The sequence below is a fragment of the Phyllostomus hastatus genome, unplaced genomic scaffold, assembly GCF_019186645.2.
Source record: "Phyllostomus hastatus isolate PE091 unplaced genomic scaffold, TTU_PhHast_1.1 phas_scaffold_12, whole genome shotgun sequence".
Lineage (NCBI taxonomy): Eukaryota > Metazoa > Chordata > Mammalia > Chiroptera > Phyllostomidae > Phyllostomus > Phyllostomus hastatus.
The window spans coordinates 14,189,662-14,306,477 of NW_025334007.1; the positions used below are offsets into that span (position 1 = coordinate 14,189,662).

The window sequence follows — 116,816 nt, forward strand, 5'->3', positions numbered from 1 at the left end:
AGGTTGAGGTTCTCTTTGCACGTGGCACCTCGACCACGTCCCCCCACCCCATCCCTTCTGCTCCTGGCCCTTTTGGCCTTGCAGCCCGCTTTCTCCTCACCCCAACGCACTCCTCAGGGGCTATCAAGTTCCCGGGCAGAGCAGGGCTTAGCAAGCCAGCCCGGGTTAGCTTAGAGCAGCTCTCCCCCACGTCGTCAGCTTGGGGTGGGTTCCCTTTGAACCCCTCTTAGTTGATAAGAATGACTCAGCAGGGGGCCGGGTTGGGACAGAGACAAGAATGCCAGTGCAGGGACAAAATCTCCTGAATATGAGAGACCACAAATCATCATCTGAAGGGACCAAATGCGTGAACACACGAAAATGTAATTCAAGTCAGCTCCGGGCAAGTTGACGGCCTGTGCCAGCACAGGCCGCAGGTTTCGCCTAACAGATCAGTAGTCTTCTGCAGTCAGAAAACGCCCAGGGCCTCTGCAAAAAGGACCTCTTTGCCTTCGACAAACCCCACCTCAGCTCGACTGAGTCCCAGGAAAGGGAGAGAAACCTTCCCGGGTGCACAAAATTGCATGCCCGTGGTAACCGTGTAGACTTTGAGGGCACAATAATCTTTCCAGACCAGAAACCATTTTCTTCTCCCGGGTATTTCGCTTGGCTAAGCGACGGAGTCTCACTGTCCCCTTCCCATCCCCCAAACCCCGGCCTAAGCAAGCAACCACGCCCCGTGGCCCCAGGGCTCGCCTCCGGGGGGATCGAAGACCGGGCGCAGCCAGCGAGCCGCGCCACCATTCGCCCCACCCCCGCTCACCCCCGCGCACCCCCATCCGCCCTCGCGCCCAGCCCTGGGAGCGTCGGGCGAGTCCTCGCGCCTGCGCCTCGCCAACTTCCTGCCGTAGAACGCCCCGCCCACTCCCAGAAGCCCGCCTACGAACGCCCCTTGAAACCTGCCTGCCGCACGTCATTGGTCGAGAGAACGTTGCTGTCGGCTCCCAGACCCGCCCCTCCACCGCCTCTCACTTTTCCCAGAGCGGGTGCGCCTGCGCTCAGCTGCCTGGGCGGGCTGGGAGGCGCGGGTTGAAAAGTCTCGTTCCAAGTTTGGAGAGAGAGAGAAGAGCGTCTCAGTCCTCGGTACCCGCGATCGGGGAGGAGGCGGGCGAGAAGGACGCGGCGTCTGGGGAGCACCCAGGCCATTAGACGGAGCTCAGGCTTCGAGAACTAGAAGCGTGTGGCGCGCCTGGGAAAGGCAGGAGCGCCTGCGGCTGGACTGCTCTTGACTAGCGAGGGGAGTCAGGAGGCGGCGAGGGGCGAACAACCCGACGCAAGATGGCGAGTAAAGAGAGTAAGAGGCCCTGCGGAGCGGCGCGCGCCGGGGCCGCGGGGGGCGGCGGGCGCGCGAGGCCGCGGCACGCGCCGGAGAAAGGCGCGAATTGGCGTGCGGGGCAGGGGGCGGGGCCGGGCGCGAGGCTGGGCGCGCGCCTTGAGGGGCCTACGCGGGACGCGGCTGAGGCGCTCAGGGCTGCAAGCACTTCCGGGACCGGGCGCGGGGCCCCGGGTTGAGCCCCCCTTTCCCCTCCCGCCCCCCCTCCCTCCGGCGGCGGCGCTCCCTTAGGCGCCCTCGGCCCCCGAGCGGAGGCGGCCTTCGCCGCCGGAAAGCGGGCACGGCGGCTCCATTCACGCGCGCGCACGCGCGCGCCGACCGCCTCGGGGTCGCGGCCCTTGTCCGGGGGATTCTAGAACCCGCCAGCTTATAGCTGCCTGCGCTGGCTTCGTGGCAGTGGAGGCCTCTCCCTGGGGGATGGGGGGAGCACTTCGATGGCTTTCTGCTACACGTGCATTTGTCTCCCTTGGTGGGTCGTGCAGCCCCTCCACAGACAGTTCGTCATCTTAGAACAGGTGCGAACAGCTGTACCCGCAAAACACTATCGGGGTCCGTGTAATTAATTACCCAGTTCTGTATGTGCCCGTGGTGTCGGCCTCAAAGCGCACACAATCAGCTTCCTCTGCATGCTCTGGAAGAGCAGCTAGTTGTTTGTGTCCAAATTAGAGGTAAAGGTGAGGAGTAGATTAGGTGTGGCCGTCTCGAGGTGACCTCTGGTACATGTCCAGATTTTGACTTCGATCATTCTCAGCCACTTAATTTCTCCCAATTTCAGTGTTTGAAGATACTGTGGAGGAGCGTGTCATCAATGAAGAATATAAAATCTGGAAGAAGAACACACCGTTTCTCTATGACCTGGTTATGACCCATGCTCTTCAGTGGCCGAGTCTTACCGTTCAGTGGCTTCCTGAAGTGACTAAGTAAGGGTTCCTGGCAACTTATTTTGCACAAGTTTAACTGTCGTCCTGAATTTCCTACTTGGGCATTTTATACGTAGAACATAAGCATGTGACAATTTAGCCCTTAGATGAGGAGGAGGCAGGTGACTTGTTTTCAAAACTAAAGTAAGTGATTTATGGAATGATTTCTGAGGCATAAGTATGGCCTTGAAATGGGAGAAATAACCTGTTGTGAAATTAGTGATATTTGTAGGATGCACTATAGTTCACATTTCTTGGGCTTAAATATAGAACAGCATCTCTTTGAGCCCAGACGAATGGATTTCCTTTCAACTTCATTGAAAAATAGCATATGTACAAAAAAAGTGCACAAATCATAAGTATAAGGCTTGATGAATTTTTACAAAGTCCACACACCCTTGTAACCAGCCCCCCACATGAATACATTTTAATTGGCAAAAGGGAGAAGAATTTAACAACGTTCACTGAAGAAAAAGTGTTATTGACCTAGAATATGGAATACACTTTGAGGTCGCTGTTTGTCTTCATAACAGTGTTCTTTTTAGCTATTTCTAAAATTTCTCTGGTAATAATTGCTGACATTTATTGAGCTCTTACAACAGGGCCTGGCACATCTATGAAGTTTTATGTCCTATTATTTGGTTTAATATTCAAAACAAGTACTTTGATTACATTTTTATCACCCTTGTTTTATCGATGTGGAACTGGGGGCTAAGATGTTAAGTAATGTGCCCAAGATCACACAGGTGACAAGTGGTGGAGGGGGCTTTCAAACCCAAAGCAGGAAGCCCCAGAGTTGAGGCAATCCCTGCATTAGAGTACCCTCCTCATATACTTGGGCTTTTTCTAATAGGAACTTGGACATGTACTTAGAAGTGAATTAAACTTCGATATTGTGAGCCTATAATTTAATGGAGATTAATCGAACTCTAATCTAGAACGAGACTTTGTAACAAATTATAAAAATAAGGGTAAATTTTATATAAAATTACTCATATAATGGCAAGATATTCCACATGAGCACATTGACTTCCATACACATAGGGGCTTCCATTGGGGTTCCCAAAAATCCCAATGTAAATATATTGATGTAGGAAGAGTAGCCACAAACTAAACAATGGAGATTACTAAGCATTAACTTTAAAATAACTTTGATCATCAACTACTTAAAGGTATTCATGTGCATATGCCTTTTTGTACCTTCCTGTTAAGCGGATTTAAAATTTTAACAACTTAATTTACATTCTCTTAGATCTCTTTGACCCACAGGGAAAGTAGAAAAAGAGGTGGGGCTTTAAGGATTCAAACCTGAGTTTGGATCCTGTCCCCTGCTTCTTAGCAGCTTTGTGAATTAGGGTAAGTTGGTCGGTCTCTATCCCCTAGTTGTCTGGTCTGTAAATGAAGGTGCTGACAGTGCTGGCTGCCTACGTTTGAGGGAATTAAATAAGATCATGCATATTAAGGTGCTGCTGCAGAGTAAGTATACAGTAAATGGTGACTGATACTGATTCTCCCACCCCTTTCTATTCCAAAATAGTTTGTTAGATAGGATGGAATAACTCTGTTTCTCCATTTGGAGTTCAGTGAAAGCTGCTTACTGCAGTCTTTTGTAAATGTTACCTATAATGTGTCCTGTATAAAGATTTTTTAGAAAAACAATCTCTATGTTCTCAGCCCAGATACTGCTTTTATGTGAATACTTAAGAAATTAGCAGAAAATACTTGAAATTAATGTACTCTGGGGTGTTCTTTGCATACAAAGAAGTGGGATCTGGTTGTGGGACGTTCATTGCCTCTGGGAAGGCAAGGAAATACCAGTCAGCCTGCATTCTTGGATGATGAAGATGGCTGTGTGTGCTCTTCAGGGTTCTGTTAGGGTATGAATGAAGGGAGTGTGATTGTGTGTTGTCACTATACAGAGCAGTAGAAATGTTGGCTGCTCTTATGTCTTTGAGGAACTACTTCCTACTCAGCCTCATGAGACATTCTGCCTACATTCAGCATGCTCCTGAATGATTATTTGGACTTTCTGAGCTGTTGTCATTAAATTGAGTGAGGTCATCGATTTGGCTTTGTAAAATTTTTCATTCAGTGTCAAATTATTTTTTAAAACTGGTTGGTCATTATTTTATATCTCTTATTAACTAACTTTTAAAAAGATTGATTTTCAGAGAGAGGGGAAGGGGATAGGGAGAGAAACAGTTGCCTCTTACATGTCCCCAGTCAGGGACTGGCAACCTTCTGGTTCCCAGGCTGGTGCTCAATCCATTGAGCCACACCACCCAGGCCATTATTAAATAACTTTTTAAACATATGCGACTGTTTTACTCTCTGCATGAAAAGCTTTCTAGTCGTTCAAATTCAGTGGTACAAAAGTGTGTAGAGTGAAAATGCCCTCCTTCCCCATTCCCTATTTTCTAGTTCTCTTACCCATTGTTTACAATTTCTTTGCATCCTGCCAGGGTGGAGTGCACACACATATCTTCCCTCCATAACTTTCTTAGCCATGGAGTCAAAGTGGTCAAAGGATTTTGGCAATGAAAATGGACAAGGTCTTTTATCATTAGTTTTCTGTAGCCTTAGATGTATCCAGTATTGGAGGAAAATAGTGTAATATTGATCGGTTCAGGAAAATAGGCTTCTATTTTAATGATGGAGATGAAAGGATTCATAGTAAAAACAAAAATCCTACTATGATAAAGGAAACCATAATCATTCAGCTTTAGAGTCAAGAGGAATTTTTCAGATCCTCCATTCCATGTTGGGCGTGTGCTCCTTAGAAAGGTCGTGCAATGTGACTTTTTTCTGTTGGTCTTAGTTTTTTCTGCTTAAACCTATAAAATAACAAGTCACTTCCTTCCTTTTATGTCGGCCCTAACATTGCTTTGTGGTGCCTCCTTTCTCTCAAGCATTCCTATTTCTTTTCAAATGGTTCTCATGAGATATGTTTAAGTTCCCTTTCACGTTGAGCCACTTTTCCCTGTGATGGTTTCATTTCATCTAAGTCCTCCTGAAGTACATTGCCTAGGGCCTAATTTTCTAAGTGTAGTTTTCCAGTTAAAAATAAGTGGGTGAGTGCTCATGTGCCTTGCCTCCCCATCCCCACATAGGTTCACCTAAGATGGAATTAATTACCCTTTTTGATAACCACATTATTTACTTGGCCATGGTGGCCTTATTCTGTTCTTGGATTGTTTTTGTGTATTTTTTTTTTAACCTTAAGCCAAATCTTGGTAAAATTTCATCTTGTATTTTTTAGTTATTACTAAATTACATGCCTAGAATTAACCCTCAAACCCTTTTTAAAAAAATAAACTACTGAATCCTTTGTACAACTGAAATTGAGAACCAGATAAATAGCCTAATTTATGTAGTGTTGGGGCTCAGAGCCCTACTTCTTTGCCCTCCTTACTGAGGTACAACTGTGGGGCACAGATGAAAATTGCTATTCTAGATAATGCAGAGGGGAAAGCATTTGTAAACAGATAGATAAAAAATTACTGCTTGGACCAGTGTGTCCAGGGGAATCAGGTTCTTGAGCCTCAAAGTGAGTTTCCATAGAACTAGGTGACAAAGACACACACCTCCGCCCTGTAAATTTGAGAACGCCCATTTCATAAACTGCAAGCACCATAAACATAATGGTGGGTTTGTCACATCGTGCCATTTGTATTTATAACCTGCTTTTGAAGTGAAGGCCCACAGGGAAGTTGTGATTTAAGAAACTATATATAGATAATTTTAGTTTGAGCCAGGATTTAAACAGTTTTTCTGATTCAATGCCTTACTCTTTCCATTCTACCTTGTTGCTTATTGGGAAATTAGAAACATGTAGTGGAAACTGGAAGATATTTTTTAGGCAATGTCATGATTTATAAGTACAGGGATCAGCGATGGACTGAATTTCTTAGCAGCTGATTTCTTGTAGGATTAGTGTGACTTATTTTCTTTTCCAAACAGACCGGAAGGAAAGGATTATGCCCTTCATTGGCTGGTGCTGGGGACTCACACATCTGATGAGCAGAATCATCTCGTGGTTGCTCGAGTCCATATTCCGAATGATGACGCACAGTTTGATGCTTCCCACTGTGACAGTGAGAAAGGTGGTAGGTATACCATATATTCCAGAATTGGTGTCTCAAGGGAGTATGCCTCTTTCTAATTCATGTTATTAAAACTTCATACTGATACCTCTTTTGGCCCAGTTATTTAACTGCTAGGACATTATCCTACAGAACTGCTTGCCACAAGAATTTCATAATAGCATTATTTGCAGGGGATAAAGAAAAATTAGGATCAACCCCATATAGTAGTTCATAGGAAATTGCTTAAACACATTATGGTTTATATGAAATATTGTGCAGCAATTACTAAGAACGTGATAAAATATGTATACAATGGGATGGAAAAGTGTCCAAGATATATTGGGTAACTGATGTGTGCATAGAATAAATTCAGGAGGCATATATACCAGTTTTATCAATTAATAGTGGGGGTTTTTTAAGGTTATATTTATTTCTAGAGAAAGGGGAACGGAAGGAGAAAGAAAGGGAGAGAAACATCAGTGTGTGGTTGCCTTTCACGTGCCCCCAACTGGGGACCTGGTCCACAGCCCAGGCATGTGCCCTGACCGGGAATCGAGTCGGCAACCCTCTGGTTCACAGGGCAGTAATGGTTTTTTGTAATGGAAGCTGTTGACTTCCTTGTGTTTTTCCCCTCCAGTCAAACATACATTTCCCTACTTTGATACTCCCACAACCACCCAAGTTCCGGTGATTTTATTAGGAGGACTCACAAGATTTGATAACAAATTATACTAATGGATAAAGTTTGTTACAATAAAGAGTACATACAGAACAGAAGCAGCAGGAAGAAGATTCGCATCAGGGAGTCCAGGGAAGTTTGGTGAAAGTCTTGTTCAGGGCTGCACAGGATGTGCTTTCTCTCTGGCAGCAAATGACGGATGCGTGCCCAGGGAAAACCCATTCGAGTGTCAAGGTCTGAGGCTTTCAGGGAGGGCTGGTTTCATAGGCACATCCTGTCCTGCTGGCAACCAGCCATGACACAAATTCAGGACCCCAATAATGAAATCAGGAGCATGTCGTCAATGTTGATATTTGTGCGCAGTAACCCTGACAAACTGGTACAGCACGGTCCATTGCTCCAGGTGTACACCAGAAAATCATCAGTCCAACGGTAATATAAAGAACATTCTGAGGTCAATCGCAGTCCCAGTGTCCCTCAGAACTGTGAGGGCTAAGCAACCAGACATGGTGGGTTAGTGTTTTCCACACAGCCTCAAATGGTTTAATAGATCTTAACATTTTCCACTATTTACTTTAGGGGGTTTTTTTTTCTTATTGAAAATATTACATTATAGTTCAAGTTCCTCCAACCACTACCTCCATTTCTCCCACTCCAGAATTCATCACCATCCTACAGTTAGTGTGCCATTTCAACTCTTTCTATTTTTATTACTCATGCAATGGTGAATGTACTTAATGTTGTTTTACAGCTTGTTTTTTTTTTCATTCAATATTATATCGTGTACGGGGGGGACCCAAAAAAGTGGAATTCATTTGTAAGAAATTGTGTATTTATTCTTCCATGTTTAAACTTCAGTCACCTTCAAGGACTCTCCATTTGATGCAATATACCTATCAAGAAAGTTTTTCCACTGCTCAAACCAGTTTTCAAACTTGTTAATTCTGATGCCTTTTATGGCTTCTGCCATTTTTTGTGCCACCTTTTCCACATCAGCAAAACGTTTCCTTTTGAGGACTTTTTCTTTCAGGGAAACAAACAAAAAAAAGTCCCTTGCATGAATAGGGAGGGTGGGACACAGGGTCATGCCATTTTGGTCAAAAACTGCTGAACACTCAGCGTGGTGTGGGCAGGTGAGCTTGTAAATCGCCCATTGTGAAATGGGCAAACTTACTGGAAAAAAGTCTTCAAAAATAAATGCACTGAAGTCAAACGCAGCCTCTCACAACAATGCCAGCTGCTGCACTGATAACAGATGGGTTCCTAGAACACAACACTTGCCTAGCTGGGGGAGTCTGTGTTAACAAGGGGCTGTCATCCCCCTACAACCTTGTGCCTTAGTTTTGTGATTTTTCTTATAATCAGAAAGCTTTTTAATAGCTTTAAAATCAACGACTGAAATAATTTTAACAGCTATTTTCTGTTACGATATTTTTAGTGGATACTATTTATCATTAAGATAGTGGTTTTTCAAACTTTTAAAAATTTTTTTAAAGATTTTATTTGAGGGAAAGGGAGGGAGAAAGAAAGAGAAGCATCGGTGAGAGGTGTTGATTGGTTGCCTCTTGCATGCCCCCAACTGGGACCTGGACCACAACCCAGGCATGTGTCCTGACCAGGAATTGAACTAAAAAACCTGTCAGTTTGCAGGATAGCACTCAGTCCACTGAGCCACACCAGCCAGGGGTCAAACTTTTTTTTTTAAGTTTGAGAAAACAAAGCCCTGTGTTCAAAATCTTAGCTGAAAACCAAATTTTTTTAAAATGACAGTTGTTCAGTTTGTTTTAGCTAAAGGAGTTGGGGAGCTTGAATATCTTGATAGAAGAAGGGTGAGAAAAAAACCCTTGGAGTCCATGGGGGCAGAGGCAGGTTTGGAGTAGACTCTGGAGGTAGGAGGTGAGAAGACAATCCAGAGGGGTGGTCTGGGGGGGGCGGGGGCACAGTTCTTTGATTGACAGGGACATAGATGATTTCATGTGGTCATGTGAGTGTAGTTGTATGGAATGGGAGATCATTTTCAGCCATAAGGAAAATAGTAAGTTAACCTTTGCCATAGAGAAGAATGGCTAATTGTGACATTAAGTCATGGGAGTCCATGTTCATTAAGCATTCCCACATAGAAAGAGCTGGCTGAAACTGAGAAATGGTGTACTGCTTTTGGTATGTTTTCACCAGGTCCCAGCCAGTCTGTGTGACTTGTTACCTGCCTGGCTCCGTTAGGCATTTGAGTTAATGTCCCCTGACCAGAGAGACACAGGGTGAGCTAAAACGGAATATGCACAGAAGTAAGATAGGTCAGGAAAAAAATAATAATTACATGAAGCCTACAAGATTTGTGTGTCAGCAGGTAATTCAAATTTTTATGAGCACAAAAAAGAAAATGTTCTTGTTTGCTGTTACCTGCTTAGATGTTCTCTACTTGTATTATTCTATCATCTTGCTGCTTTCCAGACATTATGATACTTTTTATGTGGCTTTGTTACTTTTCCAGGGCCTTTTTAATAACTGTTTAACACTGTAGGCTTATTCCCACACCTGATTCAGAGGTTAAGCCCTCCCTCTGGTTTTAGCGTTGGCATTCCACTCGCAGTTGAACCTAGTATGCTGGTAGAACCAGCATGTATGTGTGCCTTGGGTTTGGGCAGGGATTAGTTGGCATGGATATGCTATTTGAAGATATTTCTGACTTGAGATGCAAGGAGGGTGTTTATACCTTCCCTGTCTTGATGAAACCTAAAATAAGATGTTCATTCACTGCAGTGTTTCCAAATGAATTGTATTTGCACTGAAAGGCTAAAGTGTGTTTATTATATGGTAATTTGAATTTTAGTGAACAACTACATCATCTTCAAAACTGTAAGAGGCTGATTTTTAATTGTTTTAAATCCAAGGTGGAATTGAATTAACTTGCATAAAATAGCTCTCAATATTTTCCAATGCAAGTGGGCTTTGAGAATAAATTAATTTGAAGTGGCAACTGAACCCATATTTTTGTGTTCTCTCTCGGTTTGTGTTGTATTCTGTCATGTTAAAATCTGTTGGGTTGATCAAATTGACCTGTGGATTTTAATCATAAGTGTGTTCATTTCTTTCCTCTTACTTTAGAATTTGGTGGCTTTGGTTCTGTCACAGGAAAAATTGAATGTGAAATTAAAATTAATCACGAAGGAGAAGTAAACCGTGCTCGTTACATGCCACAGAATCCTCACATCATTGCTACAAAAACACCATCTTCTGACGTGCTGGTTTTTGACTATACAAAGCACCCTGCTAAACCAGGTAAAAAGGGGCGGGGGGGCATTGCTTAACCATTTTTCTTGATACAAAGTAATTGTTTTGAGGTCATTCAAACTACCATACACTATAATTTTTCAAGGTTTAAAAATTGTGTGGATCCAGTAACCACTCTCAAGTTGAGCGATTTAACAGAAGGAACTCACAACGGATTATACTCCTAGCAGCAAATTATATGGAGCAAAAGCAGGAGGAAAAAAGTACAGATCGGGCAGAGTCCATAGAGGTCAGGCACAGGCCTCTGAGTCCTTCCCTGCTGTGGCCACACAGAACTTGCTTTCTCTCTAGCAGCAAGTCACAGGGGCATGTGCTAATTTCTCTGACCAGAGAAGCCCATTTGAGTCTCAGGGTCTGGGGGTTTTATGGAGGTCTGCTCATATAGGCACATCTCGCTGTACAACCAACCAGTCATGGTAAGGGAAACTCTGGACCCCGACAGTGAAGATAACATCATGAATCTTGCTCAACGATCCTACAAGTCTTGAGAAACTACCATAGCGTGCGGCAGTGCTCTGGGTGTACATAACTTCGTCATTTAGTGACATGAAGACTTTGAGGGTCACATTCCTAGGAGCTGGCTAAGGGTCAGTCATGGTTCCAAGGTTACCTCAGAGGCATGCAAAGACTGAGCAAACAGACCTGCTATGTTACCTCTTTCCTCACAAAAATATTTTTAAAAATTGACCCAGAGGTGAGGCAGGTTGTTATTGCGCAGATTTGTAGGATAGCTAGTTGTCTGTTTTTTGTGTTAGAGCTAGTACTAGGTTTTGCAAAGGAACCAGTTTTATAGTGATGGGACCTGGTTTGCATTGAGTGTTTGAAATAAAGCACAGAGAACATCTTTTCAAGGCAGCTTTGGGTCAGACCAAGTCCCTGTGTGTGTGTAGTGCTTTTCCAAGCACAAATGTTATGGTTTACTCAGGTGAGGCTTTTCTCTTACCGATTAATAGATAATCAATAGTTAACGTGTTTCTTTTTTTCTTTAGACCCAAGTGGAGAATGTAATCCTGACCTTAGGTTAAGAGGACACCAAAAGGAAGGCTATGGTCTTTCCTGGAATTCTAATTTGAGTGGACATCTGCTAAGTGCATCTGACGACCATGTAAGAAACCTATTCTTCCTAATGTGCTCACATACTGAGAGTTAAAGACAGTGTCATGGGCAGCTCTGCATTGCAGGAGCACTGGATAGATGAAAGGTTTTGTTAAGTGTACAGTTCTGTGGTATGTAGTGTGATCTTGAAGCTGTGGAATCACCACACTGTGTAGTTCTAAAACATTTTCCTCAAATATCACAAAAAGAAACCTCATACCCATTAAATAGTCATTCCTCAATCCCTTCTTCCCACAGCTCCTGGCGACCACTAATTTATTTCCTGTCTCTATAGATTTGTGTATTCTCAGTGTTTCATAGAACTTCCATCATATAGCACATGGCCATTTTTATCTGGCTGACTTCACATAGCATAATGTTTTCAAGGTTCATCCATGTTGAAGTATATGTCAGTATTTCATTTCTTTTTATAGCTGAGTAATATTTCATCATATGGATGTACTATAGTTTATTCATTTATCAGTTGAACATTTGGTTTGCTTCCACTGTGGAGCTATTTTGAATGATGTTGCTGTGAACGTTTTTGTACAAGTTTTATGTGGACATATGTTTTCATTTCTCTTGAGTAATTAATGACCTAGGAGTAGAATTACTGGGTCATATGGCAACTCTATGTTTAACTTCCTGAAGAACTGCCAGATTGTTTTCCAAAGCAGCTGCGCCACTTCACATTCCCACCAGCAATGGACCAGGGTTGTAGTTTTTTCCATGTCCTCACCAACACTTGTTATTGTCTGTCTTTTTGGGTATAGCCATCCTAGTGGGTGTAAAGTACTATCTCACTGTGGTTTTAATGATTTGCATTTCCATAATGGCTATTGAAGTTGACCGCCTTTCCATGTGGTTATTGGCCATTTGTGTATCTTTGGGAAAACACGTATTGAAATCCTTTGTCCATTTGTAAATTTTGTTTTGTTGAGTTCTAAGAGTTCTTTACATATTCTACAAACAAGTTCTTTATCAGATATATGATGTGAAAATTTTTCTCCCATTCGGCTCAGTTGGTTAGAGCATCGTCCCATACACCAAAAGGTTGTGGCTTTGATTCCGGGTTGGGGCCTGTAGGACAGGCAACTGATTGCCTGTCCTCTGTTCCTTACCCTTCCTCTCTCTAAAAATCAATAGATACATCCTCAGCTGAGGAATAAACAATTATTTTCTCCCATTCTGCGGTTAGTTTTTTCACTTTTTGGGTGATGTCCTCTGCAACACAAAAGTGTTTAATTTTCAGCGCAGTTTATGTCTTTTATCACTTGCCCTTTTGGCATCGTATCTAAGAAATTACACATAAACCCAGAATCAAAAAAGATTTACACCTATATTTTCTTCTAAGAATTTTAGTTTTAGCTCTTAAATTTAGGTCTTTGATTCAGTTTGAGTTAATTTTTGTATGTAGTGTGAAGTAGAGATCCAGCTTCATTTTCTGTATGTGGCTATCCAGTTTTCTTTGCACCATTTGTTGAAAAGACAAATCTTTCCCTATTGAGTTGCCCCAGCATCCTTAATTTAAATTATTTTAACAGTTAAAAGTATCGCACAAACTCAAAGGGGTCCCATTAATTTATGGTAGGTTAATATTTGTAGCATTCTTGCCACTAACAGCCTCAGATCTTCCTCATGGATCACACACTGAAAGCAGAAGGTGACTCCGACCAAAAGCCAATAATAGACTCCTGTAACTTGGCCACAGTTAGCATTACATGTTAGCTTTTTGAGAGTGGGTTCCTTGCTCTCCTTAGTACATAGCCCTATGCCCAGAACGGGGCCTGTCACATCGAAGACTTTATATTTCTGTTGACAGTATTTTTTGTTTGCTTTTTGGACTATTGAGTGTAGTTAATTGCTCCATTCAAGATTCTTTAGTTAAAGCAACCAAAACTGACTCTGGCTGGTTTAAACAAAAGGAATTTATCAGAAGGGCATTCATTGGGTGAGGTACATAGAATTGCTGTGATGAGTAGAAAATGGCCTGGAAAAGAGGGAGGGGCCAGCAAATTGGGCCAATGAGGATGTCACTCTGGCCATCCTGGAAAGGGGGTGTTGTGTTGCCCCACCATCAGAACCCATTCTCCCCAGTCTCCCAAAGTCCTGGTTGGACTGTTGGAGCCCTGTGTCACATTCCTGCTTCCCTCATGTTGGACAGGAGAGAGTCTCCCAGACACCGGTCAAAATAATAGTTGACGTTTCCCAAGGGCTCCGCATTTGCCAGGCAAATGCTAACCTTCCCAGAATCCATCCTTCTGAGGTGAAGAGGAGGGGTGGTAGCAAGAGCTCTACTCGTTCCTTTCTCTTCAGTGCATGTGAATTGTGAGTCAGTGTGTAAGTATCAACAGAGACTAATGCATACGTGTGATTTCTTTTTGTTGCTGAGAAAATAGCTGTTACTGGGAATTACCTTAGTTACAGAAATTCTTTCAGATAAGAAACTGATTTAAAAAGAGATGAAGCCGCCCTGGGCAGTGTGACTCAGTTGGTTGGGTGTTGTCCTGCATACCAAAAGGTTGCAGGTTCGGTTCCTGGTCAGGGTACGTGCAAGAAGTGACTGACTGATGTTTCTCTCCCTCTCCTCCTCCCTTTCCCACTCTCTGAAATCAATGAAAGAAAAAAATTTGAGAAAAAGAAAAATATGAGGCTATTACCAGTGTCCATGGGATTAGTGTAACTATACTTTAATGGAATTAACTCTTATTTTACCCCATTGTCTGAGAATCATTGCCCTATAGCTTGTATTGTTTTCATAAAAACTTGCCTCTTAACTCTTTTTGTGATTGGATGTCAAGAGAAGACTCAGATCCCAGAGCCTGCGGGCCCTGCGACCTCTCTCCACGTTTGCTCTGCTGATGTTTGGAGGAGCACACCAGGGGGTCTGTCTGCAGGCCCCAAATGGCCTCTCAAAGTAGCCCAGTAGGGCTTTCTGGGATATTGACCTGTCTGACTCCCTGATGCCTGTGGTGTTTCCTGCTGTGAGAGGCTGCTTCAAAGACTTTTGCCTTTCAAGAGGCACATTGTTGTTTTATCAGTTTCCCAGCCCAGCATGAATTTTTAGGATGGGCATAATCTTTACAGAGGATATACCAAATGCTGGGCTCTCAGTGTTGTAGAATCTGGTCTATACGAATTTTAGATACTTAACTGAATGTATGTAGGTAGAAACTCTGAGTGCCCTTTACCTGCCAGCAAGCTGTGTCTCCCCCTGCCCACTCCCATTACAGTATATTTTCTTTACCCTTCGCATCTCAGGTCATGGAAGCTACACCCATACATTCTACTGTTTGTAAAGCTTTACTTTTGTTAATATTACTCTTCCTCATGTTTATTTTCTAACGTTTATATAGTTAGTTTTGTTTCTACTGAAGATCTTTTAAATAAGATGTTACCATTTAAATTCAATCTTCTATGGTTTTTTGTGTGTTTTTGTTCTTTTCTTCTTCAGACTGTCTGTCTGTGGGATATAAATGCAGGACCAAAGGAAGGCAAAATTGTGGATGCTAAAGCGATCTTTACTGGCCACTCGGCTGTTGTTGAGGATGTGGCCTGGCATCTGCTGCACGAGTCACTGTTTGGATCTGTCGCTGATGATCAGAAACTTATGATGTAAGGTGGACAGTGCAGTGGGGTCTTGTTATAGGGATGTCCTGAATGACCATCAGTTTATGGTTGCCTGTGGTTTAATTTCTTCTTTTTAAGTTATATCCTGGCATTTGAAAATGAAAACAGCTATAGTGAGGTATAATTTACATATAATAAATTGCATGTACATAATGGTCTTTTTATACAAAAGTTACTTTGCAATATGAGTGGACCCAATTTTTTATTTTAAAAAGAAAACAAGTATGTAAATGTTAAGAAATGGTGTGGAGGTAAGCTTCAAAACTGGGATAGGGTGACTTTTTTGAAGATGAGGGAGGAGAACGATTCTATCAGGGCATGGCCACGGGGCTGCATTCAGCCACCTGGAATGCTGTTTATCTCAAAGGAATACCTGAGATAACTAAGTCAAAAGACTGAAATCACACAAGGCTGGGTTGCAGATAGCAAATTGTTGCCTTATTGTCTACAACAGCAGCATTTTCTGTATACTTGAAATAGTTGATATATTAAGACAGGAATCTAGTAAACAAGAAACGAGCCCTAGTTCATGTTCTGTGGGTTTAGAACATATCACTTAGTGGCTGGAAGTCCAAATTGCCAACTCTAGGCAAGAGTTGTCTCCGAAGGGGTGGGCGTCAAGGTGGTGTGGAGTGGTGCTGATGAGGAAATGAGTTTGCGGCTGAGAGGTTGACGGGGGCCGAGTGACCTCCTCTTGTGCTGTGTGCCTTGTACTTTTGTGTTTTAGATGGGACACCAGGTCCAATACCACCTCCAAGCCAAGCCACCTGGTGGATGCCCACACCGCTGAAGTCAATTGCCTGTCATTCAATCCCTACAGCGAGTTCATTCTCGCAACTGGCTCTGCAGATAAGGTTTTTAGTTTTTGCATATTTGCTGTTTACCAACCTAGTTGTCTCATACACTAACCAGATATTTTAAAACTCTTAAGGAAAGTGCAAAATTTAATTCCTTTTCATGTTATTTTTCTTCAGACTGTAGCTTTATGGGATCTGCGTAATTTAAAACTAAAGCTCCATACATTTGAGTCTCATAAAGATGAAATTTTCCAGGTATGTGAGTTTTCTGGTATATCTATGTCATGTTTTAGTAACTTTTGGTAGGGGGAAATTAAATTTTTTTCTTTTATATCACGGCCGGGGACTTTTTTTAAAAGTTCCTCCTCTATTGTATAATTTAACTAGTGGAAAATAACTTGAATGTTTTTGAGAAACAATTAGTTCAGAAGTAGAAGAAAAAGCCTTGCAAAACAGTATGTTTAAAAGTGAAATCCAGTGATTCTCCTGTTAAGGTATGCCAGCATGGTGTCTCCTCTAGTGAAGAAATATACCTTGTATGTGGTCTAAAATAGAGATTTGCTTAGGTTAAGATATAGTTCACTGAAATTTTTAAAAGCTTCTGGGATGGCCCTGGTTGGTGTTGCTCAGTTGGTTGGAGCATTGTCCCATAAACCGAAAGGTCATGGGTTCAATTCCCAGTATGGGCACATGCCTAGGTTGTGGGTTCAGTCCCTGGTCAGGGTGCATACAACGGGCAACTGGCTGATGTTTCTCTCCCTTCCCCTCTCTCTAAAATCAATAAGCTTGTCCTTGGGTGAGGATTAAAAAATAGTAAGAGTAAAAACTTTTGGGATGGTTTTTGGGTCCCCTAGCTAAGTTCCTCTATACTGGGGAGTGCATCCTTTCTGGGGGCAAGCTGAGGAGATAGGCCATTTAAGAGCACTTGAAAGAATTGGACAAGAAGGGTAAGAGGGCTGTAGGTCAAGGAGAGGATACAGAACACACCATGGGAAGATACTGAGGATTAGGACAATATTCACAAACCTAAGAGTGGATGATTCTTTGCATTTTCAAATATGTATTGCTAGGTCCACTGGTCTCCACATAATGAAACTATTCTGGCTTCAAGTGGTACTGATCGCCGCCTCAATGTGTGGGATTTAAGGTAACTCAGAGTCTGGTGATGAGAAACTGCATAAATATGCTAATCTGGAAGATTATGTAATTCATAAATTTAGAAAAGCAATTTGCTAACCCCAGTTTTATAAGTTGAATATTAATTTTGAAGTACCTTCCTGAAGAGTCTTTGTTCCATAAAACAGAAGTAAATCAGCAAATGTGCTATAATATACATTTATGCAGTGTTTTATTTCTCTGTTGATAGTCAGGCGTGAGGTTGGGGGAGGGGTGCGTTTGTGTTGTAACATCCAAATGATTACATGGAAAACACTTCTGCTATAGAACGGGGTAGTAGAGATGTTAGCTGTTTATGTCTCGTGGGAGCTGAACGTACACCTGCAGGAGTAGGCTTTCTCAGAGATTATCTACCATTTGCTATTTGCTCTTCTGGACTTTGATCGATGCACTCAGCAGATGAGCTCATGCTGTGGGTTCTGTAAGTGCTGGGGACACACTTAGGAACAGGATAAGCACAGCCCCTGTCGTCAGAGTTTATGTTCTTCTGAAGGCTCATCGTATGAAGGGTTTCTCCCAATTCTGAAAGCTGTTGGCTTTAGAGTGGCCATTCCACGAATTTCCAGACCCGTTTCCTTTTTGGGGTCTGAGCCTTTGGAGCCATTAAGGCTGCTCAGTTATAATACATACTTCTCCTTCAGATACTGTTATCTTATGTTTAAATCTTTAAATTACCAATGAATAACTTTTTTCTTGCCTGTATTAAATATATTATGTTGAAGCGGACTGAGTTTTTAGTGCATTAAAACCAAAGCTGCCTTAATTACAGTAGAACCCATCCTTCAGTGTAGGGGACAGAGACAGTGAAGAATAAAATAGTGGTATTGTAAAACTTCTAAACATCTAATGTTCTGTGTTCTTATGAAAGAAACTGTAGCCATGATAGATGCTTAAAAATGCAGAGGGCCTTTAAAGCAGATATTTGAGTATATTTGAAAACAGTTTTAGTAGTAAAATTAGAAACCTTAAACCAAAAATAGATGGTGGTTGTATGAGGTAGTAGAGCAAAGTCTGATGCCCTGGTGATTGGATTGTCCCTAAAAGTGCCAATAAATGTGTAATCTCTTAAAATTCATTTATGACTTGCTTACCATTAAAATTACATTAGAGAAAATTACAGATTCAAATGGTCAGTGTGTTAGCAGTTACACTCTTCAGAGGGGGAGGACAAACACAATGTCTAGCAGTCCCACATGTTTAGTTTGTTCCACTGGTTTTATGGGCAGGAACAAAGTCTGTCACTTCACTGAGGAGGTTGTGTGTTTTGGCTGTTTTTCCAGCAGTTATTACTAGCAAAGTCCACCTTTGGGCTAGATAATCAGATAGGGCTGATAAGTGGTGTGTCATTTAAGAGTGATTTCACTGTTGGGACTGCGAGCAGATTCTACAAATCGAAGTATTTAAGAAAAGAAAAAAGAAACTTATTAACTCTTCACTGGCCTGCACATCCCGTGAAGTTGGTTTGTTGTCCTGTCTGCGGGTCTGTGGTCCTGATGTGTCACTGCTTCTCACACCTGGGAAGAAAAAGGTGTTAGAGAGTGAAGTGTAGGGGGCTGGCATTAGTTCTTCTGCAGATATTCTATATCCTTTTCACCTTTTAATTCTAAAGCAGTGTAAACGCCACAGTAAAAATACTGAATTTTAATATTTATTAATAATTTGTATTCTGCAGCTTCAGTTATAAACAGCTCTTGCCCATTTCCAGAAAGTAAGCCCCCCACCCTCCCACCAAGTAATACAAAAACTCTAATTGATAGCAGCATAGAAATGTTGTTTTTCCAGTGTGTGTGTGCTGCAAGAATTTCAGTAACAAAAGCATTATGCTCTTTGTCAATAGCAAAATTGGAGAAGAGCAATCAGCGGAAGATGCAGAAGATGGGCCTCCTGAACTCCTGGTATATGTTGGCTTTCTTATGCAAGATGCAATGTCACATGCAGATTGGATTCTGTCATTGATCCATGTATATGGAAAATGAGTCACCTTCAAATTCTAGCTCTTGATGATTTCCAGTTGGAGGTCTTGGAGGTTGTTGTGATTGGGGTTTGACATTTACTTAAGAACTAGAACCCAGAAGGTTTTTGCCAGTGTTTCATTAATAATAATTTGAGCTCCTAGAAAATAGTATATAGTAACTCCTCATTGATTTCTGAGAGGTTTTTTGTGGGGGTAGGGGGGGGAGCAGATGCTCACTTAGCAACACTTAATACTTTCTAACGGTATGGAAAATTTTTCATGACTGGGTTTTTAAAGTTCACTGCCCAGAAACTACACTTCCTTGATCTTGTTGATGCCAGCAGTGCCTGCCCCCTCCTGTTGCTGATCAGATCATCTCGTTGGCCCCTTGAAGGTTTATGTGGTGGTGCACTAAGCTGGTACCATCCTCCCTCCAAACTGCACGACAGTCACACCCAGTCCCATTGTTGCAAGACCGATGCTCTAAAAACTTTTCACGTAAGATGTGACACCTTGGCCTTTTTTGTTGTTCTTATTAACAGTTTATTCATGGAGGACACACTGCGAAGATATCAGACTTCAGCTGGAACCCCAATGAGCCATGGGTCATTTGCTCAGTGTCTGAGGATAACATCATGCAGATCTGGCAAATGGTGAGCTAAACTGTTTTTCCCTAAATGATTATGTAAAGGAGAGATTTACTAATGATAAAACATACTTCACACACCTAGGTGTATATTGTATCAAATACTTATAGAAAGGAAACAATCTTCAAAACCCTTTTTCCCTTTTAATGGCAGTCTTTAGTTCAATGTGCTCCTGTGAAGTCAGGAGAAATGTCTGTGTGTCTATAAACACACAGGTATAGACACAGCATGCGCTCTGATGTTCAGGATTATTGCTTTTCATCACCTGGACTCTTGGTGTCAGTGCTCTATGTTGTCATAGGCATGGAGGATACAGGAGGAAAGTGTCAACACGTTCACATGATACTGAGTTCTCTGAAGATTAGCACTAAGTCACGACATCTCTAAGGTGATGAGGTGTTAACTCTTATAAACCTCAGGGCTCTCACTCCCTCTAAATAACGATTAAAGTGCTTTTGGGAACACCTTTTATGAACAATCATTGAAATAGTGCATGGGCTGCTAGGGATATTATACACTGACCTGCCTTTCCTCATTAAATTTATTAGAGCCTTTGGGGGAAAAAGGCACAAAGAAAGCTAAATAAACCGCTTGAAAAACGTGTCCATTTTCAACACTGAAACATTGACCTGTGCATCCAAAAATCTGGATAGACAGAATTTATTAAATGCTGTTTTTATAATCTTGTCAATATAATGGAAGGTTTTACCTTATGAACTTATTTGGTTGTTATCTCCAGGCTGAAAACATTTACAATGATGAAGAGTCAGATGTCACAGCATCAGAACTGGAGGGACAAGGATCTTAAACCCAAAGTATGAGAAAGGTTTCTGTTGAATGTAATGCTAACCATGAATGCTTGGTTTATCAAGCGCCAAAATAAGCATTGTATAGTAGGAAATGTTAAGTGGGATGGCATATGGCATTCTTTACCTTCTGATTCTAGCACTTTCAAGTGAGCTATTGCGTTCTGTATCATATTGTAGCTTTTAGGGAAGAAAGAAATGTTGCTAAGAAAGAACATCACAGGCATTTTAAAATACAAGTAGCAGGGTACTGCTTTTGATTCAACTATTTTAAGTTCTTGTTTTCTGAAACCTAAGTGCTTGCTGTTCCCGAATATGCAAGAATAACTTTTACACTTTTCCCCTCCAACACTTGTTGATTGGCTTTGCAGAAAATAAAGTTTTAAAATAAAATTTGTTTTATTCTTTTAGAACCTGGATGGGGGGTGTGTGTGTGTGTGTGTGTGTGTGTGTGTGTCTGCCTTTCTTACGAGGAAGCTGTTATATACGTACATTGAGCTCTCACTGAATATCCTTCCATGGTACATGACAGTATCCTCAATCCAAAGGTGGGAGAGGTTGGGTGTCTACTTTGTGTTTGGTACATTTGTAAACCTAGAACTACCTTAACTTCTATGTCATTTGACCTATATCCTAGTTGTGCCTTAACTTTGGCAGTTTTAAACACTAGATCCACCTCTCACCAACACACACACAAAAAAGGCAGGCTTTTTTGCTTACATCACAGAGGTCCACAGAGGAGACAAAACCAGCTTCCAGGTTGGCCCCTCAACCTATAATGTAAGGCCTGTTGGCTGTGTTTTTGTTTTGTTTTTGAATCCTCACTCGAGGATGTTGATGGATTTTAGAGAGGGGGGAAGGGAGAGGGAAACACTGACTGGGGATCAAACCCACAACCTTTTGGTGTATGGAACGGGGTTCCAACCAACTGAGCCACCAGGCCAGAACACTAGGAATGGTTTTCTTTTTTCACTTCATGGTTCAATTACAGTTATCTGCATTTCTCCTCCACCAATCCCCCCACCCCAGCCAAAGCCACCTCCCCTCCTTGCTTCCACCCCCTCTGTGGGGGGGCTCTGCCCACAGGGCCCCCTTCCCCCATGAGAATAAGTCGAGCAAGACATGATTTGCTTGGGGAGGGAAGGCGGCTGATCTCTCAAAGGAGAAGGGCCAAGAGCCTTTTCCTCAATGGGCTTTTATTGGGTTCCTTTACACAAGAATTCAGGTAAAGCTCATTAATCATTGCCAGGCAGTAAGGATCAAACAATGGATAACAAAGAACTCTGAGGGCCTATTTTGAGTCAGGGTCAGATACCTAAAGAGCTGTAAAACTTTGATGAACAAACTTACTTCTTGTTTGGACCCTTATCATTTAATTGAGGGCATTCTAAACAAAGCAGGTTTCACAGAATTTTACGTATTCTTTCTTAGGCCTGAACCTGCCCTTTCCAGCACAGGGCTACACCACCCTCTGTCATTGTTTCAGGCTTAGGTGGAGCAAGGGAAGTAAGGCAGCCAAGAGATCAGGAGATATCTCGCCAACAACAATGAGGACTCAGGCTATATCACAGCCGAGGGGCGAGGGTCCATCACCCCCTTTTGCTGTAGCCCCCAAAGTCCTTCCTTGGGGGCGTCCCACGTGACCGTGCCTGTCTTAAGTCGTTCCCCCCTTGGGGAATCTTACCGATCACTGGCTAACCGAGCAATCATTGGGGGTCAGTTATGGATGAAAAGGAGCAGAAGCAAGGCTCCTAAGCCAGGGAGATAAGCTTTTGTCTCCTTAGTGGCTTAAGGTCCAAGGTTGCTCCCTCAGCTTTAGCCTTGGCGGGGGTCACAGCCTCTGATACCAGGCAGGGCGGTTCCCAACACCCCTCCCCTTGGTTTTCCCCATGTGTCCTTTATAGTAGTTCCTGAAAAGCCTTTCCACATTCATTTTTAAAAGGCGGTTTAGATCAAAATAGAAATAAAAAAATGTGACAAAGACCTTGTGTGGTGGCCCACTGAGTCAAAAATACTATACACCTGCCCTGGCTGGTGTGGCTCAGTGGATTGAGCACTGGCCTGCGAACCAAAGGCACACAGGTTCAAGTCTCAGTGTAGGGCACATGCCTGGGTTGCAGGCCAGGTCCACAGTCGGGGGCACCTGAGAGGCAAGCGCACACTGATGTTCTCCCTCTTTCTCTCCTTTCCCCTCTCTATAAAATGCAAATAAAATCTTTTAACATTTGGTGTTACTTTTGCTTATCATAAGATCTTTCCTACGTGCCTGTGTGCATCACATACATAACCTATGTATACTTACTCTCCTTTTAAAGTTGGAGAAACCAACTACCTGTAACTGTCTTTGGATTTCACTGTTACATAATTAAGGCCATGTGGGTAACAAAAGAATACACAGAAGCTGTTAAATTTATCATACATATTTACTTAATCTACAGAATTGAGTAGATAAAATCAGATTCACATTAGTGAAAAATCTCTACAAAATGTCTTTGAAAAGCAAAACAAGACTGCCTCTTAACAATTCGTATCCTCATGAAAGACGTGGGCTGTAAAAATAAAGCAGTGTGTTTAGCACAAACTAGAAGATTATCTGCATCATTTTTTCACAGTTATTTCCATCTACAGTCTGAAAGAGGTAGATTTTTCTGCAACACCTGAGAATTGAATTGTGATAACCAGGTGTAGTAAAGGCAGTTGCATACATAACAAAAAATACTGGTCTCAAGACCAAGAAATGTACTCCTACAAGTCTGAGGATGAAATGGTCCATTATCCAAGAACCAGGTGTTCTCTACTGCCACTATAAATAATACATATCAAGATTCCATGACGGTGCAACAAATGCAATGGAAGTGAATTTGACATTTAAACCTTTTCTGGACCAGCCTAGTAGCACTACAGTGTTCTAGAATATGGTAGGTACAACAGCGTGCTACAAAGCCACAACACAGGGCCGGTGAGGTGACTGCTCTAGGAGGGTGTCCTTCTCAGGGTGCCATTTATTTTTATTCACAGGATAATGGGCGGATAGATTCTAAAAGGACACCAAACGCATCCCAGACAGAATCCATATCCTTTGAACACCATGGTAGCATCTAGCTAGAAATATGTAGAAAGCCAAAAGCAGCAGGCCAAGTACTGTAATCACATTGCTTTATAAAGCCCTTGAAATTAGGCAACAGGTCCAAGATTTACAATCTTCCACACAGACAAGGACCACAGTGAGACGTGGTGGGCTACACAAATGGCTTCAAATGTTAAGAGCTGTACGTCCAGCAGAACTCTTGTGAAATGTGACCATTAGTACTAATTTTAAAGTAGGTGTTTTTGAGACATAAACCTTCATTTCCTCTCTGGGAAATGAGTCCAGTATTTCGTTTAGAAGCCAAAGGGGGGTAATTTATAAGGCTTTTGTTGGGGAGGGTATGTTTGTTTCTGCTTCCAGGTCACTTTGACAGAGTGATTAGATGATCTTTGTGGATTTTTCTCCACTGTCTGGTCCGTTGATTAACATGACTGATGGTGGAAGCTTAGATATAATCCTCCACTCCAGGAGCTGTTTCCTATCTACTGGACAATTTTCTATTCGTTCAACCCAGTTTAAGCCATGAATGGGATAGGATTTTACAAATAAAACTTGAATAAAGAGAAAACCCTTTTAACTGGACAGAACAGACTTTATTCAGTCCAGTAAGCGATTTACGAAGTGTCAATTTGATAGTTTTGCTCAGTGGATTGTGCTAATAACATCAATTGTAGTGGGGCCTTTCTGTTTCATAAATATTTCAATGCAAATTATATTAGGGGCAAAAATCAAAACTCGTCATTGCAGCTTGATTAACCATTTGCATAACTTAGCTACATACGACACTGTAAAGAACAAAGGAAAATAAACCCAAAGGTGATGTGCTTAATTTCGAAAGTCCCCCCCATTCCAAGTGTAGAGACATTGATAATACTGGTATTTTTCTTCTTTAAAAATAAAAAACAGAAAAGGTTGAGAAACAAATGGAAAGCATGCGTAATACATCTTGACTACTTAACTGTGCTAAGTTTTCCCAAAGTTCAAAATGTCAGTTCTAATCTTTCTGTTTTGGAAATGAAATCGCTTTCAGTTGGAATGGAGAACTTCCCTGATGGGGCTGTCCTAAAAGCTGACCACCAATTTCAAGTAGCCAGAAGAGACTCCTGCTTGGTGAAAGCCACGTGTGAATTTACCCTTGCTGTCTTAAAGGGCTATCAGTGGCTGCTCTCTGTGGGAAGTGGAGGATGTGCGCCCGAATCCCAAACGGAAAGCAAACAGAGACCACCTACCCCACAGCGAGCATCCGGGTGGTCCAAAGGTACCACTGGCTCTAACTAACCTGAAACCGAAGCAGTATGACTGTCGTTAGTTACACAAACATTAAGCCTGTTTGTCCAATGCTTTGCCTGTATATACTACTTTGTTTACAAGATATCTTTATGTACATGTTGTCAAAACTTTGAGAAATTTCAGGTTTATGACCATCTCAATTTGTCAAGTGATATAAATATTATCAAAAAACTATTTTGAATCAAATATGCTACGTTTGTTTCTGCCCCAACCCTAGAGGTTTTTATTTATTTTTTAACTTGGCATTTAAATGGGCTATTAGACAAAACTAGTCATCTTGATGTTTTCTTTTGATTAATATTGATGGGGGCAAGATGTTTAAATGAATATTGCTTTCACATCAAGGAACCATTATCAGAACAAAGTTCTGCTGTAATGGTTGGCCCTGTCTTAAGTGAAATTCTAATCGGGATGACTCTATGCATGAAGCGGGGAAGAAAGGACAAGGCAGTGACCACATGCATTCCAACGAAGGGAAACGAGGCAGATGTGCCATACAGCTGAGGAAAACTATTCAAAACTGCTAAGCAGCCTCCTGTACCACATAAGTCCAGTAGTTCTAAGAAAATACAGATATGGTAGAAAAAGTAAGAAAATTGTCACCACAAAACCAATAGTTACTACTAACAGAGAAAGTTATACACAAAATAGAGCTCTCAATACAGTGATCGTACTTCCTATCAGTCCACTGACTCGATGGATGGCCCCGCGCCCGGAGACGCGGCCTTGTGCACCACCAGCCTCTCCTTGGCTGCCTTGGGCGCCGCCTCCGCAGGGACCCCAGCAGCGCTGTGCCGGGCAGTGTTCGGCTCCTTGGAAGAAGCCAGGGCTGCACAGGGCTGTGTCACATGGGGTGCTGGGTCTGGATCTGCCACCTTCCCTGAGACCTGCTCCTTCAGGACTTCCACCTTCTCGTTGAGCTCGTTCCTCTCCGTCTGAAGAGCCCTGCACAGCTTCTCTAGTCGTTCCAGTTTTATTTGAAAGGCCTTGTATTCTTTATCACGGACAGTTTTCTGTAGGAGGGAAAAAAAGAAGATGTATATAACCTCACTGAAGATAAACTGGGTTACTGGATACTAAAAAATTAAGTATCTGAGCCACATTGGAAACTACTTGTTCAATCAACTCTTGAACATGTTCGGTTTCTTCAAACACCACCTAACATTCTAGCTACCTTCACTACAGACGTATCTAGAAATACCACATGCTATTTTGTAACGCAAAATAATTCCAGGGTGACAAAATCTAATTCCCCTTGTCACGTTTCTTAAAAACAATTAAAATACACCTTTTAAAAATTTTGTTTAGGAAATAAAAGGATATTCAAGATACTCATCACATACTCTAGGAGACAAACATTAAAGGGCCTAATTGAAAACAGAAATGGACTGATTTTTTTTTTTTGCCCTGACTGGTGTGGCTCAGTGGACTAAGTGCCAGCCTGTGAACCAAAGGGTCACCAGTTCGATCCCCAGTCAGGGCACACGCCTGGGTTGCGGGCCGGGGCCCCAGTTCCAGGCACATGAGAGGGAACCACACATTGATGTTTCTCTCCCTCTCTTTCTCTCTTTCTTCCCCTCTCTAAAAATACATAAAGTCTTAAAAAAAAAAAAATAAAACACTGCCTTTTTGAAAAGCCTAAGTTAAAGCAGGAAGTAAAGGCTCCTGAGTTGTTTGTCTGTGCTCTCACTGGGAAAGCTGACCAGTGCTTCTCAAGGTGGGGCCCTGGACCCACAGCATCAGCACCAACAGTGAAGGCAGGTTCTCCGACCCCACCCCGGGACCTAGTGAATCAAACTTGGAGTCAACCTAGCAGTACAGGTCTGTCTGAATGAAGTGGAGTTTGATAATAGCTCAAGTTTGAGAAACCACCACTAGACAAAAGCAAAATCTAGATGCTTTATAGCTATCTGCATCACAAGCCCGAGCTAATTCACTGGGGCCGTACCCTCCACCTACAACAGCTTCCTGCTAGGAAAGCCAGCACAGGTTCTGCTCAGCAATGCCCCCCGGGCCCCTGGCTCTGGCTGGAGTCAACTACAGCACTACTGTCTCAACCCGTGCCCCCTGACCTGCTAGGTGCTTGAACTTCATGAGTCCCCATGACTAAGAACACACCCTAGTCACAGGAAACCACCTTACCTCTTCAGCCATTTGTAGAAGTGCTTTGTTATTGTTTTCCCATTTGGTACGCCATATTATTGTTTCTTTTTCCAGTTTTTTAATTTTCTTTGTCATCTATGAATCAACACAATTTCAAATTTAAACTCAAAGTTCCATTTCTTATGTCTACACCCTGTCCCAACACAAGAATATGTGAATGTCCCTCCCCACCCCCATCGTTGCACCTGCCTGACCCAGCTGACAGCTGTGCCTGCCTGCTGATAGCAGAGCTTATCTCAGAAGCTCCTAGGAACCAAAGCAAGGGCTTCGTGTTATGGAGAAAAACTGACCTCGATTTCTGAGGTAGCGGCAATGGAAGAAGCTGTCAGACCCCACACTGAACTCAGTTCAGATGGAGTGCATCTTTCATTCTAGCTGGGGACAACAAGAGAAGAGGGCCTCCTCTCCAAGTTGCACAAAAAAATGGCCATGTTTGTGAGTTTTATGTCTGAATTAAAGTAATTCATCTGATCTTGGAAGGGACAGCTCCCCACTCAAAAAAAAGATTAAGAATTGATGCTCTACCACAATCCGAGGCCACGTCAGTTTCAGAACTACAGGCAGTCTAATTTAGAAAGACGTCAATAACCAAGAAAAAGATAAAAGTAGTTAATCCTTAGCTTTGGTCATCCTCACGACTTCAGATTTTGCTAATGATAAAAATAAGTCCAAAAATAAAAGCAATGTTCTTAAACCTGTTATAAGACCCAGTTTTCAGAAATTCACCATGAGATGTATCTGTGCCTGCCAACGAGCCCTGTTTTTAAGAGTCCCTTGTGCAATGTTGACTGTGCCCCAGCTCTGATGCCCTGAAACTACCACAAGGCCGAGTGGGGCAGCGGGTGTGGAAGACCTGGGCTGAATGTTATCTGACAGAGATGTGTAGCCACTAGCAGACAGGAATGTCTTCGAATCCAAAGCGTTTTCCAGAAGGATCCCATCTTAAACTCTTCTGCCTGAGCAGCACACACGCAGTGGAGCCCAGCTAGGGCACTGCCACGACTCCCCCTGACTGGAGCCCAGCTGAAATGACTGGCAGGTGGAACTAATCTGATGCTCACTGAATTCTCCAGATTACTGGGTCTAAAAATATCTGAAGGTGGTAATTTGAGCACGAAACATGGCTAAGCGCTGCCTAAACTACTTTTCTGTATGAAGGGGAGTTATTTTGCTTATTTTTAATGAGGAAGGGACAGAAAGGTTAAATAACTCGTCCACGGTCATACGTTCTATGATGCAACAGGGACATGAAGCCAGCGTACGCACTCCCAAACACCAAGTAAGACCTAGTAAGTCATGACTAACACCTACTAAATGCTTACAAGGTGCCAGGCCCTGTTATACTGCTCCCCCACCACCACCATTGTTTTAAAAAGCCCCCATTTTACAGGGAATATGCCAGGTAAACTAAGGATGAACAGACACAGGGCTGGATGGACAGATGGATGATGGATATATTTTGGTTCTCAGCTTGATATCAAAGAAATCTTTCCTTGACATAGGCAGGAAAATGAAACAGAAGCCAAAGAATTGGTTTGGTTGAGGAAAAAAGAATTCCATGGGAGTATAGTTAGCAGAAAAAGAAATGGTAGAAATACCAGTTTTTACATATTAACAAACCAAAATATGAAATTACTGCTCTGGGCTTGGAAGTCTTTAAAAATTTAGTCTCTGATGACATGGAGCCATGTGATGAAGGGGAGGTGGGGTGGAAATCACCTTAAGTGAACAAAATGACACACAAAAAAGAAACCCCTTTATTTCTAACAAAAAAACTATTTTAAGCAAAGGACTTCACTTCAATGAAGACAATTTTCAGAGCATGGAGATCAGCAGCCTTGGGCACACTGCGGGCAAAGTGACAGAACACGATGCCACTGGAGGACCAGAAAGGATGAAATTAAGACAACACCGTCACAACGTAAGCTCATCCAAGTAGTGACCATGTTTAAAATAGCTTCTTGTATGGATTCATTCCCTTTTAAATAATACTTTAAAAATATGCAATTACCTTTTCCATTTCCTGCCGGAAGGTTGTAAACAGTTCATTGCTTTTTGCCATCGTAGTCTGGAATTCCTCAAACTTATCCATATAAAGAGAGAGCTACAGAAAAAAGTATGAAATATTGTGAGTTCCAGGTGAACAATGTATAATCCCAAAGACTTTCGAAAAGAACACATTATGGTTAAATGTTACTTGTTATATAAGTGACAGCAATAAGGACAAATGCCAAAATTGGATGTGAATAAACCATTTTAAACAGGAAAGAGAACAGATGCACACCCCATCCCTGGACACCAGGCATAGATGGCTTAAGTTCTAATAACTCATTGAAATGCACTGAAACTTTGGAAATCTGCTGACTTAACCATATTTTTAGGTGTAATGTTTAAAGTGTAAAAATACTAGCTTCATCCCACCAATTATAATAAAAACTGAAAGATGTATATCTATAAATTTCATGAAACTAATTCTTTATGAAGTACTCCCCTCCCATCCACATATTTGAAAAACCGTCCTTGGAAAAAGATCATTCTTTTACGATACCACCTGCACAGCCCTTAGCTTGATATCAAAGGTACCTTCTTCCTTGACGTAGGCAGGGAAAATAACACAGAAGCCAAAGAACAGGTTTGGTTGAGGGAGAAAGAATTCAGTGGAAGTACAGTTCAAAGAAAAAAGCTAAAAGGCAGAAACACTGGTTTTTCTTTTAACTCCTACCCTCAAGGAATTTTTTATTCCATTTGGTAAAATAGTGCTAACCAACAAGCCAAGCAGAATATCAAACATGCAGTCACCCTTTTCTCCCCACTAGCAATTCAGAGAAGGGGTACACAGTAGGGGTCAGAACAGAATAGTTAGGGCAAGTTTCATGTGGGCGAGGCCTGACCTAGGCCTCAAGGGTAAGCTGAATTACCTTAGACCAGAAGGGAACTCTTGAGAGCCCATCTAATGCAATTACATTATTTTCAGGATAAGGAAAAAGCCCCAGAGGAATACTGTTTTGCTCAAGACCACACAATACACATAAGAAAAGCAAGAGAATAAAAGATCACCACAGGCCAAGAAATGGCGTGATGCCTTTCCACTTTCAACAGGGCTGCACGAGGAATATTAAACAACCACGAGAGCGGGATGGAGAGGAGGTAGGATGTGATATGACAGAACCAGCCCACCAGTTATCAGGCGGGCTGGGCCATATGCGGGGCGCTGAGAAGCAAGCTCTGCCGTATGTGGGAGGGGAAGCTGAGTGAAAGCAATGTTACCAGTGAGAAGCCAGACAAAGACAGGAGAAGACAGCCAAAGCAGGCCCACAGAAAAGTGAGGGTGAGGAGGAATGGAAATTCAGGGGCAAGCTAAGAGGAATGCAGAGGATTTGTGAGCAGCCTGTCGAGGGGCACACACTGACTGTACCCCGAGGCAGCTGGTCTGAAGGGGGGAACAACAGCGGTGCTCAGGCACGGCGAGGGAGCTCTGGCCCTTGAGGGCCGGAGGCAGGTTGCAAGTCAAGGCAGTTTTGGCACGGCCCGTTTTTATTGAAGACGCACATCTAGGTAGACAGCCCCATCTGTGAGGTCAGTGCTGGCCCACACTGGGTAGTCAGTTAGTGGCGACTGTCATGACTCCTGGGCTTATGTGGCTGGGTCACAAACACTGGCTTCAGACACACCAAGACAACGAGACTGTCAACAAAGGCTGGAAACTGACGTGGTAAGAGCGCAGAATGTGACCAACTCCTGGGAATGACAGCCACATTTAGGAAGCGGACAAAGGAAGAGGTGACAGCAAAGGAAACCAACTAATGATCAAACAACATGACCCAGGGTGACGCAGATCAGACAACAAAAGTTACACTGATTAACAGCATGACAATCAGAGCTTCCTGGGAGTGTGGGAGATGGACCCTCTGGTGCCCTGCCCTGGAGAGTGAGCAGTGCCACCTACAGGAAAGTCCACCTTCCATCTTCTGAAGCCACGTGTGAACTTTTTATACCTTTTCCACAGTGACTCTCTTCTCCGTTTGCATGGATGAGTAATTTATAGGGTTAATAAGGTTCAAATTTCTAAGAAGCATTCCAACACGACTGTAACTTATGGTAGAAAGTTCAAAAGACTTCTTAAATTTTCACTGAGTTACACTAGCTTTTTAGGAAATGAGTATCACCGCATTACAAAAAGTACTCGAAGACACATACCACGCCAAAGAGGTGCTCATTAAAATCCAGGCCAATCTCAATGGAGCAGTACATTTTAGAACTAAATTAGAGTCTTTACATTAAAGAAACTAATTATATAATAAATTTTTTAAGTGAGTAATTTTTTCAACAGAATGTAATCTTATTAACTGAAAACAGGGTGACTTAACAGGTACGTGCGTCGAATTTCACCGGTTCATAAAGGCACGGAAACTCTCCTGCCCCTTTTCTCTGAGGGGGAGGCAGCATCTGGTAACCTTACTCCACAAAGGCAAGCAGAGACCCTGTGTTAGGACAGCCTATGGGACCTGGATGGAGAAGTAGGGATGCAACAAACAAAAGCCCGGGCCCAGATAGCTGCCCAGGTGAATTCTCCCAAATACTGAAATGACAATGCTGTTTCCTCTCAGAGTCTTCCAAACAATTAAATAAGAGGGAAGACTCTCAAACTCCTTTTACAAGGCCAACATCACCCTGACACTAAAGCCAGATAAGTACACTACAACAAAATTATAGACCAACATCCCTAATGAACACAGATGCAAAAATTCTCAACAAAACACTAGCAAACAGAATTCAATTAACACATAGAAAGGATCACACACCTTTAAAAGGATCATAGATCTCATGATCAAATGGGATTTATCCCTGGGATGCAAAAATGGTTCAACACATACAAATCAATAAATGTGATTACCACAAGAGAACAAAAGACAAAAATTATATGATCACCTCAATAGATACAGAAACAGCATTTGACAAAATTCAACCTCCATTCATGATAAAAACTCTCAACAAACTGAGTATACAAGGAACATTCTTCAACAGATTAAAGGCCATATATGAGAGACCTACAGCTAACATCACACTTAACAGTAAAAGGCTGAATGCTTTCCCTTTAAGATCAAGAGCAAGATGAGGGTACCCGCTCTCATGACTTGTATTCCACACATGACTAGAATTCCTATTTAGAGCAATGAGATAAGAAATGAAAGGCATCCAAATCATCTGTGATCAAAAGATCTCAGGTACAGAAATGTGAAGACTCCACCCAAAACACTGTTAAAACAAATTCAGTAAAGCTTCAAGATATAAAAATACAAAATCAATATAAGAAATCAGCTGTGTTTCTATATACTAACAACAAAATATCTGAAAAATAAATAAAGAACACAATCCTATTTATAATAGCTTCCAAAATGATAAAATACTTGGGAATAAATCTGACCAAAGAAACAAAGGTTCTCTACACCAAAAACTGATGAGAGAAATCGAGGAAGAAAAAAATAAGTGGTAAGATTATGTTCATGTATCAGAAGAGTTAATGTTGTTAAAATGTCCATGCTACCTAATGCTATCTATATAGTCAGTGCAATGCCTATCAGAATTCCAATTGTATTTTTCACAGAAATTGAGAAAACCTAAAATCTGTATGGAACCACAAAAGAGCCCGAACAGACAAAGAAATTTGGAGAAAGAACAAAGCTGGGGGCTCTATGCTCCCTGATTTCAAACCATACCACAAAGCTGAACTACACAGAACAGTATGGTACTGGCATAAGAACACAGACATTGATCAGTGGAACAGAACTGAGAGCTAAGAAATAAACCTACACAAATAAGGTCAACTGGTATGTGACAAGGGAACCAAGAATACTCAATGGGGAAAGGGTCATTTCTTCAATAAATGGTGCTGGGGAAAATGAATATCCACATGTGAAAAAATGAAATCAGACCCCTGTCATACACCACTCACAAAAATGAACTTGAAATGATTTAAGGACATAAATATAAGACCTGCAGCTATGAAACTCCTAGAAGTAAACAGGTAAAAAGCTCCCCGAAAGTGGTCTTGCTAATGATTTTTTGGGTATGACACCAAAAGCAAAAACCCACGAGTGGAACTATAAGGAAAAGCTGCGCAATCTGGTTTAATCTCCTCTGTGCCTACCAAAAAAAGGTAAGTGCTTCCCCCAAGTGGAGACTGCCGATAGATAGCCCCATGCTTGAAAACTGCGAAAATAAAGATCAAGAATATACTCCAAGATTCTAAAGCAGTAAGAAATGCACATAAGAGAATTTCTAAAATGAAAAGGGAACCAACTGTATGGGGAAATGTGTTTGCCAATGACACCTCGGACAAGGGTTTGATCTCCAAAACATATAAAGAACTCACACTGCTCCACCCCAGGAAAACAAACAACCCAATTAAAAAATGGGCAAAGGATCTGAACAGACACTTCTCCAAGGAGGACATACAGAGGGTCCAGAGACATATGAAAGGATGCTCAGTATCACTAGCCATCAGAGAGATGCAAACAAATCAACCAACAAGTGCTGGCAAAGATGTGGAGAAAAGGGGACCCTAGTGCACTGTTGGTGGGAATGCAGACTGGTGCCGCCACTGTGGGAAACAGTATGGAATTTCCTCAGAAAATTAAAGATGGAACTGTCTTTTGACCCAGCAATTCCACTGGTGGGATTATACCCTAAGAATCCTGAAACACCAATCCAAAAGAACCCATGCACTCCAGTGTTCATAGCAGCACAATTTACAATAGCCAAGTGCTGGAAGTAACCTAGGTGCCCATCAGTAGATGAATGGATCAAAAAACTATGGTACATTTACACAGTGGAATTCTATGCAGCAGAGAGAAAGAGGGAGATCCTACCCTTTGTGACAGCATGGATGGAGCTGGAGAGCATTATGCTAAGCGAAATAAGCCAGGCAGTGAAAGACAAATACCATATGATCTTGCCTGTAAGTGAAACCTAATCAACAAACAAGCAAGCGAGCAAAATACAACCAGAGACACCGAAATAAAGAACTGACAGTAACCAGAGGGAAGAGGAGAGGGGAAAATGGGGGGAAAGAGGGGAGGGTTGTCAAGCAACATGTATAAAGGACCCATGGACAAAACCAAAGGGCAGTAGGATCAAGGGTGGGAGGTGGGGATGGTGGGGCGGGGGGGAGTAGTAGCGGGAAAATGGAGCCAACTGTACTTGAACAACAATAACAGAAAAAAAGAAATGTGGTGTATATACAATGGAATATTAGCAATAACAGGAAATCTTCCATTTGTGACAGCATGGATGGACCTTTTGGGCACATGCTAAATGAAATAAGTCAGAGCAAGACAATGCTGTATAATCTCACTTACATGTATATGAAATGTAAAAGGTCAAGCTCATAAAGACAGGGTAAAATACTGGTGGCTGGAGGTGAGGGGCAGGAAAATTGGGGGGATGTCAAAGGGCACAAACTTTGTTATGAGCAAGTTCCAGGGATGTAATGTATAGCACGGCGACAATGGTCAAAAATACCTTATCGTGGACTACAAAAACAGGAGAGAAAAGCAGGGAGGGCCCCCATTAAAAACACTACCCCTCGGCTCTACCTGGGAGTGGGGCTGTATGGTTCCAACAGGAAGTTTTTAAAATAGATTATGTTCTCAGAGTACAAATTTCCAAAGATTTTAGGTTAACCTATGAAATTGCCATTTTGTGCACGAAGAAGTCATTTATCAGCAACTTCATATGGTTCTACTTAATACAAAAGAAATAAAATCTGAAGATTTATCCGTTTTTCTGCAGTAAGAAATTAGTTGACGGACACACATGGGAACACACTGAGAAGGGAGGAAATACCTGGAACATTGGAAAGGGGACACTGCAGATGGTGTCACCAATTGTCCCAGTCTGCCGGAGACCTAAGTGTTTTCTGGGACACAGCACTTTGAGTGCTAAAAGCAGGAAAGTCCTGGGGAAATGGAGATGAATTGGTCACCCTACATGAAGGGAAAACTCCAAGAGGGACACGTGATTTACTCTCATTTCTGGGCAGGAACAGACAAAAGCATCTTAGGAAATTCAAGGTGCATATCAAATGAACCACAGATTTTTCTTACAAATCCTACTATCCCCTGCTGTCAAGTTACCTGCTGTTTTAGTTGTACTTCTTGCTGTTTCATTTGTTCGTATTTGTGCCTCGATTCTGTTGCTTCTTTTAACAACTAGAAAACAGAAACATTCTGGCAAAATACTAATAGTAATTATAAACATGACTATAATGTCAAATGACCCAATAGTTAGGCCTAATTCTTCTACTCATTATTTTACCAAGAACCCCAAGTCTATAGGTGAAATGTTACATCAAACGCCAGTTACCTGTATCCTTGATCTGTCCCATTTGTGAACACTTAGGAATGCAGGAATAATCTCAGTGCTTAGAAAAAGTACCGTGGAGGCCTAATAATAGGTTTATAAAACTCAGGGCTAAATTGTTGTGTTTTAGGCGAAAATAATTAGAAGTATATTATTAGGAGAAAACATAGCTAGGAATCTTGACATTATCTGGGTGCTTTAGAAAACCTCTCTACTCCCCAGAAGCAAGATGAAGCAGGGTGAAACGGTATGAAGCAAAGCAATGAAATCAGAGACCTGGCTTCTTTTTTTTTTTTTTTCCTCTCTATGTGGGATGGTTGATCTTGAGCCTGCAGGGAGCAAGCTGGCCCCAGACTTCTCCAAGTCCACATTTCTTTGCCTCCAATTCTTACGTGTCCGAAGACGGAGAACCACAGACACGCCTTCGTAGGAGGATAGAGACCTGGTTTCTGATCACTTTTTAAAAAGCAGGGGAGAGGGAGACAGGAGCTTTAATTTATGTACTTGGGCTTTCAAGAAAATTATATAGTGAAGTTGCATAATAGGCAGCTGTGAAATTCAGTCCCTGAAGTAAAATGTCACACAGTCCAAATAAGCCTTGAAAAGTCCTTAAACTAACCAGAAAGTGTAAACGTGTAATGTGTGCATGTGTATGCATACATGAAATTTACACTCTGACTCCAGAAATGACACCTATGTCTTCGGTTATGCACAGGAAAGCACCATCAGTTCACATAGCAGGACCGTGTGCACAGGCGTCTGTCTGAACCCTAGATGCAAGCTCAGCGTGACACGTGCATATCACGTGGGCTGCTCAAGAACGAGTGTTCACACCAGGCCTGCCTTGGGGCCTACGCTACTTGAGGGAAAGCTGGACGGAACAGTCCTCATTATCAAAACCACTTCTCATTTTCATTATTTATTTTGGTTAAGCACATGTAGTTGAATGTCCATGCGTTAAATATACATACCCACCCAATGAGATTCCACTGTATTCACAATTACAGACAGGCAATACAATCTGAGCATACAGTCTGAGAATAATGCTAAGTGGCATTAGAGCATTTTGTTAAAATTTTTATGAGAAAATTATACAAATAAGTAAACAAATAGCTCCCGTAGTTTCAATGTACTCATTTGAAAAGAGAATGTAATGTTATTATAGAAGACCCATGCTTGGTAAGCTTCATATTAAATTGCTGAATTTAATATACTAAATACTGGTATCATTCTTTAACTTGGTGTCTTGGTGAATATTCTAAGGAAAGTCAAACATGTGCAGGTCTTTCCAGTAACGTGGTCTAACCTCTCTAGTGTATCTTCTATACAAAAAGTTAATAGAAATAAAAAGCCAAATGGTTTCTTAACACACATGCCCTTCTCAATCTGGAGCTAAAAACAAAGTAGCATGACCCAGGTGCTACAAATACATGTAGAATAAACTTATGTGTTTTAAGTGGCTTTCAGTACAATTAAGCACTAATTCCTTTTGTAAGAAATAGAACTTACAAACTCTCTCTCTCTCTGATGTTTTTCATCAGCTTCCTTTATCAGCTGTGTCGTCTGCTGAAGCTTTGCGTCCACAAGCTGTTGCTGGAGCTCCTTATGTTTGAACACTTTATCAATATGCTGCAGGGAAAGTCAAATCCTACCATTACTTAATGAAAATGGAGCACAATGACAAGGAAACATAAGTTACAATGCCTTGCTTCTTACCCTGCTTTCTCCACTAATGCCACCAGAGCTAATAACAGAGTGCCCTCCTGTCCTGAACCTCAGGAATGGGGCCCTCTCCTATCACCTCATACCCCTCCCTTTCAGAGGTGGGCCATCGGGCACTTTGGCAGCCACTTGCCCGTACTTCCTATTTCTGCCCTACGATGATGGTGAGGCTTAGACTGTATTGAGACAAAGATGGATAAGGAGCACAGACTGTTAAGGCATACATCACACACAGAATTCCTGGAGACTTTTTCTCCCATTAAATTTTCCGAAATTTTTCAGTTGAAGGAAGCATGCTGTGATGGCAGGAATGGCCCCAGGCAGATCCCAACCCCCTAATCCCAGTCCCCTACCTATGGGGGGCTGGTCACACACACACTGCAGAGCTGTAAAAGTCAATCCAATGATTACACTATGTAAAGTGTGTGGGGTCGGGTACAGAGTAATCATTTGGTAAAAGGCTGCCACTATTTCTAAAGGGAATAGTAACCACCTAACAATTAAAATTAAGGAGTTACTCTTTAATGACAATAAAGTCATTAGAATATCCATTCTCAGATGTAGAAAGGATTAATTCTTCTTGACCAAAAAAAGAACATTTGATAATGCTCAAAATAAATAAGACAAAAGTAGTGTGATATAAACATATAATTTAAAAATTTTCTACACCTACAGTGTCCCAGGTTCGATTCCCAGCCAGGGTACATTCCTGGGTTGCAGGCCATAACCTCCAGCAACCGCACATTGATGTTTCTCTCTCTCTCTCTCTCTCTCTCTCTCTCTCTCCCTCCCTTCCCTCTCTAAAAAATAAATAATAAAATAAAATCTTAAAAAAAGAAAGAAAGAATGTAAAAAAAAATTTTCTACACCTATGATGTGGCAGATTGTTATATTTAAACAACAAAACTAAAAGAATAATTGTAAGAAATTGAGGGCTTTATAATCCAATGGAAAATTTATTCTCTGGTACAAAGAAAAGTTTCTTCAATAAACACACTCTAAGAATAAAGAAAGAAAAGTAAATCTTTATGTTAGAGACCTGAGATATAACAACCATGAAAATGATGAACTTAATTTGGGTCTTGATCCAAACAGATTTTTTTTAAGGGGAAGAGAACATTAAATAATTGTTAATTTTTAGGTGTGAAAATAGTATTGTAGGTATGCTTAAAAAGGAATCTTTATCTTTTTGAGGTTCACCCTCAAATATCTATGAATGGAATCATATGACACCTTGGATTTGCTTCAAAATAACCCAGGGGAAGGTGATGAAAATATAGCTGAAATCATGGTTTCATCAGCTAAAGCCAGCCGATGTATTTTCTCTCTACTTTTCTTAAGCCTGCAATTCTCCATAATAAAAAAAAAAGCAAAAGGTGAATAAGTGATAAAAATAAGAGCATTTTTAAAACTAAGTTTTCGAAGAGCTGTATGTAAAGTTCTAAATTAATATAATTTAAGGTTTGTCTTGGAAACTGGATAAAGTAACCCACAGAAGATGCCACAGTCTTTTTTTTTTTTTTTTGGTACTTTTAATCACTCATTTAAATCTATTTAATTTGTGTGAGGAATACAACACAGATAAAAGCAAAACATTTTACTGACTTAAAAGACAGGAGATGCATCATTTAAAACCCCTAACACCTCTAACACTGTCCATTTAACCTCTAATAGGTTATCACCTATTTACTTTTAATCTAGATACTACCTCTGAACTTCCCAACTACCTTTGAAAATAAAAGTCTTAGTTAGAAGCCAATAACCAAGATCGGCAGTGATGGACCGTTCCAGTAAACTTTCAAATTCTATGGATGTATGTATGAAGGTTCAGAAATCAGTTCTTTTTGCCTCCCAAATAGTACAAAACCCCCATTTAAACAAATATCTGAAACACAGGTGCAATGCAATAGTGGTGTGGACTGTACAGATTATCAAATGTCTGAGAGATGGGGCATCTGAGGCCAAGTATTTATTCATTATTAGCCTAGATAAGGGGGGAATCTGTACGCTAAAATCACAATCTTCTAGTCCTGACCCAGTAGGTTGGGTGTTGTCCCGTAAAGCGAAAGGTCACTGGTTCAATTCCTGGTCAGGGCACATGCTTAGGTTACAGGTTTGGCCCCCACCCCCCCACCCCCCATTAGGGTGTGTACATGAGGCAACCTATTGATGTTCCTCTCCCTCTTCCTCCCCTCCCTTCCCCTCCCTCTAAAAATAAATAAAATCTTAAAATCACGATCTTCCAGTACCATATAGAAGACAATATAGTACTAAATTATGTCTCTAAGGAACTGCCTCACATACCCAAATCTACTGACCCCTGCGCTGTGGAGTGACGATCCCAAAGCATCCTTCCTTCATGTAGTGGCTGAGCCTTTCCTAATAAAGGCCTGCCTTCTGCTACACATATATAAGAGTTCTACGACCCCCGTGGCAACAGTTTTACTTCTTTAGTAATGAATGGTGAAAAGGCTGTGCTAATAACAAGCTGTTGAAATGAAGAAAACACCTTTACCTCCTCCCTCAGTGCATACTGTTCGATGAGCTTCTTCAGTTTCTCTCCCAGTTCAATGTTCTCCTGGCGGAGTTTGGCGTTGTGTACGTCATGCTGTTCAAGCTGTGCCTGGATTTCATTTAAAGTAATTTGGAAGTGTGCAGTTGCTTCTTTACGTCTTTCTTCCTCCTCTCGGGCCTGCTGCATATTTTCTTCCTTGTTATGGAAAATAATTTGTTAATGGTATAGACTTATGGAAAAGGGTACTCCCAAAAGCTGCTCCTAGGTGGATTCATTTACTGCTTGCCCTGAAGTGATGCTTCTGAACTCTAATTCCTTCCCTTTATTTATGACCAAAAGGCTCTCATTTAAAAGCAAGCAGCCTTTCCTAAGTAAATAGAACAATCAGAGAGACACATAATGCCCTGCTGTAAGTGCTATGTAACCATCTTACTTGTCTTTCAGGATAGTAACCAACCACTATCCTGAAAGACAAGTAAGGAGCCTGTCCATGCAGCCAGCTTCCTCCACCTATGTTCCCAAATGCAGCATCCTCTGTGGTTCCAAAAGGCAGCATCTTAAATTAACCTCAAGAGACAGATCCCTTCTTGCAGCTGACTTTCTGAGTCACATCTTCTACTTCCTAGGGGTAAAAAGGACAAATGGAATGTCTGTCTCAAAAAGTCTATTTCCAACTCTTGCTAGGATACACGTATTAAAAAGACTTTCACATGTCTAAACAAGTCCAATCAAAATATTGGTTTGCTATGGGGAAAAAAAAAATACCACCTATTTTAAATAACATCCAAATCCAAAGGTTCAAATGCTAAGAAAAAAACCACGGGCTTCCACATGAGGTGCAGATCTATTTCCTGAGCGCTCCTGTATTCTAGGCCTTAGGAGTATGCTGTGGCGGGGGAGTATGAGGAGGTCCTGCTCAGTGAAAATCAAACCAAAACTCTACAAGAGGAAAGGCCTGCCCCATATCTCTGCTTTTTCCTTTTTCGCTGTTGGTACCATCAATCTTTGAATGCCTGCTCCCCCTTCCTGTATGATTGACCAAAGTATAAGAGCTTTTCTAAAAGTACTCCAGAACTGGATAGCTGGGGTGGGCAAGGGCAGCTTGGCAAGGCAGCTAACACCCCGGGAGGAGCTCAGCATGTGTTTTCCCTTCCAAGGTTCATTCTGCCTTTAGTCTGTTCCCACTCACTGCTCAGTACATGTCAGCTTCTCATACATGGTGATGAATGACGTCAGTGCTCAGCAGAAAACTGGTAGCTTTGAGCTTCCTAAGCCATGGCTCCCAGCAGGAAAGCTTGTTCTAAACACCAATCTCATCTAGATCCCCATGAGCAAATATGAGGGACCCTAAGCATCAGTACAAGCAAAATAGAAAGCAAGGTGGTAGCTCTGTCTCCAAGTAGAGACAAGGACTTCTTTTAAATAGGTACACAGGGTTATAGAAAAAAAAAAAAACAAACAGAGGCAGTTAGTTCCCCCTGAAACACAGAACAATGCACCAACTGACCTTTAATGTCTTGTTGTGACGCTGAAGTTCCCTGCAAAGAGACTCTAGTTTGCTTCTTGCCAAGATAGCCTTGCTGTGCTCACTCTGCAAGTGAACTTTCTCTTTCACAATCTGAGCTTGCTTCTTCTGCAGAATCTTCATTTGCTTCTGAACATTCCTGCTCTCCTCCAGCTAAAATAACAAGCACTTTACATTTAGGAAGTACATTGAAAACCTCTGGGCTATGGACGGAAGAATTACATTAAAGGCTATGAACACATTTTCAATAACCAAATATTATAGTGTAATATTTTAGTTTCAATTGTTTCATACCCCTCTACTCTGCCAACCTTCTCTTTTCCAGTTGTGATAGGAAAGTAAACAAACAATTTAGAGTAGGGGAAAAAAACTATCTTCAACTCTTTATTTTCCTACTAAAAACAAAAACATGATGTTTCCAGAAACCTTTTTAGGAATCAACCACATCGAGTTTTACTTGTCTGAAAGCACACACAGGCTAGTTTAATGTGATGGCCCTCCTGTAAGTTAATAAGCACCGCTCAGGGTTCTTAGCTAGCGAGTGGGGAATCACTACAATTTCAGGTTTGGAGCAAAGGAGTCTATTCAAGGTTAAATCAACACTAATAGATAAGATGGCAGCCTTACTGACCTTCCACTGAAGGAAAGGATGCTGAGTCATGATTTCACGAACAAGAGTGACCCCTGGTGGCCTATCAAAATATACCAAGCATCCCCAGAGGCGATGTGCTTACAGCTATTAAAAATGCCTTTATAAAAACTCTTGCCGGAAAAGTAACACTTTCGTAAAGCAATCTCTCTGTGGGCCACGGGCTGCGGCACAGTTCCAAGGGGCTGCCGGTTCTACACAAACTATCTGTAACTCCAGCGAGGACTGGAAGTCCCCCAGCCTTCCTCACCTCAAAGTAACCACAGTCCCGAATCCTGGGTTTACTACTCTTTGCTCTCCTCTTTATACCATCTGTGTGTGGTCCTAAAATAAGTCATTTTGGTTTTAGTTGTTTTGACTTTATTGTGGCTACTGCAACTGGGGAACAGAATTTTTTTCTTTCATTTAAATTAATATACATTTAAATAGCCACATGTGGTGGCTGTTTTGGACAGCATGGCTGTGGATTATATGGCTACAGTCACCCTGATGGCTCGATTGTAGCTATGGGATCAGGGGACAGCAAACTTTGTTCAAGTCCAGAAAGTAAATATTTTAGGCTTTTGCAGGCTACGGATGGTTATCTGCTGTGTTGTCCTTGTTTCTTAAGCAAAGCTTTAAAAATGTAAAGTCTATTCTTAGTTTGTAGGCAGCACAAAAACAAGCCTTGCTGGATTTCACCAACAGGTTGTATAATATTGCACTTTTAAAACAATATACGACACACAGTACACTTTATTGATTCATTCACTTATTAGTGAGTATTTGGGATGTTTGCGGGGTTCATTTCTCACAAAGGTATGGACATTCTCATGTGTTTCGTGGTATACACATGCAAGAATTTCTCTTGGGTGCAAACCTAGAAGTGGGGTTGCTAGGCAGTGATTTCTGATGTTCTATTTCACATTACTATGCCAGACTGTTTGCCAGAGTGACTGGCAAATTTCTTCTCCCATCAATGATTTATAAGAGATCATGCAGATGCACACCCTCTCCAAAACTTAGTATGATCAGAATTCTTAATCTAGGCCACTACAATGGCCGTAAAATGGCATCTTGTTGTGGTCCTAATTGGCATTTCTCTGATCACTAATCAGATATCTCTTTGTATGTTTATGTACCTTTAAGATATCTGTGTAGCTGTGTTTTTTCTACTTCTGTGAAATACCTCTCACATGTCTCTTGCCCAGTTTTCCATTGGTTTATTCTTTTTGCATTCATTTGTAGGTGCTGCTTACATATCCTTGACACTAAAGTTTGTGTTGAATATATTTTTTGGAAATATGTTCTCCTGAGTATGTAATGTCTTCTCACTTTCTTTTAAAGTGTCTTTTGACAAACAGAAAGTCTTAATTTCAATAGTCAATTCTTGCAATCTTTCATGATGGTGCTTTTTGTGTTAAGAAATCTTCCCCTTAACCCAAGTTTGGAAAAATATTCATCTGTTAACATATCTAAATAAATCTAAATGGTATCTAACATTTTTAAAGCTTAATTTCTGACATTTAAATCCTTAATCCAACTAGAATTGATCACTATATGTGATAAATAAAAATCTAATTTCATTTTTTTTTGCATAAGAATTGCCACTTTTCAAGTTCCTTTAATTTCACGAGGGCAGTGATTCTCCCCCAAATGCATCTATAGATTCCATAAAATGCTCTTCAAAATCCCCAAGTGGTGTTTTTTCCCATGAAACTAGTAAGTTGAATCTAAAATGACATAGAAAGCCCTGGTTGCTGTGGCTCAACGGATTGAGCACTAGCCTGCAAACCAAAGGTTTGCCGGTTTGATTCCCAGTGAGGGCACATGTCTGGGCTACAGGCAAGGTTTCCAGTAGGGAAGGCACGCAAGAGGCAACCATGCATTGATGTTTCTTTCCCTCTCTTTCTATCTCCGTTCCCCTCTCTAAAAATAAATAAATAAAATCTTTTTAAAAAAATCAAGCTTTAGAATATTTTCTGAAAACAGTAAATGTTTCATCCTTCTTATGTTCAGCACAAATCTAAATCTAAGAGAGGTTACTCACTTGCCAATTCTTCAATGTGTCACATCCTAAAATGGATTTAGTGACCATAACTGGTGCTTAAAAATAACCATAGCTCCCCCTCCCCACACATACAAACAAAGACACTCTAGATCCCTGCTACTTAAACTGTGATCCAAGGGCTGCTAGTACCCTTATCACCTCCTAAGAGCTTGTGGCTTGCTAGAATAGACTCTCAGGGCCCAACCCAGACTCAGTGAATCAGAACGTACATTTTAACAAATGTCCCAATGACCTACGTGAGTTTAAGAACTGCCTTATGCAACTATTTGCCCTTTCCTCTCCTAACCCATTTATGGCTAACTACTGTTGTCAGGTAGCCAACCCTACACTGCTTTCTTTTGGTCTTTTACTCTTTTCTCCGTTTTCTCTTTTCCCTTTTTTGTTCTTATCTTCTTTTCCCACCACTTCTTGCACGATTCTCCTCCTGTGGATGGAACCAAAGGGACTTTCTTCCATAGCTAATGGAACTTAAAGGACTCCTGATCACACTGGTTTCTGCCATCTCTGCATTTGTTCTAGGCCATTTTTCATGGATGCACAGGATTTCCTTCTGCTCTGAATTGTACAAGGTTCCACACTGCTGAATGCCAGCTATGTGGAGGTATACTCAGACCCCTCAGCAAACTGAGGGAAAGTAACTTTAATTCAGTAACAAATAAATAGAATTCACTTTTAGAACTGGTCATTGACAAACAGCAGTTTATGATATGGAATAAAACTGCCTTAACAACACATGAAAATGCATGTAAATTGCCAATGATGATTCACAGTATTTCACAAAGCGCATTAATTTTAGCATTTACATTAGAATTCTAAGTCTTCCAAAACCTTTCATTCAAAGGCTTGTATGATTTTCCTACGCTTCAGCTTAAAAAGAATGGCAGTGTTTCCATGCTGAGACCGCTTTCTTAATTTTAAAAAGAAAATTAATGCTTCTTGAAATAACATAGGCCCAGAACAATTAAGATCAATTTCTTTGGAAGATGGAAAAAGGAATGCCTGGCACACAGCATATGCTAAATCAAAATTTCCTGAGCCACAGTATGTGTTAGCAGACTATTTCATCCAGCTCACAATTTCAATCACAATGGCTAGAGCCTTTAACTTTAGATTCCACTAGGAAAAATTAAATACAGGAACTACTACATCCCAACTGACTAAAAGCATCATAACACAGGGGTAAAAAGGCTGACTTAGAAATACTCCAAGAATGAGTTTTACAAAATGTATACCATATCTTATTAGCATTCTAATGTTCTCTCATAGGTATCAAGTTTTAAAATGATGTCATAGAAGCAACAAAAAAAAGCCCCAAGAAATCAGATTCTCCTCTTCAATTTGGAATAAAACATAATTTTACATTTAAAGCTACATCAAAGTCACATTTTAAAAAGCTGATCAAGCACATAACCCATTTTGCTATATTTTATGTGGACCTCACTCCCATGATGTAATACTCACAAGATCAGCATATTTCTTACAGAGAGCTGCCAGCTTCTCTTCTGGAGTTGAAAGGGTATTTAGGGCTCGCATCAGTAATAAAACTTCTTTTCCTGATGATTAACAAGATAACAAATAAGTCCTGGAAGAAGAATGAGATCAAATCTAACCTGCAAATTCTATATAACATTTCCTGTGTTCTGACAATCTGAATAAAATTATTTATGCCCATAACTAGAAATAAGATATTTTCCAGCTAAATTAAGAAAGCTATTTTTAAATTCGGGGATTAGCAGCTCCCCCCACCCCCAAATTTCTTCACTTTCTAACAAGGCTAGCTATTTGTAAGAAATCTTGCTGAAGGCTTGAAAATCCTTCTGCTTAACTACTGATGTCCAAGTTAAAACAAAGGGCAAGTTACAAAGGGCAGAATATTTTTAAAAGCTTCCTCCTAAGCAAGTACAAATATAGATGTTCAAAGGGAATTTCAGTTGGTACTCTCTGCCTGCCTAAGATACACATACTCACTTGTGACACGTGCCTTTTTCTATGTGAAATCTAAGTAACTTCTGACAATTTAGGAAGCATATTCCATGTGTTAACCAAGTTCATCATAAATAAAAAGATGTCAACACAGCTCTTCCCTTGGGGAAAAGAGCTTAACAACATTTAAAGACTTTGGCAGGGAGAAGCAAGTGGTTAAAGTAGAAGGGGATGAGTGGTGTTTCAAAATAAGTGATAATGTTTTATTTGTTAATAACGCTAGGTGGTAGGTTCGATTTATATGATGATTTTTAAACTCACATTACATCTGGGTATTTTGGACATACAATTCATATACCATAAAGTTTACAATTTCAAGAATACAACTGAAGCCCTGGCTGGCGTAGCTCAGTGGATTGAGCACAGGCTGCGAACCAAAGTGTCGCAGGTTCGAGTCCCAGTCAGGGTACATGCCTGGGTTGCAGGCCATGACCCCCAGCAACCGCACATTGATGTTTCTCTCTCTTTATCTCCCTCCCTTCCCTCTCTAAAAATAAATAAAATCTTAAAAAAAAAAAAAAGAAAAAGAAAAAGAAAATGTCCAACCACTACGCAGAGATATTACCTAAGGTCTTTTCTTTGCTCCTGTTGCACTCTGAATCTTGCTGACCATCAGGGGGATCTGTTCGAGCTTCTTGCCCAGGAATGGCCTCTCTTGACTCTTGTGTGCAGTATGCCGAGCTCACCAAACTTCTGTTTTTTGTTAAAAAGTTACTGCCTTCATCCTCTTCCAGTGAATGTTTGTTACTTGTGCCACCACAATTTGAATCTTGATGCTGAAGTATATCGTTTGATTGAGAGTTACGCAACATATCTGCTTTCACCCCTAGCCCGCATATTCCAGCTTCTTCCATTGTGCCAATCACAAACTAGAAGGGAGGAGAAAAAAATGGAAATGGGGGTTAAATCAAATGTAATCAATGTTTAAAACCAATAGCACACTCTAGGTTGACAGCTTTTTTCTTTCTTAGTGGTTTGTAAAATTGATGAAAATATGGTAGGTAGTTTGTGTTTCACTGAGAGGTGACCTAACTGAAAAGGATAAGAAAAATAAAAGTTAAAACATAGTGTCGCAGGTTCGACTCCCAGTCAGGGTACATGCCTGGGTTGCAGGCCATGACCCCCAGCAACCACACACTGATGTTTCTCTCTCTCTCTTTCTCCCTCCCTCCCTCCCCTCTCTAAAAACAAATAAATAAAATCTTAAAAAAAAGAAAAAAAGAAAAAGAAGTTAAAACAAACCACACATCTAAGTGGTACCAAAGGAAGAAATGCCATTTAGTTGTAAATCTTCACTTATTTCCCTATAAAAACTCCACTACTTAATCAGCAAAAAATTTCATGTTAGTTAACAAACGTGAATTGTCCTGAGTTAATGATCATGAATTATTCTGGTCTTGATGGTAACCAGAGTTTTGGTGGCGATCCCTCTGATGGTTAACAGTACACAGAGGTCGAATTAAATGTTGCACACCTGAAACTTAGATTGTATTCCAGTTTTACCTCAAAAAAATTATTCTGGTCTTATCCTGAAGGAGATGATGGTACAGAAGAGATGGTTCACTAGGTGTCCAGCAAAAACCCCATGCTCCTCCAATATCCTGGGGAGCTGGCACTGCTGGACCAGTACTCAGCTAAGGACAATATAACTCCCAGCCCTTACATTTAGGTGGAATTCCCATGTGAAGTTCCCATGAATGGAATGTGAGCCCAAGCGATGACTGTCCCTTCTGCAACAAGACTTTTATTCTTAGAAGCAAACGTTCTTTCTCTACTATCTCTTTCCCATTCTGGCTTAATGCAGAGGTCTCCAAGATCCTACAAGATGCCAGAGGCACCGGATGAAAGTAGCCTGGGCCCCTAAATCCCATGTACACGTAAAGAAAGTCACCCTTTTTACAAAGAACACCCATGTTACTATTATTAAACTATAAGGTTTCACAGTTGAACTGTGAAATCATTACACTGTGTAAAAGAAGCCAGACACAAAAAGCCACATATTGTCCACACGAAAACTACTGTTAGAAGAAGAAGAAAATTAATTTGTTGCACATTAAGCACCAAAATCTTGAGAATAATGTTTTAAACAGCTATCCTAACCCTAACATATACAGATAGTAGGCACAGGACAGGTGACTTTATTCTAGTATTTTATTCTCAAATCAGTATTTCACCTTACTCTCTCGTATCACATTGTTAACCCCCTTGTTAATACTGCTTGGTCACATGATGTACCACAAATTTAAATTCTGTACATGTTCTGTGTAAAAGAGAGCGTCTCCCTTTTTGAATAATACAATGGGGGGTGTCTAATACCTTTTTCTTATTACAACTGGACAAAAGCTATTTCCCAAAATTAGTAGAACAGAGGTTATTTCCAGTTATAATAATAAAAATACAGCCTTGGCTGGTAGGGCTCAGTGGATTGAGCACCCGCCTGCAAACTAAAGGGTTACTGGTTCGATTCCCAGTCAGGGCACATGCCTGGGTTGCAGGCCAGGCCCCCAGTTGGGGGCATGCGAGAGGCAACCACACATTGATGTTTCTCTCCCTTGCTTTCTCCCTTCTTCCCCTGTCAAAAAGTAAAGAAATAAAATATTTTAAAAATAAAAATAGAAAAATAAAAATCCAACCAAAGAACTAAAACTAATAAAGCGCCAAAGCAGGGGATAGAGAGGTTAAGGAAACTAAATGCTTATCTTTTACAGTCTAACACTGATATATCAAATACCGTAACTTTTAAAAGAACAAGTTGGTACAGTCACTCTGAAAAACTCTTTAGCAATATGGATGCCTTCCAATATAGTTAATTGTAGTCCTGGGATTTGACCCAAGTGTGCATATATGTGCAACCAAAGGCCAAGAATGTCTACAGCAACACTATTTGTAATTACACAAAAATGGAATCAATCCAAATTTCTATCAACAGAAGAAAGGATCATTCTAACATGTTCATACCATCCAGCAGTGAGAATGAAATACTACTACATACAGCAACAGAGATGAGTCTCATAGGCAAACTGTTGCAAGGAAGATGCCAGAATACACAGTCTAGGAAACAATTTATATATAAAGTTCAAAACCAGGCAAAGCTAATTGATGGTGCTAGAAATCAGGATAGTGGTTACTGGTAAGGGCAAGGCCTTCTGCGGTGTCGGGTAATATTCTGTCTTGATCTAGATGGGGCAACATAGATGCTCCCTTTGTGAAAACTCAATAAGCCTAAACATTTGCGCTTTGTATGCTGTTCTGAATATATGTTTTACTTCAGTAAGGTTTATTTTAAAAGTTGTAATTTATACATTATTCAAAATTAATGAAGAACCAAAACAGAAATATTTTCCCCTGGGGAGAGAGATTAGAGTTGTGTTGCTTTTCATACTTTAAAAACAATGTACCAGCGCTGGCTGGCGTAGCTCAGTGGATTGAGCACGGGCTGCAAACCAAAAAAACAATGTACCTGCAATACTTTCACTTCTTAAAAAAAGTAATGCATTAAGGGAAAATGGGCTATTTTAAGTTTGATGCCACTTCAGATTATAAGCCTAATTCAGATTTTTTAAATTTACAAAGTAATATTGAAGACCTTAATTCTTTCAAAAAAATTTAAAGTTTCACTTCCACATATAATGCATTCCATAGAGCATTATTTCTCATGTAATCCATAGATGTTAAGTTTATTTAAAAATTAATGATGAGCCCCAGCTGGGTGGCTCAGTTGGTTGGAGAATCATCCCACACACCAAAAGGTCAGGGGTTCAATCCCCAGTCAGGGGGCATATGGGAGGCAACTGATCAATGTTTCTCACATTGATGTTTCTCTCCCCCTCCCCTTCCTGTCTCTCTAAAATCAATAAACATATTCTTGGGTGAGGATTAAAAAAATTAATGATGAAATTTTAGGAATTGTCCTTTGTTAAATTTCATTACTGCAGAAATTTCTTAAAATCACTAATATGCCCCAATAACATACTACAGAAGAATTACTATCAAACCAAATGCAAAGTGGTCATTTTAATGCTACATTGTATATTTAACTACTAATTCTACCTCTAATTTATGTCAGTTATTAAACTGCCATGTACTAGTTGGGCCCATAATGTTAACAGAGAACTTTTATGCAAAAATGAATACTATTAATACCATCTTCCCCAATTTATAAAAAATAATTTTCAAACCTATTCCCTGAAGACCATCAGTATTAAGAATAGGACTACGTAACCACAATGTTGGCTTTAAATATTGATGAGAATCTATTAAAAGATAATTAAAATGAAGATTCTTTATCACTAACACATAATTTCTCAGAAGCTTAATGATCATAACCCCCACACAATACCAGAAAGTATGGTGTCAAGTCAAATCCAAACGTAACGAGTAAGCAATTTAGAAGACAGGGAGCATAAGTAATTTTCACCAAGGAAAACCTGAGGCCTATCCTAGGATCAATTTTAATAAGAAAGCTACATGAGGAATGAAATTTGTTAATTTGCAGTTTTTGAGTCCTATTTGTGTTCTTTCTTAACAGCTTTACTGAGATCTAATTTATATGGCATACAAGTTGCCAAACAAGAGTATACAATTCACTGGTTTTTAGTGTGTTCACAGTTGCACCACCATCACCACAATCAATTTTAGAACTTTTGATACCTCAAAATGAAACTTAGTACTCTTCAGCTATAAATCCCTAATCCTTCCATTATTTCTAGCCACAGGTAACTAATGCACTTTCTGTCTCTACAGATGTGGTTATTCTGGACATTTCATATAAATGGCATCATATAGTATGTGGCCTTTTGTGTCTGGTTTGTTTTAGACAGCATAATGATTTCAAGATTCAACCATGAAACCTTGTAGTTATAATGCTGTATGTATCAGTACTTCATTTCTTTTCATTACCAAATAATATTCCACTGTGTGAAATATCCACTGTGTGGATATACCATATTTTATTTATCCATTCATCAGTTGATGGGCATTTGTATCAACTTTTGGAGCGCAACTACTGCGTCATACGGTCAATCTGTTTTAACCTTCTGAAGAACTGCCACACTATTTTTCCAGGGAGTGCACCATTTTACATTCCCACCAGCAGTGGATGAGGGTTCTAATTTATCCATACCGACACTGTCCTTTTGATTACAACCATCCAAGTATGGAGGTATCTCATCTAATGATGTTGAAATTCTTTTCATGTGCTTATTGGCCATTTGTATACCTCCTTTGAAGAGATGTCTATTCAGGTCCTTTGCCTATTTTTTATTTGGGTTATTTGTTATTTTATTATTGAGTTGTACGAGTTCTTTATATACACTATACACAAGTTCCTGATGAGACATATGATTTGCAAGTATTTTCTGTTATTACTGTTCTTCATTCTCTCAATTTTGGAGAAAAGGCACAATATATTCACCTATTTCAAAATGACAAAGGAGATTTAATAACTAATAACAGAACACTGGAAGTATCACAGAACACATGCAAATTTTATTAAAATTATAAGCAGTCAGAAAAAGTACTCTTTTACTTAACATAAATGGATTCTCAAATGGAATAAAGAATGCTAAGACCCCCAACCCAACAAAAACGGGCAAACAATATGAAGAATTCACAGAAAGGAAATACTAATGGCTTGTAAGCATATGCTTAACTTTACTAATAAGAGAAATGCAACTTAAAACTATCACATATTTTTCACATCAAAAACTCTGATCGCATTATGTAAGAGAGGAAGTAAGGTATTCTCAAGCATTTCTGGTTGGGGGATAAAATAGTTTAACCACTGCAGAGTCCAGTTTAAGGCGGGGATTGTCTCGGAAGGGGCAGAAGGGAACATTCTGGAGTGCTGGAATGCTCCATATCTTGATAAGAGTTTGGTTACAGACAGAGCAGCACGCATCTGTTACAACTCAACATTTACACACTTAACAACAGCTTCATGGGTGAAGGGACAGACAGGTGAACAGACATGAAAAGGGAAGTATAGTAAACTGTCAGAGGTAGAATCTAGGTGGTAGCAATGTGGATGTTCAGCATGAAATTCTTTCAACTTTACCATGTTTGAAAATTTTCATAATAAAGTGTTAAAAATCATACCACATGTGCTTTGATCAGCAAATTCATTTCTTACCCATTTTTCCTACAGATAAACCAGTACATTTGTGATATGACATGCATAAGGATATTTATGAAGCATAGCAACAAAAAATCAGAAATACCCTAAATGTCAATTAACAATGACTAGATAAATTGTGACACATCCACACAATGGAGTATTATAGCATCTGTTAAAAAAGAACAGGTAGTTGTATAATCACTAAACTGTAAGTACACGTTGAAAAGGGAAAAAGAAAAATACCCTGTAGTAATGCACTGTATGCCATGAAATGGGTGTTTGTAGGGGGGAGGGTTCTATAAGAAATATATTAATGGAGAGAAACTGGTGAGTGGGGTCAGAGTGGAAGGCCACTGGGCTCCACAGCAGGCCTGTTTTTACCTTTCAAGTTAGGGACCAGGAATTAGCTTCCTAACAGTTTGTTGGGTTTTTTTTTTTTAAATACCAAGATGAATAGGGTTCTTTAATTTAGTATCTATTATTAGGCAAAAGAAGAGAATGTGTTTATTTAAATTCCAATCTCAAATAAAAGTGAAAGCAATAATAAATAATTTCAAGATGAATTTCTATTTGAACCTTTCCTTAAACAAAATCATAAAACAAAAACATAAAACATTTTCACTTTGCTAATCAATCTATAGTCATGAGCAGCGTGTTTAGCTCTTGTAGCTTGAAACACTACAATAATGCGCTAGAGAGCACATCATTTGGCCCCAATAGAGTTTACGAGAACCCTAAACTCCAAACACCTCCCCAACCCAGATGCTACGCACCTATCAAAGGATATATTTCTCCATCTTCCTTCCACTGTCTCAATATTTGGAGCTAAGATGTCTCCTTAACTGAAGAAGAGAGTCCTTCAAAATGGACAGTCACCAGTTTACCAACAATTAATTGTAGAAGCAAAGAATAACTATTTCAGAAAACTTTGCAAATGAAAATGAATACTCTGTATTCATCTACTACTTGTAATAGGTTTTTAGATCAGTACATTTGAAACTTAGCCTGCACAGGAATTAAAAATCTAACAGAGCCCTGGCTGGATAGCACAGTTGGTTAGAGCACTGTACCCACACGCCAAGGTTAAGGGTTTAATCTCCATTCAAAACACATAAAAGAATCAACCAACAAATGCATGAATAAGTGGGATGACAAATCGATATTTCTCTCTCTCTAATCAATGAATTTTTAAAAAATTTTAAGCCTAAAAGAAAAAAAGTTAAATGAGTTTCTTTCCCTACTACTCTGTGAATAAAGAGGATGAATAACTTTAAAGTTTAAAACTTTCACTTATGCTCTTTCAAGTAAGTGTTGAAGCTAAAGAACCATATTTCTTTGGATTGTTTTGTTTAAAGAGCTTCAATATTATTAGCAATGGTTGTTCTTTTACTAAAGCTGGTGTAAATAAAAAACAAAGAAGTCAACACCCACATTCACTTCCTAATTATTTCAACCACCATCTGCTTCAATAAGCCAGAATGCCTTCAACCAGTGCCAAGCATGTACTAAGAGCAGAAATCACTCAGTCCTTGCTGCTGAGGGCTGGTGTGGCCCTTCAGAGGGAGCTGGTGGGACAGCTTGTGCACACTTACGCATTTTCCTGGGGAGAGACCCTTAGCTTGCCCTGGGTTCCAAAGAAAACTATCAAGTAGGTGAAGGGAACCTTCAGAACTTGTTAATTCCTGTTACCCCATTTAACCTCTCCCAGCCCACTGAGAGATAGGTCTTAATGTTCCCAGATAAGGAAAATGAGACTTAGGTGAGGTGAGGTAACTTGCCCAAGATCATATTGAAGTCGGTAAAAGGGGCCAGCAAAATTCAAAACCAGGCCTGTCAAACTCAAGGGCCTATGTTCTCTCCATTGCAGTGCTCCACTCCCTTTATACATCAGCCTTGGAAAATGAAAGGTCAAGGCAAACAGATATCTCACGCAATTACAAAATGTCTAAAAATACATAGCATGCTAGATATACCAGTCTGCATTTAAGAAAACACTGGGAAAGAGATCTAAAATTTTTAGCAGTGATTAAGTCAGGGATTTAGAGAGGTGAGGCAGGATTAATCCAGGGGTACAGATGCCTTTAAATAATTTTAAGTGGTTATTTAAGGCATTGAGGATTTTTTTTGAAAACGTATTTGTGTCTTAGCATAAACTAAATTGTCTCTACCCTGGCTGGTGTGGCTTAGTGGACTGAGTGCCAGCCTGTGACCCGAAAAGGTTGCCAGTTCGATTCCCAGTCAGGGCATGTGCCTGGGTTGTGGGCCAGGTCCCCAGTAGGGGGCATGTGAGAGGCAACCAATTGATGTATATCTCACACATTGCTGTTTCTCTCCTTCACTTCCTTCCTTCCCTTCTCTCTAAAAGTAAATAAAATCTTTAAAAAATAAAATAAATTATCTCTAAAAACCTCTTCATACCTATGTTTCTATAATTCACCCTAAGAGTTGTCAACTACCAAACAGGAATGTTAGGACAAGAGTGCTTGCCTGGCCCAGTGTGGCCCAGTGTGGGCAGAAGGCACAGGGAAATCTGAAACATACCAAAGATACCTCATACCTCTTAGGGCACCAGTTACTGGCCTTATTTAGTTTTTAAAATGTGAACCTCCCTCTTAAACATTTCCAGTATTTTAAGGGACCTTTACATTTCAAGATACAAATTTTACAAACCTATTATAAAAATTACTTTCGTGCGCTTTATTTTTTCAATAGGTAGATGGATTTGGTGAGTTCATCTGCTTTTTAAATTAGAAAGGTGACTTTATCTTTATGAGTCATTTCAAATAGTTCATATCCTAAAGCTATTTTAATCTTTCAAAGAATTGTTTTGGACAGCAAGGTTTTCCACACAGCTAACACTGTATTAATCATTCATCTCAAAATTCTGTTTTAACCATTTTGGACCAGAGTCTTTAAAATATATATTATGTAACACAATACCTTAAATAGCAGGGTATTTTACTGTGTTAGAACAAAGGAATGAAAAAAAAATTAAAGAATTTTGTTTTTTAATTTTTTAAAGATTTTATTTATTTATTTTTAGAGAGAGGAGAAGGGAGGGAGAATGAGGGAGAGAAACATCAATGTGTGGTTGCCCCCCACATGCCCTCTACTGGGGACCTGGCCTGCAACCCAGGCATATGCCCTAACTGACAATTGAACCAGCAACCTTTTAGTTTGCAGGCTGGCACTCAATCCACTGAGCCACACCAGTCAGGGAAGGGTTTTTATTTTTAACATATAAAATTATATATTGCTGTGCACCAATACATAATTATATTCTGGTATACGTGTCTCTACAATATGCCTGTATTCTTTAAGACCATACATTCTTTTTTTAAACAATATATTCTTTAGGGTTTTCTTTTTTTTTTAAGGTTTTATTTAATATTTTTAGAGAGAGGAAAGGAGGGAGAGAGAGAGGAAGAGAAACATCAGTGTGTGGTTGCCTCTCACGCAGCCCCTACTGGGGGCCTCGCCTGCAACCCAGGCATGTGCCGTAGACTGAGAATCGAACCTGTGACCCTTTGGATCATACGCTGGCACTCAATCCTCCACTAAGCCACACCAGCCAGGGCTAAGAATAAATTCTTTTTACCTCAAAATATAAACTCCCAAAGTTGAGAGCTTATTTTTATTTCAGGCATGAAATACTTTTCTGAGATTTCTCAATTATATAGCACTGTCTTCAAAAACAGACCACACAGACCTGGCCAGTGTAGCTCAGTTGGTTGGAGAGTCATCCCGTAATCAGAAAAGTAGCAGGCTTGATTCCCTGTCAGGGCACCTGCCTGGGTTGTGGGTTTGATCCCCTATCAGGGCATGAGCAAGAGGCAACTGATCAATGTTTCCCTCTCATCTATATTTCTCTCCCTCCTTCTCTTGCCCCCCTTCTCTTCCCCTCTCACTAAAATCAATAACAAAAAAAAATGGGTAAGTTGTATGGTATGTTAATTATACTTAAATAAAGCTGTAAAAAATTAATTAAAAAAACGGACCACACAGACCCCTATATGGGAATTTACTATATTAAAAATCGTGTCATTTCCAATTAGTAAAGAGAATGATTTCAGATAGCTTCCAAACCATATGGGGGAAGAAAAGTGATACCTTATCTCACCCTTCCACATGTACCAAGATTGAAACATGAAAACGACACAGAACTAAAAGTCCTAAGGAAAAAAAATTTTCATAACCTTGGTATGGGAAAGGCCTTTGCAAGGTTATCAAAAAACTCAGAAGCTGTTTTATTTTTTAGAGAGGAAGATCAATTTACTAAATAGTAACTGGAATCTTCAGACTAGCCAAAAGACAACATTTGTACAGGCTTTAAATAAGTCAGAGACCCAATTTTCAAAAGTTTTTGAATAAGCAAACCAGTTAGCAAACTAAATATGCCCAATACACAAAACATATTCAACCTCATTCACAATAAAAAAACAACAACACACAAATCAAAATACAAATCAAAGACACCATCTTTTACCTACCAGATTTTAAAGGATGATTTAAAAAAACAAAACAAACCTTGGTGTGGGAAACAATCCCTCAGTACATATAGTCCCGGGGCATCTAAAGTGGTAGTGTTGGTTGTGTAGAGTTATTTAGCAGTATCGACCAATATCTGAATGTGCATTGACTTTCATCCAGCAGATTCCACTGCTGGTTTATTCCACAGATATTCTCACTGACAGGCAAAGGCCAGTCACCAAACCACTTCTTGTCACCATGCCAAACCATCTTAACGTCTACCAACAAGGAACTGGTTAAATAAGGGCCATCTATACAAGGTAAAACTAATGCAGCTATTCAAAAGAATATTGACATAGATCAGCCTCATGGATGGAACTGCAAGATATCATTAAATAGGGAAAAATACAGATATCTGGTTCAAAATGAACATGTCAGGATAAATAAATGTACTCATATGTTAGGCAGTACATGAATAAAACTTTTCTGTAAGGATATCACCCAAATTACTCACCATGATTACTTCTGGAGTATGAACTTAGAAGTTGGAAATGAAGGAAGATTTATCGTTTTCATTTTATACTTTTTGGTCTATTTTAATTTTTTTAATTATGTGAATGACTTTCTTTTATTAAAAAAGACCTGTAATATTGATTAATTTCATTTTAATTAAATGAATTTGGGATTGATATCACAGTATTAACTTATTCATTTTTCTCCCACTATCCCAAGCTCAGAGTCTAAAGACTGTAGGAGCTGTGTCTCGCTTCATGTCCTCTTTTCCGTTCATCCTGCCCCGCAGACCTCTGAGTCTGTCCCAAGTCTTTACATTCACATCTTCTACTGCATTATAGAAGTGGGATCTACTAAAAGCAAAGTTTTGCAGCAGTTCTCGTTTACTTCCTTCTTAAAACAATTCTGAAAATTGAAAGATATCATTTAAATTTGGCTCAATTTATAACTATGGCTCAGATTCATAGGTAACTAATTATTTCCCAAGTGAAATCAGATGGTCAATATGTAAGCATACTGTTTGAGATACATAGAATATATGAAAGAGGGTTACAATAGTACTGGGTGAGGCAAAAGTAGGTTTACAATTGTTCATATGGAAATAGAATAATTAATAAATAACAACACAAGACTAAACTGTTTCATGCACTCACAACTATAAACCTACTTTTGCTCCACCCAAATAGATAAGGCTAAGTTCTGAGTGAGGGGAGGAAGGAAAAAACCTAACACTAACTGCTATGTGCCAGACATTTTTTTTTTTTTAAATTCACCAATTCTTTTTTAAGATTTTATTTATTTTTGGGGAGGGAAGGGAGGGAGAGAGAGAGAGAGAGAGAGAGAGAGAGAGAGAGAGATACATCAATGTGCGGTTGCTGGGGGTTATGGCCTGCAACCCAGGAATGTACCCTGGCTGGGAATCGAACCTGGGACACTTTGGTTCCCAGCCCGCGCTCAATCCACTGAGCTATGCCAGCCAGGGCTTGTGCCAGACATTTTTGAGATATTATTTTAGTTTAGCCCTGCAATTCTAAGATAGTGAGAACATTATTCCATCATATACATAAACTAGTGGGAAAAGGGGGGAGGGGAGCCATTATTTGAGAACTACATTAAAAAAAAATTTTTAAATATTTTTAGAGAGAAGGGAAGGGACGGATAAGGAAAAGGAGAGAAACATCAACATGAGAGACAACCATCAGTTGGCCACCCTCCATATGCACCCAGACCAAGGACCGAACCTACAATCCAGGCATGTGCCCTCACTGGGAATCAAAACGATGAACTTTTGGTTTGTGGGACAACGCCCAACCCACTGAGCCACACTAGCCAGAGCAGATACCTACATTTATTGAGCCTGTTTTGAAGGCAATGCTTCTATAAGGGAAGTCCTATAGCATTTAAGTTAAGAATGATGATTAATGCCAGAGTGTCCATCAAAGGATGAATGGATAAACAAAATGTGGTCATATATATACATTAGAGTATTATTCCGTTTTGAAAAGGAAGAAAGAATTCTGTCACATGCTACAACATGGATGAACCTGGAAGCAAGGATGTTAAGTGGAAAAAAGCCAGACACAAAAGGATTAATGTTCTATGATCCCACTTATATGAAACACCTAGAGTAGTCAAATTCCTAGAGGGGAAAAAATAGAATGGTGGTTGCCAGGGAGAACAGTTTCAGTTTGAGAAGATGAAAAGCTCTGGAGATGGATGGTGCTGATGGCTGCACAACACTGTTAATGAACTTAATGCCACTCAACAGCATGCTTAAAATGGTAAACTTTACATTATGCATATTTTACTGCACACAAAAGAATCATGATTCCTTTAGCAAACAAAACCTACCTTTATACTGTTCAATACAAATTAAAATGTAAAAAATATTCTGCTTGCTAAGATTATTGAGTTGTTCCATTAGCAAGATAAAGCAGTTGAGTCAATAATAATTGGAATGTGCCCTGACTGATGTGGTTCAGTGGATTGAGCACTGGCCTACAAAACAGGGGGGCACCTGTTCAATTCCCAGTCAGGGCACAAGCCTGGGTTGCAGCAGGCCAGGTCCCCAGTGTGGGGCCTGTGAGAAGCAACCACACATTGATGTTTCTCTCCCTCTCTTTCTCCCTCCCTTCCCCTCTCTCTAAAAATAAATAAAATCTTTTAAAAAATAGTTGGGATGCCACTTTTCTAAGAACAAGTCTTAGGAATAGGGAAAAATAAGCCTACTCACTTCTGACAGCACTGGTTTTCAAACTCTGGTCTTTGAACCTTTCCAGGTGGTCTGCAAGCTCAAAAACTATTTTCATAATAGTACTGAGTTGTTATTTGTCTTCATGGTGTTGACATTTGCATTGATTGTGCAAAAGCTGTAATGAGTAACATTGTTGGCTCCTTAGCACAAATCAAAGAAGCAGCACATTTCTATACTAGAAATCATGGAGAAAAAGCAATTGTAACTTAAAAATGCCCTTGAGGAAGACACAAAAATTATCATTTGTATTAAATCTCAACCCTTGAGTACATATCTTTGTAATTCTGTGTGAAGACACAGAAAGTACCCAGAAGGCACTTCTGCCACTCACCAAAGTATGATGGCAATGTGGAAGAAAAGCACTAATGCAGCTGTCTGAATTAGGCAGAAATTTTTCTCTAAAATAAATGAAGTGACTGAGCCTGTTACTTCAAGGCAAACTAATAGTCTTTGTTGTCAATATAAAATTTGAGTCTTCAAAATTTTTTTTTTAATTTTCTGAAAACTATCTGCCACCATACTTCCCAACACTTAAAAAGACTTTTCTGCCCTGGCTGGTGTGGTCAGTGGATTGAGCTCCGGCCTGCGAAACAAAGAGTCACTGGTTCAATTTCCAGTCAGGGCACATGCCTGGGTCGCAGACCTGGTCCCCAGTAGCGGGCGTGCAAGAGGCAACCACACACTGACGTTTCCCTCCCTCTTTCTCCCTGCCTACCCCTCTGTCTAAAAATAAACAAACAAAATCTTTAAAAAAGAAAGACTTTTCTGATGACATCACTGGTGATATTTAGTAATGTGATTTTGAACAAAGTGTGTCAATACAGTCAGACCTCAGTTCTCACACGTCTTGGTCCTTGAACAATTTGGTTCTCAACCAAGCTATTCATGGAAAAAATGTCTCAGTTGTTGAACAAAAATTCATGTCCTGATTCTGTACTCAACAATCCTCTCATACTGATACCTATATGATCAGTCATGCATCTCTCAGGTGACAAAAGAGATTGTTTTTGAACAAATTGCTTCTCGAACAGTTTTCCAGAATGAATTAAGTTTGAAAACTGAGGTTCTACTGTATTTGGAAGATCAACACAATTCAGTAAAGTGATATTTCCCAAAGGACTAATGGCTGATGTTACAAAATGATGCATGAAAAAAAGCATCCAATCAAAATGCAAAACAGACCAACAGATTTTAACATAACAGTACAAAAAGTTCTACAGAGTTTCAGATCCCACACTGGCAACTAACCTTCAAGAACTACTATTTGCCAAGTTTTGGTGTAGTATCAAAGAATTTGCACAATTACTTAAAAAGGCTATTAAAATACTACTCCCTGTTCCAACTACATACATACATGTGTGAGGCCAGGTTGTCTTCATGTACTTCAACTAAAATGGCATACTGACTGGTGTAAACTGAATGCAAGAGATGTGAGAATTCATCTATCTCCTACTACGCCATTCATTAAAGAAATCTGCAGAAACTTGACCCTGGCTGGCGTAGCTCAGTGGATTGAGCGCGGGCTGTGAACCAAAGTGTCTCAGGTTCGATTCCCAGTCGGGGTACATGCCTGGGTTGCAGGCCATGACCCCCAGCAACCACACATTGATGTTTCTCTCTATCTCCCTCCTGTCCCTCTCTAAAAATAAATACATAAAATCTTAAAAGAACAAAAAAAGAAATCTGCAAAAACTTAAAACAATGTTCTCTTGTTACCAAGGTTTGTTTTAGAAAATCAGTTATTTTCAATTTTAAGAAAGACATTCTTCAAGTTAATGTGTGGTAGGCAGTTTCTGATATAGCCCCTAAATGATCCCACTGCTCCTCCTGGTATTCACAACCTTGTATAATCCCCTTCCTTGCCTGTGGGCTGGACCTAGTGACTGGCTTCTAAAGAGGAGAGAATTTGGCAAAAATGAGAGATATCACTTCTATGATTATGTAACAAAGACTGATTCTTCCTTCTCTCTTATACCAATATTCTCTTGCTCATTCTAATGAACCCAGTAGCCATGTTGTGAGATGCCTATAGAAAGGCCCATGTTCAAGGAACCAAGGAACCTCTAGCCAACAGATCATGAGGAAATGAATCCTACCAACAGCTACATGAGTGAGCTAGAAGTGGACCCTCTCAAGTCAAGCCTTCAGATGACTGCAGCCCTTGAGACCCTGAAGCAAAAAGACCCAGCTAAGCCACACCCAGACTCCTGACCTACAGAAACTAGGAGATTATAAATGTTGTTTCAAGCACCAAATTTTGGGTGATTTGTTACACAGCAATAGATTATTACATCAGTTTTTCTAAAAAAATAAATAACCATTTTTTGTTTCAATTTCCAATATGGAAAATATTATCAGATATAACTCATACAAACAAAAGCTCCTTGGGTTTTTACGCATGCAAAAAGATCCTGAAACCAAGAAGTTTGAGAACTGCTGCCCTGGTTGCAATGCAACAGGAATAGAGACCAGAAGACCAGTTCAGTCAAAAGGAGTTCATATCTTGGCACCTATAACCAACCAGATCCATAGCTATGGAATATGCCCTGGGACCAGCGGGGAAGATGGGCACAAGGGTGCTATTTCCTTTTTGCTCAACAAATTGGCCTCTTTCCCCTTTTGGTTAAGTGATTGATGTACCGATCAGTATAATCCACATGGGTGTGAGCGAGAATTGGTATAAACCATTTTCCCTTGGCCTTCATTGCTCTGGCTCATTCAGAAGCCTCTTCAATGACTTGATATACTTACTCCTTTAATCCTCAGAACCCTCTTATAGGCAGATATGATGAACGGTCTCAGCAACAAGGTAATTTTAAATAATTTGTCTAGTCATGGACCTAGAACTTGGAAACCAGGGACGGAATTCTTATCTTTCTCTGTAATAGTCCAAAGAGTACATTCTTCCAAGGTTACGTTAAAAATAAACTAGTGTGATGATGGTCACACAACTCTAAATATACTAAACACTAGTTTAAGTGGACTAATTGTATGGTATGTGAATTATACCTCAATAAAGCTGTTATCCAAAAAATTAAATGAATACACAAGTAAAGACAGAGCAATGACGAAGTTCTGAGGTGGGACATAAATTGGAGACAAGATTAAGGTCTAGCTGTTGTTCCAACTGCAAACTTTTGGCAGCAAAAGGCTCCAGAAAGATTTGTCACAGTATGTATGAGGCCAGGGTGCACATGGAGGCATTGATAGATAAATGAAAAAAAGAGGGGCAAACCAGTGCTGAAATGAGGATGAGGAAACCTGACTTTTCCCACTGGTGGAAAAACCAAGACTGAGCAAACCATCCTGGAAAAGGCCTTCAGGACATGACTGCTCTGCCTTCATGATTTCTTGTAGGTGAGCTCTAGTACTATAGCAGTAGGTGCTAATATTTATATGAGACCGTGCACATCATTTTGCTTTTTAAAATAAGAATAGCACTGGATTTCACACTTAACTTCTATGGCTATTTCTTTTATAGAAATAATGGGTGCTGAACTCCGTAACTTGCAAAATCACTTCTAACTCTAAAACTGTAATTCAATTGATTATCTACAATCTGAGAGATACCTGTATTAGCCTAAACACGTATCTAGGCAGCCAAAGGATCAAGAAATCCAAAGATTTTAATGTCCAAATCTAATGAAATATGCTTGGACCTGACCTATTTTGCAGAGGGGCAGGGGCCGGGTCAATTAGCATCTTCAAGCCACACACTCCTAGGAAATAAAATGATCCTCTACTTTTTTCTTTTTGGGGGGCGGGGGAGAGGGAGGGAAGGAGAGAGAGATTTGTTGTTCCACTTATTTATGCATTCACTGGTTGATTCTTGTATGTGCCCTGACCAGAGATCAAACTCAACCTTGGCATATCAGGAGGATGCTCCCACCAACTGAGTTGCCCCGCCAGGGTAGTCCTCTACTTTTGTGTTACCTAAATGAAACATCCCTGCCCTAGTTCACCAAATTACCTTTCACCAGCTCCACGTGGACCAACAATGCACCTCTGAAACCTCAAGCCTTGTTTCCTTTCCTACCCACCCAGTCCACTTCAGCTCTTTGTTAACAGTGTCATGTAGACCTTAAGAAGTTAAAAGAAAAAAAAAAGATGTCTAAACTCTTTACCTCTCAATCTATCCAAATTACACCTGGACATGACTTTGCAGGAAGTTATAGAGTAGCATGCCTCCTGAGCCATATGGCTAAGGTCATCCTAGGGCCTAAATGAATGAAACAAAAGGTATTAAACCTATAAGTCTTAAAAAACTCCCTGGTTCCTTGATTACAACAGGTTTCTTATACCCCTAATGATTTGTTTTCATTTAGTACAAACTAGTACTCATTTTACCTACCACCAAGTCTTGCTCACATTCAACAAGGAACACATTTTTATTTATTATCCTCAAGAAATGTATTAAGAGAGCACAAGCCACACGCACTGTGGGTAATGGCTGCTTTTCAATATACCACTCATCACCTCCTGTGTGCCCACAGGGAGGTCAACCCTCTCAGTTTCCTTATCTGTAAACTAGGGATATACAGTATCTACCTTCTAGAGTTGTAAGAAGATTAAATTAATATTGTATAAATTGCTATGGTACAGCAGAACTGTTATGATATCTAAATGAGGATACACTTGCAAATTATCCAGAATGCCTACATTCTCACTTGCATTGTGGCGTACATGCCAACCCAAAAAATCCTTCAAGAACTGTGATTCTGCCTTGACCTGTGTGGCTCAGTTAGTTGGGCATCATCTTGCAAAGTGAAAGGTTGACAGTTCAATTCCCGGTCAGGGCACATGCCTGGGCTGTAGATTCAGTCCCTGGATGGGGTGTGTACGAGAGGCAACCGATTAATGTTTCTCTCTCCCATCAATGTTTCCCTCTCTCCCTCCCTTCCCCTCTAAAAATTAAATAGAATCCTTTTTTTTTAAATGTGCTTCTAAGCTACTGGCACATCTTCCTTGCCAAACTATTCTAATTTGACCTTTCTGAGAGTACGAAAAAAAGAAACACAAAAAAGTGGTCATCTAACAATAGTAATCATGGCAGACTAGAGTGGAAAGTAGGAGATAACGGGGATCATCCTGAGGACATTTTGGAAAGGTAACATAGAATGCAAATCAAAACCCGGAGCAATAAATACTAATAAAATTATTTTGACAGCACAGGAAGACAACATTTGTCATTTTCTGTATCTTTTCCTTCAAGTAATAAAATTTAAGTAGTTATAGTACCAAGAGAATTTCAACTAGGAAATAAATTGAATCATCAAAATATACTCTCAGGGTTCAAATACTTAAAGCATCATCACCTGACCTATTTTTATCCTCCTCTGAAAATGCTTGGGAAAAATTTCAACATCACTAATTCTCAATGAATACTATATAAAATTTGTATACTACTTTACACATTTTAAATACTGTCATATAATAATGAAAAAGTACTAATAATCAGGTTAGAACCAAACAAAAGTGAATTTGAGGGGTGGGGTGGGAAGGGGAGGAAGAAGCAAAGGGATTTCTTTGGGATATTAGATTAAAACATAACCAGGTAAGCAGAAACTGTCCATACAGTAGGGGGCATCAGTTGCACTATCAATTATACACTTATACATACCACTTCTAGGACAACGTTACAAACTCTGAGCTATGCTATTTAAGTAAGGGCTTTTTTTGTTTTTTGTTTTTTCCGCGATTGAGCCTCAAATGCCTTATCTTTATACCTGGGAAAACCACCTACTCAGCAGAGGTGAGGAGATACTAGAATGTGAGTACTTTGAAAGTGCCTAGGACAGTGCAGGTAAACAATGGGGACTCGAATTTCTTTCCTTTGAAATACAATTCTGAAAAGTATAAAATCTGAACAGCATATCTACTGAAAAGAAATGTATCATAATGGATCCTTCTCTAAGGAATCACATGCACCCTGTGTTATGGCATCTGGATTTGATATATGCATTCCTAAATGAAACTTCTCCAGTAGAAATCAATATAAATGACACAGAGAATAACATAAGTTGCCTTCTATTCACAGCATAAATAAATGTGGCATATTCTGGTCTAAAACCATAGATTTTTACCAGAGGAGTGTGCTATAGCGGGTCTGCTCTCACTACTGGTCTGCCTATTTGGGTCCCACAAAAATAAAATTTACCAAAGCTTGATGACGGAATTAGACGACAATAGTGTAAACAGAAGATCACTTTGAGTGTTATTCTTCTCTGTGCCAGAAGAGTGGAAATTAATCAAAGACCAAAAATAGAAAGAAAAACACCATAATGAAATGGTTACTTCCTACCCTCCCACCTCCAATACTCCTGCCCCACCCTGAACTGATTGCTCCTCATTGTGTCTATCACAGAGAGTCTGGGAAAAAGGAAGGATACAAAGGTTGGAGGATAAATTTACAAAATTAATAGCACCCTAACAGCAGGAGAAATGAATCTTTCATATGTTCTCCCTCCCAAACCAAGTAAAATTCTATATGCCTGGCACTGCGCTGAATGCATCACATCAACTCTTATTCTTCACAACAATCCTATGTGGTAGGTATTAGCGTCAACCCCACTTCACAGATGATGCAACTAAGTGAGGCTGAGAAAGATTGAGAAACTTGCCTAAGGTTACACACCTAAGTGGCAGACAGCCAAGAGTCTTGACTCCAAAATCCATAGCATTTACCCTGTGCTACACTACTTATTACTATAGTGTAGATGAAAGGGTATTTATTGGGTTCCAGACTCAGCTTCACCCCTTGGGCAAATCACTTGATCTTGCTAAGCAGTTGTCATCTGCAAATGAGGACAATGACAGCTGCCCAGCCTTCTCCATAGCATCCAAATGATGCTGAAAGAGTTAATGTGTATGCAAATATGCCGTAAAAACTATAGGGCACTATGTAAATGTAAGATTTGGTTTATTTGAGCCCAGGTTCCATATATCTTTATCCTTCCAAATGGCTTATTGATCTAAAAGTAAGTTTAACAGTAGTTGTATCATTCTGTAACATTCCTAAGTAAAATCTAGTAAAAAAAAATCAACCTTAGACATTCTGGAAAGGCAAAACTATAAAGACAGTAAAAAGAACAGTGATTTGGGGAAAATGAGGGAGGGATAAATAGGGTTTTTTTCTAGGACAAACTACCCTGTATGATACTGTAATGGTGAATACACATGTCAAAACTCAGAATCTACACCACCAATGTAGATTATGCTCAATGTAGGATTATGCTCAATTTTTCTGTAAACCTTAAACTGCTCAAAAAAATTAAGTCTACTAATTTTTTAAGAACTCATTCTTATAAAATAAAGTCTACATAGGGATTTAGGAAGTAATATAAATGAGCTTAGTGTTCTAAAACATTCTTGGAATACTTGACAACGTATATCCCACCTTTTTAGATCAATATTGTCCAACAGAATTTTATGCAACGATGGAGATATTCTATATCTGCTCTAGTACAGAAGTCACTGGCCACGGTAGTTACTGAATACTTGAAATGTGGCTAGTATGACTGAGAAATGAAATTTTTCACTTTGACTTAATTTTAATTAGCATTCAAATAGCCACATGTGGTTTAGTGGCTATCATATCAGACCTCATGGTTTTAGACAATTCAAGAGACCCGTAGAAATGGACTATAATATTAACTTAAAAACAAAAAAGTTACCTCAAGAGACAATTTAAATGGATGTAGTTATGAAACAATGGTACAATTAACCTAGCAGATTAAAATACTGTGTAGCTAGTTAAAACACCAGGAACCAATAAAGTCCATCTCCAGTTCTTTCTCACTTTAAGTCCCATAATGTAACCAAAAAGAGACAAAGCAGATTACTTTTAATTCCTTCAGTATTTTCAAAACAACCCAATTAGTTAAATATCACTTCTGCTTCCTGAAAAACAGGGCGGAGGTCAAGTTAGAATTAGGAATATTTATTTGTTCAAGTCAGTGACCCAGAGGAAAAAAAAATTAAGCGTCATAAGGAAATAAGAGTGATTTCTGCAGACATAACATATTCATTCAATTTTTATATGAAGATTCAAAAACTGATATTACCATGTATTTTAATTCCATGTCATAGTCAATTGGAAATCAAAAGGATAAAAGACACCCAGAATAGCCTGAGCAGAAAAGAAAGGAGCATGAGGTAAGTAAACAAAAGTGAGACCATACACATGACTACTCATATCCAGCTGTTAACCAGAGGGCTGCCTCAAGGAGTCATTACTGCTTATCTTGGTGGCTTAAAATGCTAGTTGATTAAACCTCAGTTCCCAATTCAGACTTGTTGTGCTCACCCCAGTGGCATAAAAGGGAACTTATGTCCTCAACTGCAGCGGCTCTTTATTAGAGTCCTCCCCTGGGGGACCTATGAAATCAAACACTGAGACTGGCTCCCCACCCTCAGGGAAGAAGTGAAGTGTCCAACGTGACAGTGTTGAATCCCTAGAGTACACTGGGTCCTCGGCTTCTTTTTCACTCCTGCAAGTACTGGATCTTTCTTTTAGAGTACAAAGAGATAGAGAGAAAGAGGTAATTGAGAAGTAGTAACACCCTCAGCAGAGAGATGAAAATACCTGACCTTAGAAACAGGCCTCCAAAAGCTAATTCTTGATCCTTCGCTCACATGTAAACTGAGCCTTTGTTCTCCTTTTTGAAGTTCATGAATCATGCTAGAAAAACATTATTTCATAATTTCGTACAGGAGTGACTTTTAAGAATACTCATATACATAATTGAGTAGAGCTAACTCTTGAATAACACGGGTTTGAACTGCACAGGTCCACTTATACACGGAATTTTTTCAATAAATACCTGTACTGCTTTCCATCCCCGGTTGGGAGTCCGCAGATGCAGAGTGTATGCATTGATCTTCGCCATTTTATATAGGGGACTTGTGAGCATCCGCAGGATTTTGGTATCTGCGGGGTCCTGGAATCAAGCCCCCTGGGTACCGAAGGGCAACTGCGTAGTTAAGTTTGGGGGGAGTCAAAAGTTATGCAGGGGAGGGTGCCCATAACCCCACCCCCGCACTGTTTAAGGGTCACCTGAGTATTAAATAGTCCTGAGTGATCAAGCAGGACCTCCAATGTTTCGAGATGTTTAACTGTGAGAAAAGGGAGGGGGTTTCCACCTTTCCAGCCCCTTTAGGCGCAGTTCTCCATTCCTGGGCCCTGAAAGCCCTGTTTGCCATTCATTGTGCAATCTTTTTCGAACTCCACCCACTGACTCCAGAACAAGTGGAATTCTCCCACTCCGAAGGTCTCGATTTTCCTGTATCCAGGGAGACATTGAAAACTCCTTGACGTGAGTCAAGTAAGGCAAGGGGAACCGTCCAGCCTGCCAGCTCGTCTCCCAGATTACGAGAGACCAAAGGACAGGGGCCGGAAGGCGTTCAAGTTTACGCTAACCGAAAAAAAAAAAAAAGAAAAGAAAGAAAAGATGACAAAAAAATTTAAAAATAGCAGGAAGGGGGGTGCTGAATCGGGAACACCGGTTATCACGCAATGCTGCTCCCAACTGTGCGGAACCCAGGTCCTCCAGCATCGCCGGCCCCACGTGCACCCATGCCCGCGGCGCCCAGAGACCACCCCCGGGGGCCTGGGTCCCGGGCATCCCACAGCCCCTCCGTAGCCGCAGCACCCGCCCGCCTAGTGCCGGGGAGCGCGGGGGAAGGGGGCCCAGGTCAGCCCCGGCTCCCGCGCGGTTATATTACTGCGCAACAGCCTCGTCCGCAGCGCCCGGACGCACTCCGCAGCGCTCCCGGCGCACCTGCCCGGCGACAGGAGGGCGAGCCGGTGGCCCGAGGCAGCACCCCCGAAGGCTGCACCCAGGGCAGGCAACACGGGGAGCACGCGGAGGGCGGGGGCTGCGAGCGAGAACACCTGGCACCCGCAGCGCCGGCCGCACGTGGCTGTCACACCTGGCGCGCCCCCGCCTCGCACTCTTTCCCCCTCCCGTCAGGTTGCACAACGCTGCCCTCCGTCCCCACCTCGCCGGGCGCCCCCAAACCACAGTCGTCGCTCCCTCCTACTCCATCCATCCTGGTCCCACTGCCCCCCCACACCCGCTTCCACGGTCGTCACCCCCGAGAAGGAAGATAGCCGGGTGTTCGTCCCATGTCTAAAGGTAACTGAGGAGAGTGAAGAAGTGGACCCCGAAAAAGCTAGCCGGAGCATTCCCCCAGCCCAGCAACAACGCGGACGCCCCCAAACTGACCTTCTGCCGCGGGCTGCGTCGCCGTCCGCCCCGTCCGGCCTCAATCACCTCCTCGGCACCTCCGCCTCTTCCCCGCGCTGCCTCTTCTACCCGCGTCGCCATGAGGTGACGGCAGCAACCAAACAAGCGGCCCTACAAGGGGCTCGGAACCTCACAGGAGCTCATGCCCCGCCCCTAAGCCCCACGGCCAATCGCCGTTTGCCCTGTTTCTCACGTGACCGGAGGAGGCTGGCCCCCGAGGGGATGGAGCAAAATGGGGGTGGGGAGCATTGAAGCCGGTACTAGGCTTCTGCTGGGCCGAAGGGCGAACACAGGCCGTGCGAGTCTGCGCAGACGGGTAAAGGAACTCTGGAGCTGACTACACGTCCCAGCAAGCAGCGCGGCCTCAGCTCGCGGGCCCCAATCGGGATTGGAGCCTAATGAGGAGCCCTGAGCCGCGCAGAGTATCTACCGTGCTGCGCGCTCAGCCTACTGGGAATTGTAGTTTTCTGGGGGCGACGTACAGGCTCCGGAAAGCACTCTTTATTATCCTGAGGGAAAAGTTTAGAAATAGCCCGCGGCTTGGGAGGGAGCGGGAACGGGTTGTTGTGTTTTGGGTTTTGATGTTTTTCTTCGGAATTGAGCCCGACTGACTTTAGGGTAAAGGGAAAGAATTCTTGACTTTCAAGGAGGGAAAGATCTAATGCCTTTCAGAATTTAAGGTTTCTGGCTCGGATACCTGCGGAAGTCTGCCGCTCGACCAGAGCTCTCTGCACGGAGTACCTGTCTGGAGCTCCTGCAGGCTAGGGGCTGCGTGCTGTTCACGCCCTGGCCTCGAGCACTTCGTTGGCGCTTAATACTTGTTGAACGTAGCCTGCAGTCTCCGTTACTGAATTTTGTCAACGAACTGTTTGTTGAATCATTTTTTTCTTAACAAGGTTGGGGGCGGGGTGGAGTTTTCCTCAGGAATATTCCCTATTTCCATCTGATGGAACCAGATCTCCAATCGAGGAGCTTCTGAAAGTCACGGCCCGCCGTCAAATCCTGACATACCGTCTCAAATAATTCATTATGAAAGTTTGTGTAAATCCTACAGCGTTTTTATTAGAGTTGAATATAAAACAGTGGTAGCAGATGCCAAAAATTAAATTGTGACTAAATGTCAATATTGGGGAAATTCCCTTTATTAATTTTAATTATTTCTGTAAATTTGAGAAAAATATTTCATTGGCAGAACACCTCAGTCAAGCTTTGAGATTTCAAAACTAAAACAATAGAGAATGAACCCTTACCCAGATTCTGTATAAAGCTGATAGCTTCAGGCATCATGTTTCACCTTTTTTTTTAAAGAATATTTTTAAAGATTTTTATTTTTTCCATCACCATTTACCCCCGCTATATGCTCTTCCACCTCCACCCACACACCTCCCGCAACTACCACACTGTTGTAGGTATCCATGAGTTCTTTCTTTTTTTCTTCATTTTTTGCTAGATCCCTTTGGGTCCCCCCCAACCCTCCCCAGAGCTGTCATGCTGCTCTCTATCTTTGAGTCTGTCTCTCTTTTGCTTGTTAGTTCAGTTTGTTCATTAGATTCCACAGATGAGTGAAATCATATGGTGTTTGTCTTTCTCTGCCTGGTTTATTTCACTTAGCATAATGTTCTCCAGGTCCATCCATATTGTTGCAAAGGATAAGATTTCCTTTTTTTTTTTTTTTTTTAGGCCAAGTAGTAATTGCACTGTGTAAATGTACCATAGTTGTATCTGCTCATCTACCGATGGGCACTTGGGCTGCTTTCAAATCTTGGCCGTTGTAAATAACACTGCAATGAGCATAGGGATGTATATATTCTTTTGAATGAGTGTTTTGGGGTTTCTTAAGATAAATTCCAACAAGTAGAATCACTGGGTCATATGGCAGTTCCATTTTTAATTTTTTTGTGGTAACTCCATATTGCTTTCCACAGTGGCTGCACCTCCATGTTTCACCTTCTTAAAGGCAAAAGTCCCAGCCAGGTGCAGAATAATCAATAATGCTGCTTCTGATGTGTCCAGGGAATTGAGTGTCAAAATGCACTGTAGTTAAATTATGGTACAATAAAACACCGTGAAGCTACTAAAAATGATAAACACATTTTAAATTGACCTAGAAAATATATATAGCATAGTAAGCATTAAAAAATTCCATTTGGACCCTGGCTGGGTGGCTCAGTTGGTTGGAGAGTCATCCCATACACCAAAAAGGTTGCGGGTTCAATTACCCATCCAAGCACATACCTAGGTTTCAGGTTCGATCCCAGGTCAGGGCTCTTATGGAAGGCCACCAATCGATGTTTCCCTCTCCCTCTCTCCCCCCCCCTTCATATCTCTAAAATCAATAGAACATTTATCCTTGGGTGAGGATTTTTTTAAAAATTCCATTTGGGCCCTGGTCAGGTAGCTCACAGTGGTTAGACCATTGTCCTGATACACCAAACACCAAGGTTGCCATATGCCAAAGTTGCCATGTGCCAAGGCTGTGGTTCCACCCCCAGTCAGGGCACATAGAAGAAGCAACCAATGAATGCATAAATAAGTGGAACAACAGATTGATGTCTGTCTCTGTCTCTCGCTCTCAAAATCAATGACATTTTTTAAATTCCATTTTTATAGAATTTGCTTGTATGTTTATAAAGAAATGTTTAGAAAAATATTGACCAAAATGTTAATAATGTTTTTCCCTGGGTGGCGAGATTTGGGAGTATTTTTACCTCATGATTTTCTGTATTGTTTGAGTATAAGTATGTATGGAACAAAAAAATCAATAGTTATCTTTATTAAGAAAACAAAAATCTCCAAGTGACCTTGTTTTAAGATAAATGAAAACTATTTATTTACTTATTTTTAAAGATTTTATTTATTTTTAGAGAGAGGAGAAGGGAGAGAGAAAGAGAGGGAGAGAAACATCAATGTGTGGTTGCCTCCTGCGTGCCCCCTACCAGGGAATCTGGCCTGCAACCCAGGCACGTGCCCTGACTGGGAAATGAACTGGCGATGCTTCAGTTCATAGGCCAGCACTCAATCCACAGAGCCACACCGGCCAGGGCAAAAAAATATTTAATTGTACACACATTTCTAATTTAAAGGGTTTGGGTAGCTTATAAACATATATACAAAATGCCATGACCGATGTGTGTAGTGTGCAGATATATAGATATATAGCATGTCATTCATTCAGAGAGGGAGGGAGGGGGAGAGAGACAGAGAGAGAAGAAGGAGGAGGAGGAGGAGAAGAAGAAGAAGAAAGTGCAAGTGAAAGAAGGATAGTGAAAATAAGATAAAGTCATGGGTGAGTTGAATGTATAAAATACATGCCTTAAGGTTTTGCACACAAGCTGGACGTGAACCAAATTTGTGTTTTGAGCTTCTTTACAGCTGAGAAGAGAGAAAAACACAGTTTACAGAGTGGTTCACAATATCTCAAAATCAAACTGGTTGTTCAAGAGAAACATAGCTATTATTACTGCTCGTGCAAGACATGAATTTTACAGATCTGTTTCTTATAACATCTTTAATGCAGACGATGATGCTTTTTAAGTCTGCCCACAAGTCCCTTGATGAGCCTCCCTTCAAAAGGTGGAATCTGATTCCTCTCTTCGTGAATGTGGGCCAGGCTTAGTGTGATCAGCTGCTAAGAAATACAGCAGAGCAGAATTGTGAAGATTCCAATGCTGGTGAGAGAAACGACTGCTTCTGCTTGCCTCTCTAGGTCTTGGGTCACTCTCTTCTTCCTGGAGTCAGACTAACCTGATTTTTTATAAACCCATTCTTTGTTTAGATTTTTATCTTCAATGCCTCAAAGAGGTTACTGTCAAGGCTTTGCCCAAGGCCCTGTGAAGCACTTTGCTTATCTCTGCTGGAATATTTTAGGTCTTCAAGGGCTATCAAGTCTTTTAAGGGCACTGGGTGTTCTGCTTGCATTAATTATTCTCACTCGTGCTGAAGGGATTATTGTCTCAGTTAAGAACTGTGCCTGAAAGGAAGGTGAAGGTCACAAGGAAAACAGCTCCTCCAGGGTAGGGGGATTCTTCCCAGGCTCCCTGAGGGCTATGAATAGAACCTGAGTACAGGCCCATTTATTCAGATGTTTATGAAATAGCCATGAGCCTGAGGCACAAAAACAGTTCTGCACAGTAAACTCAGTTCCCACTGTCCTTTTGCGTGAAATGCAAGGCCCTCAAGGCAGCCTGACTCACCACTATTACAGAGGTAAGGTTCTGTTGGCCTTGGAGCCAGTATTGGGAAAGGTGGAACCCAGAGCTCATAGCTGGACACAGGACCATTTAGAGGTTTAGCCTGCAGTATTATCCTTAAGTGAAGAGGCTTTAGACCTGCTAGGTTTTTCTTTCCTTTTTTGTTTGTTTGTATGGGTTTTTTGTTGTTGTTGTTGGTTTTTAGATCTGCTAGGGTGTGTGTGTGTTTTACCTGCTAGGTTTTTATACCCTGTCAGTGCAAGGGTGAGGAGAGTCTCACAGATTTTACACAATGCGCATATCTTGAAATCCCTGATTTCATCAATGTGAGCCCATTTCTGGCAGCCGTTATGCTGGCTAACAAGCTACTCATTTCACCAATGAAACCCCATTTCTAAACTTCATTTGGCTACTTAGCAAAGCATCTGGTGTTGATTGAAGTATGGCTAACAGAAGCATTTATAGGAGCTGGAATATGGACTCCTTGATTAATTAATATAGCTGACCACCCCTGGCGTGTGAAGTCCTGAAGGGTCATTGCCAGCCCTGAAGTTAGCACACACACAGAAGCTCCTACTACTACTACACTGTCTCCTGACAGTAAATTCCAGACATTCTCATACTCTGTAATATGATCACAGGTACTGAAAAATCTAAAGAAGCAATGTGTCTTATCGGAAGAGTAGAAACCTAGCAAAGGGAGAGTCAAGGAGGCCAGGCTGGCAGAGCCCATCCTAGCAATGCTTGGGGGATGTTTGGAGGAGAGAGGATCTTGGTCAAAAAAGACAACTTCAAAAATAATGGCCCTGTTTGCAAGGCTATCCCTAGTGTGGGGTTGGAGGTGCTGTCCTCCTAACCTAATGCCTTTGAACGTGGAGAATTGTTTTGATTTCTTACTCACCAAACAACTTTGCCATTATAATCTGTTTCCCAGGTGGACCTCACTACGCGGGTGGGGAGAGACACACAGGGAGAGAGAGAGAGAGAGAGAGAGAGAGAGAGAGAGGGAGAGAATGTAAATGAGAATGTAGATATGTATACATTTCCGTTCAGTGAGACACCACCATTGCTCATTGTTAGTAAAGGGACATTCTGACTTCGTAGACCAGGTCTGAGAGTGTATTCTGGAAGTGTGTTCAGAAGCCCACTGGCACCCAGAGTGTTTTAGGTGTGCCTATTATGCATTCCTAGCACTCCATACTTCCCATACCAGGCCAGTCCCACTCTTCAGGATGTGGGCTTGTTTAATTTATTCTTTCCCTCAGCCAGGTGGTAAAGGAAATAAAGGCAGGAATTGTGCCCGTGAAATTCCTGGACTCCCAGTGCCCAGCAGAATGCCAGCTTCAGAGAAAGTTCTCAATACATACTTATTGAGAAAAATAACCTCTGAATAGATAAAATGCACTGATCACTCAGTTTTTTGTGTCTGTACCGATGAGGGCCAAACCCTCAATTTCTCAAGGTAATATCCCTGCATGGGACCTCTTGGAGAGTCTCCTGGTGGCAATGTCCCTCCACAGCACTGAGAAGACCCCAGGCAACCATGAGACAAAGATCATCTCAAGATAAACTTGGTGGCAATCAAAAGTTTTCATTCATTGATTAAATATTTACTGAGCACCTACTACATTCTGAGCACTTTATTAGACAAAGGGCGTACCGTGATCTAGAATAAGGGTGTCCAACACAGAACAGTGATGTACTCAACAAGCAATGACATCGTTTATAAAACAGAGGTATTGCAAAGTAACCTCTTGAGATTTATTTTCTTTTTTGTCTTTGGTGTTCCGCATTTCCTTTTTTAAAAAAACTTTTAAAAGATTATTTATTTATTTATTTATTTATTCTTAGAGAGAAAGGGAGGGAGAAAGAGAGGAAGAGAAACATCCATGTGGGAAATACATCTATTGGTTGCCTGTCACTCACCTGCAATTGGGGACCTGGCCTGCAACCCAGGCATATGCCCTGACTGGGAATCAAACCAGCAACTCTATGTTTCACAGTCTGGTGCTCAATCTACTGAGCCACACCAACCTGGGCTTGAGGTTTATTTTCTTCTGGTGGGGGGAAGGAGTTTAAGAGAGATTTAAAGTGACATCTAAGCCACACCTTGAAGGGTCAACAGGAGTTAAATTAACCATGTTAGTCTGATTTGTCCAACTTAGAGTATTTCCAGAGAAAGAAACACTCCCAGTAACCTTTAAAACAGTCAAGAGTATTATTTCATCAAAAGATTTGAATTTCATGTTTGTTGCACACTATTGGGGTTGTAGGTAGTGAAAAGGAGTATTTGCCTTTTCACAGAACAAACAGCTTATTGTTTAATTCGATTACCCAATACCATCCATCTGGGCTAACCCTGATTTTAGTCCTTATAGGAATTTGGCCAATTTCAGCATTTGCTATACACTTCCACATGTCTGGCAGACACTGAAAGATTTAGAAAATGATTATACATTGTACCTAGATTGCTCAGGAATATTGATGGCAGGCTGTAGAGTATACTTTTAGATTGGCACATGCTGGGGTGCCAGCTCCAGCAGCGAGAGGATACATCCAATAAAAACTGGCGTCAGATGTGGAATATTGGCAGAGGGAACACTCAATTTCAAAAATTTAACCAGCCATAAGAAAAGATGAAATCCTGCCATTTGTGACGACATGGATGGATCTTGAGGATATCATGCTAAGCGAAATAAATCAGACAGCAAAAGTCGGGAACCATATGATTTCACTCATATATGGGACATAGAACTGGAAGCAACTGATGGACAAACAAGACAAATAAAAATTCATAGACCCAGATAACAGTATAATAGTTACCAGAGGGAAAGGGGTTGGAGGTTAGTAAAGGAGAAGGGAATCAAATATATGGTAACGGAAAGAGTTTGACTTGGGGGTAAACACACAATACAGTATACAGATGATGTATTATAGAGTTATACACCTGAAGCCTATATAATTTTATTAACCAATATCATCCCAATAAATTTACTAAAAAATTAAAATATATATATTGTAGACGTCAGAGTATTGGTTCATGAATTTTGTTCTGATTTCTTTCCCCAAGTCTTGGCTTATGATTATAAACATTCAAGAAAATGAAAACTACATTTATGTATAAAGGCAATGGTAAAGAAAATAGAAAATACCTATGGGGGTTGGCTCTACTGAAAAATCACTATATAAAATATTAAGTTTTCCTTAAGAAAACATTTCTGACTTAAAATATTATTCTTTTTTACCAATGTTTTCCAAAATTCATCTGAGAACCACAATTTCAGATTCTCCTATATGATAACATATGGATTCCAGACCCCCCTCCAAGATCTAATTTGGAGAAGATTGGCTTCTTTAAGGTTATTTATCACCTTCTCATCCATGAATAGTATATCTTTTCATTTTAAAGTGTTCTTTAATATCTCCTTTCATTGCATGTACATCTTTTGTCAGCTTTATTCCTAGCTACTCTATATTTTTAATGCTAATTAAAATGGTAAAACTAAAATATTAGAATGAAATTCCAGATATACAAAAAGCTATTAAGTAAATAATGAATAACTGTTTACAGGTGATGCATCAGTCATGCCCTGTCAACAGACAGAAACAAGACAGTTATTTGCACAGACAAAATTTGATATAAAGCCCTGGCTCAGCCTGCAAACTGAAAGGTTGCCAGTTCAATTCCCAGTCAGGGCACATACCTGGGTTGTGGGCCAGGTCCCCAACTGCAGGTGAGTGACAGGCAACCAATAGATGTATCTCCCACATTGATGTTTCTCTTCCTGTTTTTCTCCCTTCCCTTCTCTCTAAAAATAAATAAATAAATAAATTTTTAAAGATTTTATTTATTTAATTTTTTTAGAGAGGGAAGGGAGGGAGAAAGAGAGAGAGAGAGAGAGAGAGAGAAATCAATGTGTGGTTGCTGGGGGTCATGGCCTGCAACCCAGGCATGTGCCCTGACTGGGAATCGAACCTGCGACACTTTGGTTCACAGCCCGTGCTCAATCCACTGAGCTATACCAGCCAGGGCTAAATAAAATCTTTTTAAAAAAAGGTCCTGGAAGCTAGAAAATACTAAAAAATGTGATATAAATATTAGATAAAATTACTGAACAACATGAGGCATTGGAGTGCATTGAAAGGAGAGTAATGTTTCTAGCAGACACTCTGGAAAAGAAATGGGTAGTAAGCGTATAGAGAGGCGAATGAAAACATAAGGCAAATATTAACTCAAAGGCCAAAAGAATTTGACCAAGGAAAGTAATGTATTCATAGGATACTATATGACTGGGTTGTGAATAGTACTCACATGGAAATAATGTAAAGAAAGGATTATAAATTAATGAAATTAAAACAACTATATCAGGAGGATGGTGGTAGGGAAATGTGTATGTGCTGGAAACCTTTCTTTTTTTTAATTTTTTAAAAAGATTTTATTTATTTATTTTTAGAGAGGGAAGGGAGGGAGATAGAGAGAGAGAGAAACATCAATGTGCGGTTGCTGGGGGGTCATGGCCTGAAACCCAGGCATGTACCCTGACTGGGAATCGAACCTGCGACACTTTGGTTTGCAGCGCACGCTCAATGGAAACCTTTCTTTAAGTCCTAAAAAATAAAAAAAGAAAAAAGTTTCTTTAATTCTTTCATAATATTTTCCTTTCCATTTATTTTTCTCTTTCTGGATTTCTTTTACTCAGATGTACATTCTAGAATGCTCCCTTAATTTTTCTTATCTTTTCTCTCCTATTTTTCTACATCTTGTTTTTCTCCACTTTCCTTGTCTCAAATTTGTCTTCTAATACTTGTAATGAAGTTTTGATATCTATACCATCATATTTCTAATTCTCTAGACCTATTTCTTATTCTCTTAAAGTTCTTATTAAATATTTTTTAAAATTATTGATTTGAGGAGAGAAACATTGATTTTTTGTTCCACTTATGAATTTATTGGTTGGTTCTTTTTATGTGCCCTGCCCAGGGTCGTACCCACAACCCTGGTACATGAGGATAATGCTCTAACCAACTGAGCTACGCTGCCAGGGCTTAGTGTTCTTTTCCTATAGGAAACTGTTATTTCTCATGGATGCAATACTTTCTAATATGTCATTCAAGATATTAGAATTTTGTTTAGTTTTATGAGGTTTTGGAAAGTTGCCTATCAACTTTTCTTCTAATGATTTTAGCATTGTTGGTGATTATTACTTCGTTTGGTCTTGAAAAATGGTAGTTTTTGTAAGGGGGGTAAAAGGGGGAAGGGTTGTCAGGAACATGTATAAAGGACACATGGACAAAGCCAAAAGGGGGTAGGATCGAGGGTGGGAGGTGGGGATGGCTGGGGTGGGGGAGAGTGATGCAGGAGAAATGGAGACAACTGTACTTGAACAACAATAAAAAGAAAGGAAAGAAAAGAAAAGAAAAAGGCAGCTTCTCAGGAACAGTCATCACGCAGAAAACCCTGATGCAGATGGAATCAGAGGCTCCACACTCCTTGTGAAGAGATATTTGTAATAAAGCTTATATTTTACAGTATAACAAATTTAAGTACATTTCCTCTTTTGTTTATATACCAGAAATACCTGTCACCTTAACTACCTTCACTTTAAAACAGCCAGCTTAAGCATTTCATTTCCTCTTCTTTAAGTATGTTTTTTTCTTAGCAATGGCATTTTTTACAGTATGAAAGTCTTCCTTTGAAATTCAGGAATGAAAAAAACAACACACCCTTCCAGATGTGGAAAGAATAAACTTAGTCTGCTCTTGAATTTCCCAAAATTTACATCACCTTCTTTTGTTTTGTGTTACTTTGCACCCCACCCACTTTACTACTGATAATATTTTGGTGCAAACATTTTCCTATGCATACACACGCCCAGCATGCACATACACGTACATTGTGGGAAGAAAATGTGTAGATCCACTAACTATATTTTTCTAATTTGCCTTTTATATTTCATTTAACATTATACTGTGAACCTTCTCTCATGTCAAATACAGGGTTCTGACATCATTTTTGTAAATGGTCAACAAGATACTTTATCTCAAAGAAACCACACCCAGAGCCTGGATTAACAAAAACAAATGGAATCAGGATCCTGGATGGAGGGAGACCTTGGTCTTTCCCTGCCAAGCAGGCTTTAGCAGAGCCTCAGCTCCAGTATAAATCTACGTGGCAATGACTCAGATCTTATTTGCATTGCATAGTTATACTGCACGCAATACATTTTCAAGTTAAAAGCCATAGGTTTCTTTAAATCAGTTATTTCCAAAAAATGAGGCTTTCCTTTACCCGGTTGATGAAAAGAGCTGGTGCAAGCCCCTAAACTGGGCTTAACTTCACCTACCCCTGTGGACCAAAAGTGGTAGTTTTCTGTTAATTGTCTCTGCAACAGTCCTACTATCCTTCTTTTTCTTCAGATAGAACTAATCTTTTACCTTTTACTAAAAACTTCTATGAAGACAAGTACAGTTGTGTTGTGACCGAGCTACTATTTGTGTATGGTAAACTTCTGTTGTTTTCTTGTGGGCAGCTGTGACGTCTTTATTGTTCTATTCCCCTGAAAGTTTGCTAGAGCCCTGTTCTCTTGTTCTAGTTCTGTGGCATATGATGCCTGAGGTAGTCACCTCTTCATTTTCCTGTGCAGTTTCATTTTACTTCTATTTGGTGCTTATCTAGGTAAAGTCATTCTATTGTTTTCGGTCTTGCTTTTCCTGCTCAACGTATTTGTGAGGTTTATAGATTCCTTCACATGACCGTGTAGCAATTGTTGGACGTTTTATGGACACTCTTGCACATCCCCTAGTTGCACATGGGTGTATATCCTTGCATTTAACTATGTAATGGTAATTTTCTTCACATTTATATCATCTTATACTCCCCCAGAGAGGAATTGCTGCTCAAACAGAAGTGCCTTTTCAACTTTACATTTACGTGATGCCAACATTTGCTTTTTCCCAAGGAGATTGTATCAGTGTACACTCTCATCAGCAGAATATCAACATTCCTGTTGTTTCATGTGCTCACAACTCTTGACATTTTCAGATTACATTTCTGACTGTCTGTTGGGTGTGAAATGCATCACTGGAAATATCTGTAATTCCATTGTGTGGATGAGCTGTCACTTTTCAAATCAAGATTCTGGTGTGGGGCATGTAAGTAGTTTCCAATTTTTAAAAAATAATCCAAGTAGTGTTTGTCCAATCGCTCCCTTAGAATAAATTCTAAGAGTGGAAATGCTGGACTAAATGTTCTGCACATTTAAAATTTTGATCCATATTACCCAACAGCACTTCAGAAAGATTTTACAATTTTATATTTCCATCTATATTACATACCTTCCCCCAATACCCTTGTCAAAAGTAGCTTTTTAAAACGTTTTCCTTTTTAGCCCTGGCTGGCGTAGCTCAGTGGATTGAGCTCGGGCTGCGAACCAAAGTGTCGCAGATTCGATTCCCAGTCAGGGCACATGCCTGGGTTGCAGGCCACGGCCCCCAGCAACCGCACATTGATGTTTCTCTCTCTCTTTCCCTCCCTCCCTTCCCTCTCTAAAAATAAATAAAATCTTTTTAAAAAGTGTTCCTTTTTAAATCTAAATTATGCACATACTTAATTTTAGAAATCCAATGACACAAGGGTTTTAAAAACAGTAGACCCCTGATTTGCCCTTCCCCATCCCCAATTCCCAGAAACTGCCATTTTATATTTATTTAGGAGATTTTATTTACTTAGTTTTTAGAGACATGGGAAGGGAGGGCAAAAGAGTGGGAAAGAAACATCCATGTGAGCCAGAAACATTGACTGGTTGCTTCTTGTAGACATTCCAACTGGGGACTGAACTTGCAACCCAGGCATGTGCCCTGAGCAGGAATTGAGCCAGCGACCTTTTGCTTTGTGATACAAGCAACTGAGCTACACAGGTCAGGGCAGGAACTGCCATTTTAAAGTCTTAACGGCTTCATCTGTTTGCTTAACACACTTAATACTACTTTTCCTTGAATTTCAGTTTTAAGTTGTGACAGAGACTGCCAGTTGCCCACTCTGATAACAATGTTTCCTGAGCCTTTCCAGAGTTCTGAAGCATCAAAATGTCTTTGTCACGACCTGACTGCTATCGCTTGCTGTGCTGGTTTTTTTTTTTTGTCATTATTACAAGGTTATACCTTTTCTTTTTAAAAAGATTTTATTTATTTATTTTTAGAGAGAGGGGAAGGACAGGAAAAAGAGAGGAGAGAAACATCAATGTGTGGTTGCCTTTCACACACCCCCTCCTGGGGACCTGGCCCGCAACCCAGGCATGTGCCCTGACTGGGAATCAAACCGGCAACCCTTTGGTTCGCAGGCAGGCATTCAATCCACTGAGCTACACCAACCAGGGATACAAATTTATACCTTTTCTTTTTATACCTTTAATTTAGTGGGGTTTGTGGATGGAGTGAAGATAAATGCATTTATTTAATCTGCCATATTCAATCTGCAAGCCTAAGACATTTCACATTTCAGAAGATTAAACAACAATGAAAACAATTAAAATATTACCTATTTTATGAAGACTTCTTTTTTTTAAGATTTTATTTATTTTTAGAGAGGGGAAGGAGGGAGAGAGAGAGAGAGAGACATCAATGTGCGGTTGCTGGGGGTCATAGCCTGCAACCCAGACATGTGCCCTGGCTGGGAATTGAACCTGCGACACTTTGGTTCACAGCCCGCGCGCAATCCACTGAGCTACAAAGACTTCTTAAAATAGGATATTTAGGATATGGGATGTATCTTAAAAAAATCCAGTCCTACTTGTTCATTTCTCACAGGAACCAGATGAACACCCCCTGGTGGGGTATGATACTGCTTAAGCAAACCTTTTTCCTCAGGCCTTTCTCTTGGGCCAGCGTTTTGTAGTCCTGCCTGCCCATCAGGAAACTTAGCGAGTTTGTTAAAAAACCTTAAGCTCAAACCCTGGCTGTGTAGTTCAGTTGGTTAGAGCATCATCCTTATATGCCAAGGTTGCAGTATTGATGCCTAGTTAGGGCACACACAAGAGTCAACCAGTGAATGTATAAGTGGAACAACATATCCATGTTTTGCTGTCTCTCAAAAAAAAAAAAATAAAAGACTCCCGCGAATTTTTTTTTTAAAAATCTTATGCTCAGAGCTAAACTCTGAGCCAATTAGTCCCTCTGGGGGTGGGCTGGGCTTCAGCATTTTTAAAGCTCCTAGGTGCTTCTCAAGTGCAGGATTACTGCCTGAGGCTGAGAGATTCACTGGCTTAGCCCTTTTCGAAAAGCACAGTAATGTGGACAGTAAAACAGCATCCATGTTCTTGTTATGAAATTATTTTGGTGTTGTCCAGGTTTTAAGTGGTGTCTATTTTCATGACTTAATTTCACAAGCATGCGTTCTGTTCATTAGATTAACAAAGAACACTTTACACTAATTTTGCTAGTGGCATTATATTATATTCTTGTGCCACACTCACTTGATAGGGGCCGATGATTTAGCTCAGTTCTCACGTCATATTTATGCCCTGCAGTAATCTCCACGGAAGAGTTAACAATTGTCGAGTGATATGGCCATTTTATTCCATTCGGATGTGACTAAGTACAGTAATGGCAGACAAAATTAGGCACTTAATGGCTATTAGGATGATTATGATGTACATACTTTAGCAGTAACAAAAATACTCCATTATGATGAATTGAACTATTATCTCTACTTACTAGATCACAGACTTGATTTTCCAGTTTTACTGAAAACAGGCTTGCCCTAGCTGGTGTGGCTCAGGGGACTAAATACCAACCTGTGAACTGGAAGGTTGCAGGTTCAATTCGCAGTCCAGGCCCATGCCTGGGTTGCGGGCCAGGTCCCCTGTTGGGGGTGTGTGAGAGACAACCGATCAGTTTCTCTTGCACATGTTTCTCTCCCTCTTTTTCCTTCCCTTTCCCTCTCTCTAAAAATACATAAATAAAATCTTTTATATAAAAAAACCAGGCTTAATTCTTATAGGATCTGGTTAAACTTGTTGAGTTTTAGTTGTAGCCAGCAGAAAGCATAGTCAGTGCTCATCATGGTTACCAGGAAAGAACAAAAGTCAACATACAGGGTGTGCAAATGTAGTTTTATAGTCATGAGTACACAGAAGTTTATTCTTGTATTATTACTTATTAATTACTGTATTACTTATTTGTATTACAACTGTAAACCTCGTTTTGCCCACCCCTCTATATCATCACTACTGGAGGAAGGAATAATCCCACAGTAAGTCTGAGTAAAAGACCTACTGGCTGTGGGTTAGAATGACCTTTTATTTTGAACAACCCACTGCATTTGAGAAGTTTACAATGAAAGTAAAGTGTGTCCATAACACTTAACACTCTCTGCCCTGGCTGGTGTGACTCAGTGGATTGAGCAATGGCTTGCAAACCAAAGGGTCACCGGTTCAATTCCCAGTCAGGGACACATGCCTGGGTTGCGGGCCAGGTTCCCAGTGTAGGGCGTGTGAGAGGCAACCACACATTGATGTTTCTAAAAAGAAAAAGACAATACCATCTCAAGGCTGTTCTAATTCTAACAACAGGAACTTACATACCAGACAACTTTGAAATATTTGCAGGCCCTCTTTACCAGAATAGCATTTTTAGTTATTTAGGAAAAAACATTAAAACATGTTACCACCAAAAGTGATGTTTATTTATTCAGGAGTATAATATAGTTTTTGATATTGGAAATGAATCAGAATGCACTGAATAAATACTGTAAAAAAATCATAGTTTAACAACTGAAATCATAAATGCCTTCATGTAAACAAATCCCTTAATGTGAAGACCAGATGATTTGATGACTTGTGAGAAATTATAATTGCATGTGATTAAAGCTTGATGAATGCATGTCATCTGTCATGACTCAGCTTCCATTCTAAGCACCGTCATTATTGGGTACTGTAACATGTATTTTGTGATTTTGCTTGTCAGTGTAGGCTATGGAAGTAATTATTCATTAAAATTGCCTGTTTTCCCCTTATAAAACTGATTATATGAACCATATCAAAATTTCTACCATTTACATTTTTAGAAGCTGAAAACAAGATTTTCTAAAATTAAATTCACCCATTTTACTTTTTTTCTTTTAAAGATCATATTCATTGATTTTTAGAGAGAGGGAACATAGGGAGAATGAGAGGGAGATACACATTTATGTATGAGATACCGTGATCAGCTGCCTCTCGCACACCCCCGACTAGGGGCCTGGCCCGCAACCCAGGCATGTCTGGGAGTCGCACGGCTGACCTTTCATTTTGCAGGCTGGCACTCAATTCAATAAGCCATACCAGCCAGAGCAAATCCATCCAATTTTTATAATTGAAAATGTTTACTTAAAAATGGAGGAAAAAATCTATTACCAGAAAGGGCAACCATATCAATTTAAATTATAGAAGCAAATTCAGAGTCCTGGTTTTTATATCAAAGTAGTCAAGGAGGTGAATAAAATATTGCAAGTTGAATGTGATCATCAGTTTTCTTTTGGTAAACCTTTAGTATATTCTGAAACTCCTATTTGTAATAATATTCTGATTCTGGAAAAACCATCTTGGTTATAGGAGGGCATCTGAACGCACTGTAAGTACAAGCATAACTGCTGCTTCATCTCCTAAAAGCTTCTCTAGTTTAATATTTCACAAATTACAAATTGAGATTGCCCACTTTTGAGGAGGAGATTCTGACATTGCAGCCAAGTCCGCAGGAGCAGAGCACAGCCTCCTGCTAAGACTGGCCACGTCAGCGGAGGATTTGACATGCTTGTCACAAACTGCTGTAACCGTAAATGAATGGATATTGTTATTTCTTGTATAATATTGCTGCATGTACCTAAAGCAGGCTTTAAAGACTTCGTTTGAGGCTCTAGTACCTTTTAACTATTTCTGCTATTTGATTTCACATGCATAAACACGCCACACAGGAGGCCTTCCGTCCTTCATAGCCTTCAGGGCACGTCAGCCCTTGCATGTCGCCCAAGCAGCTCAGAGAAAGGTCTCAAAACATGTAGATTGTTTCTGAGAGCCTCATCTCTGTGCTTCATAGTGTCATCATTTTCCTTTGAAATGTGTGATATTAGAAACATCTGATTCCGCAGGATTCCACAGGGAACTCGGTTCCTCTTAATTTGGCAGTGTGGAAAGGGAAGTGGGTAGTGGATACCAACTGAACAGCAGAGGAGGCACTTGTGACTAGAAGGACACTGTCAGCCAAGGATGCTAGTGGTTGCATAAAAAGTAAAAAGCCCTGACCGGTGTGGCTCACTTGTTTGGAGCGTCATTCCATGCACCAAAAGGTCACAGGTTCGATTCCCAATCAGGGAGCATGTTGAGAGGCAAGCAATAGATACTTCTCTCTCACATTGATGTTTCTCTTCTTTTTCTTTCCTTCCTTTCCCATCTCTGCTTCCCATCTCTCTAAAATCAATGAGCATGTCCTTAGGCGAGGATTGAAAAAAAGTAAAAAGCACCAGAATCCTTGGCTGCATCAGTATATTAGTCTAGAGGGTCTTAGGCCTTAAAAGTCCACTGTGAGCCCCCGGGACCTCGGTAACCTGGAGCTTGGGCCAGCAGGTCTGGGGCGGGGCCTGAGACCCTGCATTTCTAACGAACCCCAAGGACAGGCTGCTCATGCTAGTTCCTGAGCCAGCAATGAGTCCTGAGGTATAATTTGCTTAGTGTCATGAAGCATGCTCATATTTTAACATCCTGTGAAGCTTACGTGTGTTTATGCTCAGTGTACCTCATTAGCTAAGCCCTAGGCAGGTGATAAATACTTGGAAAATTTCCACCAAACAGTTGAAAATTATTTTGTTCTTTAAAGGAATAACATTTCAGTTACCTGTATCATTTACGAGCGCAGAACATTTTACTCCTTGATGGATCCATAAAAATATAGCATAACTCTGTTTATGCTGTGTATAAAGTCTTACTTTATCCTTTTATTTTCACGAGGCAATACACAATTAGATTGTTTGTAAATGCGATGAATATCATGTAAAATTGATGTAACAACAATCAATATACTTCCATTGTCATTTTAGGTTTTTAACTTTCTCTGAAACCCTTTTTTGGGCATTTATTCAACATCCATCAATAAGAATTTTAGTGCATAGGCTAAGAGCTGAGCGCCGTCATGTCATGATCGGCTTACATCGGGATTTTTAGCAACTTAAAAGCATTTAACATGTTTCTTTCCCTCCAGCAAACTCTGTCAAACAAACCTTTTCCTTTACTAGGGTTATTTCAGGAGTGACCAGGCATCACCTCTGAGCCCACACTCAGTCATCTGCAACTGCGGCACTGCAGTGGCGACCTCCTGATAATGGGGTCAGTGGTTTCATGAACGAGTGAGTTTATTGCTACAATCCAGGTCATCCTCGCTGGGGACAGTCTGGCTCACTCACATGGTTGCATCCCAAACTACAAACATAAGAGTAATGAACGCTTGGACCCACACTCAGTTCTCTCGTTGACTATACCTTTGTCAAAGAACCACAGACTACTTCTTATGGGGCTAAGAAGAAAAATATGTACATTTTCTTATAAAGAATTATCTTAATTCTATCCCCTTTTATGAAATAAAAGCTCCTTAAAACTTAAGGTTCAAGAAATGAATGCTTTGGAAGTTATGCTACCCTGTTCTTTTAAAATAACCATCTTCTAGTTCAGCAAAATGCAAGTAGGACTGATCAATGAAGTTTCATAAGTTTGTATTCAGAGGAACATAATTTTATAAAGACTGACAGTTTAATTAAGACAAAGCTATTTATATGTGATGGCAATCGAAACAAGAGACTTTAAGTTGAACAGGCTTTTGATGGTCATTAATACAAAACAGGATGACAGGCCCTGCTTTTTACAAAAGCCATGATGTAAAATTTAGGAAAATAGTATTATTAACTGTGGTATGGTTAAAAACAAAAAAATGAGAAAGAAAAGACCCCAGAGAAAAATATTTTTGCAGAGTACTTCTCAGTGTCAAATTGTGTGATGTTTATACCATTAAAATCTACAATTATTTTACCTTTTGGCTTCCCGATGGAATTGTAGAAAATACCAAGAAAACAGTTCTGAAAGTGCTTCCTCTTGAGTTCTTTGGTACAATTTGGTCATTCTGATAGCTATCAATCCATTAAATACTTTAAAGTACATGTATCAACAAAAGTGCAACAAGAAGTACAAATGTTTAGAAAACCACAATTGAAGAATATATTTTTGACCTCACAGAAAACAGAATTCTAAAATTTTATTTGTGTTTCTGTGGCTAAGATATCCAAACTGACTGTAATAAGAATATCTCTAGCTAGATTTATATTAAAGAAATATTTAACATCCCTTTTTGATTAGAGTAAATGCTTTCTTGATTTTTTTTAAAGAGGCAAGTTTCAACGTGAAAAAAGAATGATTCTGAGTTTCATAAAGTTATACTCTTTTGTGCCTTTTGATTCACAGAGTGTTACCATCAAGAATTTAATGTCAGTTTACAGAATGTTAAGGACTATTCTTTTCTTTCAGTAGGCAGTTAATTGTCCTCCTGCAGCAATTTCTCTATTTCCTTATCCCAGTTTTCATCTCGTTTCTCTGATTCTGTCACCACTTCGTATTCTTGAAGCTCCTGCTGTAGTTCTTTTTCCCAGTCTGTAGAATCCTCTAAAAGAAAGAGATGAGAAGGAAAAGGTTCTCTCTGAATTCATCATGCTGGTTTTAACAATTTAGTTGACTACAACTACCTACGTAAGTCCTAGCCACAGTCATTTTGAATGTCTCGGGCTTCCTCATGTGTGTGCCCAGAAAAACTGAACAAATTTTAAGGGTAACTACGAAATTACAAATATCCTTTCTAATATGATTAGAAAGAAAAACTTGTTAAATGTGGAATCAAGGTATCAGATGTTGTTAGTAAATATGGGGTGTTATTTTGCTTTATCTAGGCCTCTACTTTTTCTTCAACTGAATGAGATAATTGATACTATTTGGGGGCAAATTAATTTTTACCACTAACAATGATGATAATGGCCCTGGCTGGCGTAGCTGAGTGGATTGAGCGCGGGCTGCGAACCAAAGTGTCGCAGGTTCGATTCCCAGCCAGGGTACATTCCTGGGTTGCATGCCATAACCCCCAGCAACCACACACTGATGTTTCTCTCTCTCTCTCATCTTCCTCCCTTCTCTCTCTAAAAATAAATAAAAATAAAATCTTTAAAAACAACAACAAAAAAAAACAATGATGATAATGGTAGCAAAAACCGTGAACATTTCTTGAGCACTTGTGAGCCAGGCACTGCACTATCCACTCTACTTTTTCATTCTTAGAACAATCCATGGACTACATACCACTATTATACACATTTTTTTATTATACACATTTTACAGATGGGGAAATGGAGGCTGAGAGAGGTTAAGGAACTTGCCCAAGATCACACAGCCTGACAGCAACAGACGCGTAGATGGAACCAGATCTGCAGGTCCCACAGTCCGTGCTTAACCACTGTAGTAGTGGTCTCCCTAGAGAGGCAAGGGGCACCAGGACTGGAAGTCAGGCAGTCTCTCGTTGAAGCCTGGCCCCTCACATGGGGCTCCATCTGAGTTCTCACACTCATCTTCCGTGTTGAGATTTAGAGCGGCAACTTCTGCTTGGACACTCAATGTAAGTTTGTGTGTGTATGTGTGTTCATATGTGTGTATGTATGTAAAGGTAAGAGGCATCTGCTATGTAGTGTTATAAAACAGTGAGAAAACAAAACAAACCAGCTATTTATAAAGCAAAGCCTAAATTCATTTTTATCTTTTAAAAATAAACTTTTAGTAGCTCTAGAGAAAACAAAAACCAAATGTTTTAATTTTTTTTGCAGCAGTGACCTCAAGGGAAAAGAGTGTGTTACATAATAACCAATTACAGAAATATTTATTCATTGCTTACTGGGTGCCAGGCTCCATGATAGGTGCTGTGGGGGACAACCAGGCAAGGTGTAACTGCCTTTGAGGAACTTATAATTTACCTGGGGTGGGCCAAGGCAACTACTATAAAAAATATTAAGTGGCCCAAATTACAACTAGGGCAGCGATTCAGAGAAAGAACATGTCTCCAGAGTAGCCAGGAACTAGCCTCTGGGAAGCTGGCCAGTTTTCTGACCAGTGCTCTCCGCACAACCTTTGGGAACAGCCGACTCCCTAAACTGTGAGTCTCGAAGGCTTCAGGAAATAGTCTGCATTTGATGATGGACCCAAGCTTTTGCTTTTCATCCAGTAGAAAGCCAGTAATTTGTCCTGATGTGTCAAGGAAAGCAACCCCTCTGCTTGTACTTTTTTTCTTTTAACTTTTTAAACTCAGATTTTATTTATTTATTTTTGGAGAGAGGGAAGGAGGGAGAAAGAGAAGAAGAGAAACATTGACAGATTGCCCTTGTACACCCCCATCTGGGGACCTGGCCTACAACCCAGGCATGTGCCCTGACTGGGAATCGAACCAGCAACCTTTTGATTCACAGGCTGATGCTCAATCCACTGAACCCTACCAGCAAGGGCAATGCACTTCTTTCCTAAATTCTTTAGTTTTTTAGAGGCAGCCTGCTCCTTCCCAGAAGAGATGCTCTTGTGGTATACAGCAGCCAGGAAAAGAAGCTTCTAGATACAAGCATAAACCCAAGGAGAATGCCAGTTTTTAAAGCAGAGTGCCAGAAGGCAGTGTCTCCATGTGAAAGGTGTACTTGCTTTCTCCCCTGTCCCTGGCCACCTGTCCTTGGACTGAGAGGCCTGGGACACATCACTGGGTCTTAGTTTCTTCTGTCTATGCTTCTGTGAATGATCAGGGCAGAGGGGTGTAAGGTCTACTCATGTGTACTAGAATCCTCCCTCTGGTGGACAGAGAAGCAATTCTGATGCAAAAGTTACAACATAATTTCATGTATCTGCTTCAATAATAACAACTTTCTACAATCAACCTCAGAGATGGAGAACAGAATGGTTGGTTTGTTTTGTACCTTCTACTACGGTTGTCTCCTCCTGCTTTTTGTCAAGCACTAGCTGCTCCATTTCCTTCCTCAGATCCTCCTGATCTATGTTACAGGCATCGAAGGCGTCACTGACAAACTCAGAAACACCTGGGCTGGTAGAGATCTCCTCTTCATCCTGAAATGCAACAAATAAGCTGTGGAAATGGTTTCCTAAGTGACATTTATAGGCTAGACCTCTTGTTTATGGTCATCTCGCAATTTGATGCAGCATCATTTTCACTTCCTTTCTCTGCTAGTCCAATGATCACTGCTCTCCAACCTTCTAACCTGCACAGTTGCTTGGTAACTAAATGAGTTACAGCCAGAATCTATTGTGCTCCCTCCCAGTTTGGATCACTCCAATCAGTCTGCCCAATCCCTGCAGAGCATATCTAGCATGATTTATGCCAGCGAATCGCCTCAAGTCTGAGCTGTAGGTCCCTAACTATTCAAAGTTCTGGCCCCCTCTCTTTCACAGCAGGTAAGACCTGTATTCATAAGTTGTTTGAAATGGTAGCTCAGACAGTTAACACACAGTGACTTCATTTCCAGACATCGACTACTAGGTACAATGTAAAACTGCATTACCTCTTGAGTTTTAAGATGAGATTTGATCGCAACAGGTGGCGTTTTGGGCCGTACTGCCTCTAAGAAGTGAGAATAAAAGAGACAATAATTGCTCAATTTAATTCTGAATACATACAATAATAACAGCTCAAAATCCACAAATACGATGATACTAAATAATTTACAGAAATAAAATTTTAATAGTATGCTTTCAGTTTTTATGTTATTACAAGAAATAGCCAGGTAAAATCATCCCTCTTCCTTTTGGAGATATTTTAATATGTCATCATATTCAATGCCTCTTACAGGAGATTCCCAGCAGGAAATAACTTTTGACTTCAGTGTTAAGTAAAATCTATTTAAGTTCTGCTCTTTCTTTTAGGATAATGAGAACTAAGTTATTTACCAAGTTTTCCTTTTCTCACAAATGCTAGGAAGTACAAAGTAAAATGTAATGCTTAATCACAGCTTTTTTTCTCACAGCTGCATTTGCTATCTTATAAATCTTGCTAGATTTTACTAGTCTTTAGTGAACCCTGTCCTAAGCCCATTTTGTTAACACAGGCAATATGTGATGAAATGGCATTTTCCAAAAAAAGTAATAAAAGGAAATACTAAAGAATGACAGACACTTGGGATTCACATTAACATCTGTAAAAATGCCAAACTTCACTGCACAGAGCAACTTCATTACATTAGTGGTATATACAATCTGAACCTTAGGACACACCATTTTTGTGTAATTATTAAAAATTCCATGAATGGAAAAGTCTCCAGTTGTAAATAGTACCTATATAGAGCAGGTATTCATTAAATGTTAAAAAATATAACAAAATACATTAAAATTTTTTAATTTATTAATTTTAGAGGTGAGGGAGGAAGGGGAGACAGAGAGAGAAACATTGAGTTGTTGTTCCACTCATTTATACATTCATTGGTTGATCTTGTATGTGCCCTGGCCAGAGATCGAACCTATAACCTTGGTGTACCTGGACGATGCTGTAACCAACTGAACAAGCCATCCAGGGCAATACATTTGTTATTTTAATTATTATTACAGATAATAAATCATTGCTGATATTATAAAACATTTTCCCCAACACCCAGGGGTGAACTGTCACAATAAGAATCAAATGTGTAATCTAATGTCGCCTGGCTCTGAGCTGGGTTTTTGTGACTTGGAGTGGAACGGAGCTTAGTTCTGCTCTACAGACTACAGCACCAGGGAAACGTCGGGCTGAATGAAGGCTGAGCAACAAAGAAAAGCAGTGGACTGAATCGGTGGAGGGCAGAAGGTGCAAAAAGTCACGTGGGCAATGAAAGAGACGGCAAGGTGACTGGTGATCAAAGGACAAATAAAAAGGAAGAAATTAAAAAATGAAGAATGAGAAAAAGAGAGCAAAGTAAAGACTGGCAAAGGCTGGTGAGTGAGGTCAGCAAGTGAGGGCAACAAGCAGAGCATGATTATTTCCTCTGGAAAGAAGAGTTTTTGATAAGATGATGACATTTCTGGTACATACAAGATGACAAGCTCATGAGGGTCTTTAAGTTAAGAATATTTAAAAAATAACTGTTTTTCAGAGAGTTCTCTGAATATACCTGTCAGTGGCAATGTATCCTCTCTGCTGTGGCTGTTTTCCTTTCTGGCGGCAGCAGCCTGCTGCTGGGCAGCCAGGGCTGTGAGCTGGGCCGACTGCTTAATCAGGGACACTCGGTAAAAGTAGTTCCTCCAAAATACTTCTTCCTTCACGCTTTTAAAGACAAAACATCACATTTGAGCATGCATGCCCACAGAAACACGGAGGGGTTATTTGTTGCACGGAGATTGGAATAGATTATTTTTAGGGGCATTTGCAAATCTAAGGGAGGCTCAAAGAAGGTTCTCATTTGCTTTTCAAACGGAAGGTGAATAACAGAATAAAAAGAACAGCTATCTTCACAGCAGCAAAAGAAAATTTACAGAACACCAATGAAGCCTCAGCATTTTTAGATATTTTAATGATACCCACATTGGCCTCAGCAGAGGAAGATTGGGTGCTGCTGTGAAGAAAAGCAGCATGATCACCTGGGAGACTGGAAACAGAGCCAGGACCCCACCAATTATTTGCTGTTTACTGAAGAATTAAGTGCTTTCAAGCAGCGAGACAAAAGGATTGTGGGTGTTGTTCCTTATGAAAGGAAATGTTTGGCAGCTTGTAAATAACTAGCAATCTGTAAGAGTCAGCAATGAGGTGGGAGATGGTTGATAATGCAGCATGTGAGTCTGAACTGGATCCTTTCACTTAAAAGGGTATTATTGGGGCAAATGGTTAAAACCAGAACGGGGTCTGAGAATTAGATGGCAAAAACATGGAAGTGACCGTTTCCTTATTTGGGTGGTTACATCGTGGTTATGCAGGAGAATCCATTTGTAGCAACCAAATACACCCTAAAGCAATCAGGTCCCAAATGATTCAGGAAAAAGTTCTTTAGACTGTATTTCTCACCTTTCTGTAAGTTTTCTGATTGTTTCAAAATAATAATAATAAACATCGATAACTATGCTTGCCTCAGAGCAATTAAATAAAAAGATCAAGGGTAGAAGACAAAAGACTCAGCCACAACACAGAATGTACCCTCCTTCTGCTCTCCCAGCCAAGCACAGTCAAGGGACAACTTACATACATGGTATGTTTTCTGTGTTTTTATTTTTTGTCTTTTCTCTTGTGGTCTGGAGGAGTTGTTTATGTTGTAAAAATGCTTTGTAGTAGAAATGACAAGAGTACCAGAGAATGACTCTTTACCTCCTGGTTTACTAGAAGTTTCTTACAATGGGGAAAAGCTGAGGAAGGAAGCATGACAGAAAGACTTGGAAGGAGAAGAAAGTCAGTGAGAACTAAGAGAAAACAATGAGATCCAGGTTTATGAATGAGGACAGGGCTTGCCTTAGATAGCACACCAAAACACAGGGTCGTCACATCTGTGAAAGGCCAAGCTGGGTCAGGAAGCTAGCTTTTAAAGTGCGACAGGCAAAACGCAAGTTTATTTCCACAAATTAGGCCAGATAACAAGCTGACATGATACTAGGCGCAGCCGTCTTTTCTTTCATTAATCCTACCAACATTGTCCGAGTGCCACGTGCACCCAGGCCCCATGCTAGGTGCTGGCAGGGAAGGGTTAAGGGATGGATAAGACGAGTTGTCTATCAACAGAGATGGGCACAGCAATAATGACCTCTTACTCGTTCAGCTCTTACCATGTGCCAAGAAGCATTTCCCAAACTCCTGTGGCCACACAAGTCTCTGTTTCTCTTAGCATATCTTAGAAGTAGTTTGGCAGGAGACTTAGCTTAATAGCAGTAAGGACTTCTAGCCAACCGCCAGTTTAGTACAGAGAGAAATATCACTGTGCTATAGATGCTGGAAGAGCTAAGAAAACCTTAGGCTGCATTAAAAAGCTCACAAGATTCTCTAGAGTGTGCTCTTCTGCAGTCGGACAACGCAGCATATCCATTTCGGGGAACTCGCTTTCAGAGAGTAATCACCCGGAGGGTGGGGGGTACAGAGCCTGGGACACCTGGGCAACAACTGCAGGAAGTGGGCGTTTACCCGGATAAATTCAGAAGCCTTAAACTGTAACATCACAGCCATACAAAAGTGAGATTAGCTTTCCCATGAGGTAGTGAGTGGCCTAAATATTTTCAAGATCACTTTTAATTCTGAGCTCTCCGAAACGTCCAAAGTGAACAGTGTGCTGCCTATCTATGGTGGTTCTCAGGCGATGTTTGCTCTTGTAATACAAACACCCAGATTGTTTTCTTTTCCCAGACGCTTCTCCCTCTTGATGTAACAGGAAGTGGTCACAGGCACACTACAGAAATATTTGGTTGCCTCCTGGAGAGAGTCACAAGCACGTGACCTACTAAAGGTTCTAAGAAGCCTTACAATGAAATAAAAAATCCATCCAGCGTATCAATTTCCAAACATTTATCTCACCACCTATGCTCCAAGGACTGTTTTAAGGCATTAGTGTGCTGTGAACAGTGTCTGGGAAACAATGGGCACATGTCACAGTCCAAGACTGCCACAGGAAGGAACTGTGATTTCCCTAGTGTCACAAGAGTAAGGGCCGCAGAGGGTGCCTTTCATGCACTGGCAGGGCCCTGCCTCTGGCCGGCGCTGCCGTCATAAGGAAGTGCTACCAAACTAAAAGGCTTTTTAAAATACAGAGAAAATATTTGTTTTCTTTTCTAAATTGTTACTACTTAGTGATGGCTTCTGTTCAGAAAAAGTGTCTCAAATGATCCAACTTGCATTCCTGTATGTCAGAAGGAAAAGTCCAGAAGCCCTGTATTTACATGTGATGTCGCATTTTTGTTTTACTTTATCATGGAAATTTCAACAAAAGCGGAGAGAGTAGAACAAAGAACCCCCATATCCTTATGACCTACCTTTAAGAACCACCACCATTTCGCAAGCCATGCTTCATCTATGCCTCCTGCCCTGCACACAATGCTTTTCTTTGGGGGTAGGTTGTAAAATTTTAAGGCAATGGCAGACACCATACCCTTTCGTCTGTAAATACTTCAGTAAGCATTTCTAACAGATAAAGAGTAACAAACCAAACCTAGTTTCTAAAGCATTGCTAACAGAGTTGTAAGTAGGAAATTGGAATTACATGACTCAATGGGCAGTTTACTTAGCCAGCGACAAATCTGAAATACTATTTGTCAAATATCAGCTCTGCAACCTTTAAGGAAAACCTAAAACTACCGTCAGCAGTGAGAGGGAGACAGAATTGTCAAAACCCAAAACGATGGACAGTGACGTGCCTGCCGTGAGCACCCGAGGCCACATATGTCAGTGGCCCGGGGCCTCTGGACAGTCCCCCGAGCACCGGCAGAGAGTCTGCTGTGTGACCTGGGGTGATTCCACAGTTCTCAGGCTGATGGAGCTTTCATGCACGGACTACCTCTGGACCCCCGAGCTTTGCCGTGCTTCTCTGAGAAAGAGGCAGCTATTCAAATTCTGGGATAAAAAAGCTTCAAACAGATATATACATATGAACTGTTCAAAAGCCAAGTCCCAGGGTTTTGTGAGCATAATAGTCATTTACCACCAGTATGTCCATAATTATGGAGAGAAGAGTTTCACTACAACGCAAAACAAATAAAGGACTCTATATAACGGTTGTTCCAAGGCATGGGGAGCAGTAGAGAGGCCTTAAGGAGAGGGAGATGACCCTGACTCCCCTTGCTGCCCCTCTGGCCAGGGACCATGTCCCCCCATGGCACGGTCTGAGGGTCCACTAGGAGTTAAGCGTCTGCGCACTCAGGGTTGGCTGGCACAGTTGAGAACGGGGACCTAATACTGCAGGAAACAAAGCCGCAGCGGCCAGGCTTTCCCTGTTATTGTACCTGCAGCCTGGCGGGAGGCTGAAGAGCCCTCTCAGGGAGGCCACGAGGCCCAAAAAGCCTACGGAACACACAGCCCCGACCACGTGTCAGCATGGTGCCTTCACCCAAAGGATGGGTACAAAAGCCTGCAACATGAAAGACAGAGCCCAAAGCAAACACAAAAATTCACAGAAAAGAGCAGACAGAAAAGAGTTATCTCAAGAAAACTATACTTCGCCCTGGCTGGCGTAGCTCAGTGGATTGAGCGCGGGCTGCGAACCAGGGCATCGTAGGTTCGATTCCCAGCCAGGGCACATGCCTGGGTTGCAGGCCATGGCCCCCAGCAACTGCACATTGATGTTTCTCTCTCTCTTTCTCCCTCCATCCCTTCCCTCTCTAAAAATAAGTTAAATAAATAAAAATCTTAAAAAAAAGAAAAAAGAAAACTACACTTCATGTCCTCAGAGAACAGTAAGACACTGCATCCATACAATAGGAACAGAGTGCTAGAAAAAAGGAACACGCGCGTGGACGTCAGATTCAAAACAGGGGACTGGGACTGGAACTGGAAAAGGTGAGGGAGACGGGAAGACGCTGTGGTGGCAGAGGGGAAGAGAAGGGGGCCTACTGCTAATGGCAGCCAGGGGCGCGTCACAGAAAGACACTATGCTCATGCCGGAACTTCGAGGACAGGCAGGGGTTTGAGGAGGGCGGAGGAAAACGGGAAAGAAGACAAGAACACTGCTGCCGGGGAGCAGGGCGGCGCGCACAGAAGGCCGCAGCCGGTCCTGGTGGGCCTCACAGACCCTAACTGCACTCCACCTTCTAACTAGAGATGAAAAGAGCACATTCCAGTCCCACCCCAAATTTCCCAAAAGTTTTGATTCCGTGGTGCTGTGTGTGTGTGTCTGGCGCTGAAGGGCCACAGGATCCCCCTTTTTGAAAGATTCTATTTTTATTTATTTTTTAGAGAGAGGAGAAGGCAGGGAGAACGAGGGAGAGAAACATCAATGCACAGCTGCCTCTCACATGCCCCCAACTGGGCACCTGGCCCGCAAACCAGGCATGTGCCCTGACTGGGAATCGAACCAGTGACCTTTTGTTTTGCGAGATGATGCCCAGCCAACTGAGCCACACTGGTCAGGGGCACAGAGCCCATTGTTATGAAGAGAGTCTGAGTCTGTTCTGGCCTCCATTCCACAAGTTTTCCTTGATACTGTGCACGTGACCGAGGCCACTGAAACACACGCACACATTTTGTCTAGCGGCGCCACGAGAACACAGTGCTTACAGTTTCGGAACAAGGGCGAATCTCATCCTGCTCAGCAGTTCGTCCTCTTGGAGCATGACTAGGGCAACAGGGTACATCTGGTCAAAGTCAAAGTGAAACTGCACACCGATCGGAGGGTCACGGAGGAAGTTCCTCTTGTCCTTTGATGAAAAGGGGCAAAACCATAGAATGCAATTAATATTTAACAATGCATCACTGGATGAATACTGAAATTCTCCTAAACACTTCAGCCACAAGTCCACTGAGCTGTCGTTAACCTGTCCACTTAAGACAGAGCAGAGAATGACCACTCCTTTCATATATTTTTAAGTCTCTGCTGGACAGCCTTGGGAGAGACCAGGAAAGTCAATCATGCACTTAGTTGAGATTATATAGTTTGAAATCATAATGAATACATGTTTGTCTTATTGGACACCATTAGGTATGTGAAAACTACTGTAGATAATCTTAGAAACATTCTGACTGAAGTTGAAGTCAGCTAACCTTGGTGGTCATATCAAAAAAGTGAAATCCACCACTCCATTTACTTCTCAAGTGTGCACCGGCCACGCTCGCTTCCTACTCCTCTCGACAGAATGCCAAGGCCCAGGCTCTGCCTGACAAACCCCCGTGAAGCTGCACAGGTCAGCGCCTATACCAAGGGCCTGGGGATGCGATGGTGACTGACAGACACAGTGTGGCTTCTCTGCAGAGCATGGCCAGGCTGGGCAAAGGTTCATTGTTCATTCAGTCAATAAACTTTTGCCGAGCCGCAGGGAGCCCAAGCCTGGGCCCCCAGCTGACACCTCGGCTTCTTTGTCACAACACTATGAAGTGAGCACTTCTGTCCTCACTTTACAGATGAAGAAACTGGGTCATGGAAGCGGAATGGCTTGTCTAAGATCAGGCTTGCACTGTAAGTGAGTGGGAGGACCAGGACGCCGGGCTTCCCCTTCCGGGTCGAGTATTCCTCCCACCCTAGTGCAGCCGCAAACTCGATGGGCTGCCTATGCATCTCACGTGCTCTGCCCATTTTTATCTAGGACGACGCTGACTTCCCTCGGCACGATGCACCCTGCACAGGTGTGACAACACTACAGGGACAGCAAGATACTGAGATCCTGCCACCACGAACGTATGCAGCGCTTCCAATTTTCTCGCGTAGCGCTCTCGGCGGCTCACTCCTGCAGTCTGCCTCCTGCAAGTTTCCAAAGCAAAAGGCATGGTGCGAGGATGCTTGCAGCGGAGGGCAGGAAAATGAATTAACTGGCTCCCCCTAACTCTTCTTGCCCTGCTGGATATCAATCTTCTTCTTCTTCTTCTTTTTTTAGACTCACTTGCCTCTTGTAAGCACCTTGACAGAGAACTGGGCCTGCAACCTTTCACTTTGCGGGACAATGTCCAACCAACTGAGTCACACCAGTCAGGACTCAACCTTCTTTTAAAAAATACGTGACAAATAACCCCCTGGCTGGTGTGGCTCAGTTAGCTGGACACTGTCCCACAAAGCGAAAGGTCACAGGTTTGGTCCCTGGTCAGGACACACGCCTGGGATGCGGATGTGGCCCCCAGTCAAGGCACATACGAGAGGCAAGCGGTCGATGTTTCTATCACACCAGTGTTTCTCTCCTTCTCTTTCTTCTTCCCTTCCTCTCTCTCTAAAAATAAATAAATAAAAACTTTAAAGAACGTGACAAATAACTTTAAGCAAATCCTTCTTCACACTGCTGCACTCAGGCTTAGATGCCTTCAACTAAGGGTTAGAGAATCCACGACCCAGGAAGAGGTACTGACAAAATAAAATGTCATACAAATCTTTATGCAAACATTTCGTCATTAGTGTATTAAAACTGGAGTCTCATTAAAAAGAAATTCGACCCAAGACTGTAGTGAGAAAGCATCCCCTTCACAGAAGACTGTCATATGGCTTGGGACCCAGAGTCGGTATGTAACATGAAACTGCGAGAGGACCCTGCTGTGACCCCCAGCACCCCTGCGCCCACTACACCCAACCTGGAAGAGCTGTGACAGTCCGTGATGCTTTTGCACCACTATTCTTCTGTTAGCCAAGAAGGACATGAAGTGCAAAGCCCAAAGACAAAGCTTCCCTGGATAGGGCCCATTTCCCAGGGAGTGAGGGTGGCTTGGAGTTCCTGTGAGGGAGCACACGGCTCTGCTGATTACCGTATAAACGGATGTCTCCAATCGTCCCCTCTCCTGCAGGCTGAGCATCATAACCGAGGCAAAAAGCTGCTGTTTGGGACCACTCAAACCATCAAGACTGATTGTTTCTATTCTATTTCTTTTTTTTTAAACCATGTTTTTACTTATACATATGATCCACACCTGTTTTCTCAAAATTCAAAACAAAAGGAAAGCACAGAGTCAAAACCCCCGCCATCCATAAACAAACCCACGCACACCCTCCTGGACATGTCTCTCTGCATATATATATATATATATATATATATATATATATATGTGCATACATATATATATGCAAATTATATCTATCATTTGACCTAAACAGAAAGATACACCACATGCTGTGGATCATGTTTTCCCTTTTCACTCAGGGTCGCAAATATCTTCCAATCTCCAAAGTAGCTATGTCTACACTGAATGAACATAATTCACTTAACCAGCTCATTTTGGTAGTCAGCATATTGTTCCTAATCTTTTCTTAGAAAGGTTCTCTTCTAAAGTGATCTGTTTAGACTAAATTCCTAGAAGTGGGATTTCTGGTTCGAGAGTAAGATTATTTCAATACATATTGCCCAAACTCTCCCCTAGAAAGATTGGAGCAGTTTACGCTGCTCCTAAAAGCATCAATTTCATCTCATCTTGCCCACATTGGATTTAAAAAATATTCTTGGTTTTTGAGAATTCCTATATGAATAAAGCAAGAATGTGAGCCTAAATGGGTTTTAGTTATTTTACCTCCCAGTGTAAAACTTTCAGAGCCTGAAACTGCCCCAGTGCTTCCCCGAGGTTTCCATAGCAGCCTCCTCATGGACCTAGTTGTGCAGCAGACAGAAACAGCGGCTAGAGCGCTGGAGGCCAGCGCAGTGGGGCATGAGGGAGGAGAGGTGTGTAAGGAAGGGCCTTGGAAGCTGCAGAGGAAGTTTATATCTTAGTCTACGAGAGCTGAGATGTCATTAGAAGAGTCAATGCAGGGGGGTGACATGAAGCGATCCACACGATAAATGGACCCTTCTGGCTGCTGAAATAAGCTTGTACTGAGAAGGGGCAAGGAGGGGACCATAGCTGGGATGTCTTGGGCAGGCGATGATGGCAGCAGGACCACTGTGGTAGCAGCAGCAAAGTGGACCAGAGGTATATTCTGAACACAGCATTGTCAGGACTTGGGGGTGGGGGGGCGGCAAGAGGAAGGGAAGGTATGACTCAAGGAAGACCCCCCAAGTTTGTGGCTAGAAAAAGAAAGGAGAATAAATTGAGTCCTATTCTGAGATAGAGATGAGAAGAATAGGTTTGGGGAGGGGTGATTACAGGACCTGGGGGAGCTGACCAGTGAGCTTATGATGTTTCCCCTCGAATGACAATTACTAACTGTCCCTATTTCTTTCCAGGATATGCAGGTATGTCACGTCAGTGTCAAGTCTGGCTGTAACATAGTAAACAAAGTACATGCTGTTCACACTGAACTTGTAATGGATGTGCAGACCTTTAAAGGGTTTATTAATGGAAAGAAAAATCTTAAAATGCCCTGGGGGAGGACTAGAAGGGAGGTAAAGTCCAGTTTGTTTGTTGTCTAGATTGAGTTCCATTTATGACTTTGATTTTTAAAAAAGTGGGTTAAAAACAAAACTTGAAGACTGCTGACAGCAAAAAGCTCTATTTGTTGATTCCTGTGCCAGGTGGGGGTGGGGGGGCTCGGTCCTTACAACAGAAATTAAAGCCAGTTTCTGCCCCCTAAGAGTTCACAGCCCAACGGAGACACAGGTAAGCGAGGGTCACATTTGAGAGTCTCAATTCCCACACCTGTATAATGGCAATAAAAGCCCCTGCCTACCTCAGAGGTGTGCAGTGAGGCTGAAAAGAGATAATGTGTGTGAAAGCGCTTTCTGAAACTGTCAGGTCTATACACCTGTTAACTGGTATTGCTACATTCCCTCTGAAGTCCCAAGAAAAATTTTTGTGGGCTAGCATGTGAAATTTATTTCTTTCAACTTCAGTTTCAAACACATATAGCAGTGAAAAAGAAACTTACAATATAATCATTTCATTCAGAAGAATCAGAATGCTGTCTGGAAGCTTTGGATCATAGCATATTTCAAAAGATTATCCATCTTAATAACACAAAAGAATTCTTTTAAGGCTGAAAGAATTATTTTGTGTAATAGGCTATTCTATTCCATTAAGAAAAAAAGAACTTATAGAGAAGTGAATTAAAAGTTAGTAAAAAAATAGTGACAGTTGATCTGTATATTCCTAACATCTTAAAAGATTTGAAAAATTGTATAGAAGAAAAACACCTCCTAAGGATAAGCTTGTGATAGGAAGAAAGTACTTCTACACAGAGTATCACAAGATACTTACAGCTGATAAGGCCAGAATTTGTTGTTGGATTGTTTCTTCATCACTACTATCAACCCATGGGGGCACCGCTGCTTCTAAAAGGTTTGTAATAGCCAAGAAGAAAAGAAAAAAACAGGTCACAAGGGTTACACTGCAACTGTGGTTTGAAAAATGAGAAAGTTTCCATACAACCATTTTAGTAATTTACTAATGAGTTCCTCATAATTCCCAGACTTAAAGCATAAATCTTATGCATGTATGCATTTGGTAAAAAAAAAAAATTACTTGAATTATATAGTGGAGAAATTGGGCAATACCTTGAGCAGGTGACCAAAATCAGCATCACAAACAAGGGAGAGATGGCAACTGTGGGCCTCCCAATGGGATACCCTGAGAAGGACACATCATCTGTGTAGTATTCTGACCGAGAATGCATAACCTAAATCTAATTATAATCTAACCGTGAGGAAGTATCAAACACAACTCAAATGAGAAATGGTCTATTTGCAATAAAATGGGGGGGAATTCTTAAAACTATTTATGTCATAAAAGACAAAGAAAAGCTATGGAAATGTTCCAGATTAAAGGAGACTAAGAGACGTGACAAAAAATGCAATACTGTGCTGAGGGGGAAAACACATAGAAGACCGAACAGGGTCAATGACAAAATCTGAACATGAATATTACATCAATGTTCAATTTCCTAAAGCTGTAAAACTTTCACAGTCTGGGTAGAAAGCATACTGGCATTCGCTATACTACTTTTATTGTTGCAACTTTTCTGTATATTAAAATTATTTGCAACTAGAAGTTTTTATAAAAAGTTATTGTACTTGACTCACGACAAAATGTTATAAGGAGGCTGTAGGATAAGCGGTTAGGAATTGAGAAAAGGGTTGTCAGGAGTGGAAGCAAATGAAAGAAACAGGCAAATTGGAGGCAATAAGCCACGAGGCTGGGATTAAATCCTCTGAGCCTTTAGAAGCGAAGTGCTGGGAATACCAAGACGCCTTACAACCCAGCCTGTTGTCTCTGGGGCTGACAAGAAAATGAGATGATTACAACTCATCATGGTTATGCCAGATGACAAATGGCAACCACCTGGAAAGGTAAGTCCCCCCGCGGTTTCTGTGGTGACTTGGGAGCCCACCTTGGACTAGGAGGAGTTCAGAGGTGGGTGTGTGGGTGGGTGGGGTGTTCAGAGGAAGCAGCTCTACCGTCTGAGCCTGGAGCGGGGCAAGAGGGCAGAGGTAAGACTGTGGAGGTGGGTGGCCAGCACAGAATATACACAGCAGAGAGTCCTCACAGTTTTGCAGAAATAATCCGCACAAGTCAAATAAGTGGTAGAGACATCCTACTGTGTGCCAGTTGACAGAAGGCATACATATGTTCATGCATGGATGAACACACGAGCAAATGACACCAAGCTCATTCTTTGGCTCATCCTAAACAAGCAAATTTTGGAGATTGCTATCCAAATTCTGTTAATTATAAGATCGAAATAAGATAACCATATTTTGATACTTTAAAAAAATATTAGGGTAAAGACCCTTTAAAACTTTCTTTTCTCATACTACTTACTGTAACTTTTTGGTCTCCATTTGAAGTCTGTTCACCTGGGGCAGCTTCTCCTAGCACTACTTATCCTTTGATAATGAGGTCTTCCCAAGGCCCAAGCTGCTGGCAAGGAGAAGTCATCCCCACACCCCCTTCCCTGAAACTCATCTACTCCGAGTGACTAATACCCTCCCGGTTGTCCCACCCCATGGACACTTCTTGGTTCTTCTGTCTCTAGGCCAGTTTCCTTATCTGGAGAATGGAGATAAAGGCAAGTACTTCACAGAGTTCCCACGACCGCTAAGTGAACACTTACAGAGCGCCCTCTCGCGCTCACTGCGAATGGACCTCTCAGGGGACCGCGCTCTCCTGGAAATTCTCCCCTCTGGGGGCCTCCATTGTTTCCCTCTGCTAGCAGTTCTCTCCTGGGCAAATGGGCGCTGGCAGGCTTCGCTGGCAGGTTTGTTTCATCACCTACCAGCTGAGCGACCTTCAGCAACTACTTAACCTTGCTGGCTTTCCTTTCATTAAATGAGATGTCGTGTGCAGGGTGGAGCAAAAGTAGGGTTACAGTATGTGAAACACAAAGTTTATTCTTGTATTATTATTTATTCATTACCGTATTGTTTTCCATACAAACAACTGTAAACCTACTCTTGCCCCACCCTGTATAAAGCACCCGCCCCTTAGCAGGCACTTAGAAACCGTCAGTTCCTTCCGCTCCTCCCCCCTGCCAATGTGGCAGGTCTCCAGTTATCTCTCTCCACGCTGGGCACACTTTTCATCAAGGGGCTCACCTACTCTCAGGGTTTTTACATGACTCGACTAATACTCTGTATCTGTAGATGGAATTCTCCTCCATGCTTTGAACAAATGAACTGCTATTGGGCCCTGTTCAATTAGTTTAGAACAGTGCTGACCAACAGAATTTTCTGCAATGATGGAAATGTTCTACATCCGCACTGTCTAATATGGAAACCACTAGTCACAGTCCCATGTGGTTACTGGGCACCTGATAGGCGACTAATGTGACCAAGGAATAAAATTTTCCTGATATGCCACCTGCTTTCCCTTCCCTGCCTTTGTACATGTTCCTCTCACCTGGCTGTTTAATGGGCACCTCAAAACCAAAATCGCCTCCAAGCCTTCCCCGCTCATGCCCTCACAGTTCGTATCTCAGAGGCACAAACCAGCTGTACACCAAGTCTCCAAGCCAATTTTACTGCTTCCCATGAATCACTGCTATGCTAATTTGTATAGTTTATTTGTCCCAAAGAGCTGCTTCATACCTGAGTTTACCAAGGCACAACAATGCCTGACAGGGACTCACCACAGGACTAACTAGTTCTTTTTGAATTGTAACACCGCCCAAATGGATTGAATTCTTTTACCCTACTTCTGCCAGATTCAAAGACACGAGGCCAGTTTTGTGTTTGAGCACCACCAAATGGTAAAAGTTGGGATTCTGAGATTTTATAATTGCAAACATTTAAACAAGCATTTGTCAGTAAAGAAAGGTACTGCTCCTCAGACGGGTCATCACAGGCTGACCTCACCCACCATCCCAGCCACAGGGAACAATGCCTTCATTTCTTTAAACCCCAAAGGTTTATGGGTTTGTCTTCCCCACTAGTCCTTGTACTACCCAAAGAATGGAGGCCATTACTTACACATTTTTGTATTCTCAGGGCCTTATCATGGTGACTGGCACGTAATAAGTACTCAATACAATCTGGCGGGTAAGTTGTGTTCAACAAACCTTATACATACCTGATTTCTTTGTATGCTGCTCCTCAACAAATTTTTTCTGTTCCTTATGAAAATCGCCTATAATAGTCTATTAAAAAATACAGAGTCAAATTACCACAAAAAGTTTATTATTAGATAAGAATTGCATTCAAGATTTGTAAAGTCTATTTGAGACATTTTATTTGTTTTCTTCAAATAAAAAGGCTAAAAAAGTGATCATTTCCCCTATCCGCAACGAGAGAGAATTGTCATCGTTTTTGAACTTTAACTATACAATGCCCTTTATGATGAGCTGTCTTTCAAACGCAAAAATGACTTAAAAACTGAACTTTTGCATTACTAAAAAAATATAAGACCGGTGAAATCTCATTCTAACGAACAGTACACACAACAAAAGTATCTAAATAATAAGCTATCTAAAATTAAATTGATGATCTCCTTAGTTCAAATAAGTATCAACATAAATAAAATTCACCACAGTAAAAAATGAACAAACTAACTCATTAGTGTCTTAAAGGGCTGTTCATAATGGGCTAAGGCTTTAAAAAATTGATGAAATAATGAAAAGCATAAATATATTCTGAAGTGGTTATAGTTAAAAATTAAACTCATAATATGAAAAGTTTAGTATTATCCAAAAGTATCAATATATTTTAGACTACATTAAAAAACAAAGGTTATTTAAATCAGATAAGTTATACCATGGCCACTTGTTACACAGGAAGAGAAAAAAACCCTAGAATCTCAAATATAAATATATTTACCAGAATATAATATCCTACTTGGGTTAATAAAATTCATAAGAAGGGATATTAGCTGCTAATGAATTTTGTAAATTCCTACTACCAAAAGATATTTAAATGTACCTTATCGATGATGTCATCTATCTTTCCTTCCTCCACTGATTTCTTTATCGATTGTGCTGTTTCAGCAACTGATTCAGTTATCTTTTTTGTAGCAGCAGTCGCAAAGTTAAATAGATAGTCTATAGGGAATAAAAACAAAAAAAGAGTCTGTGCTCCATTCCAGTACAATGGTTATTATATTTGTAATTTCTCCCAGAAATAGGTCTTGTAAGAATGTGAAATCATAGGGGCATGTTTCTTGTGAATTAGAACTTGAAACAGAAACACGAGAAGCACTGCCAGTCCTGTACTTTGTCAGCAGAATGCCCACCCACACTGGGCCTTTAATCCATCTCTTTCAAAGACCCTTAGCAAACCCCCCAGTTCCCCCCCAGTAGCTGTTTCAAACTTGTCTTGCCCATCTCCAGTCTCTACTTCTAACGTTTACCTCAGTAAAATCTCCCCTCCAACTATACAAAGGAGATCAAGGCTCCCTTTTCCCTTTCCTTTCTTTCTAGACCCTAAGTATCCCATCTTTATTTTCTTTTTCCTCCCACCTATTCAAAGAAAAGATGTCCCTCCTTTCCTAGATTAACCCATCGCATGATAAATCTGGCAGATTTTTAATAAATAGAAATCTTGGCAAGCCCTTATATAAACAGAAATCCTTCTTAACTAATAATGAGCAAATACATAAGACAAAATGAAAACACATACTAACTTTCCTGGAAGACACAAACTTTCACCTTTACAAAATGCAAACATAAAACTAACTTTCCTGAAGACCCGAAAAGACACAATGTGTCAAGGCTCTATTGCACTAAAATATAAACTGTAAAGGCTTATATGTAGACAAATATCCCAAAGTTCACACTCTGCACTATCTGGGCCACAGGGAGTGACCTCAAGCAGGTCCTCAAGCTGGACCTGCTAGGGGATGCTCCAGAGCAACTGGCCTATGGATCTTGTGAGAGCAGCCTTGCTCCTGCTATTTGCACCCACTGATGGGGTTCAGGGGCTGACTCCCAATATTCAGGCAGGGAGAAAACGCCTGTAAGAATGGCAAATAAGAATGACAAAGGGAGCCTGGCACGCCCAATTAAATCCTCACTCTGGGTAGTGTCCTTTTCAGAGAATCAGGCAACTTATACGGCTATCTGGGAGCAGCGTATGATGTCCCAATCTGAATGACCATCTCCCTCACTTCCCAAACCCTTGACTGTTAAACAGTCCACTTTCTCCCACTGTGTCTGGTGGCGTCCATCTGTCAACGACATCGACACCCCATGGTGACTATGCCACAGGACACTATCTGTATCAGCTCGCACGCTCACCATTCTCCCCACTCCACACTCACATGACCACAGAAATTCTCGAGTATCTTCAAGGAGGCCTCAAACACATTATTTCTTGGTTTGAAACAGTTCTGTCCTCTCTTTACCTGGCTGCACATCCGGTGGGGTCTCTGCAAACACATCACTTCCTGGGAAATTTTACTCCTTGACTCGAGTAGGCGTCCCTCAGCAACCGTGTTGTTCAACCAACAACATGAACGACACTGCCGAATCTGTCTCCTTGGCAAGGCTGAAGCCCCATCCTAAGCCCCAGTTGGGCAGGGACCAGGCTGTCTGATTCACCCAGCGAGTGCCCAGTAAGTCCTTTTTGAATGCATACATGGATAACTGACATTGAAAGTACTGAGCTTCAGGAAGATCCCTCATTTCTCTTCAGCTGTGACTAATCTATTTACCCAGAGTGCTATGATAAAATGGGTAGACAGCCACACTACTTTGTACAAACATTCTTTGCAAATAAAGAAATCTAAAGTTCTAAAACAGCAGGGCTCCTTTTAAGATTTCTCAGGAATACATTTTGAATTAGAATCGACATTTTTTTCCCTTAACGGAGGACCTGTCATTTAAAAAACTGGTATTTTAGCATAATAATTTTTAAAAAGATTTTATTTATTTATTTTTAGAGAGAAGGGAAGGGAGAAAGAGAGGGAGAGAAACATCAATGTGTGGCTGCCTCTCGTGTGCCCCCCACTGGGGGAATCTGGCCCACAACCCAGGCATGTGCCCCAACTGAAAACTAAACCAGTGACCCTTTGGTTCACAGGCCGGCACTCAATCCACTGAGCCACACCAGCCAGGGGTAGCATAATAATCTTAATTCTCAGGTATTAATGACTCTGTGGGTAAAGTACACTACACACAGTGAACATGGGAGAAAGCACAGTTCTTTCCCTCAAGGAATGTCCCGCTCTCAACAAACAAAAGACTTATAGCCAACCAGAGGGGCAAGATTATTTATGAAACAGAGGCAATCAGAGAAGGGAGGGAGAAGGTCTCCCAGAAGTAATTAGAGAGTGGCCTGGATTCTGATGTCAGAGGGAGAGGGAAGCAAGAGAGCATGACAAGGAGACTTTTAGGTAAGAAGCTCCTAAAGACAAGAAGTGGTTTATTAATTTTGCAAAGAGATCCTTCGACACCAAGTTAAAGGCAGTTTTTACTACATGGTTGGAAAAAAACCTGAGACTAAGGTAAGAGTTAACAGGAAGTAACAGGGGTACAATGTCCACTTCAGGAACTTAGGTGCAAGAGAGGGTCTGGAACAAGGAAGAAAAGGAAGTAAAACATCTGAGAGTGAGCACCCCTCTAAAACCTTATGAAAGGAGGGACCAGATCATGAACACTAAAGGCAGTCATTCTCATATCTTCATTTTCACTATGTCATTTTAGTCTCACGATCATCCTGGGAAGAGTAGATATAATCTGCCCAGTTGACAGATAGGGATGCCAAGGCGCACAGAGGATACATTATTTGTCCATTATGACAGGGGCAGACCTACCCCCTTGACTGCCTAGCCAATAGCCTATCCCCTTCTGCCTTGCCAAAGAAACCCGTTTTGATGGGTGCTCATCAAACCTGGGGGTGGTTTGGGGGATGCTGGGCACAAACAATCAAGGTCTTCTCATTAAACCTCTGTATGTGGGTAATTTGCAAGTGATATCACAATGAAGACAGTAACTAGTGTAAGGGACTTAAGCACAGGCTATCTGCCTCTAAGGGGCAAGCCTGTGCCCCAGGCTCACACTGCCTCATGTCAGCTGGCAAGTGACAAGAGCCTGCAGAACTGAATGGCATGATAAGGGCAGAGGAAAGTGGGAAGGTTCTCAAAGGTAAGAAAAAGCATAAATTTATCAGAGTAAAGAGAAAAAGGTAATTTAAGGCTTGCTGTTAGAATGGGGAAATAATCAGAGTGTTATTTTTTTTTTAAATATGCTCACTGACTTTAGAGAGAGAGGAAGAGAGGAAGGGAGGAGGGAGGGAGGGAGGGAGGGAGGGGGAGAGGGAGGGAGGGGGGAGAGGGAGAGAAAGGGAGAGAGGGAGAGAGAGGGAGAGAGGGAGAGAGAGGGAGAGAGGGAGAGAGAGGGAGAGGGAGGGAGAGGGAGAGAGAGGGAGAGAGAAACAGAGAGAGATTGGTTGCCTCCCATACATGTCCTGACTGGGTTTCGAACCTGCAACCTAGGTATGTGCCTTGACTGGGAATCAAACCCCTAACCTTTCGGTGTACAGGATGATGCTCCAACCAACTGAGCCACACTGACCAGGGCATTAAATAGTGGTTTTTAAGGCATACATGAGCCTTAGAACATTAATATTCTTATGAAGACACTGGTAATTTTTAAAAAATACCACATCTCATACAATTTTAGAATCTTTGTGTTGGAAGGGGCTAGAGAGGTTACCTGAGTCAACCTCCTGTCCAGGTAGGCCCACTTCCGGAGAAGGGGAGCATAGGACTTCAAAGGGCGGCCAATTATTACTGCTACCCATCTCTAATTCAGAAAACTTTTTACTCCCCTTGCCATCTGTACCTTTCAGACTAGGGTCTGTCACCTTAAGTAACATAAAATGACCTTTCTTTTTTCTCAAAAACAAACACACACACACACACAAAATCAAAAACATGTCAGAATTTTAACCAATGCTCCTAAGTTTCTTCTTCAAACTAAAATCTCCAGTTTTTCGTATTGTTCATAAACCATGGGATCCAGGCTCCTGACCACTTGCACCACCCTCCTCATGGTAAAAGCTGGGTTTGCCGTCAGAACTGACTTGGGGATTTCACTTTTATGTCAAAGAAGACATGCATTTCCCTGTGCAAACACTAACTTTTGGAGCCCTCTTAGTTGTAAACTAATCAAGTTAGGTATCTAGAACTTGAAACGCACTTTCCCTAGAGAAAAGGAGGCGTGGCCTAATTATAGCAGGCCCACTACAAATATTAATAGCACTTTTTAAAGGAGATGGAAGAGGAGGTGGCCCTTCCTCTAATCCCTGGGCATGGACTGGCCTTAGGGACGGGTTTTGAAAAAGCCAAAGCTCATCTTTGCCCACCTCCCACTTACTTAAACTACGCGTAGAACTCAGATATTTAATACTCTCGGAGGTACTTTTTTTTTAAAGGAAGAGTGCAGATAAAGCTCTAATTTGCTTGGCTCGAACAAAACCACACAACCAATTTATGAATAAGAAGTTACTTTGAGAAATGAGGCCTACAGGGCGGTGGGGAGAAGTTCTTTAGTGAGTTTGCTTATCAACGGCCCTCTTCTGAAGCAGGTGACCATAGGAAGCCCTAAATTTACCAGGAGGGAGGGCCAAGAATGGGAAGATTTGGTTTGGTGGAGGCAGTGCCTGGGTACGCACTCCTTGTAACTGGTGAGTTGCCTAAATTTATAAATAGGTCATCATGAAACAGAAGTATTTAGGGTCCAATTGTGAAGGGAGGCACTCGACAAATGTTTACAGTACAAATGGGGCTCCTAGGAGATTCCTGTAGATTTTAAAAGGCTAAAGAAACTAATCTACTTAATGGGAGTCAAGCTCAAAGATGTTTAATTTCAGTTTTCAAAAGACAGAGGTGTCTTCTTAAAGACAACACATCTCTTAGCATCAATACATAGAAATAAAAAAGTGATCATCTAGTCTTTCTGAAGGTTTGTGTATAAACTAGAACCTTTGTATCTTTTTAAAACCACATAAACAACAGAGCTACAAGAGCTTGCATTTATTTGGAAACTGTAAATTCACAATGTGTGTGTGGGTGTGGGAAGTGGGTAGAGGTACTTCCATCTAACCTTAGCTTCCCCAAACATCAGGAGAGCCTGGTCAGAAGACAGATCAGGGCATTAAACTCCGAAGTAGACATCCATGTCAAATACATGTTTATTTAAAAAATATTTAGCCCTGGCTGGCGTAGCTCAGTGGATTGAGCACAGGCTGCGAACCAGGCATCGCAGGTTTGATTCCCAGTCAGGGCACATACTTGGATTGCAGGCCATGACCCCCAGCAACCACACATTGATGTTTCTCTCTCTCTTTCTCTCTCCCTTCCCTCTCCAAAAATAAATAAATAAAATCTTTTTAAAAATATTCAGCTCTGGCTGGTGTGGTTCAGTGGATTGAGTGCCATAGTCTGTGAACCAAAGGGTCACTGGTTCGATTCCCAGTCAGGGCACACGCCTGGGTTGCAGGCGAGGTCCACGGTGGGGGGCACACAGAGGTAACGACATGTTGATGTTTCTTCCCCTCTCTTTCTCTCTCTCTAAAAACAAGTAAATAAAATCTTTTAAAAATTAAATAAATATGAGGTTTCAATAAAGCCCTCACAAAGTTTTCAGAAGCCAGTTTTGATACCCCCCTGAAGATAAGTAAAAATTGTTCTGCATAGTGTATGAAATTGGGTAAATTCCCATAGCCAACTTTCCCTAACTTTTATCTATTCCTACTACCTAACACAGCCTGTCTGCTCTGGTCAAGTTCATCTCCTCACATCTCTCCCATACTCCAAGCTCTCCCTAATTTTCTACGCAGGAAACAGTCATTCCCTTGTTTAGTGATTTTATTACACAACACTTAGTTTTATTTCTCTTGTGCGCTGTTTAGGGGTCTTGGGCTGAGATGACACACTACCTTGATTTCAGGTTGTCTGTTTTCCCTGCCCCTCCACCCCGAAGTAAACTCTTTGAAGGCTAGAGCCTTTCTTATTCAAATATGTGTTTCTCCACTCTCAGGCTCCAGCCTCCCCCAGTGCTCTAGTCTTTCAGCAGATTCTCTGCAAATGCTTGCTAAATTTAACATCTACCTTCTCTCACTTTCAGTGCTGTCTGCTTTAGGGCCTACGTTTTCAGACGGGTTTTCTTCCACTATTTAAGCCCGCCAAGGTCTCTCTAGAATCAGAATTACTACAGCATGTGTTTATCCTTCAAGCCTACTTTTCACTGTGCTCCCTAAACTGGACAGTAAACTCAGAAAGAACACAGGCTTTGAAATTACACAGATCTGGGTTCAAATTCCACTGCTACCACTTACTATGACTGTTACTTAGGGCAAGCACTCTGGACTTGCTGTCCCAACTCACTGGGCTGTTTAACAGATGAAACGAGATATCATTCATAAAACACCTAGCACTGAGACTTGCACATCACAGGGGGGAAAAATGGCAGCTGCTTTCTTGCCTTAAGGATAAAGGTCCCAAGCACCTAAAAAGAACACGAGCCTGACCAAGGCCTTCAGTAACTCTTCCTCAATTTACGTCCAACAATACATTCTTCCCCAAGGGCAAAAAGTCACTTTTTCAACCTACTCAAGCTCCCAAAAGGGCCCTGTCCTTCGGGTGGGAAGTTGTGGAAGTGGAAGTTGGCGGGTTGAAGAAAAAGGATCCCTTGTCAAATCTAAAGAGGTCGGGCCACACCGCTTTACCGCGGCTTTGCTCTTAATGCTCCCACTTTGTAAACAGTGACATGTCGCCCTGGCCAGGCAGCTCAGCTGGTTAGAGCATCGTCCAACACGCCAAGGTTGCGGGGTTGGCTCCCCACTCAGGGCACAAGCAAGAATCAACCAATGAATTCATGGATGAGTGGGACGACAAATCGATGTTTCTCTCTGTCTGTAATCAATTTAAAAAAAGAAAAAGAGTGACATGTCACCAGCAACTTTAGGCACGGGGTCTGACTGTTAGATGCAGCTTGGCTTTGCCCAGTTCCTCACTAACCTCTGCCCAGAGAGGACCGACCGACAAACACACCTTCCTTCCCCATCCCACAACACCGACCATGTTGGGCCGCGCCCCAGGCGGGTGAACCCGAAGGTTGCGGGCACTCCCGACACTCGCAGGTCCCGGGGGACACTCACCGCCGAGGCCTCTGGCCTGGTGAAAGAGCTCCTTCTCAGCCGATTCGGCCACCGCCTCGGAGTGCGGCTCGGGTGGGGCGTCCTGCTCAGGCTGCCCGTCCCCCTCGCACTGGCGGTCACCCCCTGCCGGCTGCTGCGGGCCAAACCAGGTACTGAAACCCCGGAACATCCCGCCCGCGGGGCCGCCGCCGGGGTCCCGGTCACCGGAGGCTCTAGGAGACTCTAGCGGCTGCCGCCCACTCCCGACCCCACAAAGCGCGTCTCCCCGGTGATGGCCGGAAGAGCGACCCCGGAGCAGCCAGTCTAGCCTTCTCTCCGCCTCTATGGCAACTCGGACGCCGGCCGTGCGTGCGTCACTTCTGGCCCAAAAGGCCCCGCCCCGCTGTTGGCTGTTTCGGTATCTTTTACGCGCGTGGAAATCGGACAAAGGCGTTTTCCCACGCAGCTTTGCCCCGCCCCTTTCCCTCCATCTCCACCCTTGTAGTGATTGACCTACGCGTGCGCACGGCATCTTTCTCTCTCTAAGCAGCTTCACTGGTGACTTAGCTTCGCTTTTTCAGCTGGGCCGGCACATGCAGGTGGATATCTTTATCCTCCGCTCAAACGGAATCAAAACTAGCCCGGGCCATCTAGGTCCAACTACCAATTTACAGGGAATGCGGAGGATGGAGGAAAAGTGTTCAAGGAGGAACACGGGATGCAGGCAGCACAATCTAGGCTGTGAGAACCCACAGGACAAATGACATTGTTTATTCAAATAAATTGCAAGGAAGGGGAGAAGGGGAACCTTGTAGAATGAAAACGATTTAAGAGACATAAGGCATGGCAATTTGTGAATTTTATTTGGGTCATAGGTCAAACAAACGAATTGGGGAAAATGTATGAGTTCATAAGGGTTGGAAATTTGGGCACTGGAAAGATCATGAAATTGGAATCGTTAAAAATGTTTTTCAGTGTGGTAGGATACACAAACTTTACCATCTTAATCATTTTTCAGTGTACAGTTCAGTAATGTTAAGTACATTTACTTTGTTATGCAACCAGTCTCCCTCTTCATATTGCAAAACTGAAATTCTGTGCCCATTAAACAACTCCTCATTCTCCCTTCCTCCCAGCCCTTGGCAACCAGGCTACTTTCTGTATGAGTTTGATTATTGCAGCAACCTCATATAATGGAATCGTACCATATTTGTCTTTCTGTGACTGGCTTAGTTCACTTACCAAACAAATGTCCTCGAGGTTCACTCATGTTGTACAATGTGTCGGAATTTTTTAAAGTTCTACCTTAAGAAAGGCTACCTTTAAAAAGGCTGAATAAGCTTGGATGGAACTGAAGAGCATTATGCTAAGCGAAATAAGCCAGGTGGTGAAAGACAAATACCATATGATCTCACCGTTAACTGGAACCTAATCAACAAAACAAGCAAGCCAAATATAACCAGAGACATTGAAATTAAGAACGATCTGACAGTAACCAGAGGGGAGGTGGGAGGGAATCATGGGAGAAAGAAGGGAAGGGTTTTCAGGAACAACTACAAAGGACACATGGACAAAACCAAGGGGGCTCGGTGGAATCAGGGGAGGGAGGTGGGGATGGCTGGCATTGGAGGGGAGTGGTGCGGGGTAAATGTAGACAACTGTACTTGAACAACAATAAAACAATTTAAAAAAAGGAAAAGGCTGAATAACATTCCATTGTATGTAATACCATATTTTGTTTGTCCGCTCTTCTGTTGATGCACATAGCCATTGTGAAGTTTTAAATTGTGATAATGGGGTGTGTGTGTGTGTATGTGTGTGTGTGTTTAAAAGCATTCTTATCTTGTAGTCATACTGAGGTATTTACCAATGAAATGATAGAATGGATGGCATTGGCTTCAGATTAATACAGGATGGGGGAAAATGGGTAGATGAAACAAACCTGGCCATAGATTGATAACTGTTGAAGCTGTGTGGTTATACTATTATGTCTGCTTTTCTACATATTTCACTTTTCCCATAATAACATGTAAACAAACGAATAAAAAAAATGCCCAAGTGAACTACTGCCCCTTTAGAGCAGGGAGTTCATGAATGTTTTTCTCAACCACAGATTCAAGCAATCTGTTGGCAAAGGACACCCATTATCCCTCCTCCTTCCAACTTTTTTTTAAAAAAGGATTTATTTATTTATTTATTTATTTATAGAAGAGAAGGGAGGAAGGAAGAGAGGGAGAGAAACATCAGTGTGTGGCTACCTCTCACAAGTCTCCTGCTGGAGATCTGGCCCACAACCCAGGTATGTGCCCTGACTGAGAATCGAACTAGTAACCCTTTGGTTTGCAGGCTGGTGCTCAATCCACTGAGCCACACCAGCCAAGCCCCTTCCAACATTTTGAGTAGAGTAGCCTAGGTCCAGTGAATATATGGGGGATGGATTACAATTCTGATTTCCCTGCTCTCTGGCTTTCCAGCCAGAAGTATATTTACAATTCAGGTCTGGGACTTCAGTTTAACAAGTCCAACCCACTTGGTTTTGTTTTTTCCAAAAAGCTTTATTGAGATATAATACACAAAAAATCAAATTAAAGAAACATAAAATTTGTCATTTTAACCCTTTTTAAGTGTATAATTCAGTGGCATCAATGACATTCCAACCTGTTTCTAGAGTCTAGGTATTGATTCATCTTTGAAAGTTGGGAGACATCCAAGGACGAATGCCTTCCTAGGATTTTTTAAGTCAGTGAGAACCTGAAAGAGGTCAACACATTCCAGAAAAAGGAGATTTGCTTCGAGTATGATTGGAATGAGCCTGGAATTTCAGCCAGAAGCTTAGGTGTGTGGGGGGAGGGCTCTAACTCCACCATCTAATAGGTAAACACCTTTGACTTCTTAGTCTTCAAGTTTCTTCATCTCCGATAGGAATATAGTATTGACTCTGCCAAAAGCAGAGGTGAACAGAGCCCAGCCCGTTCAGCCTTACTTTTGCTTTACCTCCAGAAGCACCCACAACAGTGGTGAATGCTGTGTTCCCCAGGGAACAGGCAGTTTTTAAATTGTTCTGAAAGGAACTACTATAAAGGACACATGGACGAAACCAAGGGGGAGGGTGGAAGCAAGGGAGGGAGGTGG

The 116,816-nt window shown here is 41.2% G+C and overlaps 3 protein-coding genes and 1 non-coding gene across 4 annotated transcripts; 1 reads left to right on the top strand and 3 right to left on the bottom strand.

Moving 5' to 3' along the window:
• The first annotated feature begins 1,022 nt into the window (after positions 1 to 1,022).
• RBBP7 (RB binding protein 7, chromatin remodeling factor) lies at positions 1,023 to 20,845 on the top strand. The gene is made up of 12 exons (XM_045856149.1): positions 1,023 to 1,333; positions 2,148 to 2,292; positions 6,253 to 6,398; positions 10,162 to 10,335; positions 11,337 to 11,452; positions 14,897 to 15,057; positions 15,800 to 15,926; positions 16,047 to 16,124; positions 16,940 to 17,016; positions 18,883 to 18,940; positions 19,542 to 19,652; positions 20,386 to 20,845. Exons 1-12 carry the CDS (start codon positions 1,318 to 1,320, stop codon positions 20,452 to 20,454), a joined length of 1,278 nt encoding a protein of 425 aa, XP_045712105.1. The 5' UTR covers positions 1,023 to 1,317; the 3' UTR covers positions 20,455 to 20,845.
• A 2,011-nt stretch (positions 20,846 to 22,856) lies between these two features.
• TXLNG (taxilin gamma) lies at positions 22,857 to 69,516 on the bottom strand. The gene is made up of 10 exons (XM_045856116.1): positions 69,377 to 69,516; positions 46,364 to 46,667; positions 45,277 to 45,368; positions 41,099 to 41,269; positions 39,592 to 39,786; positions 36,864 to 36,983; positions 35,129 to 35,203; positions 29,005 to 29,097; positions 26,973 to 27,068; positions 22,857 to 25,843 (listed from the first exon to the last, which is right to left on the bottom strand). Exons 1-10 carry the CDS (start codon positions 69,476 to 69,478, stop codon positions 25,511 to 25,513), a joined length of 1,581 nt encoding a protein of 526 aa, XP_045712072.1. The 5' UTR covers positions 69,479 to 69,516; the 3' UTR covers positions 22,857 to 25,510.
• On the bottom strand, positions 35,659 to 35,789 carry LOC123830165. The gene has a single exon (XR_006787723.1). It is a non-coding gene; the product is annotated as a small nucleolar RNA SNORA38 (small nucleolar RNA).
• Positions 69,517 to 86,522: 17,006 nt separating the features above from the next.
• Positions 86,523 to 114,057, bottom strand: SYAP1 (synapse associated protein 1). Its single transcript, XM_045856106.1, has 9 exons — positions 113,706 to 114,057; positions 106,527 to 106,645; positions 105,682 to 105,748; positions 102,376 to 102,449; positions 97,837 to 97,976; positions 92,771 to 92,922; positions 91,193 to 91,251; positions 90,593 to 90,740; positions 86,523 to 88,262 (listed from the first exon to the last, which is right to left on the bottom strand). The coding sequence occupies exons 1-9, from the start codon at positions 113,872 to 113,874 to the stop codon at positions 88,135 to 88,137; spliced, it is 1,056 nt and encodes a 351-aa protein (XP_045712062.1). The 5' UTR covers positions 113,875 to 114,057; the 3' UTR covers positions 86,523 to 88,134.
• Positions 114,058 to 116,816: the final 2,759 nt, after the last annotated feature.

Excerpts from the sequence above, each read along its gene's own strand:
- RBBP7 (XM_045856149.1), top strand. Across the intron at positions 2,293-6,252 it reads TGGCTTCCTGAAGTGACTAA|ACCGGAAGGAAAGGATTATG; the intron begins GTAAGGGTTCCT and ends TTTTCCAAACAG. Across the intron at positions 16,125-16,939 it reads ATAAAGATGAAATTTTCCAG|GTCCACTGGTCTCCACATAA; the intron begins GTATGTGAGTTT and ends ATGTATTGCTAG.
- TXLNG (XM_045856116.1), bottom strand. The coding sequence starts at position 69,478 with ATGGCGACGCGGGTAGAAGAGGCAGCGCGGGGAAGAGGCGGAGGTGCC. Across the intron at positions 45,369-46,363 it reads GAGCAAAGAAAAGACCTTAG|GAAAAGAAGTTTTATTACTG; the intron begins GTAATATCTCTG and ends GTTAATCATCAG. Across the intron at positions 27,069-29,004 it reads TCCGGCAGGAAATGGAAAAG|ATGACAAAGAAAATTAAAAA; the intron begins GTAATTGCATAT and ends GTTGATTCATAG.
- SYAP1 (XM_045856106.1), bottom strand. The coding sequence starts at position 113,874 with ATGTTCCGGGGTTTCAGTACCTGGTTTGGCCCGCAGCAGCCGGCAGGG. Across the intron at positions 105,749-106,526 it reads TAGATGACATCATCGATAAG|ACTATTATAGGCGATTTTCA; the intron begins GTACATTTAAAT and ends ATTTTTTAATAG. Across the intron at positions 88,263-90,592 it reads GGAGACAACCGTAGTAGAAG|AGGATTCTACAGACTGGGAA; the intron begins GTACAAAACAAA and ends TCTTTCTTTTAG.